Here is a 144179-nt window from a genome sequence, read left to right as displayed (position 1 = left end):
CTGAAAGGAGCTGGAGCTGAGGTTCTGGAAGAGATGATATCTTTTTGTGTCTTGAAGGGTGAAAAGATTTTTCTAGAATGAGAGAAGGATGAAAAGTATAGAACAGATGATAGAGGCAAGAAATAGAATAATAACCCATTCAAGAAATCACAAGCAGTTATCATGAGGAGTAAAAGAAATAATGCACCCGTGAAATAACAGCTCAAAGCTCAGAAATTTGGTAAATCCAAACTGTGGCTTTTCTTCCCTTTTTACGTACTTGTTGTTGTACATCCTTTGAGGAGATCATGAGGATTTCAAATGCCAGACAATATTTGTATAACTGAGAAGGACTTCATGCAGTTCACTACTCTCAAGGAAATCATCTCTGCCTTGTACAAACTACCTTAACAGATGTTTCAGAGTGAATTTATTCAGTATAGGAAGCACTGCCTTGAAATATGGGATGCTTTTCAAAAGCCCCTTTTGGGTGAACAGATTGTGTTGCTGCTGAGGGAATTCACAGGAATGAGGCAATCACTGTAATTCAAATAATTTCTCCTCGTTTAAGAGCACCAACTGTTTGTATTAGGACTGACATGATCCATTTATGCAGCATCTCAGCCCAGTTGCCTCTGAAATTTTTGGCTGTCAAATGGTCATCAACATTGGACTGGCTCTAATTGCAAGCAAGAGCCTTTTGATCTCTTCATCAAAAGCTTTTCTTATCAGTCACCATATTTGGCCTCGATTGGATGATTCATAGGTAATACAATACATGCAAAAAGTATGGTCTTTTAAATTCATCATGTAACATTATTGGAATGTATCCCCCACTATGATGGCATTATAAACACACAAATAACATTACCCTACTTTCAAACCCTTCTAAGTGTAGTAAAAGAAACAAACACATGCATGATTGCAACAGGAAGTTATTACTTAGACAATACATAGCAGAATGATATAGGCAGGGAAATTAATTCACTTTATTGTACAGACCAGCAAAGCAGGAGAAGCGTTGACCCAGGGAACGGGAGTAGTAAGCAATGTATTCCACTGAGAAGAGAAATTGCCTTGGCATGGTTGGAAGAACATGGCAGGGAAAGGAAAAAGATGATGCTGGGAAAGCAGCCAAGGACCAAGTTTTGTTTGGAACTCTGTGTATGTGTGTGTGTGTGTTCTGTGCATTTACACAGAATATTCCCCCATTAAATTGTGAACTGGATAACCTTAGTGTGGTGACATATTGTGTACCCCAATTAACTTGCCTGAGGATCAGAGGACAGAGCCATCCCCAGTACCAAATATGCCATTGAGAACACAGGAAAGACTTCCATGGATAGGAGGAGGTGGTAGGGTGCAGGAGAGCCTGGAACAGGCATAGTGGTCACCGATGAACTCAATGATACTGGCTATGACAGCACTGAGCATGCCAACAACACCAGCTGCAGAGACAGTGGGCATCCCCCCACTGAAATGGGTGTGGAACCTTAAACCATGGGGCTACCAGAAGCACACCCTTCCTGGCATCTGTGCGTGCATAGTAGCCATAGTTGGTGCTGTTGGAAGGGAAGACATCAGTCACTGTGAAGATGAAGCACAGCAGTCAGGACACGAGGATAGCCAGGATTATCAGAAACATTTTGAAAAGTTGTAATTTGCATGCAGTCCATCCTTTCTTGGATTTGTAAATTGGGAGAGGAAATTTAACATTTCTGGTACACTTCAAGAATAATAAACTATGAAGATTGTCAGCATTGCAATGCCCCAGTGCTTCCCTGCTCTCTCTCCTGTTGCCTGGAAACCAGAGAGGGCAATGAGGGCCTCAGTAGGTGTGATGGTCAAAGGTCCAATATTGTGTACCCTAATAAACTTTCCTGAGGATCAGAGAATGGAGCCATTCACTAGATTAGACACAGAGGTCAGTCAGTGGTGGCACACACCATTAATCCTAGCACTCTGGAAGCAGAGATCCATCTGGATCTCTGTGAGTTCAAGGCCACACTGGAAAAAGAGCCAAGCAGTGGTGGCATATGCCTTTAATCCCAGTACTGGGAAGCACACATACCTTTAATCCCAGGAAGTAATATGGCAGGGCAGAGAAAGGTATATAAGGCATGAGGAAATAGGAACTTATTCTCTTTAGGCTGAGGATTTCGTAGAGGTAAGAACTAGTGGCTGACCATTCTGATTCTCTGATGTTTCAGCTTTGACCCTGATATCTGGCTCTGGGTTTATTATTAAAAGACCATCTAAGATTCAAACAACACCTTAGCTTTTACACACACACACACACACACACACACACACACACACACACACACACACACACCTCTCACTATGGGGGCCATGCCTGCTTTATAAATGTTGTTTTCTCAGATTCAGATGCATCATTATAAGAACCTAGTGTAGTTTTTTTTTTTTTAAACTTTTTGGGGGCCTACCACCCAGCTCCCAAATAAATACACTGAGACTTATTTTTTACTTTTAAATGCCTGGCCTTAGCTTGGCTCATTTCTAGCCAGCTTTTCTAACTTAAATTATCCTGTTTCTCTTTAACTCCATTTTGCCTCTGGGCTTTTTAACCATTTATTCTATATATCCCTCTTTTCTTCTTAATTTGTAGCTGGCTGGGTGACTAACCTCTGGTGTCCTCCTCTCCTCCTTTTCTTGATCCTTGCTCTTCTTCTCTCTTGCCTAGATTTCTCCTCCTATTTATTCTCTCTGACTGGCAACCCCACCTATTTCTTTCTTCTGCTTAGCTACTGGCCATTCAGCTCTTTATTAGACCAACTAGGTACTGTAGGCAGTAACAAAGCTTCACAGAGATAAACAAACACAACATAAAAGAATGCAACACATCTTTGACTCATTAAACAAATATTCCATAGCATAAATGAATGTTACACATCTTCAACTCATATTCCACAACAGCCTAGTGAATTCTTTGTAGCTCACTAAGGTAACAAGGCCAATTATTGCAATTTCACTTTTCATTTTCATTTCTTTACTCACACACTCACTGCATGCTGAATGAAGCCCAGTCAATCCTGTTTTTTAGGTTATCAAATCTGAGAGTGTAGGACAGTCATCACTCCTATGGCTGAGATGTGTTTAAAATTGTGGTCTTGAATGTCTAAAGAATTGTGTAGAAACATACCATGATATGACTCATATTGTAGAAAAATCATTTCAGGAGTATGATGAGTTGGTATATGGAAGGCAATGAATAAAAAATGATGGTACTCAAATTAGTGAAGGAATGATGATATTACTTTCAGAAATATATCTGAAGACTTGAATTGCTCCTCTAACAGTGAAGAGAGAAGAAGGATGTGTAGGTATACCAGACATGTCTGTGGAAGCTGGGAATTGAGGAAGAGGGAGGCAAAGAAGACCAGAGTGGCACTCTAGTTTCTCACTTACATCATCTGTGTAGAATGCTTCTAGAAATAGGAATGTGCTGATGGGAAGAGGGTTCTTCTGCAGTGCTGTGGGAAGGAAGGACAGTTGGTCTTTTGGAAAGGTAGAGGAGAAAGTTTCTAGGACATTAGTGGTCAGGTGGTGGTTTGTTGCTGGGATTCTGGAAATCCTGGGGGTAGGTGATGGGAAACATGAAATTTATTGAGGAGGGGAGTTGGGAGGGGAAAGAGATAGAGACAAACACAAAGAAAGTAATAGAGAATAAGAGCACCGATCTGAAAGATCTTTTGTTCATTTTTTCCTGTGTCTCTGATTGCATAACTTTGAAGGACTCAGTCTTAGGTTGCCCTTTCCCATTCTCTAAGTTAGCTGTACCCAATTTTATCACATAAAACTGCTCATGTACCAATGATTCCCAAACATGAGAACTAGGAAGTTACCATCTGATTGGTAGCCCCAAAAGTCTAACGGCAGCTTGGCTTCATTGAGCTTGAAATGCGATCATGATAGGAAAACAAATGGTCGGTGAAAAGGTCGAGATGACATCAAGCACACCTACCTTTCTACATTCTGCACCCCCTCTATGTGTGTGTGTGTGTGTGTGTGTGTGTGTGTGTGTGTGTGTGTGTGTGTGTGTTCATGTGTATGCAGGTGTACACACATGGGAGAGCCAAAAGTTAACTTTGGGTGTTTTTTCTCGGGTGTTGTTGACCTTGTTATTGGGATACTCGGTCTTTGATTTCCCTGAAGGTCTCCAAGTATACTAGGCTACGTGGTCAGCAAGTCCTCCTATTGTTTCCGTCTCTCTAGTACTTGGATTAAAAGTGCATGCCACCATACCCTACTATTTTTACATGGGTTCTTGTGATCAAACTCAGATCATTATGCTTTCATGGCAAGAAGTTCATTGACTGAGCCATGTCCCTAGCATCTTCTAATACCTTTGAAGAATAATTATCCCTTGTATGAATACAGACCATAAATCTAAGGGAAGTACTTCCAAGAACCAACTTCAAAATGAACAAGGCAACTCACACACACATTGATTAAAGGGACATTTTTATTTTTTATTCTTCTCTGGTGGAATGGAGTCTTGTCTTAGCATAACAGTGCCTTTTAATAATGCACACTGAGATTGAATTTTCCTCCTTCCCTGTCCCATTCTTTCCTCTTGTTCATGCTTTTGCACTAACTCTCAGATCCAGTGCCCCAGTCTTTGGTTTTGGGGAAATCAAGGTAAGACGCCCCTTCCTGATAACCTCATCAAAGTCAGACATCCTGGTTTCATCACTTAGCAACACTTTTGATTGTACAGATGGAGGCAGGTGGTAATTAATTTCAGAGAACATCTGTGTATACACCCGCTGACCAGTTTTCTAGAAGAGAAGACATCCTGCTCCAGACCCCTTCCTCTTGCAAACACTGACCTGTGATGGTGCTCTGGAAAGCAGCGCCACTCCCAAGTGTCCCTACACAAGTCCTACCTAGAGTGCCTATATCTGTGATGTCAGAAAGTCACATTTAAGGTAGAACAAGATAATTAATACTTATTTCATGTTAACCTATTCTAGTAGTTCTTGGGAGCAAGGGAGTTACTAATTTTCACAAGCATATTCCTAGTACTTTGGAAGAATTTTAGGAGAAAAGTGAAGAGAGTTGGTAATGATGGGAAATTTTATTTATTTTTGGTATTCTTTTTCCTATGCTATGAGCTTAACCTAACAAGTTGTCATTCATCTACACTTAAAAAAATCCACTGATTACATTTAATTTCTGCAAAAAACAGTGCTCTTGTTAAAACAGTCACTGTTTCAAAGGACTCAACCTGATGACTATGTCTGAAAACTACACAGACATGGATGAATTCCAATAATGCTTCCAGAATAGTGGATTAGAAAAATCCAAATATTTTTAATTTTCATTTGCTATGAAAATAAAAGATTGAATCAATTCATTTAATCCTAATCATATATCTAGAAGATTGTACTGCCAGCTCCATTATACAGATTAGGAATCTGGACTTGAGTGGCTGAATAATTTAATGAAGGTTACATAGCAAGTGAGTGGCACAGCTGAAATTCACATCCAGGTGTTGTAGAATATTATTTTAAGATGTGTTACAATATTTGTTTATGCTGTGGAACATTTAGTTTAATGATGCAAAGATGTGTTGCATCCTTTTATATTTCATTTTTTTAACTCTGTGAAGTTGTTATTTTGCCTGTATAAAACACCTGATGGTCTAATAAAGAGCTGAACAGCCAATATTGAGGCAAGAGAAAGGATAGGCGGGGCTGGCAGGCAGAGAGAATAAACAGGAGGAGAAATATTGGAGGAGAAGAAGTATCCAGAGAAGGAGTGAGAGAACAAGGAGAGGAGGACGACAGGGGCCAGCCACCCAGCCGCCCAGCCAGTCACAGATTAAGAATAAAAGATATACGGAAGTAAGAAAAGGAAAAAGTCCAGAGGCAGAAGGTAGATGGGATAATTTAAAGTTAAGAAAAGCTGGCAAGAAACAAGCCAAGCTAAAACCAGGCATTTATAATTAAGAACAAGCCTGTGTGATTTATTTGGGAGCTGGGTGGTGGGCCCCCAAAAGAATCAAAGAGCAAAAACAAACAACACCTAACTATTTGACTGTGATATCATACTATCTTTGTATCTTTCTCCAGCTCATCCAGCCATACATTTATAGCAAGCTTTCTTTTTTGGGCCACCAACTAGCTCCCAAATCATGACATGGATACTTATTAGTTATGAATGCTCAGCCTTAAGTTATGCTCGTTTCTGGCTAGTTATTTTTCTTAAACTTAAATTAACCTGTTTCTCTTAATCTACATTTTGCCTCAAGGATTTTTACCTTTCTTTTTATTCTGTATGCCCTACTTTTTCTGCTTCTTCTGTGTCTGTCTGTCTAGCAGCTGCCTGGCTGGCTGGCCCTAGGCACCTTCCTCTCTTTCTCCCTTCTTCTCTCCTCATTCTCTTCTTTCCTGAGCTTAGATTCCTCATTCTACTTATTCTCTCTACCCACCAGGCCTGCCTATCCCTCTACTACCTAGCTATTGGCCATTCAGCTTTTTATTAGACAATCAGGTGTCTTAGGCATGCAAAGCAACACATCTTTACATCATTAAACAAATGCAGCATAAACAAATGCAACACATATTTACATAATTAAAGAAATGCAGCATAAAGAAATGTAACACACCTTTGCACAGTTAAAGCAATATTCCACAACATACATTATTTTGTTCCAGTGAAGGAATGCAAGAAGCTTACAAAGAAATATGCAAGTATCCATATAATATCAAAAGCTCTATGAGAGATAACCAGGTTTAAAGAATAGACAATGTTTAAATGGAACTTGAAATATCAATATGATTTTTAAAGTATAGAATAAAGTGGAGAATATGAAAGAGAAATTTTCTGCAAAAGATTTGTAAGGACCTCTCTCTGTGTCTCTCTGTCTCTGTCTGTCTGTCTGTCTCTCTTTCTTTCTCAGCACTTGCTATATAACCCAGGCCCAGGCTGACCTCAAACTCCTGATCCTTCTGTCCTAATTTCCTAGACATTGGGATCACAGATACGCCCCACATACCTAACTTGCCTTTTGTGACTCGATTCTCCCAACCATTCTACTAAGCAGAATGAAGGTGCTTAGAGTTTCTTTGCAAATCTAAGTATTATTATACAAGTGATCATTGTGCTACATTTTATTTTTTGCTCTCATATCTTTAAAGCAAAAGACTATCAAGTCTTGTACCAGAGATTGACCAAGGAATAGAGTAGCTGGCAATGCTGATTAATGTGTGGTTGGGAATTTAATGTTTTGCTCTTTCTGGATTTCCAGCAGAAGTATATCTGTCAAGCATGATTTGTTAATTTGTACACGTGTGCTGTAGCACGAATCTTAAAAGGTCATATTAATAAAACAAACCTGAATCTAGGTATTGGGGTGAATGCTGGAAGATTAGAGAAGCAAACAAGCCACAGACACCTCACCTTGCCAATTCCTCAGCTGATCCTGTGTCCTCAGACTGGAAGCTTCTGAGTCCTTATCCAAATGGATCTCAGCTGAACTGTGCTGCTCAAAGCCTGAAAGCTTAACCAGCCTCTAGTTCCTGGTCCTCATGCCTTATATACCTTTCTGCCATGACTTCCTGGGATTAAAGGTGTGAGTCACCATTCCTGGCTGTTTCCAGTGTGGTCTTGAACTCACAGAGATCCAGATGGATCTCTGCCTCCCAAGTGATAGGATTAAAGGCATGTGCGCCACCATTTTCTGGCCTCTGTATCTAGTGGCTGTTCTGTTCTCTGACCCCAGATAAGTTTATTAGGGTGGACAATATTTTAGGGAACATAATATCACCTCATGTACACTGAAGATGAGGTTTAAATAAACACTGTTTTTCACTGTTTCTTGCCAAAATTAAGCTGTCACATCTTTTTGAGTCATATTAGCATATTCTTCCCAGATGACTCCAGTTTATATATCACCAAACAACAGCACCCTATTACCTTTATTATTGTTGCTAATGAGCCAGCTCATGATTAAGTCACGAGGGAAAAGCCCTTTCCCATCATTTTTGCTTTCTTTATATCTATCTATCTATCTATCTATCTATCTATCTATCTATCTATTTATCTATCTATCTATATCAGTCTCTCTGGAATTGTATGTAACCCAGGCTGGCCTTGGTGCATATTCCAGAATGGCTTCAAATTCATGATCCCTTTGCCTCTGCTTCTTGACTGCTAGGATAACTGACCTGTGCTGCCATGCTCAGTCTCCTTCCTCTTATCTGTGTCTGTCTGTCTGTCTGTCTCCTTAGTTATCTATTTATCTTCCCTGTCCAATACTAATATCTCCTTTCTTTGCTAATCCATTTACAGCTCCAGAGGGAAGAGAATGAGATGATGAACTTGAGTTTTTCTGGATTACTATCACTTTACCACAGTCTCCAAGGTTCTGAGCTTTGGACCTGCTACATGATCTTCACCAATGTAACAAACTCTTGATTGTTGAGACCACTTTTGTTGACCACACCTTACTTAAATGCTTTTCTCTATCAGGAATGTTCCTCCCACCATGTATGATAACGATGACCATGTTTTCAGCTGGCAATTTATTTTAAAAGTCTTCTGAAGGCCATCATAATAAGGCTTTGTCTCACCATTGCTATCCAACATGGTCTCAGTAACCTGCAGAGGCAAGGGGTAGAGAGATAATGGATTGGTTTGTTTATAATCTGTGACAAGGGTCATGTCAACACCAGACACCACAACTCATTTTAATAAAGATTTTTCTTTGGGAAAGATTATTTCATTTTTTATTAACATATGTTAATTATATATAAGAATAGGTTTCATTATGATATTTTCATATACGCATTTAGTATCTTTTGTGCATATCATATGCATGTGTTTGTTTGTGGGTGTGTGTATCTGTGTAGGCATGTATGTATGTGAGCATGTGGAAGCCAGAAGACAATGTGAAATATCTTCTTTAATTACCTTTTCACCTTATTTTTTGAGACAGCCTCTCTCAATGAACCTGAAGCTCACTGATTTGGTTCGACTAGCTGTCCAGTTAGCTCCCAGGATCTTCCTGTCTCTGTCTCCCTAGCCCCAGGGTTTCAGGCGCATCTGACTATGATCAGCTTTTTATTAGGGTTAAAATTCAAGTCCTCATGCTTGTGTGGCAAGCACTTTACCAATTGAGCCATCTCCCCAGTTCATGTAACTGATTGTATTCTCAAGCACTATTGTCTGGTGCTTGAGAGTGTCTTTTTGAATTAACTGTATGAGGTGCAGACAGATTTTTTTAAAAAAATCTCTGATATCCAAAGCAAAACCACAACAGAAACAACATCCTTGTGTTTCTTTCTTTTTTGGTAAGAATAGTGCAGTCTGACTGACTAGCAGCCAGAATGCTTCTTTATTCATACAGAATGTAGTAGCAGGGATAAGTAAATGTTGTTGCAAAACATAGATAACATCATTTTTGTTTTTGGTCATGTGTTTCACTTCTTCTTGCTCATCTTTTAGTCATCATAAATAAACTATGATAGAAATGAATTAACATTTCCAATCATTTTCCCTCAAGTTTTGACATCATTGATAAAGTTTTTACTCAGTAACCCATTTTTTTAAGTTTTTCGAGACAGGGTTTCTCTGTGTAGCTTTGCGCCTTTCCTGGAACTCACTTTGTAGACCAGGCTGGCCTCCAACTCACAGAAATCTGCCTGGCTCTGCCTCCCAAGTGCTGGGATTAAAGGCATGCACCACTATCGCCTGGCTGTAACCCAATTTTTAAGGATCTAAAGGAATATGACAGTCCTATCCTTGGGGTACCTTCCTAGGCTTCCAATGCAAAGCAAGGACCTTCTCTTCAATAATGCTAAACACCTTGAAATTTTCTATCTCTGTTTCACCACAGGACTGCCATCTAAAACTACCTAGGGCTGTTTTTCTCTGCAAAACAGATTTTTCATTTTTTCTGCCCCACTTGTTTCTTTTTCACTATAGACCTGAATGAGTCATCAGTAATAACCATCCAACAGAATTAATACTATTTCTAAGAAATCAGCCCATTAGTTTTTAAATCCATGTTACTCAGTTTCTCAGGAAATAGAGAAAACAACAGCAATTTGGGGCCAAAATATTATGCAAATGACCTCTAGCTACATTTTTCATGGAGTCTATTTCCTACTGAAAACCTATTGTCTGCATTACTTGCAACACTTCTGTTGTGGAATAATCCTTTTGTACACTGTGAAGATTTGGCAGTCAGATCGGTTTAATAAAGGGTTAAATGTCCAATATTTAGGAAGGTAGAGGTTAGGCAGGACTTGCAGACAAAAAGAGAATACGGGGAAGAAAGAGGCCAGAGTCACCAACCAGATACAGAGGAAGCAGGAGATGAACATGCTGTGCTGAAAAAAGGTACTACCATGTGGTAGAGTATAGATAAGAAATATGGGTTAATTTGAGTTGTAAGAGCTAGTTAGGAACAAGCCTAAGCTATCTGCTGATCATTTATAATTAATAAGTCTCTGTGTATTTATTTGGGAGTGGGCTGGCGGGACAGAAAATTCCACCTACAAATTATGGGATACTCTTTTCCTCTCACCCTGTTGACCACCAGGTTGAAAGGGGAAACAGGTAGAAATGACAGAAAGTTTTGTACACAGCCCATGAGCAGAAATGGAGACAGCCATCTGGGAGACAGATTTCAGTGAATCAGCTCAATTTTCTTCCAGACTATAAGGAATATATAGGCATGCTCCTATCACAAGGCTTAGTATGTGACAGTAAGGTCCTATAGCAGAGCTCCTATAGCAAGTTGTCTTAGTAAGGATCTATGTCACTCGAGCTCTGCCCACCAAGGAGCACATGGTCCAACACTAGAGCCAACTCTTCCCATCCTTGTCTTTCAACAGCAAGAAAGACGTACTGTTTTTGTTACTAACAAACTCTGTATGTATTACTTTCAAAATCAAAGGGTTCCTGAGTTGGCTTATCAGTGAAAAATAGAAATAAGTAAAACCATTGCTCTCTGAGAGCATCATTAGATGACCATTAAATATTCATTGAGGTACACTCTGGTTGTGTCACCTAGTGTGACTAGTGGAAAGTATACAGAGAGAGTAAATGGCCTTATTCAGGCCTGACTCCTGAAAATCTGAATTGCAATCCCTCATGCCCTTTCTCTTCTGGCAGGCTGGACTGCTGGGCATTCCTGAAGAATGCCTAGGGAGGTTATTTATAGGTTGAAGGCTGTGCAGTCACAAGTGGAAAGCTATCTGGTCCTACAATCACCACTTTGAGAACAGTCTTGCATAAGTGACTAGCCTACATTAAAGTATTATGTGAGAAGTAAGCCATTACTGTGTTAAGCTGCATAATTGAGGGGCATGTATGTATCTGTTAAAGCAGCTAGTGTTAGCTTGTCTAATACCTAGGGTATGAGGGATCAGGTGATGAGTCGGAAATGATGATTGGAAATAATTTTGCTCTAGGAGAAAGAGAGCCTATGCATAAGAGAAATCTATGGCTAGTGAGTACAATGTATATCACCCCCATGCTAACCTGTTTATTTGAATACAACCAGAGTACATCACAGTTTCAAGTCCCTGTGTCCATCCATGAGAGGCCCCCCATCGACTAGAGTTGAGAAAGGGCCTAGGTACATGTATTTTCATCACTATACTATTATGATTATGATTCAGACAGACCATGACAGCTATTTGGGAAAGTGAAGACAACACTGAATCGCATAACGCTAAGGATGTGTTTATCAAATGAATAATTAAATGAACAAGGTGTAGGAGAAGAGAAAACGAAAATGAGAGTCCATGTCTGGAGACATGGAAAAAAATGACAGCATGGGAAAGCCTGACCGTGGGCACATTGGAAGGTGGGGACATTTTGTCACAGGTGGCTGTGGCTGATGATGTCGGACAGGGCATATGGAGTGTGCTCCTGAGCTTGCCAGCCCTAATTTCCCAGGGGAAGCCCTCTGTTTTGAGGAGCCTGCCTTTCATCACGCATTTTATATACATCCTGCTGTCACTATCCTCTTACAAGCTGCTCCTCTGCCAGAGGCATTTTTATGGCTAATAGCATTGAGGTTTTTTTTTTTTTTTTTTTTTTTTTTTTTTTTTTTTTTTTTTTTTTTTTTTTTTTTAAAGAGTCTAGGGGCAACAGAAAACAGGAAACATCATGTAGATTGATTTAATCTAGCTTGCCACACTTAAGCCCCTTCTCATCTGTTGTACATAATTTGAGTCAAAGAACTGAGACTTCTCTGGTCCTGTAGCCTCTTTATTTTATTTTTCTGATGTCCAGATGATAAAATCTTTCCTCTTTTGCTTTGTTAAAACATCATTTTGTAAATAAAGAGACCACTGGAATGATCCCAGGGCTCAAGTGCTATGTGAGTGTGCAATGAGGGTCAGGTGGGAAGTGAGGAAGGTGTTAGAATGACCGCAGCTAAGGGCACAGGCTGTCCTCATCCTGAGCAGTGTGAACAATGGCCATGCAGCTAAGGGCACAGGCTGTCCTCATCCTGAGCAGTGTGAACAATGGCCATGCAGAGACTCCGAGGTGAAAGAGACAAGTAGAAGAACAAGGAGATGCAATCACAGATGGGGTATGTGAGCTCCAGTGATGACAACTCCAGCGGGCCACTGCACGGCCGCTCTGGGCTTGTAGGTGGTGTGCTGTGTGTGTGCCTTCCAAAGCAGGCTGTCCTAAAGGCCTCCTGTGTTCTCCTTCAGTGTCCTAGGAAGAGCTTTTCAAAATAAATGGCTGAGGCTGGAGGACTTGAGACCAGTTTGGGCTACATACTTCCAGGTAAGCTTGGGCTGCAAACAAGACTCATCCTGGAAATATTGTCATCATAACAGATCAAGAGCTGACATTCATAAACGACCATTGTGTGCCTTATACTGTGTAAAGTACATACACTGCCACGTTGATTTTAACAACTATAGCTACTTATACAAGGCTAAGACCTTGACCCTATCAGATTAGTCATGGAAACTGAGTTGTAGAGAAATAAGAAATATGTTCAGTAGCCTCAAACCTAGCAAATAGCAGGGCTGGCATTGACTCATAAGCATGGAGATAGTTACTTCATTATAAACTTTAACAATTCTTATCCATGTAACTTGCTTAAAGATTGTAACAAATCTTAGCTGGGTGGTGGTGGTGCAAGCCTTTAATCCCAGCATTTGAGAGGCAGAGCCAGGAGGATCTGTGTGGGTCTACAGCCTAGTCTACAGAGCGAGGTCCAGGAAAGGCACCAAAACTACAGTGAGAAACCCTGTCTCAAAAAACCAGTTAAAAAAAGAAAAAGAAAAGATTCTAACAAATCTTTATGCTCTATGATATCCTTAAATCTTCCTGATAGATTTGTGGAGTAGGTGTATTGAGATGAAGGGAAAAAAGGTAGAGAGATTAGGTGACTCTCCCAAGATCCTACAATTCTTAAGTAAGATGATCTTTGGCATATTGACACTAAAGGTTTCTGGCTGAACCTTTAACAGCTGTTCTCTGCTGTTTGTCATCTAAGTCAGGCTGCCCTAGGGAACTCCTAGTTGCTGGTGTACACTTCTTATTGTCCCAGCCTGTCAATCTGTTTGATGCTCCGCTGAGGAAGGGTGTCCTTCATTATTTAAAATTCCAGTCTCTAAGCTGTGATACTGCTGGAGTTGGGAGATTAATGTTGGCAGAAGAAATCGTGAAATGGTGGATGCTTCATAGATTTCAAATAAATTGCTCTCTCTCTCTCTCTCTGTGTATGTTATTTCCTTCTCATAACGCTCTTGGGTATTGAATAAAGGAAAGCAATCAGATGCTTGCCCCAACCCCAATGCTGTCCCAGGAGCGATAAAAAGCCCTGTGTGAACTGGGGCCTGGTATTTGCTTGAAATATAACTCAGCTGTGTGGAGAAATATATATGCAGCTGGCATCAAATAAAAAAAATGTTTAATCTGTCTTTTGAATGGATTAACAGTTGGCTTCAAGAAGGCACTTCTGACTTTTGGCTATGTAGATCGGGAAAAGAAGCTATGCTGCATAATGAGGGTGGAAACGGAGGGAGAATTAATTGTGTACATGCAATTAGCACAAAATGGCCATAAAATTATTTCCAGCAAGAGCCAGACTTTCTTATGTCAAGCTGGGATTAAAAAAAAAAACAACACTTACACTGAATTTTTCTCTAATGCTGCTAATAAACATTTACATTCCAAAGTGGCATGGCATAAACTTGACCTGCCTGATGCAGTGGCTGCTAGCCCCAGGTAGCTCTGGAGCCCTTGAAATGTGAGCAGCCCAAATTAAGTTGTGCTGAAAGGCCAAAAGATATTCCAGATCTCAAAGATTTAGTGAGGAGCAAGAAAGCCAAATATCTTCTTGATGACTTTTATGCAGATTAGATGCTGACAGCATAATCTTTGGGATATATTGACCTTTGTAATATGTATTACTAAACTTCACATGTTTGCTTTTACATTTTTCAGTGTGACTGCAATTTCAAATTCCATTGCAATTCACATTATATTTTTTTGGGGGGAAGCAGTGCTCAAGTTTCTGAGATGAGTGATCTATTGCCTGTCATATATATATATATATATATATATATATATATATATATATATATATATATAGTGACTGGAGAGTTACTCAAATTGATGGGCAGTCACTGGGGAGTACTACTCCTCCATTTTGCTCGGCCTCCTTTCCCAAGCGTGGGCTTTGAAGTCCAACTCATACCTATAATTCAGGGTTCCAATGATTATAAAGGAATGAGATATTGAAAATAGTTGGCAGAGTAGCTGGCACTACATAAATATTAGGGTTTGGGGCCTTCTTTTGTGGCATGTTGGTTGTTAAATTTAAGGGAAATGATTTTGAAGGCCAATCAATCAAAATAAGGCCTATAAGAGTCCATAAATTGGCTTAAAGCAAAGTATACAATTCTGAATATATTTCTTAGAGAAACAGAGAACAAAGTTAGTGGTGAAATACAAAACTCAACAATAGAGGACCAGAAAAATCTGAAATGTAGAAATAACTATAAAGTAATGTGCCAAATGGTATCTACCTATAAAATATCGAGATGATCAATAGAATGCAAACAGCTTTATTAAAAAATATCCCCAAACAGTCTATCATTTGACAAATTCTATGTCAAAAAACATAGAAGATAATTAATAGGTAAATTTATCAATTAAAAAGGCTGTAATATAAGATACATAGGGAATATTCATGGTGACAGATTCTATATCCAACTATGTATTAGTAAAAAAGAAAAGTTGGGTAAAATTAGGTTTTAGAATATATTTAAATTTCCAAATTGATCTATGGTATATCAAAATGGGATGAAATAATAATTACAAAAGAAGTAGACATGATATTCAAAGAGAAATGGTCCATATTCAGGTGGCATTTTTCAAAATAAATTTCTCTAAAGATTTCACTGCAGAGTGCTATCATGATGTGTGAACTATTCAGAACATATGAAAGTGTGAATGGCTTCCATACTCACTGTTTGAGGCTAGGATTATATTGATAGATATAGTGGAGAACTATCATATGCATATGCCATTTGACCTACATGACCTGAAGTCTGAATGTAGATGAACTAAGTAAATTTAGTATTTAAATACAGTCCTGCTTTAAATTGATATTACACAAAGTTTACCTGTAATCCAAGAAAACAAGAAGGATTTGAAATGTGAGCATCTATAAGTGTGTTTTCAATTCCTTTTTTGCCTTTTTGACAAGAGCCATTCTATCTGTGGTGAGAGAACACTTCACTGTGTTTTCGATTAGCATTCATTAGGGTTGCTGATGTTTTCTATATAACTTGGCGATTTACATTTTTTTTGAGAAATTCTTACTGGTATCATTTGTTCATCTTTCTTTGGATTGTTATTTTGTTGTTGAGCCTTTTCACTTCCTTATTATGACCATAACAGATTAAAGAGGTTAAATTAAGTAATCATCTCATGCATGTTGAAAAACCAATTGACAATCAAATTTAAGATTGATTTCTCTTGGACTTAATGGAGAAATGTATGAAGCCTCTTATCAAATCCAGAAACAACACAGAATGCCCATTTTCATCACTGTATGAACAAACAGAAGAATTGAGGAAAGGCCCTAATTCATAAGTCCTGAGAAAAAAGATAGAAAGTATCTCAGGCTGAAGCTCACAATAGCTTCAAAAAATCTAAAAGATTTTTCTGAAAATATGTCAAAAATATGATGATTGATTAAATAATTATGATCCAAAAGGAAATAGAAATGCTAATGGTATTATTCTACTAACACTGTCTGAAAAATAACATTTTGAAAGATTATATATGACATAACCAATAATAATTTATTGAAAATATGCTAAGACTACTTCTAATACAATTTATGGAACTTAGAGAAAACTGAAAAAAGTCTACTGAAGGCTATGAAATAATATCTGGAAATGCAGTTATATCACGCCTCTGGGTGTTAAGATTCAGCACCATAAAGATGTAAGCTTTTGCCAAATTTGTTTATAAATTCTATGCTTTCATTTTCAAAATTCCAACAAGAAAATTTCAAAAGGAAGTTGATAGTCTAATGCTGTCTTTCACATAGGATGGAAAACATAGAGGAACTGAGTTTTTAAAGGGATATTGAAGATAAGTAGTCATATCATCAACACAATACTTAATACCTTTGCTATGATATCACAAGACTTTATATAAAACCTATAGTACTTTAAACACAAAAAGACACCTAGAACAGAAAAGAGAATTCAGGAAGTGATGTGTATTGCTTGGTAATTAGTGATGATCAAATTGGCAAAGATAGTCTAGTCATCAATATAACTTGACATAATTTACAGTCCAGAGGGGAAAATATGTTCAGTTCCCAATATACACAATTCTGTTTTTATATCTTTATTTCTTTTTTTCTATTTACTAAATAAAAGATTTTGGTTGAATTCAAAAGCTATGTGTAAAATAAAATTATAAAGTATTGAGAGAAGATCTGAGAGAAGTGACTCAAAAAAAATCTCCAAACTGTTTATTACTTCTGTAGAGAAAAGGAAATCACTACACAACATGTATCATACATTTTTTTTTATCAGTTTGAAGTGAAGAAAAACATTAAGTGGATCCATGCCGATGTGACTTGAGTACATTATTCTAGAAACCTTTTAAAAGTTCAGTAGGAGAAAATAGGTGATTCAAGAGAATTTCTTAAATATAAATTAGCTTTGTCATAAGAATCAAAGGGGTTTCTCCTGTTTAATACTGGGAGTTGTGTTAGTCTGTTTTTCTTGTGGGGAGTATTGTCAAAGTAAGTGGCTTAACTTCTGTTATATATATGTGTGTGTGTGTGTGTGTGTGTGTGTGTGTGTGTGTGTGTGTACATGTGTATATTCAATTTATATTTTTATATATTATATCCATTTTCTGGCCAACACAATTTTATTATTATAATTATGTCTTAGTTAGAGTTTCTATTGCTGTGACAAAACACCATGACAAAAAACCAAGTTTGGGAGAAAAGGTTTTATTTGGTTTACAGTTCAGCATTGCTGTTCATCACTGAAGGAAGTAAGGCCAGCGACTCAAACAGGGCAGGATCCTAGAGACAGGAGCTGATGCTGAAGCCATAGAGGGGTGCTGCTTACTGGCTTACTTCCCCTGGCTTGCTCAGCATGCTTTCTTATAAAACCCAGGACCAGCAGTCCAGGGATGGCACCACCCACCATGGGCTGCCCCCACCCCTCCACATTGATCATTAAATGATAAAATACCTTACAGCTGGATCTTATCGAGGCATTTCCTCAACTGAAGCTCCTTCTGCTGATGACTCTAACTTGGGTCAAGCTGATACAAAACCAGCCAGTACAAATTACTTTCTTTTATATATACATATGTATGTATATAAAATTTATTATCCATTCACATGCACTTATATGTGTTGTATATAATTTTAGGTAAATATAAAATAATATGGCTCCTTTAGGCTTTATCAAACAACCCTAGTGTTACTTACTTGTTTCTATTCTCCTCCTGCACTGGCTCAGGGAACACCACAGAAGTGAGGATGGAAAGACTGTAAGAGCAGAACATTAGGAAGTCAGCTGTGAGTCTCTCCTAGAAATGGCTACATAAACAAGAGCATAACAATGGCAACGCCAATGGACATGTTAACATGAAAGGGGGAAAATTTCACTGGGTCCCACCCTAGACAAAGAACTATAGTCAGCTAATGACTGCCAGGAGAAGAATTAGCTTCTTTCAGGGATGAGACCTCTTATTGGTGGTCCACTAAAGAATGATCAGCCTTGAAATCACACACACACACACACAAACAAATAGACACAACAGGTTGTATTTATATATATCTGTGCTACACAGTACACACATATATGTAACAAATATAATCAAAGAAAAGGAGGCTTTCAATTAGAAAGTACTAGGTCAAGGGAGGGAGGGTAGCTGGGAAGGGACTGGATGGAGGAAAGGGGAAGTGATGTAATTCTACTTCACTTAAAAAGATCTGAAAAAAGCAAATAAATAAATAAATGAAGGTGCAGAGACCCACAGTGGTTTACTAGTGAGAACTTAGGGTCTGAGACTCTGAGCTTGCTTTACCCAGCAGGGCTACATAAGAAGATGATTTGACCACGGGCATGTTTAACCAGGTGTTTTGAAGGGTCTACAATTGTCTGTATGGTGTGCTTTGATTTTTGCAAGGGAGAGGTCTTTTGCCTCTCCCCTTGGCATGTTATAAAAAGCCTTTTTCAATAAAGGACAAGGCTGTTGGATATTGGTCCAGGCCCTCCCAAAGTTATCCTGTGTTTCTGTCTTTCTTCTCATCATCTAGGTCTCTATTTATCTATCATTCCTTAATTCTTCTCTCCTCCAACTAAGAACTCTTCAAAAGGTGGGACCTAGACTCCCACATGAAGGAATAAATACAAATTTAAAAATCTGTCCACTGTGGTGAATAGGGTGAAGAATCACAGGGCTACACCTAACAGAATAATCATCAGGACACACACACACACACACACACACACACACACACACACACACAAACACACACAAAATGTTGATGGAATGGTATATAACAGTACCTAAAGAGATGGACACTTTCTGGCATCCTAGAGAGAGAGAGAGAGAGAGAGAGAGAGAGAGAGAGAGAGAGAGAGAGAGAGAGGAGAGAGAGGCAGGGGGTATGTAGCTAGAGTTTTCCTGCCTGGCCCACAGTCAGGACAAATCTCTCTCACCCACCAGTCCCACAGCCGCTCAGACCCAACCAAGTAAACACAGAGACTTATATTGCTTACAAACTGTATGGCCGTGGCAGGCTTCTTGCTAACTGTTCTTATATCTTAAATTAATCAATTTCTATAAATCTATACCTTGCCATATGGCTCGTGGCTTACAGGCATCTTCACATGCTGCTTGTCATGGCGGCAGCTGGCAGTGTCTCCCTCTCCATTCTCCTCTCTCTTAGTCCCGCCTATACTTCCTGCCTGGCCACTGGCCAATCAGTGTTTTATTTATTGACCAATCAGTGCAATTTGACATACAGACCATCCCACAGCAGGGGTACTATTTCTGTATCTGCATTTTCCACTTAACAGCCTCATATTACTTGTGGTGTTGAAGTACAAAGTGCAGGAAATGAATCTTTCAGTTATTTTTTTATTTTAGGGGCCATATGTAACTAGTGATTACTCTGTTGGACAGTGAAGCAGTAGATGCTTTTGTGTTGTTTATAAAGCCTTGGGTTTTTAAAGTAAAAATGCTGACCTTTACTGTAGCTTAGGTTGTGCTGTGGTAACTAAGTTTCCTGAAAAAATCTCCACCACTTAACAGATCTCCATGTCCCTTTCATTTTACACATTTATCCTAGGATACAGACTGATGTGGCTTAGACTACTGGGAGTCCCACTGGCCACCATGCTGAGATGAAGGAAATGCTGGAAAGTCTCATGGTGGCAATTTATTTCATTTGAAACATCATTATTATTGTTATTTAGATTTTCATATATATATATATATATATATATATATATATATATATATATATTTGTGACCTGGAGAGTCTCATATAGCCCAGGCTGGCCTCAAACTCTCCATGTAGCAGAGGGTGATGATCCTCCTGCCTCTGTCTTCTAAGTGCTGGGAATACAGGTGTGTACCATCATGACTGGTTTCTGCAGTAGAACCCAGGGTGTTGTGTATGTTAGGTAAGCCTTCTATCAACCAAGCTACATTTCTCACCCTACTTTGGTTTTCTTGAGACAAAGTCTCATGCAGCCCATGTGGACTTCAAATTCACTATTAAACTAAGAGTGACCTTGAACTACAGATTTTCCTGTCTATACCTCCCCAGTGCTGGGGGAACAGGCATGTGCCACTATACCTGGCTCTCATAGTGACAATTTAAAGCCTTTCTTCTGGAAGGAATTAATAGATGCCCCCTTGTGTCTTACTTAGGGTTTTATCACTGTGAAGAAACACCATGACTATGACAACTCTTATAAAGGAAAAAAATTAACAGGGGCTGGCTTACAGTTTCAAAAGATTAGTCCATTATCATCATGGAAAGAAGCATGGTGGCACACAGGCAGACATGGTGCTGGAGAAGGAGCTGAGAGCTCTACATCTTGATCAGCAGGCAACAGAATGTGACTGTAACACTAAGTCTAGCTTGAGCAAATGAGACCTCAAAGCCCACCTCCACAGTGACACACTTCCTCCAACAAGGCATCACCTACTCCAACAATGCCATACCTCCTCCTAATAGCGCCACCCTCTGTGGGCAAAGCATTCAAACACATGAATCTATGGGGGTTATTCCTATTCAAATCACCACACCCTTTTATATTTTGTTGGTTCAAACAAGGATCATGGCCACCCTGAGTTCAAAAGAGTGAGGAATTTCAAGTAGACCATATGCACAGAGGGAGGAGAATTGGGAAAGATACCTATACTGTCTATCATATTTGTGTGTGTGTGTGTATATATATATCCAAATATAAATTAGGAATGGCCAGAAAAGCCAGTGAGAAAACCAGAGCTTAGACCACTACTGTCACTTTAATAAACACACAAAGCACACCAGTCACCCATCTTCTTCCTCATTTGTCTAAAACACAGTCATCTTGATTTATGAAACTAGAAAGCCAGGCTCTGCTAAAAAAGTAGGTTGCTGCTTTGAGAGCTATTTTGGTGGACTACCTGGGGAAATAGTTCAATAGGGTTTAATATTTCTTATCTGGCACTCTGGCCGACACTGAAAAAGGATCTATTTTTTTCCAAATAAGTTATTTAAAGAAAACACACCAATTACTGATAACATGATGATGAGTCATATTTCTTCAGTGGTGTGCACATGTTTTTTAGTAACATGGCAGAGTATGACTTTGATAGACTCTAGAAAATGGTGGAGGTGAGGATTTACACCCCATTCACATTTCTCAGTGACACAAATGAATAAACTGCCAAATAAAAAAACCTCACACAATACTAATTGGAAAACATGTGAAGGCAAATGAAGGAGGGATTTGGACCATATTGATTCTTAGGAATGCATCTCTAGGCCCCAAAATGAACTGGTATTGCTTGCACTATGCAGGATTGAGTCTGATAAGGAGATAGTCTTGGGAGGGTGCTTATGCCATCATATCTTGCTTTCCTTTCTTTGGAAGTCTGATATCCTTCAATGATCTTTTATGTTGCAGAGCCATGTTTTAATTTTGTGTATTTTGAATCAGGCCTATGTTAGAGAACTTTTTTTGAGACAGGGTTTCACTGTGTATCCATGGTTGTCCTAGAACTCACTCTGTAGACCAGGCTGGCCTCAAACTAACAGAGATTCACCTATCTCTGCCTCTTGAATGCTGGGATGAAAGGTGTGTGCCACTGCTGCCTGGCTCAGAGCACTTTTAATATGAGTGATATGAATCCCCTGATTGAAGGTCCCTATGAATATATCTGTGTTCAAACAAACAGTTATTAAGTTTGTTGCCATCAGACTTACCATTTTTCTAGAACTATGGAGTGCTTTTTCTGTAACAAAGGGCTCTTTGAGAAGGCTTAGGCTTGTGCTCAGTCTGGTAATGAGGGTTGAAGGAGCGAGCACTTTGTTTAGATTGTCTGGAACCAAGGAGCTGAGACAATCTGATGAGTGGTTATCAGAATAATGTCCCTCTGGGGGTGGGGGACGAATAAGGATTGAGTCAAGGTTTGAGTGGCCAGTGTTAAAGAAGCAGCAATTGCCCATGCTGATTGGAAGAAAGGGATGGTTGGTCATTTTTATGGTTATACACTGGTCTTGCTCCACACATGTTACAATGTGGCCTTATCTAAATATAGTTCATATTTTTGTGGACTTTCCTTATGGGCCATTTAGAGTACCAGGAGTGTACTTACAATGATGTCTTTCACTTTCTCAGGCACACAGCTGCCTTCTTGTTCAGAAAGGCAGTAGGACCTGCTCCTCATTAGATTGAATTTTAGTGGTATTTCAGGGAAAGAATAAGCTACTGGAGAGTTTAGTAAAAAGAGAAACTTTAATAGATCTTACTAGATTGCTGTGAGGGTGATTGTGCTTCAGGCAGAGGACATGCTTAGACAAGGGACCTGAAAGAGACACAGTCAATGGCATAAATTGAGTATAATGACATGGAAACTATCATATACCTGTCACCACTTGTATATATGGAACAGGAATGTGGTGATAGTCACCTTGGATCCAATTTTTGCCTGCCCCCACATTCATACTCCCACAAATCAGAAAAGACTTCTTTGAGAAAATGCAGTAAAACCAAGATATGAAAGATAAAAAAAATCATTTAGCAAAGGAAGGAGGTAAGAGTGGGGAGGAAGTGCTTTCCAGAAAGAAGGCAGTGGACTTAAAGAGAGAAGTGAGGGCAGAGAACTCAACGGAGGAAGAGTGCAGGAGTACTGTTGAAAAGCTGGGAACTAGAAGACAGGATCCTGTGTGGTAAGCAGAACTGGCAATCTGTCTAACAAAAATGGAAAGCAGTGCAGGAGGTTGACCTTGGAGGACCGTGATCTAACTCAGGGTCTTCGAAAGACTTCTTTGGTTGCAGATCTGTTGTTTTAATTAGGGGTAGAATTTGGGACAAATGAATCTAAGCGTTTTTCCATTTTTTTGTCAGGATGCCACACACTACAAATTGGCCTTCTCATTTGTCCCATTAAAATCAATGACTTTGTTTAGGCAAAGTGGCTCCTGGATATTGTCCCAGAGAGCAGTTGTAGGGTTCTTTATAATATTCTAAATTTACCAAATGAAAACAAGAGAGAATCTGAGAGGATTGATTTTGGGGTGAGCCAATGGTTCCTGGTGGCGCTGAGCCAGAGAATGATCATCAGGCTGGGTTGAGTGAAGGGTGATTTAAGTAACTGATGGGGGCACTATTTTCTTCCAAGGGCAACTCAGTGTGGAAATGAGGTTGATAAGAACAAATAACCATTCTTGTATGGTAACTGAAAAGACAAAGCCCTTTTCAGAACAGCTTATCTCCTCTATTCAGATTTGGATCTCATCTGGAGGTGCAACCTTACTGTGTCATATGTCAGAACATGCTCTCTCATTTAGAAACTTAAGAGGGCTGATGTGACATATCCTTTCATTGAACTACAAATCAAGCCAAAAGTGAGGTCAGATCATACTGCCTCTTAGAAACTTGAAGTTCTGTGAACAGGAAATTAAATGACAAGAAAAAATTTGGCTTGCTTTATTGAGTTAGACTATTTGTTTTGAAAAATGAAGAATTTTAGAAATAGTTAAAAAAGACTGTGGTGGCTGATTTCACTGGCTGCATAATGTTTGGCCTCATCCGTTTTTATATTCTGATAGTATGCATGCTCTTGTTTCCAGAATAAATGAAATGAGTGAACTCTAGGTACACAAAAGTTGTCTGCAAGCTCAAATGTTATGCAATTGTTAGATCACATTTTAGGACTTTGAGTTATGCAAACACAGACTGAGGTAAATACTGACAAAGGTTTGAGGAGGCCCCTGAGTTTGGAACTGTTGACACTGTAGGCTTAGAATTCTTTCCTGCATATATGTAGCAGTGCATGTAGAGATGTGTGAAAAATGTTCTGTGCACTGTGATTATTTAGTAGCATGTCTGGTTTCTACCCACTAGATTCCAGGTGAAAAGCAGTTAGAGCAGTGGTTCTCAGCCTTCTTAGTGCTGTGACCTTTTAATAGTTCCTCATGTTGTGGTGATCCTCAACCACAAAATTATTTTTGTTGCTACTTCATAATTATAATTTTGCTACTGTTATGAATTGTAATGTAAATATCTGTGAGCCAAGGGGTTGCGACCCACAGGTTGAGAATCACTGAGTTAGAGGGCCATAGAGGGCAAAAGCAGGGTCTCTGAGATGGGACCTTCTTGCTCCCAGAAGACATTGTGAGGAGGAATATCAGGAAGGCATGGGACTTAATTGGATTAAGAGGGGACTAAGAGGAGAAAGGGAGTACCCGATGAAATATTCCAGCCGGCATCCATTTAACTGACTTTTGTATTTAGGTCTCTCCCCTCCGGCAGGGATAAATCTGTTCCTTTCCTGTTTTCTTTGGCTAGGTTTTCTATCTTTCCTGACTGTACAGTTCTTTGTTTGTGCCAGGCAATGAACTCAGCAATCCCCTAAATAACTCATAGCACTCTGTTATACAGTAACACCCTTCTCTACAGTAAAGACAACTAAAAATCTCTGCAAATGCTGCTAATGTCCCCTTGTCCACCAGATCACCCCCACATTAAAGAAACACTGGGTTAAATGTATTTGATTACTATTTGTGAAATAACTGAAATGAATTTGAACTGTTTCTTATTTTTTTGATGATGCTCAACTGAAAGGGCTTTGTGGGTGAACACTATTGTGAGTCATTGGGGGGTGCTTATTTGGTTTTAGGAAAGATTTCTTTTCATTGGTCCTTGATCCTTGATGGGAAAATAATATCAAAGATGAGAGAGGAAGACAGAGGGGAGAGAGAGAGAGTGGAAAGCACTAAAGTGTTTGGAAAAGACTGAATTTAAAGCATTTTCATTTTATGTATGACAGAATAAGACTATTCATTGAGTGAAACACTCATTAGGCGGAAGTTTACTTTTTCAATGTACCATTAGCTATTAGAGCAGGGACTGCGAAATGTGGCTTGCCAAGATGAAGGGCTGCTGGCTGAAGTGACATATGACTGGATTTAAAAACCTGTAGGAAGGGCCAAATAAACCCAGTGTGCACCAATAATTGCTGAAGGACATTGAGAGAATGAACTTCGAAATGACTTTCATTCAAAGAATCACTGGGATCTGAAATGGGGAACGAGGCTCTCTAGAGAAATGTTTGAAGTCACGAAGCAGTAAGAAATTTGAAAATAGGAAAGGATGACTCACTGCATGTCTTTGTAGTGTTTGCCCAACTCTGAAATATTGATAGGGAGATTATGCCAGGGAAATTAATTAGATGAATATAAATGCTGTCAAATTATCAAACAGAGCTGAAGATGAAAACAGAGAATACAAACAATCCACCCTTTTAAAATTTCAATTGAATTTAAAAATCACATGTGCAGTGTGTGTGAATGTGTGTGTGTGTGTGTATGAGTGTGTGCTGCATGCATGTCAGTGTGCCTATGGAGGTCAGAGCAAAGTGTCTTCCTTTATCACCCTCCACCCTTTTGCACCAAGCTGGCCAGTGAACTCTAAGATCTACCTATTGCCACGGTGCCGGGGCTTCAAGCACAGGAATCCAAGTGTAGACTTTTTGTGAGTGGCCTGGATCTTTGAGCTCATATCCTTGTGCTTGTCGAGCAAGTCCTTTTACCCACTGAGTCCTCTCCACAGCCTCCAACCCACTTTTTACACAAGGATAAAGTGCTCATTAGCAAATAATGCTAAGAGAGGCCTAAGAGTAAAGTGTGAGTTCCAGAAACAGCTCCTGCAGTGGATCTCCCGCTCCCCTGCTCCTTTGCTGTGAAGCTTTAAACATGCTACTCACTTCCTTTGTGTCTTTATGCTGTCGTGCTGGGTCACCATGTAGATCAAATAAGTTAAGACATGTGAAGCCGTTAAAACTGTGTGACTCCTAACAAGAGCGAACCCGTAGCCTGAATTGGTCATCTCCTGTGACCAGATTGGTGCCCAGTCCAACTGACATCAGAGTCTTCATACAGCAGCTGATGGAGACAGATGCAGACCCTCAGGCAAACACATTAGGCTGAGCTTGAGAAATCCTGAAGAAAATGGAGAGAAAAGATTGTAGGAGCCAGGGGACTCAAGGACACCACAAAAAAAACCCCAAAACAACAACAACAAAACCAAAACACACACACACACACACACACACACACACACACACACACACACATACACACACACACACAGAGTCAACTAACCTGGGCTCATAGGGGCTCACAGAGACTGAACCAACAATCAGGGAGTCTGCATGGGACTAACCTAGGTACTCTGCATATATGTGACAGTTGTGTAGCTTTGTCCTCTTCTGGGCCTCCCAACAGGGGTAACAGGGGCTGTCTCTGACTCTTTTATTGGCTTTTGGGACAGTAGGGTCACCTTACCCAGCCTTAACACATGTGGAGATGCTTAGTCTTACTGCAACTTGGTATGTCATGTTTTGTTGATACTCATGGGAGGTCTGCCCTTTTCTAAATAGAAATGGAGGAGGAGTGGATTGGGGGTTGGAAACAGAGGGCATGGGATGGAAGTGAGGGACTGGAAGGAGAGGAGGGAGGAGAAACTGAGGCTGGGATGTAAAATAAATAAATTTATTTAAAAAAACTAAAAATGATGTGATTCTATTTAGAAAATGTCAGCTTTAGTTATTTATAAGAAATGCTTCTTAATTCAAGGCCTAAGGAGTCTGTGGCTTGTTCATGGTCACAGATCTAGTTAGGCAGAACATGAGGACTTTTGGGGGTATTGGAAGGTAGCAGATTAGAGATACACAGCACATTCATGTGTCCCCACGAATCTGAATCAAAACATCAGGTCTGTTGCTGCTGTGACCAAGGTGGGTCGTCTGGAAAGTCAAAGGAGGACAGCTGCGAACAAGACACAGAGGCCAGATAAAATCTAGAGGTTCTGAATGTTAAATTTATAAACAAAAAATAGACTCAAACAAGCATGGATCACTAAGCAAAATGATGGAGACTGGGTAGAATTGTCTCCAGAGACAGACTGTAAAGAAGAGAATGAGAAGATACAGAGGCCTACCTGCCTCTTTGGCAGGTACTTAAGTACTTAGGTACTTAGTACTTTGCCAAACTTAAGTTTAGAAGTGTAGTGAGTGGCGGGCAGACACTGGAGAAGGGAACACCTGTAGTTTCCTAGCTCCATTACTGGTGTGATAAAGAGAGGCCATGCTAGGAGAAGGTTTGCAATCCACAGCAAAGTTCCTGAGCAGAGAAAGCAGAAGACCCTGCATGTTTATACCCCCAAACTTCAATGCCCCCTTTCCTTCTACTGGTTATGTGAATGACCACTCAGAACCACTGTAGACCCAGGACACTGGTGGTGATCTGGTCTCATTTGGAAGACAATGTAGGACATGGACCACGCAATAAAGGAAAGCTGGTGGGTGGACATCTTCGGGGAGCTGCAGGTGAGAGACCGGTCTAGGGATAGAAGGATCTCAGATTTATGGACACATTCCTTGGGTGGGAAGTACAAGCTGCCAACAGAATTGAAGAAAGAAACCAGCAGATGGACACAGGCACAGAAGCACAGCCTGAACACTGAGCACTGGAGAGATTCCCGCTCAGCTGTTGAACAGTTTGAGGGCAGCTCCTGCAAAGGAAATCAGCCCAGTGTGGAAGACTGGACTGAGTCCAGACTGCAAACAGCCATTTCTGGTTTGACTCGTTTAGGAATCAGAGAAATAAGTAGATATCCTAGGCAAAGGATAATCTGCAAAAGATAAGCCTGGGGCTGGGGGAAATCCATACTCTTCTCAGCAAGAAAAAAAATATTGTTTGGTGTTTGCGTGTGTGTGTGTGTGTGTGTGTGTGTGTGTGTGTGTGTGTGTGTGTGTGTGTGCGCGCGCGCGCGTGCATGTGTTGTTTGGTTGTATTATTTTTGTTTTTCTGTGATTATTGTATTTTTCTTTACTAATATTTCTTATATCTTCAATTTATATCCATTTCCTTTAATCTTGCTTGCTTCTTCATTTATTTTTCTTCTCCCACTAACCCAATTTTTAACTTACTATTAAAACATTTAGATTCAGTAAATTTTTTAGCTTTTTGAGTTTTATTGGAAATTGTTTTTATCTTTTTTATTAATTAAAATTTTCGTTTATTTTACATCCTCGATCTCAAGTTTCCTTCCTCCTCTCCTCCCTTCCTCCTCCCATCCCCTGTCTTTCTCTCTACTCCCCACCCCCATCCACTCCTCCTCTGTCTCCATTCGGAAAGGGGCAGGCCTCCCATGGGAGTTACCTCAGCCTGGCACATCAAGTTGAGGCAGGACCAGTCCCCTCCTCCTGCAACAAGGCTGGGTGAGGCAACCCAGCATGGGGAATAGGTTCCTAAAAGCCAACTTATAGCTTCAGTAATTTTAAAATTCTTATTAGTATCCTTTCTCCTTTCTTGTTTAACTTTATTGATGGTTTAATAGCTGTTTCTGAATTTTTCCCATAGCTACTATCTGGTCTCCTGGCAGTTTGCTGTCTTTGTTATTCCTGTCTGCTTAATTTTTTTCTAAATGGCAGTGCAGAATCAGAAAACCCAAGATAAAGCTGTCCACTAAGAAGATCTCCATAAAATAAAAAAATGAGAAAAATATTAGAATTTCTGTGCCAATAGATGGGCAAATCACAATGTAGAAACACAAGACATCTGCAAATATGGTTCATAGACACAATAGAATGTATCCAGTTGTAATGAAAAATGAAATTATAAATTTTGTAGGTGAATGTATGGAACCAGAAAAAAAAATCATATGGAGTTAAGGAATCTGGGCTCAGAGAGAAAAATGCCACATGTTCTTATTTATATGTGGAACTTAACTTTAAATATTTAGAATATGTACAGCAGTTGAGTTATAAAATCAGCATATGTGTCCTTAACTATGACTGGATAAGAAAATGTGCTATGTGCACAGAACAAGTATTGTTGAGCCCTACAGGAGAATGAAATTATGCCACTTGTAGGAAAATGAATATAACTAGAGATTATTATGTTGAGCAAAACAAATCAGACTTAGAATTCCAGGTTTTTTCTCACATGCAGAAAGTAGATTAAAAAAAAGACTGCTTATGAGGAGAGGACTAGTGTCTCTCTGTGTGTGAAACAGAGATGATAACAAGGTTGGACATGTGTGAAGTACATTTTGTTCAAACTTGCATTCAAAACATTTTTGCACAAGTTATATATGCTAATAAAAATAAGGAAAACCCAAGATTTTCTGTTCACAGCATTTTCTTTGATATTGTCTTTTATGTAATGCATTAGAGTATGTGTGTATATACTGGGGCAACTGGTTTGTGGTAAAGGATACACATGGAAGCAATATTAACAAAATACAATTGTTGAATATTATGTTACTTTAATAGCATGGTCATGTTTGAGTCTTAAAGGTAAATCTTCATAGAGTAAGAGAAACAACAATCCTCATTTTATAGATATAGGGTGTGGTAGTGTGAATGTAATTGGGTCACATAAGCTCATAGGGAGTGGCACTATTAGGAGGTGTGGCTTTGTTGGAGTAGGTGTGGCCTTGTTGGAGGAAGTGTGTCCCTGTGGAGCTGAGCTTTGAGGTCTCCTATGCTCTAGCTACAATTAGTTTGATAAACAGACCACTTCCTGTTGTCTTTGGATTTATATGTAGGACTCTCATCTTCTTCTCCAGCACGATGTTTGCCTGCATGCCTCCATGTTTTGCATGATGATAATGGGCTAAACCTCTGAACTGTAAGGGAGCCACCACAGTTAAATGTTTGTTTTCCTTTGTAAGAGTTGCTGTGGTCATGGTGTCTCTTCATAGTGATAGAAACCCTAACTAAGACACAGGGATGGAGATTCAATAGAAAAGCTAGGCAATTGGCCTAAGATTCCATAGCTTTTGGATAATAGAGTTGAGTTAAAAACCCAGCTGTTCCGACTTCCATTCTGCACACCACATTCATTCCATAGTCACTCAACATCCCTGGTTTAATCTAAGTATAGGCATGACGGCAGAGAAGAAAGTAAGCTTTAGGAAGCATAGTAACAGAAGGCCTGGCATTTAGCAGGCAGGAACCATCACAGATAGGATGGTTGGAATCAACATCAGTCTAAGTCTGGTCCTCTACTGAGAGCTCAGGAATCCATTTATTCCATTCCAGCCCTTCTTCCATATCCTTTATCATTTCTCACCTAGCTTTCTGCCTTCTGCCTGGTCAATTCAGGCTGTGATTGGAGCCTTAATGACTGTACAGAGAACAAATCTGACCACCTCTTCTCCATCCCACCACTACCCTCATTCCTTCAGTGGGACTCTCCATCTTTTTCTGCACCAAGCCAACCTTGTCCATATGCAGTTGCAGTCTCAGTTATAATTCTGGCTGTTGTTTCCTTATCAAAACTCACTTTCCCTATGCTTCTATGTTTCCTCTATACCGGATCATATCTCAACTTCTTTTCTTTCTGCTGTCTCCAACTAACTCTCTTGTAGCATTCAGCATACTGTTTTTGAACTGTTTCTGTCCACTTGGAAATTGCCTGGTTCCATCAGGCAATTAAACTTGGGCAGCAGACCATGGGGAAAAAGGCGTTATTAATATTTATCATGCATTAACACTATTTCTGTGAGTAGATGTAATAAATTATCCTTTGCAGGGTTATCATTTCTTCAGTGGAATATGGTTACATTATAAGCCTGGGGACATTTACCAAAAGGTTCTCTCACTATTTGTGAATTAGGAAACCAAGCAGATTTCCACTGAGCTGTCTTGGTCTACCCCATTCCCTTACCCCTCCTCAATATTAGGGAGGCCCTATCTGATATTCAGAGAAGGCACATCTGAGTGGGTTTTCAGTATGTGTTCCTGTTTTCCTACAGATATGTAGTTAAACTAAGTCTAGAATCCATGCTTCCCCATAGGCTTTTTCTTTCATTTCTTAGAGTAGAAACCTGGGGGGACTAGGCCTTTTGGGATTGCACATAAACCAGTTCCTGTGATTTCCTCCTAATCTTTCTTATCTACCACTCCATCCCTCCTAGGCATATTTACAATGTCATCTGCTGCTCCTCCCACTTAGTCCCCGCCTCCCCATTTCCATAGGGCAAAGGTTATTTTTCTCTTTGAAATCTATTGGAATGATAAGTTTATGGCTAGTGCATGTAATTATACTGGTAATAGCTTAGCTAGATACACTTTTAAACATTTATAAAATATTAAATCAGTTTGACTAAGAAAATATTTACCCGGGAGATGAAAGCTAGGTCATTTGTATCTATTCAAGTACTGAGGAAATCCTGACAAAAATTCTTATGGCATGAGTCCCAGATCTTTGGAACACTTTAGTAATATATATCAAATGGAACTTTTGCATACTTTTGTAGAAAAATGTGGAGATTATTAAAAAGATCCTATAGGTATATGGAAATCGCTGGCCAAATTCTAATTATTTTCTCAGTTGATTTTTCAGATTCATGGTAATGGTGGAAAGACCCCAGTTAAGTCCAGTACACAGCACATGTGATTAAGGTTTCATTTCAATATAAAGTAAGTGTAGATTCAAACAGAAAAGGAGTTTTCTCTCCAATTGCATATATAGCATATTGAGACAACTTAGAAAATAATGGCAGAAAATAACTATGATGAAAAATATTTAAGTTCATGTTCTTAAAAGAAAACCATCTTTATATACACTACATTTTCTGTCAAAAGACACAAAGAAGTGTGATTTAGAGTATAAAGCTTTATGAGAGGTGACTTTGACCCTGTAATTTCTAAAGATAAGCTTCAGAACTCGGGGGTGGGGTTGCTACTGGTCTAGTGAGTAAAAGCCACAATATATAGGCCAACAAGAACTGTTTCTCAGCAATGGCCTCTAGAAGTGGATTCCTGCTGATACTTTGATTTTTAACCTACTCTGGATATTTGATCTTCACAACTGTAAGGCATTAAATTTTTGTCATTTTTAAGGTATTTATGTTCTTGATGTTTCATCCAGCAGCACTTAGGAAATAATTCAGATAAGAACTGGTAATTTGCAAAACTGAAAACATTAAAATATTTGCAAAAAGAAACTTAAATTGAGATATAAAGTTCTTTCAAGTCTATTAAAATGATAGTCATAAAAACACCTGTGAATGCCAAAGGTTGGAAAGATATGACATGAAAGAGCACTCTCTCACTGCTGTACTTTGAACAAAAATTTGACAATACTTATTATTATTAAAAACTCTGCATGGTCTGGAACACCGGGAAAAGTATAGCTCAGTAAAACACACTGACTATTGGCCAACAGAGAAATTTATAAATACATGTTATTCTGTGTACAGATTGAATACATAAACATAGAATGAATAAACATAAACCATGTTTCAACATACACAGACTTTTAAAATGTATTAGTGATGAAATAGAACAACTTATAGTAAGATGTGCATGTCATAATAGTATACATATAATTTTAAGTTAGTAAAGCACTATTATATGTTGTTCACAAATGTCTGTCTACTAGTGTTGAAAAAAAAACCAGGGCAGGGAAGACACATGGCTTTCTGTACTGGCAGTTAATCCTGGACAGGGTGACAGGACTAGAAAGGAGGAAGTGGAGGATATTAGATTCATCCATAATATTATTTTCCATACACATAAAATATAGCATAAAATAAAATACCAGCTTTATGTGTTTTTTATTTTCTCTTTTTGCCTTAGATCCTATTTGAAAAATAAGCATAAAATCCAAAGCAATAGGCATAAAAAGGAGACTGATTATATTGAACTTGGTTTAGAATAAACAAAATTCTGGATTAAATAAACTAAAATGTATACTCATTGCTCATCAACTCTAATTGTCTGCCTGAATTCAGGAATGATTTGAAAGATGCTTATATACTCTTTCTTTCTTTCTTTCTTTCTTTCTTTCTTTCTTTCTTTCTTTCTTTCTTCCTTTCTTTCTTTCTTGTGTGTGCTCTGAGTTTATGTATGTATACCATATGCACACAGGTGCCCACATAGGGCAGAAAAGGGCATTGAATTCTCCTAGTACTGGAGTTACAGGAGCTTGTGAATCACCTCATGCTGGTACTGGGAACTGGAACCCAGTTTTTCTGCAAGTGCAGGAAGTGCTCTGAATGGCTGAGCCTTCTTGCCAGCCCTTCAGGAAATATTTTCATGCATTACCATAGGTTTAGTATCTTCAGAAATTAGATCAATTCTATATTACACAAGTGATAAATGATAACTAGGCATTACCAACATTTATGTCTTGGTTTTTGAACAAGAAATGTCTATGGTGATATTTTATTTGTGCTGAAATGTGATTTTATTTGTATGTTAATAAATAAAGTTGCCTGGGGATCAGAGATAATAGCAAGCCATCGCAGAAGTTGGGCAGTGGTGACACATGCTCTTAATCTGATCACATGGCAGGCAGAGTCTGTGTGTTTAAGGACATAGCCAGTTTGTAGACACATGCCTTTAATCTCAATACAAATCATAACAGACCTGGAGGTCTGTATAGACAGGCAGTGACAAGGAGGTCATGTGGTTGGGTTTATAACCAATGAGAAGGCAGAACAGAAAGTCAATAAAAAGACAGACACACATGTGGTGATATTGTGTTCCCCAAAATATCGTGTACCTTAATAAACTTATCTGGGGTCAGAGAACAGAAAAGCCACTAGTTAGGCAGTGATAGCACACACCTTTAATCCTAGCATTCCAGAGATAGAAATCCCTCTGGATCTCTGTGAGTTCAAGGCCACATTGGAAAAAGCCAAGCATGGTGACACACGCCTTTAATCCCAGAAAGCCAGCCTTCAATCCCAGAGAGTGGTGGTAGAAAGCAGAAAGATATATAAGGCTTGAGGACCAGAAACTAGAAGCTTTTGGCTGGTTAAGATTTTGGCTGGTTAAGCATTCAGGCTTTTGAGCAGTAATTCAGCTGAGACCCATTTTGGATGAGGACTCAGAGGCCTCCAATCTGAGGAAACAAGACCAGCTGAGAAGTTGACCAGGTGAGGTTAGCTGTGGCTTGTTCTGTCTCTCTGATCTACCAGCATGGACCCCAATAACTCGCCTCGGGTTTGATTTTATTAATAAGAACTTTTAAGATTCCTGCTACACACACAGGAAGTGGGTCTCTTTCTGAGGGGAAGGATGGCAACAGCATCAGGTGATAAGAAGGTGGTTTTAGTCTCAGCTCTTAGCTACTGCTCTGACCTCTTGGGGTTTTAACTCTGCATTTGGCTCTGTGTTTCTTATTTAATAAGACTGTTACATCTACAAATGTCTTTGAGGACTGGTAAGATTGCGCAGAGACTAAAGATACTTGCTACCAAGCCTGATGGCCTGAGCTAGATGGCCAGAAGCCACATGGTGGGAGGAAAGAACTGACTGCTCTAAGTTGTTCTCTGATCATCACATGCTCTGCTTCCATCTCCAAATGAATGAGTGAATAAATAAACAATAGAAAAAGAGAAGTCTTCAACTTACATCGTTGTCATTGACTGCCAAACTCCCCATCAGCTAGGCAGGGCATATATTTTTGAACAATCTCATTTTGACAGTGAAAAATTAGGAACTCTGAAAGGATTGTGGCTAGGCTAGGGTTAGTCCAAATGTCAAAGCTTGGATGAAGGCTTTCCAAGTCTTAGCACCATGCTTCTTTGTACCGGATCAACCCCCTTTTGAGATGAGGAATGGTTACTTTAATAGGTGTTTCTGAAAAAAGCAGAAAATTTGCCCTGGATTACTTAACTGAAATGCCACCATAGTCTGTACTCTGAGTCGGGCTGGTGAAAGAAGCAAGATACCCAGAAAACAACTGAATATTTCTTACCGTTTTCTCCATGATTACTATTAGTATGGTGTTCCTGTAACATCGCATGTGGCTGTTTAAACATTGTTAGGAAATGTCCAGGACAAGGGATTTCAAGAAGGATATTGACAATTGGGAAACAAGAGAGGATAAGAACATAGTACGTTGTGGGAATTTTGTTGAATGTGGAATCACGAAAGAATATTAAGGGATGTGATGGCTATCATTCAGCTTTTTGAAGAATTTCCAAGTGGAAGAAGAATGTAAAAATCAGAGCTAGGATCAAATTAAGAAAGTAACAGTGATGTTGATCCCCAGCTAAGAAAATAGAACATCTTATACTATTGCTGTTGCCTCCAAAATGGCATGAAGCACAAACAGAAACTGGATAACTGATTTGCAGCAATGCTTAAAAGGAATGCTTATTTTGGAAGAGGTACTGAAGCTGAAGAGAGAAATGGAATCATTAATCATTCTCCACAACACTGCTCTAGAAGAGAAAAGCAGGAATTTACTGGAATGGTTCTGCAGACTTCTCCAGCAAGGTACTTTGAAGGAATCACATCTCTGTAGACAGTGTGTCAAAGGGAAAGTAGAAAAGATACGCTTGAGAAGATGGAGAGAGCTGTGCTTTCTGCCGTTTTTGTCCAAGCCTGTGTTATAGAATCCTTCAGGCTAAGGTTGGGTAAGTAACTGAAAATGTCATATGAGTAGAGGAGGTTATGGGGTGTTTTCTACAAGCAGAATTCCAGGGCTTGGAAGGAATATACACAAGCAGGTAGCCCACTGATGTAAATTGGAGCCAAGTGTCCAGCTGGAAAACTGGTCACAGGACCTATTATGTAGCTGGTCTCTTGCAATATTCTGGGTCAGCACACGGCTAAATATGAGGTCTTGGACTGGAAAATTAAAAAAAAAAAAAAAGAGGAATAAACCAAAGCAACGTGAAAACCTGCAGTCACCTGTAACCTCTTAAGGCTCCCACAGGAGGAACTGCAGAATCTTGTGAACCAAGGAGAGTAGATTTAGTATCTCCATTTCTTTCCTACATTTCCTATAGAACATTGCAGTACAACTCCATTTGTAGGCTTATTTTCCTTTCCCATTCTTGTCGTATTGTATTTTCTTGAAGGGTCCCTTGCTCTGCTGACATTAGCAAAGCTACAATATTTACTATATGACATTGGCAAAGCTACATATTTACTATATGACAAAAATGCATATTAGTAAGATTATGGTTATTTGTATGCACATTAAAGCTGAAGGTGCTGTGTCTTAAAGATTTGTTACCTTGGCATAAATCAGGATTTTATAACACAACTAACTAATGAGCAGTTATTTTTAACCTGAATGTTTTCAAGTTATCAGGAACCTTGCTGTGTATCTGAGCTCAATGAATACTGGACCATGGTGGTAAAAGTGAAACATAGAAGTGTTGCTAGATCCTACTGTGAAAAGGAAGATTTCAAATACTAGAGACTAGTGTTAAGAAGGCAGAAAGGTAAGTCCCTATTGCTGAAGACATCATGTACTTCAAAAACAGAGCCCAGAGACACCTGAGCTGGATCTGACCTGAAAACCCTCCCCCTGGACTTACCATTTAAAGGATGAAAAAAACCCAAAGGTCCTACCCAGCTATTATGCCTATGAACAATGTCAATGACCAGCACAGCTCAATAACCATAAATGTACAGCAGTGGCTTTCTAACTGGACTCAAGATCCACTTAACAAGAGGGAGAACATGCTTGGTAGTGAAAATCTAGCAACTACCCATGACTAGTGAAGTCATCGATATTGGAAGACAAACTACAACCACCACTTTATGAAAACATCATAATCCTTAAGTACGTTCTAAATATTTGTCCTTATACCCACAGATACGTAGGTGGAGTTTTTCTGTGCCTGTAGCCACTCCAAAATAATCAATCAGAAACTTATTAACTGTAAGTGCTCTGTCGATAGCTCAGGCTTGCTATTAGCTAATTCTTACATTTAAATTAACCCATATTTCTTATCTATGCATTGCCACATGGCTTGGTACCTTCTCTCAGCATGGCAACCCCATCTTGTTTCTCTTAGTGTTTACTGGGAGCTCATCTCACTCTGCCCTTTTTCATCCCAGCATGCTTAGTTTGGTTGCCTGGCTACCAGCCTGTCAGCTTTTTATTAAACCATTTCAAGTGACAAATCTTTATAGTGTACAAAAGAATTATTCTACAGCACAGAATAATGTAGTCTTCACCCCTTATTAAGGAAACTTCTCTTTGCAACAGATGCAGAGCAGTACAGAAATCCATGGCCAATTAAAATACAGTGTTGTGGAGCCCAGTCCCAGTGGAAATATCTACAAACACTCTTTCACCTAAGGCTCAGGAAACGTTGCAGAAGAGGGCCAGAAAGATTGTAAAAGCCAGAAGATCAGAGTTATCTGTGAGATTGTGTCTCCTAAAAATGTCAGAAGCTACACCTATAAAGTCTCACCAATATTACTTCTTAAACATGAGTTGAACAAGGATGACACCAATGGACATACTAGACTAGATAGAGAAAAGCCCATGAGACCTCAACCCTACATAAAGAACTATAGGCACCAAAGAAAGTTGGGAGTGGGAGAGATAACCTTCTCAGGGAAGAGTTTAGTAATTGGTTGTCTGGTGCAAAAAAATTAGCTCTGAAAACATACATACAGGTAGCATTTAATGGACTGAACAGGTTATATTTAGTAATATATATATATATATATATATATATATATATATATATTTATATATGCATACAATAACAATTAGTTTTTAAAAGGCCATGAATTAAAGGAGAGTAGAGATGGGTATATATATGGGAGGGTCTAGTGGGAGGAAAGGGAAGGGTGAAATATTGTAATTAAAATATAATTTCAATAAAAGGAGGAAGGGGGATGATGAGATGGCACAGTGGGTAAAATGTGCTTGCTGCCAAGTTTGATGACCTGAGCTTGTCTCCAGGACCCAAATGGTGGAAAGAGAGAACTGACTCCTGAAAATTATTCTCTAACCTTGACTTCTAAAAGCACACTATTGAATATATGAGCTCTCTCTCTCTCTCTCTCTCTCTCTCTCTCTCTCTCTCTCTCACACACACACACACACACACACACACACACACCATAGATAAATGTCACCAAATGTTTTCTAAAGAATAAGACAGACATCTCTGCTTTTGCTAATTTTAGAAGGAGGGGCAGGGAGGGAAATGGAGAAGAGTGGGAAGGGTAGGAGAGAAGAGGGGAGGGGAGATGGGGTAGGGAAAGAGGCCAGTGGCAGGAGGTAAAAAGGTGAAGGAACCAGAGAGCTTTTTTTTTTCTTATGGGGCTGCTTCTCAGTATACCATATTTTGTCTCACTAACCTTTGGGACTAAAAAAAAATGCAGTCCTTCTAGTGTTGATGGCTGTGATGCATTGGAGCCTGCCTGGCTGTCAAATTAAATCATATTTCCTGGGGTTACTTTCAATTTTCAATTTGACTTTCTTAATGTCCTAATATGGCTTAATATTGAGCTAAAATAAGAGAGAATTGTGGCTAATTCTCCAGAGTCCATTAGGGTCCAGCCCCTTAGCCTCCAGACTAATCATGGAATTTCCATTTTCTTTATCAAACATTAGTTAAAGACTGAGAAGTCTTAAGTCAGTTTAGTTCAAAGAGAAATACCAGAAGGGACTCACCAAGAACATCTGGAAAGGGAGCTTCCTCAGCTTAGAGACCCATGAGAAGTCTCTGTCTCACTTGAAAGGCAGAAATGGGGATATTGCTAACTGCTATCCTGCATATAAGCCAAACATGTTTTTGGGTGAAGCCAATCCTACAGGCCTGGGAAACAGGCATTAATTCTTCTTGTAAACTAAATCTCTCATGGAAGGAAAATGGAAAGAGTCAAATGACAGTGTTCAATCCTTGAATCTCATTTTCTTTGGGATTCTGTGTAACATGACCTAACACATTACCTCCCGGCCTGTGTCACCATTGATCTAAAGTTCATGACCATCTATTGCTGTGAACAACCAGGGTGAGAGAAGTCATTGGTAAGAATTGTCTCTTTTTCGCAAACACAGCGCAGTCACATAATTACCATGAATTCCCAACTGTCAATTCTGAGTTGATGCTATTTAAAATCGCAAGCACTTATTCCAGGTGAAAAAATACATTTTTTACCAACTGTAATGAGATTCAACAATTATAGCCAAGTAATTTTGAAAACAGATGTCATGATACTCCCAGCTTGTGCAAAGCTTATTTTAGTATTTTTATTGGCAGTCCTTCACAAAGTGCTCAGGGCTACTGTAGCTGTAATTGATAAAACTGATTGCATGAAGAAGGACAGGAACCTGATAAATTCATTTCAGTTTCCAAATTGTCTTTATTGTAGATAAATTTCTATGGAAATGCTGTCATTGTTTGGACTTCAGAAGTGCAATACAGGGTTTGGTTTTTTGTTTTATTTTCTTTATCTTTATACAACCTGTGTCCTAAGTTGTCTGGAATTTATATCTGAGGGAAGTTGGTGATTTTGGTAGTTTATTGGCAAAATGATAGCTTCTGAGATTTTGGGGGATGGAAAGTGAAACTTTGGGGTTATTACTTCTTAAAATAAATGAGTAGTGTCACCTTATATTAATACTCACAATTCCCAACATGTTAGTTGTTTTCTTTTGGATGAGCTGTCCTTCTTTTTCCCAATAATTGAAATCTTACCCACCCACTGATTTTTAAGACTTATCAACAGAGCTTTTGGCTCTAACCGAGTCCAACTATAGATCAGAGGAAAAGCTGGTGCCATATTGTCAAAGTCCTGATTCTAAGTTCTAGATCCACTCTGACTACTGAAGTGTAGTAGTTACATCTGTAAATGGAGGCAATGGATAGCATGCAATTCAAAGGGTTGTGATAAAGATGAAATGAGATAAGCCAATAAGACTGAAATTTAGGCCCAGCATAGAAAGAAAATAATACAAATTATTACAAAGGTAGTTTACACATAAGACTTCTCAGCACCCACATCAGGCAGCTTACAATTTCCTGTAAGTCCAGTTGCAGGGGATATAATGCCCTCTTCTGGCCTCCATGGGCAATGCACACACATGTGCACATAAATTCACATAGGCACATACACATAAACACAATAAACACACTTAAAGAGAATGAGAACTTGAGTTTGGATTCCCAGCATCCATGCAACATGCCACAAACAGCAGCATGTGCATTTCTGTGACCCCACAACTGAGGGGAGGCAGAGACAAGTGAATTTCTGGAGACCATTGGTCAGTCAGTCAGGCAGACTCTATAGCTTCAGACTCAGTGAGAGATCCTGCCTCAAAACTACAACCACCCATAACTTCAGTTCCAGGGTATCTGGCACTCTCTTCTGGTTTCCACAGGCACCCGGACACACACACACACACACACACACACATACACACACACACACACACACCATACATAAAAGTGAAATGCCTCTAAAAATAAATAAAAACTAATTAAAATACTTCACTGAGTTATAGATATTTTTGGGTAAAAGAATTCTATTTTTATTTATTTGTGGCCTAATATTGCTTATTAAAATAGAAAATCTGAGTTATACTTCCTTGATTCAATTCAGGCCCTGGTGTTCACATTTAATAAAGGAAACAGCTCCTCGATCAAATGATTTGATATCCTTGCAGTAAAAGAAGAGGCAATTTTATCAATGTAGGTGTCTTACATATCAGTGTAGGTGTACACATAAAATCAGTATTCTTAAATAACAACCGTCACTGAATTTCCTTTGAGTTTGAATAGAATGAGTTTACTTAACAAATATCAAACATCTATTCCATAAAGGCAGAGTGTTGAGACCTGACAACTGTGAGGAAATGATATGTGAAAATTTTTGAAATTTTTGTTTTTGTTTTTTTGAGACAGGGTTTCTATGTGGTGTTTTGGTGCTTGTCCTGGATCTTGTTTTATAGACCAGGCTGGCCTCGAACTCACAGAGATCTTCATGGCTCTGCCTCCTAAGTGCTGGGATTAAAGGTGTGTGTCACCACTGTCCGGCCTACAAGTTTTTATAACATAATTGCCCCACAGTTTTATAAGCAAACCAGCTTTACTAGCAGAAACTGTTGTCTTGCAAGATAAATGAGGGCCAGTAACATCCACAATTTACTTTCAAAATATAGTTGCCTTATATTGATAGTCTTTCTCTTTTGGATTATGTTTCTGAGAAATCATGGCATTGTGGCTTAATTATTGGAGAAATTATTTTGGCCACTCCACGTAGTTAAAAGGATATTTATTTAATGGCGTAACTCACAAATTAAGTAATGGGTAGGTCGCAGGGTCTGGGGAAGGTGTAATGCAGTCCAGCGGTGTTCTCCGGAGCTCTGCACAGTCAATCTGCACCGGTCAGCGTCCCGGCACCGAGAGAGCGCCCAGCGAGAGCGCTGACCCATCCAGCTCTCGGGTCCCCCGGCGCCTCCCCTCGCCCTGCCTCGTAGGCGTGACAGTTGCCAGAGTCTCAATGGGGGTTGGAACTTCCAGAACCAAGCTGGAATGGCTATCCACTACACTTAAGTCCAATTGTGGCATGAGAATCTGGCCTCCCCTCCCAACTTATTCCTGCACTGTAATTTTGGCTAGTTCACTTAACTTCTAGCTAAATTGTCATTTTTTCTTAGTATCAACAAAAGGTTATAAATGAACTTCCATTACCCAGTATCATGCATTAAAGATGTAAGTAAATCTGTGTTTTAGCTTCTGCTCTTAAAACCTGTTTTTTTTTTGTTTGTTTCAGGAGGACGTTTTTAGATAACCATTAGTTCCATTGCATATCTTACTCAATTTGAAAATTTTGCTAATACTCATTAATGTCTATTGCATTATTAAAGGCAATAAGGAGGAAATAAAGGCCATCCAGCACTTCTAATTTTTTTAGTGTTTATTTCTGATGGAATGTGTTTCAGATAAAATTATGGGAAAATACATCCTTGCGTACTTATCAATGTTTACCATTCATTCACAATGAACATGAAAGATGTGCATGGAATCACTTTGCCCAGTTTGCCATTGAAAACTTTAATGCTCAATCTATATTTAACACATGGGAGAAACTTTATCATGGAGTGGATAAATGAAAGCACGTGGTTTAAAATATATCTGGTATATTGTATTAGTAAACACCACAAATAAATGAAAAGAAAACCAAAAAAATTGTAACACATATAAGAGATATCTAATTTCCCTTATCTACATATTGATCAAACGTATGCAAAAAAGCTAGCAATCAACTGTAGGTACAATGTGGCCAGCTGACTTATACCCCAGGCATCATAACTAAAGCCTCTATTGTCACCACCCTTTTCCCATGGTGATGGACTATATCCTTCAACCCTGAGCCAAAAATAAACCCTTCCTTCTACAGCTTGCTTTTGTCAGATATTTTGTTATGGCAATTAACCAAGTGATTAACACATCTAGAGTTTTTAACATCAAAGACTAATCCTGGCCTAGATGATGGAATATAGAAGAGGCTAGTTGGCAGTCTTTGGTTCTATATGTAACACATATCATTCTACATTGAGAAAAACTTTCTCACCACGAACATCTAGTTGGTTCCTCTGAAGTATAATTTCTATTGCAAGCCAGGATAAATGTTTGCTTTTTTTTTAAAAAAAACATAGCAATCCTAGGGAAATCAGTGGGTAAAAACGATCCGCTGAGATGGCGATAAAGAAATATTTTTTCTTATTTACTTCTTAGACTTATGAATTTTAATATACACAATACATTTCAATAAATGATAGTCATTATTTTGGCATGCAATTTTCATTTATTGCAGCTAAGTTTTATAAGCACAATAGGTAATTTTAGTGTGAATATTATGAAGTTAGCTTTCATTCTCCAAATATGCAGCTTCATCATATTTTTAGATTCTTAAATGGCCCTTCTATTTTGTTCACTTAATCCCATTATTCTTTGTGTGCTTCTTAGATTTCCAGCTCCACAAAAAGTCCTAGGTTTACCCTGCACTTCTGATATCCTACACCTAGAAATAGCAGTTTCTTGAGAGCTCTATTTTTCCTTCTAGTAATTAATGGCATATTGGGATAGGTTTTGGCATGGCATTGTTTCTAGGTGTTCTCACCAGACAGCCTTAGAGAATACACACACACACACACACACACACACACACTGTGGATGTTTTATATTAATTGCTTCAGTTGAAATCTGACATGAGAGTACTTCTTTGATTTTATACATATGGCTCTTTTATACTGAACAAGCTTGGATTATGTAATTTATTTTCTTTACCCTTTAATAAACAAAAATAGTTTTAAGAGAACTCTAGTATTAATGTTAACCATAAAACAACTGAACAGAATTTCTTTATATTTCCACCTTTTATAATGTATATTTGTATATATTTTATTTATCCTGTGAAAATTTCATACTTATAGACATTGCATTTTAATCATACCCGTATACTCTCCCTCTGACTCACTCCCCTTCAGACATTTCTTAATGCATCCTACTCCCAACTTCATGTCCTATTCTTTTCATTTTATAATTCACTGAGTCCAATTAGGATTGCCCATAAATATGCTCGTGGGTATAGGACCATTCATTGGAACATGAACAACCTTAGAATATATATCTTAACAATGGACAGTCAAACTACTGGGATTTAAAAAGATTATCTATGAGTATGGCTGTTTTGTTTGTATGTATGTTTGTGCATCACATACATACCTACCTGGTGCCCTTGGAGGCCAGAATATGCTGTTGGATCTCCTAGGACTAGAGTTACAGATGGTTTGAACTACCATCTGTATGAATACAGGTCCTCTGGAAGAAGAGCCAGTGCTCTTAACCTCCAAGCTATCTCTCCAGCCCCAAACTACTGTGTTTTAAAGAGACTTGAAATAATTATTTTCTCTGGTTATATTAGCAATTAGATCATTATTAAAACAATTTATTTGCAACTTTAGGATTTTTTTCTTACTTGCCATTCTGAAATTGTATTGTTACTTTTAATTACTGAGAAAATTGTTGATTTCACAAACCTGAGTTCTTAGTTAAACCATAAACAATAAAACTTCCCAGTGGACCTGTGCAAAGAACCTCAAATCCTGGAATTTTCTAGTGCTGTTCCTGTGTTTAGATAATGACCCCTGGATAAACTCTTAGGACAATTATGTGCTTATAGAAAGTTGTTTAACTCAGATACTAGTCTGAAGTTGTCCCCTCTAGTCCTACCCTTTCCAATTTCTTTCCTATATATAATGGCTCATTTTCTTTACACATGCTTAGAAGATTTTAACCTGATAATAGAATACCAATTGGAAGAAAAAGCACAGACTTGGAAGAAAGGGAAAGGAACTGGAGGCAACAGGATGCATCTCATCCTGTGAGAAAATTGCTTCTCATAGGTAGGACTTCTTTACAGTTACTGCCCACTCAATTGACTGGACACATTATTTCTAACATCTATTCTGATTGGTACATTCCTATGACTGACTAACATGAAGTATTTTTAACATCATTCCTATTTGGAGATACATGATTTCGTCTCCTAAGTAAATCCTTGTCCATATTGGGAACCTTTTCAACTAAAGATTAACCACCACAAACTTCTTATGAAACAAAAACTTCTAAAGAACCCACTGAGAAAATCTGAACTGATTGAGTTTAGTTCACATATTTTTATCCAAGAAGATTAAATATAGCTGTTTTCTGGTGCAAGCTAATTAGCTTCTCCCTTATGCCCATTGATGGAATACACATTTTGTTTTCATAAAGACAACACAGTTTTCATGGTAATATGCCTCTGGCTCTGGCAGAGAATGAGAAAAGATGTTGAAAATTGATTTCCTTGTTTTCCCTCTTTAGATTATAGAGTAAAATACTGAAGGTTTTCTTGTATGATGCAATTTAGGTGGACATTACCTTTGAAGAGGGAAGGTGGACAAGAGCAAAGAAAGAAATCAATAAAACATTCAAATCACTACTGGGGCACTTTCCCACAAAGTAGAGAATAATGAGTAGGTACAATGAATTAACGAGTTAAAAAGCAATTTAGGAGCTAATGACAACTTTTCTGCAGATGAAATCAACACAAGGTTATTGGAGGTGAAGCCTGGAGGTTTTGAGGACCAGACCACTGTAGGAAAAAGGAGCCAGCAGGCTGTAGCAAGAATGATGGATTTTATTTGTTAGAATAATTTGAGAGGTTCTAGCTTGGAGGTAAATTTAAACTTACCTGATGCAGTAATGTAAAGAAACAATATGAGCAGCTGGATCAAAACTCACAGAACAACGAATATAAAAACAAAATGAATTTGGGAAGTGATAGGAGTGAGAATATTCTTACATGAATACATGAATTTATCTCATATGACATTGTTAGTAGTTTTTGCTCCATTATAGATTTATAAAATTAAGTATACCTCTTATATTTTTGGTTGTGAGCCTAGCCTTTAACGGCTGAGCCGTCTCTCCAGCCCAAATTAAGTATACCTCAAAGAGAAAAATGTGTGCATTTATTCACATTATATTTTAAAATAAAATATAAATTTGTCAGAAAGAATTTAAAAGATTAAAAAGACCAAAATAATCATGTAAAAAAGAAAAATATAGGAAATATCAAGAAAAATAAAACCTATGAAAGGCTATGCATGATTAAATGTATTTGTTTTATCATTAAATGTGAAAGGACAAAATTATCTATTAAGAATGAAACTCCAAATTAAGTCTTAAATGGGATGTCTCCATCAATCCCCTCCCCTCAGGGCTCAAGGATCTTAGTGGAAGAGGAGGTAGAAAGATTGCAAGAGCCAGAGGTGGATGATTCCAAGGAAGCAGTGTCTTCAAGACACAACTAACATGGATGCACATACAAACTCAAAGAGACAGTGACAGCCTGTGCAGGGCCAGCACAGGTTCTAGACAGATGGAGTCTCAGCAGTGAGAGTGGGGAGTAGACTTGGGGTCCCACCTCCAATCAAAACTCTATTTTCAAGTGATACCCACTAGCCAAGGGGAAAATTAGTTTTCTCCAAAGGAATGTCACTGATATATCAACCGCATTCCTGGATAGGACCCATACTCAGGAATACTTGGTCAACACAAAATTGAATCCGTGTTTTTTTTTGGGGAGCTTGTTTCATTTTGGCCTTTTTTTTTTTGTTTGCTTTGATTTTTACTCTTTGAGGCGGGAGGGACAGGGAAAGAGAGATGGGTAGGGAGGTAGGGGGGATCTGGGAAGAGTTGGGGAAGGGGAAACATGATCAAAATATATTGTATGAAAAAAATTAAATAAAAATTCTCCAAGGATAGTCACTTTATTATTTATTTATTTTCTTTTTAAATTAGCACAAAAAGTAATAGATTTCATTTGTGGCATTTTAATGAATACATACTTTAATTTTTGATGCTGTACCTCACACTTCCCCTCTCCTCTACTCCTCATCTCCCATTGTCTCCTTCCCTTACCTGTGGTTCTTTTTCTGTTTTTGTATCACAGGTATTCTTATCTTTTTGGTGAGCCTAACAATTAACAACTGAGTCATCATCTCTCCAGCCCATATCATAGGTTTTTATTCTCCTATGTTTTCCCATTTCATGGTCCCTATTCTAGATGTATAAGTGAATATGTGCAACACATATACACACATGTACACATACACACGAGAGAGAGAGAGAGAGAGAGAGAGAGAGAGAGAAAGAGAGAGAGAGAGAGAGAGAGAGAGAGAGAGAGAGAGAGAGAGAGAGAGAGAGAGAGAATGTGGTATTTGTCTTTTTGAGTCTAGGTGACTGCTGAGTGTATAATTTCAACCTCCATCCATTTTCCTCCAAATGCCATAATTTTATTTTCTTTATAGATGAATAAAATTCCATTGCATAAATTTGTCACATTTTCTTTATTCATTCATCTGTTGATGCACATCTAAGCTGGTCCTATTTTTTTAATTTATAATTTAATTTAATTTTATATATCAGCCACAGATTCCCCCCCCCATCTTTTTTTCTTGCTATTGTGGGGAATGTGGTAATAAACATGGATGTGTTCGTATCTCTATGGTAGGACTTGGAGCACTTTTGGTTGTACAGCTAGGAGTGTTAGTTACATTTTTATTTTGTTGAGAAACATCCAGATTGATTTCTGGTGCCTACAGTAGTAGACATTCCTGCCAACAGTAAATAGGTTTCTTCTATCTCCACAACCTCAGCAGCACTTGTTGTCATTTCTTGATATTAGCCACATTTTGACCAAGGTGAGATGAAATCTCAAGGTAGTTCTAATTTGTGTCTCCTTTATGGCTAAGGATATTGAGCACCTTAAAAGATATTTGCTGACTCTTTTTGTTTCTTTTGATAACTGTCTGTTCACTTCATTAGCCTATTTTTTGGGCTTTCAGTTTTGGGTTTTGAGTGTTTAATTTTACAATTCTTTATATATCTTCTATTAGCTCTCTGTCTCAAGTAGAGATTTTATCTCACCCTATAGGCTGTTTCTTCACTCTGCCAACAGTTTCCCTTGCTGTGCATAGTTTTAATTTCACACAATTCCTTTTGTCAACACTTGGGGCTTATTTTCTGTGCTCTTAGAGTCCCTTTCAGAAGGTCCTTGCCTAGGTCTGTCTTGGAATGTTTGCCCCATTTCCTTTTATTGGCTTCACAGTTTCAGGTTTTATATTAAAAAAAAAATGATCCGCTTGAATTGATGTAAGCACAGTGAGTTTTATACCTTCCAATGTTTTCTCTCTGATGTATTCATTAATAGCTTTGTAGCTGGAGTTTTCTCCAGTCCTGCCTGGCTCATGGTGAGGACAAATATCTCTTACCCACCAGTCCTGCAGCCGCTCAGACTCAACCAAGTAAAGACACAGAGACTTATATTGCTTACAAACTGTATGGCCTTGGCAGGCTTCTTGTGATCTAGTTGTTCTATATTAAATTAACCCATTTCTATAAATCTATACCTTGTCACATGGCTCGTGGCTTACCAGTATCTTACATGTTGCTACTTCTGACTCAGCCTTCTTGTTCCCAGAATTCTCTTCTCTGCTTGTCCAGCCTATACTTCCTGCCTGGCTACTGGCCAATCAGCATTTTATTTATACAGAGCTATATCCACCACACAGCTCTTTCAGTTTGAAGAGCTCAAGTTAGAATTTCTTGTAGGCCAAGTCTGGTGGAGACATACATCTCAGCTTGTTTGTCTGAGAAGGTCTTTATCTCTCCATTTCTAAAGATCAGCTTTCTTGGAGTCAATGTTCTCAGTTCACAGGGGTTTTGCTTCATTATCACAAAATTCCCATGCTACTCTCTCCTCTCAGGTGACTCTTCTCTTTATCATTTATCTTTGGGTACTTGACTACAAGATACTTTGGGATAGGGTTAGTTGAGTTAAATTGGACTTTTAACCTTTGGCTTTTCTATACCAGAATTCTTTTGTGTGTCTGAAGTTTTTGCTCTATCTTGTGAATAATCTTTCTTTTCAACATTCTCAGGATACCATTGGATCACAGTAAACTAAGCATGTGCTATGGTAGTGCTGTTGAAGTTGCTGTAGGTTTTCTTCCAACTTTTTTCTGTAAACTGTTTACTTTGAAATAACTTGTCTTCAAGCTCATTGATGCCATCTTAACTGAGACAGGATCTCACTATGTACTCTATGCCAGCTTCCTGCGCCAGTCTCTTGAGTGGAGGGATTGTAGGAAACAGCATTGTGCCCTGCACTGATTTTTCTCTTTTATCTGTCCTGCTATATGAGTCTGTCACACCATTAATTTAGCATGGTACATTTTTAGCCCAAATATGACCATTTCGTTTTTAAATTTGCTTCTATCTTTCTGTCAAGTTTCTCATTTAGAAGATTTCTCTGTATTTTATTGAAGTTTGTTGAGTTTCTTTAAGGTCGATGCTTTACATTCTCATATAGTTCATCCATACTTATTACTAGTTGGTCAGTATCAGGGATCTGATTTACACTGTCAGGTGAGATTTTAGTATCCTGAGAGTTCTAGATGCTTCTGTGGGATATGATGTGGTGAATGATTATTCAGTTTTATTCCTTTCTTCACAGTTTAACACTGTGTCTGTCTTTCTAGAAGTTCTAGGCAGGCTGCTTATGTTTTCTAAGTCTATACTCATTTTAGCTATTTTAGCACCTGATTCCTGAAGCTGGAGTAAGGGAGGCAGTTATCTGACAGATTTATATGCATTTCCACTGGCTCACTCTGCACTTATTGTCAGAGGGGTAGGTGTTGGGAGAGTTTCTAACTGGCATCTGATTTTGCCATGACAGTCTTGGTACTTGGTTTCAAGTCTAAGGCCTGGGCTGAATTTCTTTACCCCTTTTAAAATGGGAGGCATCTCTTCCCACACTAGTTAGAATTGAAGAACTCTTTCATAAATCTTTTCCTTTTATTATGCTAAAACATGTGTCTATGTTTTGTTATCTGGCTTCTTTAACTCTTGTCAAGGTAGGTTGGTGTCTTAGTGTCTGTTGCTGTGAAGAGACACCGTGGCCAAGGAAACTCTTCTAAAAGGAAGTATTTAATTGGGGCTGGCTTACACTTTTCATAGGTCTAGTCCATTATCATCATGGTGGGAAGCATGGTGGCATGCAGGCAGACATGGTGCTGGAGAAGTAGCTGAGAGTTCTATATTCAGATCCACAGGCAGCAGGGAGAGAGAGAGAGAGAGAGAGAGAGAGAGAGAGAGAGAGAGAGAGAGAGAGAGAGAGACTGGGTCTGGTTTGGGCTTTTGAAACCTTAAAGCCCAACTTCAGTGACATACTTCTTCCAATAAGGCCACACCTACTCCAACAAGGCCATATCTCCTAATCCTTTTCAAGTAGTGCTTATCACTCTGATGACTAAGTATTCAAATATATATGCCTCTGGGGGGCATTCTTATTCAAACCACCACAGTTGGTGTATAAATAAATGTTCAAACTAATATATACATAGAAGATCAGACAATCAATGCCTGGAGGGTCTTACCTGCCATCTTGCCTCACCCCTTCCTTAGATGAGTTGCTTTACTTCTTTAAACTATTTTCCTATCAGTGAAACACAAAAGAATAATTTCTACCCCAGTGAAACAGTTGCTAAGTATAATTGAATTGTATGCACATGCTATGAATAATTATGAAAAGTTAATGCTTTTATTAGTGTTATTATTATTGTTATTTGTATTGGAATTATGATGATATCAAGTTTCTGGGAAATAATTTCATTTCCCCATTTGTTATCTAGCCACTAAAAATGATGAAAGGGCTTAATGCAAGCTTTCAAAAAGAAAGCAAACAAAACTTAAGGCAAAAAAACTGAATTGAATTGGTGAACTGGAATTTAATATGTAATGCCTTATAGAGATGACTTAAAGTACTCAATAAAGGCTTGTTGGCTGGTTGATTTGATTTAGAAGAGGCAAAACCATGAAAATAAACACTGACCCATCTACTCAGGAAGGGCTTTGCAAATCAAATAGTTTTTGACCAACAAGCTTGATAGCAGTACAAGAAATTCATTTGCTCCACTTGTGTATTCATATATTAAATTGAAATATTGGGGATTTTGTAGAAAGCAGTGGCAGAAATCATCGCCTCTGCTGTGAGTTGAAAATACATGCCAATTTAGTGAGCAAAAAGTAAGTGCTTTAGAGTATGGTGAAAGACATAAACAATATATATGTGTGTGAAATATTGTAACTAAAATATGACACACTACAAAACTCTAGAACCCCTATAGCCCAATTTAAAAAAAAATCAAAGAGTTCAAAAAGAATTGAGCAAAAGACTTGAAAAGACTCTTCAATGACAATGCTGTATGTAGGGTCAGCAAACACATAAAATCTTTTTTAAACATCAATAGTTATCAGGAAAATGAAAATTAAAGGCACAACAAACACTACTGCAGACCTAGTAGGATGTTTAAAAACAAAGCACCAAACAGACCATGGTTGAATCTGTCAAGAAACTCTCATATGTTACTGGTAAAATTTGAATTGGTTCAACCACTCAGAAAAAGTTTAATTTTCTCACAAAGTTAAATGCACATCTACTTTGGGCAAAGAACTTCCCTTTCTAGATATTTGTATCCAAAGAATGAAATGTATATTTAATCAAGTGTGGTGAATGAGCTCCAGCTTAGAGCCATTGTGTCCTAGTCTTGGCTTTAAGGGGGATTTTAGCTTGAGCTCCACTTCCTTATTTTACAAGTGCTGGGGTACTAGGTAGTCTCCTTATAATTCTACTTGCATAGATTTTATGAACAATTCCCTTATGATAAGAGTCTTATATTTAGAAGGTGTAAAAGCTGTGTGTCCATTGCTCTCAATGCAAATAAGGGCTAAGATTACAAGTAACACAAGATGTTTGGAAGCTCTTTAGGAGTGATCTACTATTCAGAGAAAGTTTCTTCCCTTCTGCTTCCCCACGAGGTCTATAGAGGAACAAGATGAAGGTGTGCTACTGGGTATATAAAACCTCCAAATATGTGTCTAGGTATATTAATAAAATCACTAATTCACAAATATTTATTGAATGCCTGCTACACTATATTAAGAATTGATTTGGAGGGAACACATAACTGTTAAGGAGACGCATTTTCTGCACTCATAGAGATCATTTCATTAGAATAGAATGCAGGCAAAAATCAATGATGAGACAGGACTTTGACATATGCATATCATTGAGAGATTAAAAAAAATGATTTTGAGCTAGATGGATTTGAAACTTAGTTTGATGTTCAAAAAGTGTACTGAGGACTTAGATGAGAATGTGGCTCCAGAGTTATATTTAGGGAGCTTTTGCACTGTAGAAACAGCAGGAGAAAGGAGAGGAAATTGAATGATGATCATGATGTTGTGATAGTCTCAGAATCCCTGAAACATGTGGACATGAGGCTAAGGATGGCTGAAGCAATAGGAGGAACCATTCAAGCTAGACAACAAGTGTCTTGGCATACTGTCTGTTTGGGTCTTATTTTATAGATGTCTGTGACATCTGCTGGTACTGCTGACATTTCAAAGGGTAATAAACATAGATCAGGTGTCAGCAAAATACGCCCTAAAGGTCAAGACTGGTCTGTAGTCTATATTTGTACAGCCTGATGGCTTAAAAATAACAATTACATTTAAAATGATTTAAAAGGTCAAAATAAGACCATTTAATGATAATTTAAATGTATATGAATTTTTCATTTTGGTATCCATACAACTTTGTTGGAATACAAGTAATCTGCCAATACAACTTCACTAATTTATTCATGTGTCATCTATGGCTGCCTTATGATTCAGTGGCAAAGCTGAAGAGTGGTGACAGAGACCATGTTGCCTACACACCTAAATATTTACTATCTGTTTTTTTTAATAGGAACATTTGTCTAGCTTCTGGCTTGAATAATCAAAACCTGAAACTGGTTTGAGAATTTTGTTTCTATTATAGATCACTTAAGGTCAATACAAAAGTTGCTGTTAAAATTATCTTACATTTTATATTCACTCACGTTTGATAATAACTTAACATGCTATATTAAAAATGGACCATCAAAATCATGATACTTCATGATAGGTTTTTCTTAAAACAAATATTACAATGGGAGAGCATGAACATATTCCCACTGAAGACAATGCTGAAGTAACTACAATGGACAACATAATAATCTGTGACTATGTGCCATAGAATATACATAAATGAGCACAAAGATGAATCTATCCAAGTACAGAAGTGGATTAGAGAGACTTAGACAGCTTCCACCTTTTGTTTGAACATGAACTGTTTCTTTGCTAGGCAGTGCCCACAAAACTCATTGGCATTCAGGCTCATGTCATGATTTGAACAGGTTCTTTTACTCCTGAGAACATATTTGACATAGTGGAGAGGATGAGAGTTCATCACCTAAAATGACCCCATTGGAGAATAGGGTAATGTTTGTTGCTGGTTTCCACACAGTCTCTTAAGCAAAACTGGAGGTAATGTCCTTAGAGTTGGGCATTTCATTCTTTTTCTTTCCTGTAGCAGCTCACAATACGTTGTCCTCATTTTGTCATCATCATGATGATCACAATCATGGTCATTATAGTACTTTTAATTGCTGTAGCTGTTGTTTTTGGACAAACTAGGATGTAGTGGGTAGCCATTCCAGCTTTGGTCTGGAAGTTCCAACCCCCATTGAGGTTTTGGTAACTATCACGTGTAGCAGGAATCTTAAAAGTTCTTATTAATAAAATCAAACCTGAGGAGAGTTATTGGGGTCCATGCTGGTAGATCAGAGAGACAGAACAAGCCACAGCTATCTCACCTAGCCGGATCCTCATCTGGTCTTGTCTCCTCAGACTGGAGACCTCTGAGTCCTCATCCGGAATGAATCTCAGCTGAACTGAACCAGCCAAATGCTTCTAGTTTCTGGTCCTCACACCTTATATATCTTTCTGCTTTCTACCACCACTCCCTGGGATTAAAGGCTGGCTTTCTGGGATTAAAGGCGTGTGTCACCATGCTTGGCTATTTCCAATGTGGCCTTGAACTCAGAGATCCAGAGGGATTTCTATCTCTGGAATGCTAGGATTAAAGGTGTGAGTGCCACCATTTTCTAGCCTTTGTATCTAGTGGCTGTCTGTTCTCTGACCCCAGATAAATTTATTAGAGTACACAGTACTTTGGGGAACACAATACAACCACAATCACGCCCACAAGTCGGGGCCAAGGGAGGGCCTGAAGACCCGAGATCGGGACGTGCTGTGCTCTCTTGCTTCTGGGAGCCCGGACACTAGAGGTGGATGGAGGATAGTTCTCCAGAGAACATCGCTGGACTACTGCTGCGTTTTTCCCAGAACCCTCAACCTACCTATTCCTCCATTAGTAAGTTAAGCCATTAAATAAATCTCCTTTTAACTATGTGGAGTGGCCTTAATAATTTCACCAATATCTGGCACCCAACGTGGGGCAAATTCCAAAGGTCTGTGTAGCTCACACCCTTAGCCTCCTCCCCGGCTGGCAGGTACCTAAACTCGCCTGCAAAGTTCCATATAACAAGGGAATGCCTACACGGTTCCATTCCTGAAAAAGGGAGCAGCTAGTCCAATCTCAGTTCCCCAGCTTAGCCCGGAGACCAGCGAAAAACCTCAGTGAGTGAGGCATTCCCCTGCTCCAAGTGCCGGCTCCCTGCCATCTGGATTCCTACTTTCATCTGTGGTCAGCCAAGGGCGCCAGCAGGCCCTGCTTTGGAGCTGTACCAACGCCACCTTCTGGCTGAAAAGTCCTACACCCCCAGAACCGCGGAAAGGTAAGGTAGTGTCTTATTTCAAGTAAAAGTACTTGATAATTTTATATTTTAAAATTGACTAACAAATTTTGAGTAATTCTCGTAATATGGCCAACAACATTACCTCACAAGAATTTAAAAACCTTTTTGCCTGTATGATGAATGACATTCTCCTGGAAATATACGACCTTCCTCAGGCATATTTGGCCTGTACCATTTTGGTATTCATCGCAATAATTCACACAGTGTTCAAACACTGGTTTAATAATAAGAACAAAGATGAGTCATTATTGGGACTGATACAGGCTTTAAAGGATAGCAATGAAGACTTACAGAAAAAGAATCTCTTTCTGGAATCTGCTTTAAAAGATAGCAATGAAGGCTTACAGAAAAAGAATCTCTTTCTGGAATCTGCTTTCAAAGATAGCAATGAAGGCTTACAGAAAAAGATTCTCTTTCTGGAATCTGCTTTCAAAGACAGCAATGAAGGTTTACAGAAAAAGATTCTCTTTCTGGAATCTGCTTTCAAAGATAGCAATGAAGGCTTACAAGTAAAGAATCTTTCTCTGGAATCTGCTAATCAGGATTTACAAAACAGGCTTGTACCCAAAATTGATTTTATTGATAATAAATATGAATATTTAATGGATAGAACACTAACTCTCCAGCGTGAAGTTGTGCATACTCAGACACTATATAAGGAAGAAAAATTATCATTAATTGATAAGATAAGGTTATTGGAATCATGTGTTTCTGAGGAACATAAAAACTTCTATGATTCTATGAGAAATCTGGAGTCCCTTGCAAGAGAGGAGGTTCACTCCCTAGAACAGACCCTAGGTGCTCATTTGCAAGCCCTAGAAGAAACTCCCAGTAAACATGACAAGGGACCTAATAAGCAGAAGGGCAAGACCATAGAGGTTGTAACATCTCAAAATGGCTCTCATACAATGGCTTATCCTGTTATCATCCATGAGAAGCCAACAGATGACACACACCCTGAACCATATAATACATATACATTACAACCAATTTCAACAAGGGACTTTAAAAATATAAAGGAAGCAGTAGTTACATATGGCATATACTCCACACACGTAAAACAGATGTTAAATTCGTGGTCTACCTCTCATAGAATCATTCCAGATAACTGGCATCAGTTAATTTCAGCTGTTCTAGAATATAGCCAGCAGTTACAGTGGAAAAGCTGGTTGAGAGAAGAGGCAAAAAATTTAGAACAACAAGGTAAACTTAGAGGTTTTGTGATCTCCCAAGATCAAATACGTGGTGAGGGATGTTTTGCTGACAGGAATGTACAAGCCACTTATGATGAGCATACAATATCCCTATGCCATACAGCAGCTCTAAATGCTTGGGAAAAAATTCCAGAACCTGGAAAACCAAATGAGGTATACTCAAAGATATTTCAGGGACTGCATGAGCCCTTCACCAATTTTTTACAAAGGCTGAACACAGCTATAATAAAAGCTGTATCAGATAAAGAATTAAGAAAAGTATTAACTGAGTCTTTTGTGTTCAACAATGCTAATACAGAATGCAGAAGAATACTTATACCATTAAAGATCAGATCAGCTCCTTTGGAAGAATGGATTCAATGTACTAATGGTGTTGAGTCTCTTAACTACATTAATGAGGCTTGGATAGGAGAGACAAATCCCAGAGGTGAAAAAAGGCCCCGTGGTACCAAATGTTTTAAATGTGGTACACCAGGTCATATAAGTAAAAACTGTACATGGGGTACTCCTAGAACTAATACTCCTTTTAGGAATAGCCTAAACAGGAGATCCCAACCATCTCCTGGACCAGTGAGTGCAGATCAAAAATAGATATATGAGGCAACCCTTTACTGGTGGGAAATGCCTCAGGGGGGTCTCTTGCAGGCCCCAAAATCAAATGTAGTATGAACATTCCCAGCCACTGTGGAAGAAATTCCTCTTCAGGACAACTGAATAAACCAATGCCTAATATAAAAACCGATATTGCACTGGATGATGAAACAGCTCTGATAGATGGATCACAGTTTACAAAGAACACTATAAAACAAATATTTTGGCAGACTTCTATAAATGAACAAAGACCAAAGCTTAGAATTTGAATTAATGGCCTGGTTCTGGGGGGGGCGGGGGCGTGCTGGTAGACACAGGTGCAGATGTGACTATAGTTACACCAAAATCATGGCATCCAAATTGCCTCTTCAAGAGGCAGATGTCCAACTTTTAGGGATTGGCACCCTATCTCAGATAAAACAGAGTTTCAGATGGGTTGAATGCATAGGGCCAGAAGGACAGATAGGAAGGCTGAAGCAATATGTAGCAAATGTAGCAGTAAATCTTTGGGGCCGAGATCTGTTACAACAGTGGAATACCCAGATTAAAATTCCTACACTCTCAGAAAAGGAATACAGACCAATGCATGTTTCTAGGAATAATATCATAACATGCTATAAAAAACAGTCACCAACCATTCAGGCTGTATACAAACAGAGCACAACTGCTGCTGAACTCTCAGAAGTACCAACTGCCTTACCTTTAAAATGGCTAACTAATAAACCTGTCTGGGTTGGACAATGGCCTTTGACAAAAGAGAAACTACAAGCTTTAGAACAGCTGGTTCAAGAGCAGTTAAATGCTCAACACATTGAAGAATCTACCAGCCCTTGGAATTCTCCTGTATTTGTTATTAAAAAAAGTCTGGTAATTGGAGAATGCTGACAGATCTGAGAGCTATTAATAAAGTAATTCAGCCAATGGGCTCCCTACAGACTAGGATGCCCTTGCCCTCTCTGCTACCCAAAGAATGGCCTATAATAGTTATTGACTTAAAAGATTGTTTCTTTACCATACCCTTACAAGAAAATGATAGAGAAAAATTTGCCTTCACAGTACTTACTTATAACAATTCTCAGCCTTTCAAGAGATATCAATGGAAGGTCCTCCCACAGGGAATGTTAAACAGCCCTACTTTGTACCAATACTTTGTACAGAAACCATTGGAGATAATTCATGTAAAGTTTCCACAATCCATAATTTATCACTATATGGATGATATCCTATTAGCTGATCCAAAGTTAGATACATTAGAAAGCATGTTTGAAGAAGTAAAAAAAGTTTTGCCTCTCTGGGGACTGCAAATTGCTCCTGAAAAAAATACAAGAGGAGATTCTATTAATTACTTAGGATATAAGATAGAGGTACAAAAAATTTAGACACCAAAAGGTACAACTAAGGAGAGATCGATTGAAGACTCTTAATGTTTTTCAAAAGTTATTAGGAAGCATTTCCAACTTACTGGGTATCATGGGAATACACAAAGATGGACTACAGAATTTGGCTAATACTCTAGAAGGGGACAAAGAATTAAATAGTCCAAGAGAATTATCAGCTGAAGCTGAGAAGGAATTGGCTCTAGTAGAAAAGACATTTCGAGAAGCACATGTGGATCATGTGGATCCAGAACTTAAATGCATTCTTGTCATATTCCCCTTCAGACATTCCCCAACAGGTATTTTGATGCAGAGGGAAGATATTATATTGGAATGGATATTCCTACCACATAAACCAAATAAGAAATTAAAGACTTATATGGAAAAGATCTCTGATTTGATTCAAAAAGGTAAATTAAGACTTCTCCAGTTGACAGGAATGGACCCAGCAGAAATTGTAGTACCTTTAGCTAATGAGGAAATTTCATCACTATGGAATGATAATGAATACTGGCAGAGAGCCTGCAGTAACTTTTTGGGAGAGATTAACAACCACTATCCCAAAAGCAAGAGACTAGAATTCATAAAGAAGACTGAATGGGTCCTTCCTCACATTGTACGACAAAGTCAATTTCTGGAGTCCTCACATTTTATACTGATGCGAATAAATCAGGGAAAGCAGGATATAAATCAGGAGACTTAAGTAAAGTGGTACAAAGTCCATACAGCTCTGTATAAAAGGCAGAACTGTATGCCATTCTTATGGTACTGATGGACTTCACAGAACCCCTCAAAATAGTCACTGACTCTCAATATGCAGAGAGAGAGTTGTTTTACATATTGAAACTGCTGAATTTATTCCTGATAATACATAATTAACGTCATTATTCATACAATTGCAGGAAATCATCAGAAAAAGGGAACATCCTATATATATATAAAACACATATCAGATCCCATATAGGTCTGCCAGGACCTCTAGCACAAGGTAATTATGAGATTGTTAAGTTACTAATAGGTAATGTGCTAGAAACCTCAGAATTTCATAAGAAATACCATGTAAATAGCAAAGGTTTGATGAAGGATTTCTCCATCACTTGGCAACAGGCTAAGGATATTGTGAAAAAATGTCCTGCTTGTTCCATCTATAACCAAACCCCATTACCTGCAGGGAGCAATCCAAAAGGTATACAAAGAAATAAAATTTGGCAGATGGATGTGTTTCATTTTGCAGAATTTGGAATATTAAAGTATGTACACCATACCATTAACACCTACCTATTCAGGATTTCAATGGGCAACTCCTATGAGTTCTGAAAAGGCTGATTCTGTGATCACACACCTATTAGAAGTTATGGCCATCATGGGAATACCTGTGCAAATTAAGACAAACAATGCCCCAGCATATGTCTCCAATAAAATGAGACAATTCTTTGCTTATTACAATATAAAGCATGTTACAGGTATACTACACAATCCCACAGGCCAAGCAGTCATAGAAAGATCCAATTGAACTCTAAAGGAGATGCTAAATAAACAGCAACAGGTAAAAATGACACCTAGAAATAGATTGCATAGTGCTTTATTAACCTTGAATTTTCTCAATGCTGATGAGAAAGGAACAACGGCTGTGGAGAGACATTGGACGACAGACAAAACTCCTGAGCTAAACCAACCGGTTTATTTCAAGATGTGCTGACCTCAGAATGGAAAACTGGATATGTTCTACGTTGGGGAAGGGGTTTTGCCTTTGTTTCTGCAGGAGATGAAAAGCTATGGATACCAACAAAATTAATAAAAATTTGATTCGAACAGGAAAAACCCCTTCATGAGGAGAAGTAAAAGATCATCCACCAATGTGACATCTCTACAAGTTGTAAGAAAAATTTAACAATCAAAGGTTGGGGTAGGGTTCTGTTTTTGTCTTTCCAGGATAATGGAAATACCCTTTTCCAAAAATCATAAGGCCTTGGATATCTGGATGTTTACAGCAGAAAGAAAGAATCTATTGGTACCAATCTACACATGGTAAAAATCTCACTGTCTAACATCTATCTATCAATCTAGAAAAGTTGTGGTTCCAATTCAATTATAAGCCAAGCTGGCTTTGGAGATGGAATTGGCTCACTCCTCTAAACCCAAGCATATTGCTAAAAGAAAAGGTTGAGAGATTCTTCAGTCCCATATCAGAAGAGCCCTCTGGTGTGAGACAGAAGGAAACCAATAAAAAGGGACCATTGTCTTCAAGATTCTAACTCTCTCCATGCTTACTCTTGATTTCTCAAAATCCTTTCTTACATGCTATGTCCTCTTTAAATCCAAAGTTTCCATTTTGATAACAAATAATTTTTTCCAATAGCAATCTCGGAAGTCTCCAGAAGGATGATGGGGCCCCAACAACAATAACTCTACCCAATCCAGAATTATGCCATGGTAATCATCATCATACTATACTTCTCGCCAGAATTTCAGACAATCTTACCCATTACTTTAAGACTTGCTGCAGAACCTACAGTTAGTCTAACTGAGATTTAACTATCTGAGCTTTCTCACAGTATCCAACAGAGATACCATCACCCCCTAAACAGCAGGAAGAAATTCTAAGAAAACGATGCCCCTTCTCCCTAAGGTTTCATATTTCTCAGGGTTATGGATGATGGTTATAGGGTTGGCGGTGGAAGAAAATATTAGACTCAGTATTCTCCATAAAAAAAAAGGAAAAAGGAGAAATGGAATGGATAGGTATAAGATATTATGGTAGATTATTGTATATACTCGTAAATAAATTTAGTAAAATAGCAGCCTTAGATAATTTGCACTGTAATTTTCACTGTTATGGATTCTTATATGTTGATACAAATGTAAACTATTTTTATATTCCTGTTTAAGATAGTTTGTATATTGATACAAATACAGAACTATATTTGTTATAATGTACATATATTTCTACTCTTATTTGAAATATTTGTATATTGATACAAATGTAAATTTATATCTGTCATGCTTTATGTATGTTCTACTTCTGTTTAGGATATTTGGTATATATATATATATATATATATATATATATATATATATATATTTAAGATTATTGTCATACTGCATATCACACTATATATTCCTACCTCTTTATAAATATCTATTGTCACAATTTTGAAGTCATCATTCCTTACCATACATTTGCTTATAGACTGTTTACCTTGTTTACATGAAACCTTAGTCCTTAGGTTATTTCAGTAGATAAGACTTACAGATTTATAGTCACCTAAGCTTGTCATCTCTATAGTTACGTTAGTTAGGTTATCCAGATTTACAGATACATAGGTCAGATGGACAGGTAATCTTCAAACACTTCATAGACCTAGAGAATATGGCATTTAAATAACTTAGAATTCTGTTGACATGAGACACAATTGCTCCTGTCAGCACCAATTTGATCCCAAGAGAATGTTGGGCTTCTAGACATTTCCATTTGGAAGTTTGTCTTCTTGGCACAAAATGGCCTACTGGGCAAAGAACTGCCCTTGTCTCGACTGTTGACAGTATGAATGCAATGCTGTCCTTCCTGGACAAGCAGGACACAAAGAAAGCGACCACTGTATTCTGCCAAGACAGGGTAAGATGGTCTTTCAGAATTCCTGGTTCTGAAAATGGTCTGTCAAATAATCTAGGCATGTAGCCAATTTGAATGCACCAAAAATGCTGAGGAACATTAGGTGACTGTCCAGGCTGCCAGCTGTCTTGGTCTACTCTTGCAAGATTCCCGAAAGTTGCTTGCATCCATCTACCATTTCTCAGGTACCATTATATTCCTTCTCAGGTCTTTGATGGGATTGAAGATTAGCAGTTATAGTTACAACTTTATATATATATTAGATAGAACATATTAAGTATTAGATTCAGGTTCTTTACGATAGGACACCCTTTGGAATTATCTTTGTAACATACCATTTACCTACACTCTAGACTTCTCTGGATTTTAGTATGTGTTTTTTGCTTGATATTGTTCACATTGATTGTAGTTCCACCTTATCTAGGTCATTATCCCTCATTACTCCTGGACAATATTTAATAACCATTCCTTTGTATAGAGTCTTGTATTAAGTTAGAACCTTCTTATTTAGACAAAAAGTGGGAGATGTAGTGGGTAGCCATTCCAGCTTTGGTCTGGAAGTTCCAACCCCCATTGAGGTTTTGGTAACTACCATGCCCACAAGGCAGGGCCAAGGGAGGACCTGAAGACCCGAGATCGGGATGTGCTGCGCTCTCTTGCTTCTGGGAGCCTGGATGCTAGAGGTGGATGAAGGATACTTCTCCAGAGAACATCGCTGGACTACTGCTGCGTTTTTCCCAGAACCCTCAACCTACCTATTCCTTCATTTGTAAGTTACACCATTAAATAAATCTCCTTTTAGCTATGTGGAGTGGCCTTAATAATTTCACCAATACTAGAAGCTTCAGATTGATGAGTAATTTCAGTCAGGTCAACATCCTTACAAAATGAGTATATTGTGGATTAGGGAGCCAAAGTTTAGAGAAACTCTTTAGCTTGCCTGGTACAGTAGAGCTGCCAAATGACGTAACTGGAATTGAATCATTGTCACTTGAGGCTGCCAGGACCTGCAGGGCTTTGGAATTAATCTGACTGGGGTGGTATGGAATGAAGAAACGACAGACACTCCTATAAAAAAACCTAGGATGAAGTGGCTGTATGCTCTGATGGAGATGCACCAGCAGCTGGCAAACTCAGCACATTTATTATATGTGGCTGAATGAGAAAGAGGGCTTGCTAATCTCTTTAGGTCCTGGACCTAAAGTTGGAGGTCTCTGAAGGGGAGCAGTCTCAGGCTATAGTCATCTCAGAGGAGAAAGCTGTGGCTGATGCTTTCATTACATATTGTGAACACCATACTCAGACCAGGGCAAGGCTTTGCCATTGCCCCGAGTCTGACTTGGAGAAGTTCTTTTAATTCCCGCAGCCTGAGTCATTGAGATCCCTGACATGGCACACTCACTTCCCACACAGGGCTGTAGTCTATGCTGTCTTTATAGTATATCTCCCATTTGGTCTCTAGGTATATGGGAAAGATTAGCGTGTACTTTTTAAATTTAATACATTCTTAAAATTATGGTAGAAAATACAAAATGTACTATTTTAGCCATTTATAATTCTACAGTTCAGTAGCATTAATTATACTTACATTATTATGCAATAGATCTCTAGAATTTTTCTTCTTGCAAAATATCTTTGAGAACTGGAATTGTGCAGTATTTTTATTTTTATTATTAGTTTATCTCACTTAGCATAATGTCCTCAAATTTCATCCCTGTGGTGCTGTGTGACAGAATTTATTTGTATTTCGAGGTTAAATAGTACATTATTATACATATTCACCACATTTTCTTAACCAATTAATCAATGGATATTTGAGTTGCATCTACCTCTTGGCTTTTGTGACTAATACTTAATGAACGTGAGTGTGCAAAACATATCTTTGAAGTCCCATTTATTATTATTTTGGATATATTCTCATAAGTAGGACTGCTAAATCATATAATTTTACTCTTAATTTTGGGAGTAGTGTTTCCCACAATAAATGCACATTTTTAATTACTTCATGGTGAATATTTTAAGTAAATATAAATCTACATATTTTCAATGCTCTGGATATAAATAAAAGAGATTTCAAAAATTCTTGTCATTAATGTACTGGAAGTCCCTTGGAAAACCCTGACCAACACTCCAAAGAGGGCCTCTCATGCCTCATGTTGGGAGTTTTGTTAAACAGTCTTTGAATCTTGGAGGGAGAGTTGTTGGCCAGATGAGAAAATTTCATTTAAACTATGTTCGTATGTTTATATACAGACTTCCGTGTATTATGTTTTAGCTAGTTAATAGTATGCTTCCTTATGATAATTTCAGACATCTTTACTGTCATTTTGCTCTCCTTCATCTGTAATTATCTGCCCCAACTCCCAAATTAGAGTCCACCCATTTTTTCCCATTTCCTCCATCAAATCACTTGTACCACACTATTACTTTCTATTGCTCCAACATTTGTCCTGTAATGGTTCCTTTTTACTTTTCTGGTTTCTACAGTTACTCACATCTGAAGACTTAGAGCTAGGAGCCTCAGATGATAGAGAAAATGGGATGTTTGTCTTTCTGGGCCTGAGTTACCTCATTGAATATGATCTTTTTTAATTCCATCCATTTATTGGCAAAGTTCATATGTTGCAGAATATTTGTTTACACTTTGTGAACATGTGTCACTGTGATTGGTGTAATAAGGAGATGAATGGCCAATAGCTAGGCAGGAAAAAATAGGTGGGACTTCTGGGGAGAGAGAGAGAACTCTGGGAAGAAGAGAGGTGGGAAGGCCAGCGAGATGTGAAACAAATCAGACATACAGTACAGAGGAGAGGTAACCAAGCCACATGATAGAACATAGATGAATAAAAACAGGTTAATTTAAGATATAAGAGCTAGGTGGGAAAAAAGCCTAAGATAAGGCCAAGATTTCATAACTAATAATAAGTGGTAATAAGCCTTCATGTCATTATTGTGGGCTGGTGGTCCAAGATAGTCCAACAAAAAATTTTCCATTCATGATTTCATTTTTTTTGCACTTGAATAGTATTTCATTGTGTATGTTAGTTGTAGGACGTTTAGGTTGTTTCCATTTCCTGGCTATTGTGAATAAAGCAGCAATGAACAAGCTTGAGCAAGTGTCTGTGGAGCAGGATGTTGAGTCATTTGAGTGTATGCCAAAAACTGGTATAGTTGGAGCATATAGTAGATTTATTTTTGGCTGTTTGAGAATTCTCCACACTGATTTTCAGAGTGACTGTACGAGTTTACAATCCTACCAACAGTGAGTGAGTTCCCCCCGCCATCCCTTCCAGCATTTGTTGTTGGTTATTTTGCTGATCTTTGCTATTCTGATTGAGTTATGATGAAATATCAAAATTGTTTTTATTTACATTTCTCTAATTTCTATGGATGATGAACATTTTTTGAAGTTTCTTATCTTTTTTTTCTTTCTTTTTTTTTGAGAACTCTTTGTTCAGGTCCCAGGTCCATTTCTTGATGAGTCATTTTTTTTTTTTAAAAAACTCTTTGATTTTCAAGTTATTTATTTTTTTTATTTTCATTTTATTTGCATCAGTGTTTTACTTGCATGTATATCTTGTGTGAGGGTATCAGACCCCGGAGTTACAGACAGTTCTGAGCTGCCATGAGGGTGCTGGGAATTGAACCTGGGTCCTCTGGAAGAACAATCAGTGCTCTTAACCACTGAGCCATCTCTCCAGCCCCATATATTATAGATACTAATCTACATTATAGCCTATTGATATTGCCCTTGGTTATCTTCCAGAAATGGAAGGTAAGTCCCTACTGATGAAGACACCATGTATTTCAGACACAGGGCTCAGAGATCCCTGAGGCACAAATGATTTGAAACCCTCCTCCTCATGACTAGCTTTCATGGTACCAGAAGGCATCATGCAAGCTTCCAAAGGAGAGAAACAACCAACAGTCCTACCTAACCATGACACTTATGAACCACCTCAACGACCACCATGGCTTGATAACTCTAAAGGTGCAGGAATGGCATACATACCTTGGTGGTAACCAACTGCTCATTAATTGGACCTAAGACCCACTCCACATGATGGAAATCGTGCCTAATCCTGGAAACCTAGCCAGTTACCCAGGGTGAGTGAAGTCATGGATCTTGGAGGAGAACCTACAATTGCCACTTTATTAAACCAGCATGATCGCTAAATACATTCTACACACTTGTCATTATACCCACAGATAAGTGTAGTCCTCACCTCTACAAGGAAACTTCTCTTTGCAGCAGAGTTGAAACTATTACAGAAAACCACAACCAATCAAAATACAGAGGTGTGGAGTTCAGCTTCACTGAATACATCTATAAAACAAATCCCACACCAAAGGCTCTGGAATCATTGCAGAAGAGAGGACAGAAAGATTATAAGAGCTAGAGGATCAGGGAGTTCACTGTGAAATTTTGTCCCTTAAGACTGTTAGAAGCTATATCCATAAACTCTCAACAACATGACTTCTTAAGCATGAGCTGAACAAGGACAACAATAGACAAATGAAAGTGCAAAAGAAAAACCAAGGAGGCATGAACCTTACATAATGAACTACAGGCAACTTAGAAACATTAACAGTGGGAGAAATATCCTTTCTGGGGAATAGCACACCAGTTGTTATCCAATGGTTATCTAATACCAAATGGTCGGCCGTGAAAACATACATACAGATAACATTACACAGGCTGAACAGGTTGTATTTATGTATTTAGGAATATATAGGTATATAATATACATAATGTATGTAATGACAATGAATTAAAAAGGAGGCCATAGTTGTGGAAGAGAGCAAGGAGGTGTATATAGGAAGGTTTGGAAGAAGGAAAGTGTTATTATATTATAATTTCTCAAAGGATAATTAATTAAAAATCCTATTCGGCATTAATTTGGACTAATTAAGTGAAATGGCTCACCATAACCCATAAGATATCCAAATTATGGGAAACTTAACAAGTATTATTTGTTTCATACAGATATTTAGAAACAAAATAAAACACATAAGTTTACCATGTCACCTTACAAAGGTTCTTCTGGACTCTACTTAAGGAAAAAATACCCATAAAATTAAAAATAAGTCTATGGATATGAGTCAAAGTATACAATAAATACGTAACATTAATTATCTCCACTATATATAGAGTTTATTCAGAACAAACATTGGCCTAAGGTACACAAATCATTCACCAATGCCACTGAATTAGTGAAATCTAAAATTGAAACTGTTAAGCATCTAAATGTCCTCAAAATGAAATCCAAGCAATTGTGTCTAAAACTGATCTTAGGCTTACTGTTCTGTGGTCATACAGCTCAATTGTATTAGCCAGGGTTTTCTTTTTCATTTACGAATTGATATTTTTCATTCATTAACCATTCTTTAAACTGATCTTGCTGACACAGTCAATGAATCTTTGGCATCATTTAGAGTTGTAGGCCTCTAAGAGCCCTCTGCAAATGATGTTAGCAGCTCTACCTTCCACTGACATGACATTTGCCCTCATTACTCACTGGAGTTTTAAATACCTACCTGGAATGTGTGTGTGTGTGTGTGTGTGTGTGTGTGTGTGTGTGTGTGTGTGTGTGTGTCCTATGCAACTGTGGAGTGAAAATTTCAGGGTGTATAGTAAGAACCAGAAGGGGAGATACAGTACTTGGAATAATGTATTTTGTTTCATTGAGAAACATGGATTATTCTTATAAAATAGCAACTTTGCCATGGTGTGAAGATAAAAAGAAATAGCTGGCATTGATTTTGGTTTCTAGTTTTTTGTTTTTGTTTTTTTTGCATCTATTTAACTTATAGACTGCAAGATCCTAAACAAATAGTTGAGAAAGGGCAGACTGGCATGGAACAACATCCTGGATCCTAATAAGCCCAGACATATAAGCAGAGTTTAGAGACTGAAGTAATCTATTCTGTCCCCTGACAGAAAATCACTTAGCATGCCATCATCTAACTCTGTGAAAAGACTCAAGGACTCAAGGCCACAGCTGGGAACCTATGCTTCAAGGCTAAAAAGCATGAAACCATTCCTGTAGATTGTGAAATCCGTGTATTATAGGGAGGTGTCATTGGAGCAGGAATTGAGAAACTTGCTGTTCTCATATGCTTTTATGTTGCTGTGATAAAGAAAGATCTTTTAATGTTTACTATCAGTTTCTGTACTGTTTTATTGTAGATGATGACAAATTCTTGTTTTGGATAGGTGCCATCCTTCACACCATATTTTAAGGATCATTGGGCTAAAGCAGGGGATGGCACACAGCCTGAAAGTTGAATCTAGTACAGTGCCTATTTTATTCAAATTGTGTATTTTTTGGTACACAACCACACCCATTCTGTTACGACACCTTCTGTGGCTGCTTTCATTTATGTCATAACAGAGTTGAATTGTGGTGCAAACCCTGTAGTGCACTGAATATTTACAATCTGACCCTTTATGAAAACCTTTGTCTACCTTGGTTGCAGGGGACAGAAAAATAAGGGAGCTGGATTAATTTCCTAAGGCCCTTTGAAGCACAAAGAGATAATTCTGCGAAGATGCTTGGTAACAGAGAAAATTGGTTGTCTGGCCCTGAAAGAGAAATAGCCAGAAAATTCTGTCCCTTTTGGTGAATTTGATATCCTAAAAAAGGCATTCTTTTCAAAAATGAAATATTTTGTTTTCCCCATCCTTTTATATTTCCAGTATTCAAATGTACTCTGCCTATGTACTCTGATTAAATATATTATTGGATGTTGGTTGCTTAAGGTCATTTTCCAGGAATGTGACTCTTTTTTTTGTTAAGTTCCTAGAAATGTGCACTCTCTAATCTCTCAATTTCCCAAACATATTATATGCCTAAGAAATTACCAAGGCTCTCCGTTTACTATCAAGGCCTTTCTAAAATGAACTGTACTTTATCTTTTGACTTTGTTAGCTCTTTCTAGTTGGTCTTCATTTTGTGAGAGGTTCAGAAGTACTAGCAGCATCTTTATTTAGACATAGTTCTAAATGTACAAGGAATGCCGGATATTCAAGAATGTGGCTTATATTTTAGGATAAGTGGATTTCTTTTTTAAGTTTTAAAATTATTATTGTTGTTGTTTTTGGTGGTGGTGGTGCTGGTGTTGGGGTGTGTGTGTGTGTGTGTGTGTGTGTGTGTGTGTGTGTGTTTGGCATATGTATGCCACTGCCTACATGTGGAGGCCAAAAAATAACTTTCGCTCTGCTCTTTCCTCCCACCATGGGTTTTGGGGGATTGAGCTCAGGTCATTAGACTTATACAGCAAGCACTTTTATCTGTGCAGCCATCTTGATATCTTGATGGCCCACAAATGGAGTTCTTTTTTATTTTTTGATTTTTTTTAAAGATAGAATTTCTCTATGTAACAGTCCTGGCTATCCTGGAACTCACATTGTTGACCAGGCTGGTCTTAAAGTCTTATCCTCCTGCCTCTGCTTTCCAAGTGACAAATGGAGTTCTTAACATTGATTGGCATAATAAATCAGACTGAATGAAGCAATCAGCTTGTATTGCAAGAAACCACAAACTTCTTATCCAAGAATAGGGATGAAGGCAACCAAACTTCAATACTCTTATAGGCAACTAACCTAATTTAATTTCCAGTTGCTGTGATAAAATATCCCTCCTAAAAGGGTTGATTTGGCTTACTGTTTCATTATTTTGAGGAAATTAAGGCAGGGACTTGTAGGTATTTCCATGTCATCCACAGCCAAGAGCAGAAAGAAATAAATGTGTGTATGTTTATTACTTAGCTCACCTTTTCTGCTCACATAGTTCAGAACCCAAATCCAGAGAATGTTGTCATGCACAGTAGGCTGGGTCTTCCTAATTCAATTGACATAATCAAAATAAACCTCCAGAGACCTTCCCACAGGCCAATCCAATTAACATAAACCTTCATTAAGACTTTTACCATGTGACTCTAGATTGTGTCCAGTTGATAAAGAAAATGAACCAACACAACAGGTTAATATAGTAAAGGGCAATGAGGGAAGGACAAGGTTGTACAAGTGCATTTTATTATCTCATGGCATTCTCAGATGAAGAGGCCTGAAAGACCATACTCATGGATACTCTTCTATGCAGAAAATGTAAGACACACAGAGAAAGAGATGCTCCTAATGCCAATATAACTCTGCATGAAACTTCCTTATTGACTCATATTGCTATGACCTATTCTGCTATGAAAAAAGAAACTACCTGGAACTATAAAGCTTAATCCACATTTTTCTTTCCTTTTTGGTAGTCATAAGCTTCACTGCTGTGATCTCAGATGTCTTTTGAAACCTTTCTCTACCACATCCATCTTAATTTGGGCCCTAAACAAACCCATTTAAAGTATATTTTTTGCAACATATCGCATTCAGAACCTTTGTGATGGACAGTTTTCTGCTCCCTAAAGGTAATCTCAAAGACATGAAACATTCACGTTGTTTTTTTTTGTTTTTTTTTTTGGTCTCAGGGTCCTAGAGGATCCTTCCAACATCTGTATAAGTACATCTGGAAAAGGAAGTGCTAGAGAGTTAACATTTGGTAGCAATCTTCAATAAGTGGAAAAATACCTGAATAAATGCTTTGGTCAATGACCAACCCCCTGGCTTCAGAACAGTTATGAGAAACATTCTTTATTTTTAACTATTAAATTGTTTTCATACAATATATTATGATCATGATTTCCCCTGACTAAACTCTTCTCAGGTCCTCCCCACCTCCTTACCCATCTAATTTTAAGTTCTATCTCTCTCACGAAACAAAACAAATCAAGAAAACTCTAAAAAAATATCAAAAACAAACAAAAACAAAAAAGAAAAAAAAAACTCCACAAAAACAAAAATCAAAACAAACAGGCAAAAGACAAATAAGACAAAAAATGCCTAAACAAATCCACATATCAAGGCTGGGCAAGGCAACCCAGTAGGAGGAAAAGTGTCCCAAAAGCAGGCATAAAAGTAAAAGACACTCTCTATTCGCAGTGTTTGGAGTCCCAAAAGAACATCAAACTATACAACTGTAACACTTATATGCAGAGGACCTAGCTCGCACCCGTACAGGTCCATGTTTGTCATTTTCGTCTCTGTGAGCCACTATGAGCCCTGCTTAGTTGATTTTGTGAACCGCATTCTCCTGGTGTCCCCTGCAGCTCTGGCTCCTACAATCCTTCCTTCTTCTTCTGTGGAGTTCCCCTGGCTCCACCTAGTGTTTGGCTGTGGGTCTCTGCATCTGCTCCCATCAGGTCCCACTGCTAGGAGTCTTGCCTGGTTATAGAAGATGGCCAGGGTTTGTGCCCAGTCTTATTGTATCTTGTTAGACCAAGTTCAGTGGATATCCCTGAGAGGTCTGTCTTTTTTTTAAAGGGAAACGGAGGAGGAGTTGATCTGGGGGAGAAGAGAAGTGGGGAAAGGACCTGGGAGGCATGAAGGGAGGGGAAATTGTGGTCGGAATGTAATGCGTGAGAGAAGAATAAAAGTAAAAAAAAATGCCGGAACAAAGCAAAACAACAAAGACCACAAAAGTAACACTGAGGTCATTTTGTGCTGGCCAACTACTCTTGGGCATGAGGCTTGCTCTGGAGTGGAGTTGATACACTCAATGAGTTATACCCAATACACTGGAGTATACGGATTTTCTCTTGTAGGGGCACAACTTTGTGTACGCTTCTTCTCCTCGCTGACATTTTGTCTGATTTGAACCTGTTCAGGTCTGATATGTGCTCTCACAGTCTCTGTGAGTTCACATGTACAGCACTCTTGTATCTGGAACATGCCATTTCCTTGGAGTTGCTCATCTTCTCTAGCTCTTACAGTTTTTCACCTTCTCTTCTCTTCTCTTTCCCCTCAGCCTGGAGAGGATAGGTTTGATGGAGACATCCCAATTTAGGTTGGACTGCTCCAAATTCTCTCATTTTCTGCACATTATCCAGTTCTTGAGTTCATATGTTGATTCCAATCTTCTGAAGCATCTCTGGTGTTGGTGGAGCAAGGCACTTATCCTAATGTGAAGAACATTCTTTCTGGATGCTGAGAGAATTTCTGATGTGTTTCAATTCAAATTACCCACGGTGGTAACACTCACATAGTATTTTGTAGTATTTTTCTCTTCCCTAGTCTCACTTTGCTAATTCTTGCTTCCTGGGATTGTATCCCAAGTGAGCCCTCTGTTCCCTAGTTCTTGTCTCTAGATCTGCTTTACAAGAATTGTAAGTGCTTATGAAGTCAGAAGGTTTCATTGCTTTTGCTTTAAATATGAGAAACCATCGCTTCTCGGCCTTTTGGCTAAGATCAAGTGTAAATATGAGAAACCGGAAGCATGATCAGGTGAATTAGCTTGCTGGAATTTTTATTTCTAGATGTGTTAGAGCTATGGCTATGTTAGTGTTTCCAATTTATTGATTTCTTTTACTAAAAAGCCAAAGATTTCCCATGTATAAGTCCTCATTTATTCCTATAAAATTCTAGTATAAAAGTTGAGTCACATCGATGGGCATAAGAGATTTTACAACCCATTTGTTGGAAGGAGACTCTTTACAATTATGTAAAATGATACATGCTTATCTGGAAGAGCTTTGTTCAAGAACGAGGGTCCATTTATACTGTTTCAAAGAATGGAGGCTCTATCAGCTCTTTGTTTGTTTTCTGAACCATTCATATTACAAGCATTGTTTGCCATGCTGCATTTCTTGAAATATAGCCAAATGAAGCACTTTATAAACAAAATAGGCCACTCAAATGATTTATTATCATTCAAAAATAAATGAAAATGCTCCAAAGCTGAACAATTAAGCATTCAAAAGTAAGTACTCAAGCTAAGATTTCTCATTTAAAGAAATTCAAATTAGCTTCAAGCTCTTGGGTCTAATTTCTTAGTAGAAAAGAAAATCTCTGTCCAATTGTAAACTATAAAAATAGTTTACCATCTTCAATCTTTTAAAACACCACAAGTAAGAAGATAGAAAAAAAGACCCATGGAAGACATTTGCCTGCCATCCTGGGTGCTAAAAAACAGCTGTAGGGAGACAATATTTCAGGAAATCATCCCCCGATCCAGCTTCTCTAGCCTCATAATTGCCCATGTAAAATAGGATTGGGATAAGAAAAATAAATATGGGTCAGAATCCAAGCATAAAATAGTCCACTCACTTGGGAGTTTTGAATGCATCTTTTTACTGAAGGGGTGAATTTAAGGTATGGATGAAGTTGAGGAAACTATTGAGGAATGTTGGGGTACCAGTGCGTGATGGTTAATATTAGCTGTCAACTTGAGAGAATGTAGAATTACCTAGAGGATGAGCCATCTGCTGACCTGTGATAGATAATCTAGATTAGTTAACTTCTGGATATGCCTGTGAGGGTTTTTCTAGATTATATCAATCGAGAGAGGAAGAGTCAGTTTAGCTGTGAGTTTAAAGATGAGAAATTGGAAGCATGAGACGGTGTATTAGTTTGTTGGGATTTTTATTTCTAGCATGTGTCTTAGATAAGGCTATGTTTGTGTTTTCACTTTAATGGTGTCTTTTCCACTAAAGAGTCAAAGAACTTCTCATGTAAATCCTCATGAATTCCTGTAAAATTCTAGTAAGAAAATTGAGACACATCAATAGGCATACGGAATTAAAAAAAAATCCGTTTGTGGAAAGCAGACTTTTTGCAATTAGGGAAAATGATACATACTCATGAGCTTTGTTTAAGTACCAGTGTCCATCCCAAGGGCTGGAGTGCCACACTGAATAAAAAGAAGGGGTGCTGAGCACATTATTCATCTCTCTGCTTTCAGACTGTGTATGCAAAAGCGATCAACTGCTTCAATGTTCAGCTCTCATAGTCATGTCATAGGCCCTTCCTGGAAGAACTGTACCCTGGAGCTGAGAGTAAATCCCCACTTCCTTCTTTAGTTATTTTGTCAAGATGAGTGACTAATACACAGTGTATGGCAACAGCAGGATTCTTTTAGCATCCACTGAGGCAAAGCAGGGAACGCAGCTACCACAAGCAGTGGAGAGGGGTTCCTAACAGAGACTTTTCATTTTTTATTAATTTATTATTATTATGTGTGGGTATTTGATGTATGGGGGGAGGTATGTGTGGGTCATATCATGTATGTGGATATCAGAGAGCAACTCTGAGGAGTTGGTTCTCTCCTTCCACATTTATGTGAGTTTTGAGTGTAGAACTCAGGTCACCACGGTTCTGCAGCTAGCCCCTCTGCCCTCTGAACCATCTCACTAGCCCTCCTAACAAGGGATGAGACTTTGGAGAGAAGAGTCCTGGGAAATGAAAGAATGATACCATGACAAAAGTTGGGGAGATACTGCCCATACTGATATTACAAGAGTGGTATGGAAGAGAGCCAGTGGAATACTTACTTTGCTATGTTAAAATCTTCTTTTCCCTAGTCACCCTCCAAGCATTTTCTCTTAGCTGGAATGAACCAAAAGCTAGTGACATGGAAAGTTGAATGATGTAGCCCATAATGTTAGCCTTTGGGCACATAGAACACAGAGAAAGATAGAAAAGACTTCTAGGACCTAGTGAAGGAAGAAGAAGGAACACCCTTTGCTCACCGTCATGAATCAATTATATATCATACATGAGCAAAACCATTTTAATGGAAGCATCAGCTGGCAAACTGGTAGGACTTATACTCAGCACCTGCAATAACCAAGAGATAAGCATCTGATGTTTTTAGCCCACAGTTTAGATTACCCACTGATTCTATACATATTTGCATTCTTACTTAAGCAAGTAACAGTGACAAACAGCCACCATATGAATAAATATCTAGTGAATTCAATAATTCAATAAATGCTAGTGAAGCAAAATGTTCTACTTTTCTTTAATATTTGAAATATTAGCATTGCACAAATTGCTTCTCAGTTGAATGACTATTGGATTAGCATATCAAAAAGTTTATTCATTCAAATTGGACAAAGTTTTTTCCCTTCATATTCTTATTGGGAAAATAGAGGAATCAACAAATGGGCTCCTAGGTAGTGTTTCTGCTCTCATGGACTTTGGCTGATTTCAGCGTGGGGTTTGACACTCATGAGTCATTGCTATTTGTTCATTCATTCACTCATGTATTCAGTGATCACTTCTTGAACAGTTCACTAGACATGAGACAAATACAAAGTGTACTTGTCTTGTTCAATATTATATGCTAGTTTTGGAGGTAGATAAGAAAGAAGTATATATTTTAATAAAACATGTGCAGATTATGATCGACTGTGCAGGAAATGAAAACAGCGAGGTGATGAAATATAATTAGGGAGAGGACAATCTTGAGTAGATAAGACAGTCAGAGAAAGTTCTTCTTGCGTGAAAAGAACACAAAAGATCCTGAAGGATTGTGAGGAGCTAAAACTGAAAATAGCATGAGGAATTGTAACCCAGGCAGAGGGGAACAGCAGACACAAAGACTTACTGGCAGGGCACAATCTGGGTCTTATGAAAATGTACCCTCTGTTCCCTCAGGGTAAGATGATCTGAAGTTTTTCAAGAAATACGAATTCCTGGGGACCGCATCCCAGATAGAATACATGGGATGAGACTTGGAGAGGAGAGTGCTGGGAAATGGGTGAATGGTATCAGGACAAAAGTTGAGAAATACTTCCCATAAAGAACAATCTATAGTATTTATTTTATGGAGGCGTGTATCTCAAGAAGATGGGAGATCAGTGTAAAAATGTTATGTCATTTGTTGGATTTTCTCTAGTGCTCCTTTCTAAGGTGTCAAGTTCTTAGAAGCAGTGACCAAAGTTACCAATACTCAATGTGTTGGACATACCCTGCTTCATAGGTCCTTGGGACTGGCATCACCTTTACATACAAGCGTTTAGACGTTGTAGGCTGCTGAATTCTAGAAATGCCTCTCCTACGTTCTCATTTCCAGATTATTCAATCGAACACTAATGTAGGTATTGCCACAAAGAGACTTTGCAAGTGAAATTCTGAAAATGGGACCTGACCATGGTAGTCAGGATTACTTAGGCAAGTCCATCATAATCACACGAACCCTTATGAACAAGGAAAGAAGATGCCACAGAAGAGGAAGGCCAAAGAAGTACCAAAAGAGACAGAAGTAAAGTGCAAGAAATGAGAACATAGAAAACATGAGAAGGAATAAAGGCAGCCCCTCAGTACAAGGCCAGCCCCTGACTGACAACAAGGAAGGAAATGGGGCTTCCCCCCAACAACCACAAAGAACTAAATTACTTCAATAAGTCTGGAAATGGATTTTTCTCAAAGCTTCCTGTTTAGCCAACAGTTTGACTTGTGAAATATGAAGCCGAGGAACAAGCTACATTCAGCAGGATTTTGACCTACAGAAACATAAGATAATGTATTTGGGTTATTACAAGGTGTGTGGTTATAGTGGCAATGGAAAATTCATACAAAATTCAGACTTAGGACTACCAACCTGAAGGCTATTCTTTATATCATCATCATTATGATTCCCAATAGGGGTTTGGTACAACAATCCACTTTTTAGCCTTGTCACACTTGTAAGACTTACGTTCCACATCTGTAAAACAAATAAAACCATTTGTAACTCAAAGTGGGTCTGAGATTCTAATGATACGCTAGTACTGAGAAAACTTTGACATCTTATGTAGGCATCCACGTTTCTTCCACAGGTTTGCATATATCAAGGGTGGCTTTGGACAAAGAATCTGAAAGTTAGTTTTCCTCATTTGTTACAAATTACGTTGCTTGGGAAACAGAATTAGATGGTACCAGGTGGAATTTGGAGTTAAGATAGAAGCATTTGTTATCTGCGTTTGGGGTCAAATTGTATGGAAAGAATGAATATTGGTCTAGAAAGGGTTAACTAAAATGCAGTTCTCTCACTCATTCCATGGGAACTTTAGAGCTGAGATGTTCATTCAAGTTGTCTAGGGGATGAGCCCAGGGTCTGGACCTTTTTTTCTTTTGGAAGATCATCATTAGATGAGGTTACTCGAGGAAGAAAACTTCGCCCTAGTCCACCATGCTAGACTCAGCTGAGGCAGACTGATGAGGGTTAACAGTCCAAAGCACTCCCAGAAGCTGGGAGTGTAAGCTGTTCCTTTCTGAAAGGAAATCTGGGTGATTTGTCTCAGTGTTCAATACAATATTGGTGATCTCTGTGTATCTATAGTATGAGATTTTCCTCCTATTGCACACAGGAAAGCTTATCTTTGCCAGGTCCAATTTGATTTCTAAATCTTCCTCGTGGCTCAGCAATTCAGTCTCATGGAAGAGAAATTGTATTCCATTATAGTATAAGTATTCCAGTCTGAACTCTCACCAATCTCTGGGATCAGCTTATTCTAAGAAATTCTGATGCCTATAGATTCCAGGGCCTGCTTAAACCTTCTGGTAAAAGTATCTGCCAACACCAGGCCAGGGTGATATCACCAGTAAAGAACTAAGGAGAATCCCTTAGGAATCCTTTAAAATTTTTGAGGCTAAATGCTCAAATGCTCCAAATAACCACTTTCATCTCCCAAAGCTACACTTTGTTGGACTAAAAGGGTACATTTTGTGCACTGGTAGGCACAGAATTCTGGTAGAGTTTCAAGAAAGATATTTTAATATTTCATTTTATTAGATCTTCTCTCTCTTCCAAGTGCTATAATCAACGACAAGTGTCCTATGACCTTGGAGTGTTTTTCTACTTTCTCCTATCCTTTCAAGTTATTTTGGAATGTGAGAGCTGAAATGTTATAATAATTTGTGGAAGATAAATGGAGGAAGAGACGTGACTTTTAAACACGCTGTTCAATCCTAATCCTCACTCCCAGGTATCAGTTTCATGATTTTTGGAAGCAGCGTCAATTCTTCTTTATCTACTAGAAATATTGCCATTTTCATCCTCAGTACTGGAAAATATTAATATGGGCTGAAACTTTTGGCATAATCAAGTAATCATAATTTTATCCATGAGATTTGCCTGTGGGCATACTCCTTTCCAATAATTTCCCAAGTGAGTACTTATTATGTTGACAAAACCATGAAGGAGACATATTCCCATTTATTGGAGACATATAAAGAGAGACTGTAACAATCATCACAAAAAAGGAAAAAATGCCTCCATATTCTATGAATTTCTTTGGGCGGGGGAACAGCAATGATAAAGAGAAAAAAAATCTAAACATTTTTGAAGACGAAATATGTTGCCAAGACTGAAACAAGAATCAACCCCAATCTTCGTCTTTCAGCAGGTGCTAGTTACTATGAGGTCCATGTAATTTACTGTCCAAATCAGGACACTTCATGTCTCCTGGGTAATAGATATAAACCATGCCTAACACAGGTAAACTCAAACACATACTTTATTAAAAGTTCTTAGCACAAGAATTTCAAAGTTCTGAGGGGGAAAAAAAATCATTTCAACCTAAAACTCCCTGGAGAAAATACTAAACCACTGTGCATACAGAATGATGACTTTTGGATATGCAAGGACATCTGATAATGTTTGGGCAATCAACATTTGGTTCTGGGGCAAACATCATTTGTTTCAAGAAATGTTTGCAAAGCTTACCAGGTTTTACCACTTAGAATCAATATACAAACCAATAATAATAGCCTTAGCAGTGATTACAAATTAGAATAAATTCATCTTGCTAAAGAAAAGTATAATTGACAATAATTGGGAAATGAAAGGGAAGGAAGAGTCAGTGAGCTGTGAGCATTGTTGTTGTTTAACAAATGAGGAGGAAAGAAAAAGAGCATATGATTGATAGTCCCACACAGGGAAGCTGATAATGCTATATAATGTTACAGAGGTGACCACTCTTGTTTTTTTTTTTTTTTAATCTTAGGTGGAATATATATAGAAGAGAAGTGAAGATTAGGTGAGTCAACTAAATCTACATATACAAATCAAAAAATAGTTTCACAATCTTAAGGTTGATGCATAAATTAAAATGTGCATATAAGCAATTCACTGAGAAGTATAATAGTGCCTATCAGTGACACAAAGTCAGGAGTAACCGTTTCTTCCAGAGAAGGCAACTGTAGTTTTTCATCATAAGTTCTTGCATGCTATGCTGTGTTTAAGCATATTACTTTACACATATTCATTAGCTAAGGCAGGGACAGTGGAGATGCAACATCAGCAGCTTGGCTTTTGGGAAATGGCACCATTCATTACATTAAATGAAATGTGGCTTATTTGGAGTCTACTAGCATTGTAGCTTTGATCATATTTAATTTGTAAATTTTTTTTTGCTTTTGTAATAGGATAAAAGCATACCATTTTAATACTTAGTTTTACGTATGGACATTTACAAATGCCTTTAGAATAAAAATATACAAGCCAATTTAAAATTGGTCAAACACTTTCCCTCTATTTCATCAACACCACTGGAGTTTGGAGATAGACCACTTGCCTGTAAGGGGAAGAGTTACTTTGGTACTAACTCATTACTCAGGTTCGGGTTCCATTTGTCTTCTCTGAAACGTTCCCTTAATCCTATAAGCAGAATTGATGGCCCTCCTTTGGGTCCCACTGTACATTATACATGCATTTATCATAGCTCATGTTTCTCATAATAGAACTATTTGTTTACACAGATGTTTGTTTATGATTCTGAGATTAAGAGTGCTTATGAGTGGGACTCATAGCTTATTCTTCTGTATCTTTAACACTCAGCTAACAGTTAGCGACATACAAAGGGCCCAAACAATGTTTGCTGAATCAATAGGTAGAAGCAGCAATGTTATTTCCCCTAGCTTTCTGAGTGTCCTTCAAGTGCTGCCCACCAAATTGAAAAGACTCAGGGTAATTAATCTACCACAAGCAAAAAGCTTTTTAGAAACATTATGATAAAGAGGGCTTTCTCTGAGATACAGGGAAGCAGGTCGTTCTAATTGCACACTTCCACTGCCATGGAGCTGATCCTGCCATGCTTCCTTCACCATGATGCATTCTACCTCCTCAAACCTTGAACTGAGTCAAACACTCTTTGAAAAAAAGATGAACAAGCAGGTTAGTTCAGGGTATAAAGTGCTTACTATGCAAGCCTGATTCCCTGAGTTCAATTCTCAGAGCACATACAAACGTGGAAGGAAAGAACTGACTCCATGAAGTCCTCCTCTCATTTCCACACATGCACCATGGCGTGTATATGCCCTGCGCCACTCCCCCTCCCACTACGTTCTTAAAAAGACGAAGAAAGCTATTCTATTTATAATAGATTAAAGAAATCATAAAAATGGTTTTAACCTCTTTTCCTGACCACCTATACCCTGTAAAGAAAAGATTATGGAGCCTTTATGTAGAGATACAGTACACATTGGTGCAACAGGAAAATATTGTAGTGTACGATGGCTCATCATAGTTACACACATAGTTACATCTTTGGTAAGATACCTGACAGGCCAATGTTGCACTATATTACTCTAGTAAGGAAGGTTAACCTTTCCCTTAACTCCATTCTTTTTTTTAAAATTTAATTTAATTTTATTTTACAATACAATTCAGTTCTACATATCAGCCACGGATTCCCTTGTTCTCCCCCCTCCCGCATTCCTTCCCTTCCCCCCAGCCCACCCCCCATTCCCACCTCCTCCAGGGCAAAGCCTCCCCCAAGGACTGAGATCAACCTGGTAACTCCATTCTTATCCTGCTAACAATTTATCCTTTACTCATATAAAAATGAACCTTATTATTATTCTTTCTCCTTAAGAGAGATGACAATACTGTGATACAAGAAAATGAAGGAGCATTGCTCTCTCTCTCTCTGTGTTTTTTTTTTTTTTTTTTTTGAGACAAGGTTTACTCTGTGTAGCTTTGTGCCTTTCCTGGAACTCTCTTTAGAGACCAGGCTGGCCTCGAACTCACAGAGATCTGCCTTTCTCTGCTTCCCGAGTACTGGGATTAAAGGCATGTGCAACCACCGCCCGGCTCCTGTCTCTCTTTCTATGGCTAGGTTAAACGGAGGAGACAATAACTGTATTTAGCACCATACTCTGATTGTTCGAAGTGGCTAAGATTGTTGGGACTGTTGCTTTCTCCAGGCACTCACTTGCCTATTCAGTTCTTTAGCAAGACTTAGGAGGAGGATGGTTCTCTATGCATCATGGATGAGTCACACAACATGGCCCTGACCAACCAGTATCAGGCAGAGCATCCTGTGACTTACTTCCTGGACAATCTGCCTGTGTTACTTACAGCTTTACAACCTGGCTTTAACAAAAGGAAACATACTGTTTCTATTGATTACAACTTTTAAAATGGACCTACTTAACTCACAGACAGGCTTTTAAACAAAAGTATGAAGGCTCCTTCTGAGTCATTAACACTGCCTTTGTTACTTTATTCCTTAAATTTTCTTTGTTTTCTTGTTACCTAAGTTATAGCACTATCTCAAATGATGATATCTGAGACTCATTTTTGTTTGATGGTAAAGCAGTTTTACCCTACACACCTTCTAAATACCTCACTAATGGTGATACTCATTATAGATTTCTTAAAAAAAAAAACAGAAATAAAGCCAAAATTTTAAATTTACATTGTTAGATAGTAACCTACTTATAAACCTTTGAAAAAATATGTTCATTCAGTTCCTTCTGAAGGCATTTTATTTTTCACTGACGTTATTTCAAAACATTCCTAAAAATCCAGATCAGGAATTTATGGAAACCTTTTATTCTCTTGAGTTATGGAGTTTATAATGAAAAAGACTATAACTTGTCCTCAACTGGGTGTGTAACAAGAATACATAAAGAATATTAAGAATCCCTTTGAACTGATTTGCTTTCACTTAGCTCAAATTTCCTTTAAACTAGTAAGGCCTTTATAAAAAAAAAAAGTCTATTTGCAATTGCAACATTAAATATAGACTAATTCCAAATAGTTTTCATTATCCTAAGACCAGATACTGTGACCTTAAGCTATTTCCCAATTGGTTCTGTAAGATGGAACAGAGGATAAAGGCACTGAATGCCAAGCCTGGCAACCTGAGTTCAATTCCTAGAACCCGTGTAAAGGTGAAAGGAGAGTCATTAATGATTACTAATGATTACGAAGCAGTATTTCTTTACCTGGAATGGTAAGAAACAAGATCTTCCCTCAAACAGCTCTTGCTACTACAAGAAACTCAAAGAGTCACTCTAGTTTCCACGATATGACTGCAAACACAGCCTTTCTGAGGACTGCTTGCTTGGATTCCATAGCGGACCTTCATTATTCTGTCTCTCAGCTGCTTTGGGGTGACTTTTAGTGGACTTTACAGTGTGAAGAAAACCCAGTAATTGTTCACCAACAGATCCAACACTAATCAGTTTGGGACAAGTTATTTAACTGTTCAAAAATCTATCCTTTTATGCAGAAAAATAGTGACAATACCACCTTTGCAAGGTTAAACATAATGATATACAGTTGATTCTCAGTATTTGTGGTTATACACTTGTGAATTTGCCTACTAGCTAGAAATTATTTGCATCTCCAAAATTACTATGTGTGACTCTTTCATATCCACTGAGATGAGAGGCACGGCAAAAGAGTTAAGTCACTCCAATGACATGTTCCTGCTATAGTCAAATAGGGCAATGCTCTGTTGGCTTGATTTAGCTGTCATATTATAAACAAATGTGTTTTGGGGGGGTCAATTTAGTGGCTCCTAATTTTTGCAATTTCTTGCTTCTTTTTGAAGATTTTGCTTCAAATTTCATTCCATGTGTAGTACTGAAGTGTTTTCTAGTGTTTCTAAGTGCAACCAGTCTAGTGCTCTGTGTTTAGAGTGACTTGTTAAAATATGAAAATTGGCTGTACTATAAATACCTGGTATTTAGGAGGCTTTCAGTAAACACTCACTCTATTGTCTTTTCTCTATATGCAGAAGGATAAAACAATAAGAATTTTTTTCAGGAGCGACTGGAAGGTGGCTGTTGAAACTGTTCTTAGAGTGTTTTCATGAAAATATAATAGGAACAATTAAGAAGTCCACCTTTTTTCTTTTGCAATGAAATGTCAGTGTCTCTCTGTTACCTGGCACTGTACACATATACATTTAAGATTAACTCTTGTGAAGTAGACAAAAGAGGATCTCAGATGAATTCCCCCATCTTTCAAGGAGATAAATTGTGAATCCTGACTCTGAATCTTTACATGTAAGGAAGTTACCTGGAGTAACTGTGGAAACAGGAGAGTAAAAAGGACCACATCATGATGGGAGAAGAACATCAGCAGAGAGAGGATAGTAGGACACAGGTGCTATGAAAGGGGAAATGGAAAAAATTCGGGGAGAGGGAGGATTTCAACTGGTATGGAAAGAGAGAGGGTAATACAAAGATGGAGGGAGCGTGAAGGCTAAATAATACTAAGGATGTTTGAAAAAGATGTAGGTATGTTTACCTAAAATACATACATACATATATGTATGGCACATAGAGTTTAAGTGCAGTTATGCCACATGTGATGGGTGATATTGCTGTGCTCTAGAACTGAAGACCATTTAAAAAAAAAAAACAAATTTCCAGTATCAGTCATGGAAAACTTTCCCTTACTCTGTTATTCAGGGAAGTCCAAGAGAATCCCAAAACATAGGCTATTGCTATTGGCTATGATTGCCTCTTCGAATTTGAAGGTAAGGCCCTACTTCTGGAGACACCATACATGTCAGACACAGGAGTTGGAGAAATTAGTCTGGAATTGATCTGGAAGTCTACTCCCTGTGGGCTAGCTCTCATGGAATCTGAAGGTTCTATGCAAGCTTCCAATGGAGGAAAGCAGTCAATACTCCTACCCAGCTGGAAAGCCCCTGGATTATAATAACAACTAGTACAGCAATCTGTCCTTAACTATGTAATAGTGGCACTTTCATCTTGAGGGTAACCAACATCCATTTAATTGAACTCAAGTCCTACTCAGTAGGAAGAAATTCATGCTTGATACCATAAACCCGACTAACTACCAGTGACTGGTTAGGTCATGGACCCTAGAGAACCTACTACTGTCATTTGCCTAAACCAATATAATTTCTAACTGTATTTGAAATACAAAATGAAGTCAGTAAGTTGTACACACACACACACACTCACACACACACACACACTGAACAACAATAATTAAAGAAGATGAGGTTATAAATTTGAGAGGGAGGAGGAAATGGGAGGAGTTGGAGGGGAAAGGGGAGACATGGAAATGTTGTGAATATGGTATTCATATATAAAATCCCCAAAACATCAGAAAATTAAGTGAAATAAAGGGTTGAATTAGCCTTCTGTACATCTCAATGTAGAAAGAAGCATTCAGTTTTAACCAGGCTTTGTTGGTACCTTTGCACTACCTTGGAAACATTTAAATTGGGTATGGCTTGCTCTTTAAAAACTCGTTTTCCTCTCTTTTTATATTGGTATGCTGAGGTCTTTTGTCAGGTAAAATTATTTTATTTCTTTCAACATATGTTTCAGTTTTATTCTGGGCAGCTTGTTCTTTTTACATTGCTTGGGCTTGTTTATATCTGTCAAGGACTGAATGGCTCTTTGGCTTTGCTATTATGCAGTTCAAATTATCCTAATGCACCTGTTAAGTTAAAGTGGTTATGCTTGCGGGCTCTCAGTGAATCAATTTTGCTGCTGAATAATGAAGTACCTCAGGTTTTCCATATTTCTGTGTCTACTTAGAAGCCAGAGAAATGAGTGTCCTGACATTTTTCAAGGTGCCTGATGGTCCAAATTGTTGATTGAGGATATAGCAATAAGAGAATAAAAGTTGTTTAGATTCTACATTTCATGGCACAATTCTCAGTCATCAGTTCCAGCTATGAGCCAGATGTCTGATTTTTCTAGGAGATGTGTAAATCCAGTATTTTAAGCTAGAAACCCTTCAGGATGCAATTGAGCCATCTTGTTGACTGTTTTGAAGAACTTATTTCACTAAAAAATTACACAGCTGATGCCTGGCATTATATCTGCTCTCTCATGCAACTTCCCCCCTCTGTAGAGGTCCAGCACTCTCCCTTCCATAGGCAGAATTTCCCAACCATTTTTTTTTTCTTGTGGCGACACTACTCACTGCAGGATGTCAGCAGCATCTTTGGCCCCAGCCTACTAAAGTGTAACACCTTCACTGTCCAATGATGAAAATTAAAAAAAATCCCAATTTCATTAATTGCTCCTTGTAGTGCAACAGGGCTTCATTGGTGAGCATTGGTTTAGGGAGAGGGGGTGTATTCCACATCAGATGGGCAATTTTAGAGTTTCCTGTCTCTGTAAAGTAAATGGCCTCCAGGTTGGCAACAGAAGTTCATCAGTGTTGGAGGTGTTCACTTGGTTTTCCTGAGGGGAAATGTGGCTACCACACAATTTAATTGTTCTTGGCCATTTTTATGTTGTTCGCTGTCAAGATCATCACCTGTTACATGCCTTGGTTTTTGTGTCTGCATACTGCCACTCACAGTTTTATTTTTTACTTTTATTTTTGCTTTTACTTTCTATCTTGCCTCACAGAGGACAGCAAACATTGCAGTTACTGAAGGTGAAGAACAGCCTGACCATCTCATTTTCATTTTTTTCTCCGGATTTCAATAGCCAGGATTTCCCCCGTTTTAATAATTCTTCTCTCTGGACCTTGTCCAACCAAGCTAATTAGCTTCATAGAGACTGAATATCACTCTGCTCAAGAGTAAAGATTCTGCTCACTTATCAAGAGTGGCTGTTGAGTTTCTAGATGCCCTCATTTTCTTGCAAAATACTGCTAACAACACTATTACTCTTACATCATTATTGACAATTTTAAATGAGCTAGTATCCTCATAGTGCTTGAACAGTGGCAAAAAAAATATACACCAATGGGAAAGTACATCTTTCTCTGTATCTGCTTCTGAACCCATGGGAGTTAATTGACAACATTAATTTGTAGATAACTGATAGCAATGCAAGAGGATTCTCATCTGTGGACATAAAGATGTCCAATCATTGATGCTGCTGTTATGTCACCTACTTTAGTCTAATGTGCTTCTTCATGTAAGGGCCACGGGAAGCTGACATCTTTGGCTCTTCTTTCTTTTAATATCCATTTGCTCAATCTTCTGAATTTCAAAAGGATTCATGTTTCTTTATTGGTCAAATCTGTCAGGCCTTGGCCTTGTTGTATGCTTAACAACCAGAAACTAGATTTGAAACTAGATTTGCCTGACTTTCCAGAGTCTAAGTCACTTGTCACAGTCTCTCTTTACATCCCAGGATGCTATTTCTCTCAATAGCCTGCCATGTTTTAGCTAGCCCTTTTTGCAGTATAATTTACTAGTCAGTGTTAGTGTCTATCTGAAACTGGATGTACAAACACCTGTGCTTTCCATATCAACTTGCATTACTTACCTATTGCTGTGTAGCAGGTTATCCTGAACTTAACACGTTAAGACAACAGATGGTTTGCATGGTTCATGCATTCAAACAGTGGTTCCTCTGGTGCTGGGACTCTGCTATATCGAAATCATGGTATCAACCAAGGCTGTGATCTTGACGAAGTGCAAATGGGAAAGAATCTACTTCCTGACTCACTCCCATACTGTTGTGACAGTGTCTGATTCATTGAAAGGTTAGCTCTCTGCTGTCCAGCTGTTGGCTCAAGGCCACCATCAGCTCCTGTGGTGTGAACATTTCCAACATGGCAACTTGCTTTATCAACATATACACGCTAAGAAGGCAATAATACTAGTTTGTTGAAGTGAAATTCTATTAGTCTAATAATTTTCAACAAGACACTAAGTTGTATTCAAATTTAGTGGAAGAGGCTATACAGAGATGTGGGATGTGAAGACCAGGAAGTGGGAATCACCCATGTACCATCTAATAAGTTAGCTCATTGCACAATCAAATGTGAATCAAATCTTTTGGTTCCATCTGAACACAAATGGAAACAAATCTGAAGGGATATATATTGTAACCATAATCCAAACTTCATCAGATCTAGCAACGAAGGGTAGAAAGTAGATAACATTATTATTTATGCCCAAATATAATATGTACCATAGTCTTTACCTGCTGACACCAGATCTCCAGCTTTTCCCTGGATAATGAACGACTTTGTTTACTTCTGAGTCTACAAGGAGTACTTCACTTTGGTTTTGGTTGTGCTTTTTAAGAAAAAAATGTTTTAATTAAATGTTTTCTTTATAACAGTGGCCATGGTCATGATGGCTTTTCACAGCACTAGAAACCCTAAGACAGTGTGTTATTATTCACCCCCACTCCATCTAGTAAGATTGCCGCATTAATTGGCGTTAATGGTACTAGATCACATGGCTGTGGAGCTCTTGTTAATTCTTTTCCCAGAAGTTTCTGTCACTGTGAAATGAGACTGCTTTCCACATCCTCTGAGAAAATTCTGAAGGACTGTGAAACTCCTTAAAGGTACAGTCCCTTTAAGAAGAACGAGTTTCCTCAAATGGTCAAAGACTGCAGATTATTTCCCCGAGTTGGTTGTTTCTCTCAGCATTTGTGGTGGTTTGTGTTAGCATTCAGACTTGCCCCTTAGGGACCTGGCCAGTGCACAGATGGTACTTTGGCCTGCTGAGGATCCTGATAGCATCATGAACTCATTGCTGCATGGTCTCTCTGTGCATGTGCTACATCTCCTCATAAAGGACGGAGCCCTGCTGGAGCTCTCTCTGTCTCTGTCTGTCTGTCTCTGTCTGACCACTAGGTTGCATCTGTACCTCCTCTCCCCCACTTTCCCATCTCCTTTTCTTTTCTTCTCTTCTTCCTCTTCTCTCCTCAGCTTCCTTCTCTCCCTTCCTGCCCATAAACTCTCCACTTGAGTGTGGTCTGCATGGTGTATCTCTCTCTCCAGGGCTTGCACCCTACCTGCAGTGACCACAGTGGGCCATGCCCCTTGGTCCTTTCCTGCTACAGCTGCTGCCCTGCCATCATGCTGCAGCCCGGGGTTTCCCTCTTTCTTGTTACTCCTTTCCAAGTTTTCTCTACAGCACCACCATGAGGTTCTGCCACTTGCACCAGGACGGACAATTCTGGGCTGCTCAAAGCAGGCTGGTCTGATAAGAGCAGCATCTGGCACCACTGTCTCCAACACCTTGGCAGGAAATGTCTTTCATTCTTATGGTTTCTTACAGGCTGTCTTGTACTGTAAATTTAGGACTTTTCAGTTGGTCAGCTGATAGTTTTCCAGGAAGTTTTATCCGTCTTTCTATTAAAAAGTCTATTTCGCATGTGCAGATGGAAATAAGTGACTGATGTAGCCACATGATTGTGTTTCTGACTGATTTTTTTTTCTGACTGATTTTTGAATGCTTGAGATTGTGTTCCATATATGTTCTGTGTGTCTTGGGGAAAAAAAAAGCATGTGACCACGTGGGCAGGCACCATCTTGGATAAGGTCAAAGACAGACAGGTCATGTGACTTTACCACCATATTTGATGAGGGGGCCTATGCAAGGCCTTAGGAGAGCAATGCTGTTTTTATGTTAACTGCTTAGGGGTCATTAGAAACTCCCATGACAGAGAAAGGCAGCAGCAACAAGGAAGCCACCCTGGTGTCTACCTTACCTAGCTCCTTAATAATCTTGCTTCTTTTGCTTATTTCTTGTGATGCAGCAAGACAATGACTTAAGTGGTCTGGCAAAGGGCCTGGAGAAGCTTCTGACTCCATGAATCTCGATCCTTTGGGAGTTGAAAAAAAATCTTTTTACAGGGGTAGCCTAGAACCACCTGCATGTCAGATGTTTACATTGAGATTCTTAACAATGACAAAACTGCAGTTGTAAAATGGAAATGGGAAAAATTTTGTAATGGAAGGGGGCACCACAACATGGTGAACTATATTGAAAGGTCAAAACATTGGGAAAGTTGAGAACCAATGACTTAGAGAATGTCTTTTGTTATGTATGTAAGATCTATGCAGGCTTACGAATGTATGTCTAGCCTCCTTGTCTTTGCTAACTTTGTTAAGCTTAAGCTATTTGGACAAACTGAGTCATAGAAAAATTTTTATTTTGATACTAGAAGAGCTTTAATTCAAAATCATTATTTTTAGGGATGAACCTGACAGGAATAAATTGTAACATCCTAGTCTTGTGAAAGCTGCTGGTATATTAAAGACAGATAGGGAACACAAGTTAAGTGCTGCTGATATAATTAATTACAGGGGTAAGCTTTACTTAGTACCCTTGTATATGTTTTCAGGGTTGAGCTTAAAACAAGTAACTAGAAACAAAGTTGTCTATCCAGATATACCTAGGCAGATCTCAAATACTTCAGTGATCTGCAGAATATGGCATTTAAAATGTTGATCAAAAAACTTATTATATCAGACAGAGACTCCCAGATCCTAGCAGGGACTCAAGGCCTCTGAAGATTACAAGGTACCACAATGTCTCCACCTGGATTATGGCAATGCTGACCACTGGATAAGATTTCCCAATGTGACACCTGCCACCAGGACCTGGCCCAGATTGTGGACAAGCAGCAGGACTTTGGAGAATTGATTGCACCCTTTTTGTCTTGACAAAATAAGATCAGTCCTCCCGATGTTCTTTCACAGGAAGAACTCTCACCTATAGACCTGGCAGCTGACGATTGGTACTGTTCTGATACTTCTGATACCTATGGAGACCTGGATATGGCTAACTGGGAATGGACTTGTCCCTGTCCAAATCCATAATAGATTTGGAAGTCTGCACTCAGATATAATTTATCTTTCTTGGATCTCTGATAGTCTTGATGACTAGGCTAGCTGTAACTTTTTCAGCTTGGCAGCAACAAACAACCAGATTCTTCTACAAGGCTATAGCCAGATTGTTATTTCCCCTGGTTATAGACTTAAAGGTGTGTTTCATCAGGCGGAAACCAGGCCCTAGGAAAAATATTCATACCCTTTAACCCAAAGCCATAGCCTTTTGCTATGGCACCAAGATATAAATCTGTTCTAGTTGTTTTACAGACACTTGCAGGTTCCTGTACAGGTCCACCTCTCCTGTCAGACTTGTGCCAAGGCCAGACCCTTAGAGGCCCTCCATATACATCATCAGCCACTGCACCAACAGAGGATACCAAACAGGCAAATACTGGCAGGTTAACGTCACCCACATACCCACTCATATTATCTTACAATTTGTTGACACTTTTACAGTATTAATAGAGGCATTTCCTACCTTCAGAGAAACAGCAAATGTGATGAATAAGGTGCTCCTGAAGAACACATCATCCCTCAGTTTGGTGTGCCAGCTCATTAAACTCCTGGGACTTCACTGCTGGTGCAACCTCTCCAGACTCAAGTGGGTACATACCTAGCAACTGGACAGCAAATGTGATAGCTCAGCAACTCGCCTTCTCAGCTCCCTCAAGGGGTCTCTAGGATGACAGCTAATTGAATGCTTTTTCACTCATACCTCCTGCTGTGCATGACCCCAACTCCCAACTTCCCCTTCCCACTTTGTCTTAAGTCAGCAGGTAGTCTCAAGAATTCAGTGCTCCTCATTCCCACCCCACTTGTCATCCGTAACTCACCCTTTTTATAATGATCAAAAGGGAGGAATGTTAGCATTCAGTCTCACCCCTTGGGGACCTGGCCAGTGCAACTTGGCCTGCTCAGGGTCCTGACAGCATCATGTGCTCATTGCTGCATGGTCTCTCTATGCATGTGCTCCATCCCCTCATAATGGGCAGGGTCCTAACAGCTCTTTCTCTCTCTCCCCCCACAAGGTCACATCTGCACCTCCTCTCTCCTCCCTTTCCCACCTCTTTTTCTCCTTCCTCTTCTCTCCTCAGCTCCCCTCTCTCCATCTCCCCCCATTAAAACTCTCCATGTGAGTGGGGTCTGCATGGTATATCTCTCTCTGTGGCTCCCATCTGCTGTGACCACCGTTTGTTGTGCCCTTTGGCTCCACCTGCCAAGGCTGCCATGACACCACTTTTAAAATACAACAGTTTGAATGAGAATGGCCCCATAGGCTGATATGTTTCAATACTTGGTCTCAAATTAGTGCAACTGTTTGGGGAGGATTAAGATGTGTGGCCTTGTTGGAGGAGTTGTGTCACTGGGGGTGGGGTTTTAGGTTTCAAAAGCCCACTCATTCCCATTTAGATCTCTCTCTTTCTTTGTCTGTCTGTCTGACACTTGTGGATCAGATGTAAGCTCTTAGCTACTGCTCTAGCACCTTCCCTGCCTTTCTGCTGCCATATTCCCTGCCATAATGATCATAGACTTCAACTCTCTGTAACTGTTCCCCATTAAATGCTTTATTTATTTATTTTTATAAGTTGCCTTGGTAATAGTGTATCTTCACAACAATATAGAAGCAGCTAAGATAGCATTTTGTATTGGTAGTTTGTAATTTTCCATGTTGTCCTAGTATGAATAGAACTGGAGTTCTATCAGGATTCTTCTATCTGGGTTCTGGTTAGGACTATATCTTATTGTTAAGAGGAACTACTAACCAATATCACTCTATCAGTTTTTTTCCTGGAAGATTGGTTTTTGTCCCCCTACTTTGAACATCACCACAAACTCCAAGGTGTTTGATTTATAAAGTTTGTTGAGATTTTGGAAAGAACTAAGTAGATAAGCCCTTTAATTTTGCATCCATATGATTTTTAGTGGGTTATTTAACTTCCCTGAATCTGAGAATATATGGATGTTTCGTAGAGAAAGGGATACCTACCTTCTAGGTATATTCCAAGAGTATAAAATAGATGTGTTTGCCAAAATTTTTCCAATTAAAAATAAAATATAATATTTAAAGATTAAAGAAACTGGAATGGCCAAAGTCTCTTCCACATTGCTTACATATACAGAATTTGAAAAATTTCAGCATCAAAGGATCTTTCTAGAACTCATGAGAAAATATAGTAAATATAACACATATCAGTGTAAAGCATGAGAGATTGCTACAATATTAATCAGTCAATCCACAAGTATGGAAAAAGCCTTGGAAAAACTTCAACTTAAAGATCTGCAAAAGTATTCATTTGTCACACATGTGCCCACACATGCTGAAATAAAACCTGTCATTGTTCTAGGCCAGAACTTCAGAGATGAAAGCAAGACTGTCATAAGTTTGTGGTATCCTCCTTCCTTTTGTGAAGACCTAGACTTGACTTTTCAGGCTCTACCTTAGGGATAGGTTAACTGGCATTTCAGTTAGCTCTCCAGTTGGAGAAAGTGAATCAATTCTGTGAAGACAATACAGACCCTATTTTAGGGTAGGGCCACCATCTCAGACCACCTGCTGTACTCAGTTCCAGGAAGGCCCTCAGGAATGTGCCATGGCAACTAGAACAGATACAGAGTAGTATCCTCCTGCAGACATCCTGTCTGCAGTTTATGGCCCTTGAAGATATCTAGATAAACCTGCTGAGCAATCCAGATAATCCTGTTCAGTAAATTGTGGTTCCCCGCCAAGAGTCTAACCTGATGGTTTCAAAGGTGGTTTCACGCCCAAAGTCTAGACTAGTTTCAAAAAAATCACTTTGCCCCATATCCCTTCTTCCCAATCCCAAGTTGCCAATTCCTGGCTTGTGGTTTTTCCCTATAAAAACTCTCTACACCTGGGCTCGTGGTCATTGCCATATTTCCTTCCATTTGCTGTGCAGTGACCCAGGTTGAACCTGAAAAAAGGACCCTTATGTGCTTGCATTGGAAACCGGCTCCTTGGTGGTCTCTGGAGGTTTCTCAAAATGGGTATAACACTTTAGATATATAGAAAATTTGAGGACACCCTATGCTATACAGTAAGACCATGTTTCAGGGAACAAAAATAGTCATTGTGAAAAATAATACTTAAATATTATAACAAGTAATATCAAAAGTCTGTGAATTTGTCCTAAGCATTTGAATTCTAAAAAGTTATATAACATTAAAACACTTATGTCAATTAATTTTTGGAGAATGTTGCAGAACATATAGCTGGAGACTTGCTTTGGTGGGGATTCAGGTCCCAAAGGATATGTAGAGTCAGTGTGTGTATATGTGTGCATGTGCGTGTGCGTGTGCGTGTGCGTGTGCGTGTGCGTGTGCGTGTGCGTGTGCGTGTGCGTGTGCGTGTGTGTGTGTGTGTGTGTGTGTGTGTGTGTGTGTGTACTATCTGAGGGTGAATTGGGATGACTGCCAGAGCTGTTTATTGAAAAAAAAAGAACACACCTTTTGTTCACAATAGTTTAGCCTCAGGCAAGATTGAAAGCAGACTCAATGATTCAGGGATGGAAAATGGCCATTAATTTCATTATAGCATTTTTCCTGAGACAAAGGTGATAAGTTCAGCAAGTATGTAAACGCCTATTGTTCTCAAAGATTCAGTAACTCCACCAGGTGCCTGCCCTCTTACATCAATGGAAGGGCCACAGGTTCCTCCTGTCAGAGATAAGGAGAATGACTGCTTTTAGCAAGTGGGAACTTTCCTCAAGCCCTGGAGGGAATGGAGGCCCTTATCCACATGCCTGCCCTTGGAAAAGGACTTCGCAGGATCAGACACTCCACTACAATTTAAGAGCCATTTCATCCCTAAAAGGGCATGATGCAGCATAAGCACTGAGCTGTTCCCTAAATGCATTCCTTTATGCCGTAGTCTTACTATATGGGCCTGCTCCCCTCATAAGCTCCAAAAGGGAAGATCCTGATGACTTACTCTTTTTCCCTTATACTATATCATTCGGATTCCTCTATACATTTTAACTGAACTCTTGCCCTTAATGGCCTCAGGCTGTGGATCTGGATTGTAGGTGGTTCATCCTTGGGGGTCAGGTGTGTCCAGTTAATGAATCTCTAACTTGCCTGTTCTTGTTGTAAGAAGGAGGACACAATGAGATTCCTGTGTGCAGTCATCATGCTATATGATTCCACTGTGGCAGGGATTTTTTCCAAAGAATTGTTTTGTTTAAAGAGGCTGCCGTTTGATACATTTTCCATCCTTCAAAGTCCATATAAAATTTCCCAAAGGAAAAAGCATAAGGGAACTCCTATAACACACAGTGAGAATGATTAAAAAGAAAATAAAGTAAAAAGGTACTAGAGAATTGTGGCCTGCAATGTCAAAATGCTGGAACTTTGTCAAGCAGCAATGGTCACCATGTGGTCCACACCAAAATATACAATCTGAAAGAAATACAATAAAGGTATGAATGTTTTTTTCTTTTCTTTTTATTAAGAGATTTTCTATTTGTTTTACATATCAACCACGGATTCCCCTGTCCTCCCTCCTCCCAACCCCCAGCCTTCCTTTCCTGACCCACCCCCCCATTTCCACCTCCTCCAAGGCAAGGTCTCCCTGGAGAGTCAGCAGAGCCTGGTACATTCAGGTGAGGCAGGTCCAACCCCCTGCCCCCTGCACCAAGGCTGCACAAAGTGTCTCAGCATAGGCACTAGGCTCCAAAAAGCCAGCCCCATGCACTACAGACAGGTCCCAATCCCACTGCCTGGGGGCCTCCTAAACAGTTCAAGCTAATCAACTGTCTCACTTATCCAGAGGGCCTGATCCAGTTCCATAAGGTCTCCTCAGCTATTGGTTTCCACATAAATGTTTTTTTTCTTGTTTTTTTTTTTTTTTTTAAATCAGTGGTCATTAAAGAACTCTAAACTATGTAACTATGTATTTCTAACTTTTACTGTTGAAAATAAGTTTTCAGTTTGTCATGAAGCTTTTCTGAATTCCCCGGTGCATGGAACGTTGAAACACATAAGTCCACAAAATTTGGAGACCAACAAGACAGTTTTTAATTTAATAGTCATAACAGAAACAGCATAATGAAATTATGTAAAAAATAAGATTATGTTTGTAAGTTTGTTAAAGCAATTGTGTTAGCATTTAATAGGTAATGTGTTTTTAAATCAAATCATGTATTAAGCTGTTTCTTTTTTTGTTTAGAAAAGTACCGGTTTCAAGGATGAATTGAGATGTATTTGTGATATTCCAGTAGGTCTAATTTTGATGTAACTTTCAGGTACTATAGTTAATGTGCAATTGAAAGTAACATTGTTGTTAGTATCTTCCTAATGAGTTACAATGACAAATTCTTAACATTTATATAAATTCATTCCTTTAAGAACAATTGGCAAAAAACATCTAAAAAGTCTAAGCAACTTATAATTGCTTATGTTCTCATTTCTTTTTCTTTTTCCATTTAAGTATGGATAAGCCTTCTATCCATGGATACAGGGTTGAGTTGGAATGGATGGAGAATCAGAACGAACCCTCCTTGAGGCCAGAGGCCAGAGAAGAATTAAGCTGCTGAGCTTGTAAGAAGGTGCATGACCTGGACACATTTTTTTAGTTTGTTTTGTTTTTTTACATATTTTATTTATTTTTATTTTATTTTACACATATGTGGGTTTTGCCTGCAAGTATGTTTGTATACCATTTGCATGTCTGAGGTCCTTGGAGGCCAGAAGAGTGCATCAGACTCCTTGGAACTGGAGTTACAAATGGCTGTGAGCTGCCATTTGTGTGCTGGGAATCAAACCCAGATCCTCTGGAAGAACAGCCAGTGCTCTACTGCATTCCTCCATTAGCCACATTTCATATTTTTAATTATGAAGGTATAAATTGTTTATCTTAAGAATATAAAAATGCCAAGAGATTATTTTAAAAAGTTCATAGTTCATTTTCTCCCCGATCCTTATCTTTTAAAAGTAATGTGTATAAATTGTAATGCTCACACAGACATAAATACATTTATAGGTACTTATTTGAGGTTTATTTTTATAAAAAATATGTTCCTAAGATATACATTATTCTGTGAATTAGTTTTCTAAGTAATGCACGATATGGATGGTGTTTGCTTTTTGGTAGGTACCCAATAAATAGCTACTGAAATATTTGTTTGTAAAATAGGGTAGCAACTTTATTGAAATAGAATTTATATACCATGCAATTTACCCATTTGACATAAAGAATTCAATGATCTTTAACAGCATCACAGAATTACACAATCATTATTACAATGTTAGAACATTTAATCAATCCCTAAAGAAACTTCATACACCTTAGCATTTGCAATTAATTTCCCTTAGATCCACACCACTCCACTAGTACTAGGAAAATAATAATCTGTTTATTGTTGCTATGAATTTTCCTGTTCAGGACATTTGATACTAATGGAATCATGTAATAGGTATCCAGTGTGGTTGATACTCTTTGCTTAGCATATTTTTTCAAGTTTCATCCATGTTGTAGCATGTTTCCATATTTCCACATTTCCTTCCTTTGCATTGATCAATATATTGTATCAATATATCTCATTCTATTTATCCATTTGTCACTTGATGGGCATTTGGACTATTATAATTTTGAGCTATTATAAATAATGTTGCTATGAACAGTCATTCATATCACTTGTTTTAAAAGCACAAGTGACCTCATCATCTGATTAACTTTTTCTCAGCACTGGTCTTCTCTAGTCATACCACTCACAAGCTTCTTCTTCCCACTCCTCAGTAAACTCCTGGAGACTCAAATTTAGGGATGTGTCTTGGATAAATCTCCAATTTTTCACAAGGACTGCATCTTTTATGACAGGTGTTGATACCATAAACTAATTAAAAAATGAGTTGTTTCTCAAAAATGAATTTATATGCATCCTAACAACTCGTTTTTAATAGATACAGTAATGAAATATCCTTCCAGGATTAAAATACTAACTATCTAAACACTATATTTTCAGTTTAGTTCCTATTCTTTGCTTTATATCCAGTACCTGGCTTTCTTATAAATACCTAAAAAAGTATGTCAAAGATGGCACTAATTACAATCCACAAAAAACACTTTTGCTACTATGTTATCTACAAAGAAGGATGATACTCTATAACACATATTATTGCTCAAGTCATAAATCTGGTAAGTGCCATAAACTTCCCCAACAGTGTAAATTAATCTATCTGGAATACCTCTCTATTTTTTCTTCTCATAATTCTCACTGTCATTATTTTAATTCCTCTTCAGACATGGTATTCCACGCTGCCTTATTTTCCTTAGCTTGTTATTATTCCCCTTTAATGATCCAGGTTAATATTAAGCCAAATTTTAAGCCTTCAAATCAAATGTCACCATCTCTGGAATGTCTTTTGCCTCTTTTCTATACAAGTTAGGTGAGATTCTTTCCCCCTCTGTCCCTTGGCATCATATTTTTACTTCCCTCTCTTTTCTTTTTATCATATGCAACATTATAATGTATTCATTTGTTTAAATGCTGTTTTACTTTTTAAAATGTTATTCTTAAACTTTTTTTAATGCAGTAGCTCATACATTATTATAACCAAACAAATGTCTAGTTGATAAATGAATAAATAGACGTAAATGATCAAACTTTTATTAACTAATATGTTTGACAAACTAATTTCCGTATTGTGTCTAACTTATTTATTTCTACCACCAGTCTTAAATTCAAGGATGCTTACCTAAATATGAACTGTTTTCATCTTTGACTCTTCTATCCGATTTGATCAGTTTTAATGACTAAGTTCTGAATAATCGAGGGAATTCTTGAAATGTGTGTAAAAAGTCCATAAAGTTTCCATTAAATTTCTCTATGAAAATGAACTTTGTGGTTTTGTCCAGGTGTATGTAATGAAAACCATAAACTCCAATGGCTTAGAAAATTACATAGTACATTTTACACATAATAAGTCTTATGGAAGTACATTATGTAGCTCTAAGACCGTATCTCATCAATACTGTAAGTTTATTGTGGTGAAGAGACTAAATTTTGTGCTTTGCTATAGATTAATGAAAAATATGACTAGAGTTGTACACATTGTTTATTAATCAAAGAGATGAATACTCCTAACAAAGAGCTTGAGAAACTTAAGTGTTCTAGAGGATTCTGAACTTTTCATATAAGACAAAAATATGAGAACATAAATGAACAAAAAGGGGGAATGTTTTAAATGTTTATGAGACAGCTTTTTCACAGTTCTCTGTAACAGGTCTTTCTTTGGACTGCCAGCTCCAGAATAATGACACAGAGACTTATTATTAATTATTAAAGCTTGACCTTAGCTTAGGATTGTTCCCAACTTGCTCTTATAATGTAAATTAACCAATTTATATTAATCTACATTCTGCCACGTGGCTCATTACCTCTCCTCCATATTGTACATACCATGTCCTCCCTGTCCGGCTGGCGAATCTCTTACCTCTCAGATCCTTCCCAGAGTTCCTATCTCTGCCTAATAGTCCCACCTATCCTCTCCTGCCTAGCTATTAACATTCAGTTTTCTCTCTCTTTTTTTTTTTGGTTTTTCGAGACAGGGTTTCTCTGCGTAGCTTTGCGCCTTTCCTGGAACTTGCTTTGTAGACCAGGCTGGCCTCGAACTCACAGAGATCCGCCTGGCTCTGCCTCCCGAGTGCTGGGATTAAAGGCGTGCGCCACCACCGCCCGACAAAACATTCAGTTCTTTATTGAACCAATCAGAAGGTGCTTTAGGCAGGCGAGGTAAAACAGTGATATGTCTTCACACGGTGTGATCAAATATCCCGCAACAGTTCTCTAGGTTTATAAGGACTAGAAAAGAGTAGGTTATTTTATTTTATGAATGAGGACACTAATCAAAATATCAATTTGTTATCTCTGAGCTGTGATAGCAAACGTCACTTTTTTTTGCACTGAAAAGTCCATTGTTTTATTAAAGAACTATAAGAACCATAGTTCCAACAAACACAGGAGTGCTTTAGAAAATGCCTTGAGAGCCACCATCAAGTCAATAATTTTGAGTAGTATCTAGAAGTATAAAAATGGAATTGGCAGAAGCAAATAAAATGCTACAGAGGGACTGAGCCTGGGAGGAGATGTTTGGGCCTCTGCTACAGTAACTGAGTGGCTACAGAGTGTTTACAATTGTGAAGGTCTGTTGGAGATGCCTAGTTTGGTCACTGGTGGCAGGGAGAAAAGAAGGTCTAGAGAACTCCTTGTAGACATAATACACATAGAATAGAAATCAGAAGTCTCTTTTGATGGTACTGGAAACTCTTTTTTTTTTAATTACTGCTTTCATTTTTGAAATTCATTATATATTATTTCTGCTTTCCCTTTCCTCCCTACAAACCCTCCAATATAACCCTACTTTTTCTCTTTCAAATTTATGGTCTCTTTTTTCCATTAATTGTTATTTCATACATATATGTGTACACACACATGAATATATATATATAAATTATTTATATATATATATATGTGTGTGTGTGTGTGTGTGTGTGTGTGTGTGTGTGTATGTTTTACCAACAGGACTGCCTAAAATGAGCTGACTAAGGACAATAACAACAGAAAATTCTTTAAGACCTAAAGTCTGAAGAAAATGTCTTCCTTCTTCCATAGTTGAGGGTCATCTCCAGACTGCATCCTGTTCTACAGCAGCAAATTCTTCATAGAGGTTGCTTCACATTTACTCTTCACATGCAATACCCAGGGTAGAACCAAGGTAAAGTCAAGCATCCTGCTTTCTAATCCATATGTCGGCTCTGAGAGAAAGTAGGAAGTGGAGAGAAATGTAGAAGAGCAATTCTCTTTTACTCAGGAAGGCTTCACTAGATACCAAAATCAATCAGTCTATGTCGTCATTTATAGACAGGGATGAGCATCCAAGAATCATAAGGTCATGGAAGAAGGGATCAAAATAAAACAGTAGAGCAATACACTGACAGAAATCAGAAATGAGGTATGCGTATATGAAATAAAGAGTACCTTCACTTTTTTTTTTCTGAGACAGGGTTTCTCTGTGTAGCTTTGTGCCTTTTCTGGAACTCATTTGGTAGTCCAGGCTGGCCTCGAACTCACAGAGATCCGCCTGCCTCTGCCTTCCGAGTGCTGGGATTAAAGGCGTGCGCCACCACCGCCCAGCAAGTACCTTCACTTTTACACTCATCAAAAATGCATGCAACCCAAAAGAAGATCCTATCAAGAAGAAAAATCTTAGAAATTAAAAATAATTGTAACCCAACTTCTGAATGTAGATTGCAACACACTGAAATGAAAACAGGATCTCAAAGACATAACCATACTCCCTTATTGATTGCAGTGTTTTTCACAACCCAAATATAGAATCAGCCTAACTTTTCATCAGTGAAGAAAATGTGTCAAAAAGAAAATGTAAAAAGATAACAACTGAGAGATGAAAACACAGGAGTAGAAGAAATCACTTGACCACAAGGACAGATAAAAGAGAGGAAGAAAGAAATGAATGACAATGAAATAAGAAAACAATAGGAAATATAGTTACCTAACCTACCAGTGACAACCTTATTTATTTATTTATTTGTTCATTTATTTATTTATCTGTTTATTTATTTATCTATTTATTTGATTCGTACGTGTGTGTCTGTGTCTGAGTGTGGGTTTGTGTATATGAGTGCAGTGCCACATTTTAAAAAAGAATTAAAATTTAAAAGACACAATAATTGAATGAATAAAAACAAGATCCAACTAGTTGCTGCTTAGGAGAAACTAACTTCCTTTAAAGGACAATAACTCATGCAAATGGAATCCTAAAGAAAGCAAGAGCAACCATACTTAGTTAAAATCACTTTATATTAAAATCAGCAAAAAGAGGCAAGTGAAGTTAATATATAATGATAAGGGGATCAATTCAATAACAAGAAATAAAAATAATATATACATATATCCAATAATAGACCTAATAGGAGAGAGAGGGAGAGAGAGAGAGAGAGAGAGAGAGAGAGAGAGAGAGAGAGAGAGAGAGAGAGAAAGAGAACCTAATACAAAAATAGAGTTCTAAAACTTCACTTTTAGTAAAGGACAAATCATATAGGCAGAATATCAACATAAAAATCTAGAAAAAGGCGGATAGAGTAATAAACAAATAGATATATGATGACAACTATGTTAAGTAATGTGACAAACACTAAAACAAGGAAGGGTAAGCACGGGTGGGCCTTTTTTTAGAGATAGTAGACAGTAACAGATGCTCTGACCACATGAGGCTGCACAAGCATTTGAATGAAATGAGCCTATGAGAACCCGCCAGTGGGAGTGCATTCAGGCAGGAATGGGATTGGCAGGTTAGAGGACCAGCAAGGCAGTATCGAGACTAGAGTGCTACGAAAGAGGGAGAGAGGTGATGACCTTAAGGAGATAGCCACAGTCAAATCAATCAGAGTCTTGTGAACTGTCATAAACTGGTTATTTTATTTTATGTGTGTGGTATGAAGTCATTGGAAAGCTTGAAAAGGGAAGTGTGGACATGGCACATTTGTTTCTGCTTCACTTTAGAGGAAAAAAAATCTCAGAAGTGTGTAGATCCAAAGATACCATGAGAAACCCAGTACATAAGATAAAGTGAAAAAAAATTGATGGTGGTAGTGGAGATAGTGAAGGTAGGATGAATTCAAGTGTGTTTTGAAACTGGAGTTGATGGGATTTGGATGATTAAGTGTATGGGGACATGGGGAGTAAAGTCAAGGTTGATTTCAAGTTCTGATGGGCAGATGGAGCCTTTTACTGAGATGGAAACAGGTGAAGAATCCAAGGGCTGGCTTTGTACAAGTCCAGGGTCATACAGGACATTTAAGTGGAGACACTGAGGACTTATTGACATGAGAGAGGCTATGTTGAAGGTAAATATTTGGACTCTTTAATATCTAGAAGCTTTTTTTTCAGCCATTGTCCCAGGTAAGCTACTCATTAAAAAAAATCTACTGTGTGATTTTTATTTTATAACTCATTTTTGAATTAGAGTTGCTGTTATTTCATACCAGAACCCACCGAAGAAGGAAACTGAAACTAATTCATAATTGCTGATACAAAAGCCATATGTAAATCAGCAGAAGTGTAGTTCTCTGTTTGCATATAATTAGCGTTTTCATCTAATCTTCTTTCCAATAATCTGATTTTCATCATTTCCAGAAAGGATTTTCCTATAGACACCTTTTCTAGAATTTTTATTGTGACATCTGTTCAACAATTTCTCCTTCACATATGATCTAATTTGTGTAAAAATCCCAAATTCAATTTGCCCTTTACCTTATTTCTTTTTACAGGATCTCTGGCCTGTGAGGAAAAAGCGATTCCTTTCTTCTCTCCTCAGAGACACTTGGCAAAGCTGCATTAAGAATAGAAATGAAATCTGTTTGATCTGAGAGACGTGCTGTTTTGTAGATAATGAAAACAAATGAAGCATAACCATTCATCGAATTTTTTCTAACCCAGATGGGGACTTGTTAAAGAAATCTCTCAATCAAATAAATTCTTTGATTTGACATTGAAGACCCAGAGAATTATGCAGGCAATGTTGTCACCCCCTCTGTTTTCATTTCAAGACAGATAAGCAAGGACATGTCATAGTTGCTGCCCATCTTCCATCATTTTCTGAGCTCTGGACATTTTAAATTTCAAGACCTCTGATCACCATCGCCTATTTTTAAACAACAAAAAGCTGGAAAATTATTTTTTCTTTATTGTCTGTAAGATAGATACCAGCACTGGACATAAAAACACTGGAGACCTTCATGTTTTAAATGTTTTTTTTCTCCAAAGTTTCAAGGTCACTTTTTCATTGTTTTTTTTTTAAGGCTGTTATAAAAATAAATGAATTGTAGTAAAGAGAAATACCAAGTAAGTACAGCAGAAGGGAAGCCTATGGCATTAAGGAAACATCAGGGATGAAAGGTGGGCTAAATAGCAGCTGGTGGGTTCTGAAGTGGGAATTTTATCCACAGTTTTCTAGAAAGCATTATTAACTCATTTTGGAAAATGTTTGGAATAATCGACTCAAAGGCAGGTATGTATTTTTGAGTACTTTCACATGGTGATTTTCTGTCATATTTTGAACATCTTTCCTATGGGTCTGTGACCATTGTGCAGAGATAAGAGACTGGGAATCAGAGAGGAGAGGCAGCTTGCTGATACCAAACACAATTCATATGAAATCCTTGCCAGGAAAACAGGCTCATTGCTGACCACTAAGCTATCCAAATTCCTTAGTAGCATTTTTCCCTAGGGACACATTGGCAATTATTCACAGATGACAATTCAAAGTTATTTTATTTATGTAAATCAGATCATGTATAGTACATAATATTCATCACTTATTTAATTTTCAATATAACATGCTTGTTTTTCCATGTCCATATGTGTGACTGATATATTATTAAAGTCTGCATCATATTCACTTAAGTCAGAGATTCACAGCTGAGGATGGAAGGATAACTTTTGTCTATTCATCAGAGGACAGCAATGTCTGGAGACATTTCTGACTTCACACCTTGGAAGAGGATGCTTTCTAGTGGGCGCTAAGGATTTTACAATGTGCTGGGCCACACTGACAACCAAGAATGACTAACAGCCCAAATGTTTGGAGTACCAATGCTGAGGTTTATCTGAAAATAAACCTACTGTAGCACAATTTGCTTCCCGAATTCCCCATTGCTATACATTTGGTGATGGATGAAGTTAGTACTGTGATTTGAGACTCCCCATCTCAAGAAGGTGTATGGGAAAAGGGACATGAATGCAGGTGGGCTGGTATACATTTGGAGTATCCAAAATTTCAACTACTACATTAGCAGTGGCTTCACAAGCAGTTACATGCCTCTGTATTATTCCAAATATGACTTCAGATAACACATATTGTCAATGTGACCTATAAAAGATTAAATGACTTCACATATCTCCCAAGAGTATGTGAAGATGTATGGCTCTCACTCTTTAGCCTCCATTGAGGAATTTTTTCAAATTTGAATTTTGGCTTCTTTGTTGTCTGAAATTTATTATTTTTTAGTGAGCTTAATTATATTTTCAAACCTTGACCTTTAGGCCTTTTTTCCTTGTAAACTGTTCACACATTGCTTTTCTATTGAGAGGCTCATATTTTTAAAAGTAGTATTTATTTTATTTATCATTTGTGTCTTAATGTTTGTCACTTTTGGTCATGTGGAACCATTTTGTCTTTATAGAAGAAAATTCACCCTTATTCAAATATTTCCTCTTGGAGATGTTATCATGGTTAGAAGCCCTTTCCCTATCAGGAGCTTATAAAACTATACTCTAGTGTTTTTTAGTCATTTCCCAGTTCCTTTTCGGTCTGTTCAGCTCATTTTACATCTAATCCTTTACCTCTAGCTCAATTTACTTCACTATAAATAGCATTAACCCATTGACTTCTCCTAATACAGCTATCACGGCCTTCAAGGAAGTGTGGATTTTCATTACTGAAAATAAACTGCTCACCTCACCAACTGTAATCCACTCTGGATCAGTAGCCAAGGTTCACCACAGGATTACTCATGTGCGGAAATGTTGTCAAGAGTGAAACTTGTGAAGCTTAATCATTTACAAGATTTTACATTATTTGTACACTTCATTTTCTATATTTATATTATTTTGTTTAGACCAATCCTATATTGTCTTATTCTATCTCCATGCCACACTTTAAAGCATGTTGAATTAGACTTACTTTAAAACTTGGGCACAAGTTTGGCTGCTTCTAAAATTCTTTTTAGTATGTATACAATGTATCTTGATCCTATATACCCCAGCTCTCCTAACTCCTTCTGACCCCCAAACACATCTGCATCCCAGCTTCATGTCCTCTCTCTTTTTAAAAATAACCCACCTAGTTCCATTCATACATACATGGGTACAGGGACATCCACTAGGTCATAAGAAACTGACTAGTGGCCATACTACCTAGGAATAGTGACTCTCCTCCCAGAAGCTACAATGGCTCCTCAAGTACCTCTTGCTCCATTATCCATGCTGAATTTTGAACTGTTGATTTTGTAAGGGTCTTGTTCAGGTAACCACAGCTGCCAAAAGTTTGTATGTGCAATAGTCATGCCATGTCCAATCCCTCTTCTAAGATGTTCTCTGAGCCCCCCTTTCTATCCCCCCCCTCTGTGTGTGTGGTGTGTGTGTGTGTGTGTGTGTGTGTGTGTGTGTGTGTGTGTGTGTTAGTTGTATGCTTTTTGAGAATAGTGTCTGTATTTGGTTACTTTTCTCATTGCTGTGACAAAATACCTTATGGAAACAAATTAAGGGAGCGATTCTTTATTTGGTTCATGATTACAGAGATGTGAGTCCATTTTGATGTGCAGGTTGTGGTAGAATATAGCCTTTACTTCCTTGTAGGACAGGAAGTAGAGAAGAGGAATACAGGCAGGGACCAGGAAAAGATGTTTCCTAATGGATATTTCCTCCAACTAGGTCCTACCTCACAATGTTTCCAGGATTTCACAAAACATATAAAATAATCATTTTAAAAGAAAGATTCATTTGGGACCAGAGTTCCAGAAGCTTCAGCCAATGGCTGTTTGACTCCTTTATTATGTGATTGTGAGTGTGATATAGAACATTATGGCAGCACATCATGGAAAAGGAAAGAAACTTCATAGTGAGAAAGGAAGACAGAGAGTTCAGGGAGGGGGATGGAGGGAAGGAGGAAGGGAAAAGAGAAAAAGAAGAGAAGGAAGAAGAGAAGAGAAGGAGGGAGCCATGGGCAGGAAATTCTTTTCCCAGGAATGTTTTCAATGACCTACTTTCTTTCAACTATAACCTACCTCCTACTTTTCATCAACTCTTGATAATGCCACAATATGATGAATCTGTCAGAGGATTAATCCATTGATCAGACCAAGGTCTTATGATTTAATGTTTTTGGAAATTCTCTCACTGAAATCCAAGAGGGTTTTTTTTTTATTAATGTCCTAAGTGTTTCTTGAGTCAATATTTTTGACAATGAAGACTCACCATCAAAACCTATACCTTTCTGTCTTTCTGATATAGGGCATATATGGTTTATTGAATGAATGTTCAATTGACTTAAGCTCGCACTTTGTTATGTAAAAGAATTTCTGCTTGATTCAGCATAGTATAGCCACAGTTATCACCCTGAAGAGAAAATACAGAAAATTGGATGATTTTACTCTTTTCCATTTGATATTTGTACTTTTTAAAATATTTTTTCTGTATGCAATATAGATAACTTGATGATAAACAAATTGAAATCAAATTTAGCAAGTAATGAGAGTATTTAAGGGTCAGTAAGTTAACATTTTGAAATATTAGCATTTATCAGCACACGTGTCAAGGGTTTACATGCCAAAATTATCACTCCAACTCTAAACAGGATATCTTGGCTAGAGAGAAAAGAAAAATTTTATTGGAATGTTGCATAATAATATTTTTAATCTGAAAACACCTCTACTGATCTTCAAAAACTCTAGGCTATTAAATTCCCTTGTAAATAGCTTGTAATTGGCCCCTGTTAAAAAAAACATTAAATCTTGCAGCTGGGATGACTCAGTGCTCCTGCAGAGGATCATATTTTGACTCCCAGACCCACATCAGGCAGCTGACAACAGCCTGTAACTCCAGTTATGTGGGAGATCCAATACCTCTGGCCTCTACAAGCACACATGTACATAACTAAAAAAATGTTCAAAAAGCAAAAATAAAAGGATTAACTCTTTACTGTTATATTCCCAGTTGATAATTCAGTTACCAAACTACTAGGGCATGTGAAGGAAGTTCCTAGCCAATTTAAAAATGCTTATAACTGAATTACCTTGGAAGAATACAAGTTTCTACATGTGTCTATAGAAACAGACAATGGTGATAGTGTCCTTAAAAAATAATTCTGTCCACTTGGCCCACATTATCATGTAGTAAACCAACAAGCATCATTGCACAAGTGATCATTGCAAAAGAAATTCTCAGATGCGTGCTGCTTTGACTTGAGGTTAAATAGTCTGTTAGTCAATTTTCAGCTGCTGTGACAAAGTACTTGAGATAATCAACTTATGGGAGCTGTGGTGGTTTGAATAGAACGGCCCTCATAGGTGCATATGTTTGAATGATTGGTCCTCTGTTACTAGGGCTTTTTGGGAAGGATTAGGAGGCATGGCCTTGTTAGAGTAGTTGTGGCCTTGATGGACAAGGTGTGTCACTGAGGATGGGCTTTGAGGTTTCCAAAGCCCATGCCATGTTCTCTGTCTGTCTGTCTGTCTCTCTCTCTCTCTCTCTCTCTGTATGGAGATCAAGATGTAAAGTTCTCAGCTACTGCTTTAGGACTATGCCCATCTGCTTCTGGCCATGATGATGATGGACTAAACTGTAATCAAGCCCCCAATTAAATGCTTTCTTTTATAAGAGTTGCCTTGGTCATGGTGTCTTTTCACAGCAATAGAACCATAACTAAGACAGAAGGATAGATTTATGTGTTCTGGAGTTCAGTCTGTGGTCAGCTGGCTCCCTTGTGATAGATCTGTGGTGGGTAGAACATCACAGAAGAATTGTGGTAGAAAAGGCTATTAACTTCACAGTACCTGGAAGCAAAGAGAAAAGAAAGACCAGAGACAAAATGTCCCTCCTCAAAGGCACACTCCCAGTGACTTGCATCCTTCAACTAGGTCCACCTGCTGAGGTTTCCACACACCCCAGCAGTGCTACTAGCTGTGGATAAAGCCTCCTGCACATGAGAATTGAGAGAACATTCTACATTCACATTATAATAAATGACTATGACCAGTAGTGAATGGATTCTAACTTTGTGTTGGTCAGTGTGCTATTGTCATTGCTTTACTTTAGAAAGAAAATTGTCTTATAAGAAAATGCCAGAAGCACCTCCAAGCAGAAGTCTTTTTAGTATTCATGGCTAGTTGCATCCATAACCATCAGACAAGAGATAAAAATTGATAAAACTACAGCCTTGGGGATATAATTTTATCCCTGAGGTCTCCACAGAGCCCCAGCTTTATATAAATTTTCCATCACACAGCCAGCTGTTCAAAGTATAAGAATCTATGTCTCCGATGGGTAAAGAATCTCAGGGTAGAAAACAGATTCAGAACACAATTACAGAACTGCATTTCTTTCTCAGAAAATTCATTTCTTTTCACGCTTTTCCAGAACATCCACAGCTGAGTCTAAATAAGTTTGTCATCAGATGTCCTTAAGGAAATGAGGTCTTTACAAAGGAAGCGTTTGAGACTGGTTATGGGTTTCCCTTGTCTCCACTGAGAGTTTGTTTTCCTAGATGAGCCAACCTTGAGTCCTTTAATGATATCATTTTGGTGCTACCAGATGGTCCTACCCAGGTCCTAATGTTGGTGCCATATAGGGATTTACCTCTTTCCCTGCATCTAAGTACTGGGGAAACTGTGGTTGACAGGAGGTGAAAAGAATGAATGGAAGTGGCTGAAAAGTAGAAAACTGTCAGAAGGTGCATTTGAAGAGCTTACGTATCCAAGTAAATTAAAATAACTATTCAAATTAGCAATGAAAAGGGTCTTGCTAATACTAAAACTTCCAATTTGTATTCAGAGATTTTGAAAACAATCCCACATGTATTTTTCACTTTATCCTCAAATAAACCCTTTGGTAAAATTGGTTATCCCAACACTTCCACTGAAAAACTGCAATTCTGAAAGTGAGTAGCCACAGATTATATGGCCACTAGGTGTTGAAGTCAGAGGCTTGCACTTGATATCCTAAGACACCTTGCCTCTCCAGGGGTACTTTAAGTGAGGATGGGAAGTGAAAATAAGAACAAACAGAAGATACAGAAGGGGAAGATACTGGGGAGAAAAAATGCTGGTGCATTTCACAAAAGGACAAATTCTATGGATTTGGATAAATTCATAGGATTTATAATATATAAATCCATAGGAGAGATAAATTCCTGAAAGCTGGAGTTGGAAGAGGGTAGGAACAGTCTTAATAGAGAGGAATGGGCAATGGGGCCAGGAGTGGGGATGGAGCAGGGCAGATGCTACCAAAGACACAGTTCCTCCTCTTTCAGGGTATGATTCTTCAGTACTCTAAGACCTTGACTATGCAAATGTGCTCTTAATATTATAGGCTCACTTTCCTGATGTTCTGACACAGGAGCTGGTGTCTACAGATGTCAATATTATATTGGCAACGATGCAAAGCTCAGGATCACACAAACCATTTAAACACAAGGGACCTGGCCACACCTGTCATCCTAGGGATGCTTTAACTCTGAAGCAAGGAAGCTAGGTGAGAAAGAGCAGAAAGGAGCTACCCTCCATATTCAGTTGGGCAAAATGAATTAGGCTCTACTCATCCACCCCGGTGCTACCTTCACCACTAAAAATACTCATTTCTTGATTCTAAAACAACAACAACAACAACAACAACAACAACAACGCCCAGTGGAAATCCTATTCTCTATGAATTTTAGTCAGTTCTGCCTCTATTTTTCTGTCTGTGGCAAGGCATGTGGTCAGCTGCTGGATTCAAGGGCAAAGCATCATCCTGAAGGTCTCGATAGCAGTCATAAAGAGATTGTTGGAAGAAGGAGGAGGGAAAGCAGTGAAGAAGAAGTTTTGTAATCCACCCACACGAAATACCTTGTCTCCAAGTGAATGGCATGGCATAAAGTTAAGTAAATCACTTTCCCAAAGGATTTTCTGCCTATCTATGTGTTCTATGTCTCCCTTAAAACCTCAACTTGGGAGCTTCGTGAGGTAGAGAGAGACTTGCTATGACTTTTGGAGGATGATTCGCTTAGTACACATGCAGATCTTGGTCTATTGTTAAGAAGACACAGAGGAAGACAGAAAAATCACAGCCAAAGAAGCCTTGGGGCTCACTTGGTTGAGCTTTTTCAACATTCTCTTTTGACCTCTTGCCTAGTTCTTTATGGATTCCAGGATGCAGGTAGGGGTAGAGCACATGTAACAAAAACTAGTAAAAGCTGAGCATTCCTAATCTGAAAACCTGAAATCCAAAATTGCTCAGAACTTTACATTATTTGGATGTTGATATTAGACCACAAGTGGAAAATCTGTTCTTGACTCCATGGGATAGGTCACAGTCAAAATATAGGTGCATTAAACACACTGTAAAACTATCCCTAGGTTATACATATGTGATGTAAATGAATTTAGTGTTTAAACTTGTATTTCATCCCCAATATACTTCAATATATATATTTTAATATCTATATTAAATGTTTGAACATTTGAAAAATTAGGAAACACTAAGCCTTTGTGGTTTCTAGTATTTCAGATAAAGGATAGCTTAACCTGAATTCAGAGATATCACACATACACATAAATGAACATTGTGGCTTAAAGCCTTGATTCTTAGGAAATTAAGAGCAAAGCTTAGGGACCCTACTGCATAGAATTAGTTCAGTATCTATGCATTCTCCTGTCTTCAGATTTACATGCAGACCTTAGCATGGAGATCCTTTCTTATTTTTTCATGTTTTCACAATGTGACTAAACAAAAATAGTATTTCAACAGGTTCCTCTGGAACTTTGATATACTTGTGTCCTGAAACTCAGAAATGTAAACAGTAGTAAACTGCTTTATGTAATGTTGAGATAGATACATGTTTTTCTTTAAGGGGCCATTGGAAGACATTTCAGTTAAAAAATTACATGTTGCTTTTAGCCTAGGACAGTTTCTCTTAAATGGGCTCATCCTCAGTTACTGCATTTGACAATAAGGCCACCAAGCACCACAAAACCTGAGAAGCTTTTATTGCAGCAAAACTTCTGTATATGACCTTTTCCACACATTGTTAGTACAAACCATTTTCCTCATTTAGAGTTGGGTTTTCTTTCTTCCACTTTTTTTCTTCTGTAAGGAGACTACTACAAACTGATACTAAAGGATAAAAATCAAGAAGTGCTGACCTTTGACTCCCTTTAAGTATAGATTTTTTAGGTTGTGAATCCTTTTTAATTCATTCTGATAAAAGACCTTTGAGACCTAAAGTGACGGTGGAGGGGAGGAAATCTTCAAGAGGTAATATGTGGAAAAGGTCATGACTGCATCTCATCTTTCATGTCTTTAGTCCCCAAGATGACCTGGCAGTCAGAAGTCTTCTTCATTTGGCTCTCTGTTTAATTAAACAAGGGAGAATATTGCATTGGAATTAAAAAAAATATTTTATTCCATTTTTGCCTTCTTTTTGTTTCTCTGCTACCTCCTTGACTCTCTAAGCATTGCATATTAGCTTCCACTTCTTTGGAGTCTTAATTCTTACCTTTTATTTTTTTTTTTTATTTATTTATTTTTTTGGTTTTTCGAGACAGGGTTTCTCTGCGTAGCTTTGCGCCTTTCCTGGAGCTCACTTGGTAGCCCAGGCTGGCCTCGAACTCACAGAGATCCGCCTGGCTCTGCCTCCCGAGTGCTGGGATTAAAGGCGTGCGCCACCACCACCTGGCCCAATTCTTACCTTTTATAAAAGTTTATCTTCGGTTAGTTTTTTCCTTGCTAATACTTCATAAAACTACCTCCAGGGTTTTAAGCAGTCATCATGTATTGGTCTGTAGTTGGATGTGTTATGGCTTGAATGGGAAATATCTTTCACAGTGTCATGTATTCAGGACTTGGTCTCTAGCTGTTGGTGCTATTTGGTATCTGTCAAAACAATAATGCACTAGTCATATGCTAACACAATATGCCATGGGATTGGGCTAGGCTGGTATCCATGCTCTAGATTCTAGACATTAGGTTCTGGCCCCTGGTATTCAGACTTCGGGTTGAAACTGGTTCTGTATGACTGTCATCTAATCTTTCAGGGAATGTGCTAAGTCTAGATGTCTCGGTCAAGGACCCAGGAGCACAAGGAGAGAGGAAAGAAGAGACAAGGGAGAGCCTTTTTTTTCTTGATGGCTGTTGTAGTTTTCTATTTTCCTGATTTACTCACCTTATTCTTTTTCTCATTATTTAATTATAATTTTAATAATATTTTATTTATTCTTTGAAAACATCATATGTGCATGCTTTATCCTTTATTATCATGGCATTGCACCAGACTTTCAAGTTCTATAGGGTAAACAGGTCTCATATTCAGAATCATATCATGTTCACTAGATTCTATGATCTGAAGCCAGCCACACATCCTAACTCAAAGTCAATGATCAGGAATGTAACCTAGCCTTTCAAATGGACTTGGTTAGGGGAGGGGAGATGCAGATAATGTGGCTTCAGTTGGTTGAAGAATTGGGGACAATGAATTCCATTTTACACAAACAGAGGCGATAACAGTGTACTGAAACTATTTACCAGGAGCAGTTCAAACTGGCCAGATCAGCTTGAGGCTAGATCCCAATTTTTGCTCACCTCTGAGTGTTCACACTCAGCACAAGAACGACCTTTATAGGAGGCACTGGCAAAGTTGTTCTAGGAATAGTTACCATGTAAATTATTGTGGCAAAATATTTCACTCAAGGAGGTGTCTAGAGGAGGTGGCTGAGAGGGGAGGAGAAGGCAGAAAGAAGGAAGAGGGATGCAGAGCAAGAGAGGAAGGGGCAGCCCGATTCCTTTACTTGGTGGATGTTGCAGTCCCCACCCTCACCTTTGATTTATTTCATCTTTATTCTTTTTGGCAAGTGTTAAGGTTTCCAGCTTTGGATGCTGCCAGTTCATTTCATACAAGTTCATTATGACAGACAAAATCTTTATCCAGCCTTTCATCTCTCTGTGTTTCCCAACACCTGTGTAGACGCTTGCTGTCTTTATTTTCATAAGCATAACAGTAATGTTTTCCCAGAAAAAATGCAATTTATGTTTTTGATGAAACATCTTGAAATTTGATAGACCCCCTAAAATAAGATGTGATTGTCTTGAGTTTTTTGTTTCCCCTATGAAGCTGACAAGAAATTGAAATTCTAGCATTCCGTCTTCCTCTGTGATTCTGGGCCTCCAAACATGTTAACTCTAATGCTAAAATAACTCCTGAATATCTCACTTGATGTTGTGTATATTAGGCTTTTAAAATATTATGGGAGACCTGGAGGATGTCAATTTGATTAGCTGAATAAAAGTAACAGTTATTTATGCAGCCTGTACTTTTTCATTCCATAAAGTATTTAGACTAGTTGCCTGTATTTATCTTGCAGTTGTTTGTTTTTGGAAGAAAATACTATTGGTATCCAAAATGCTTCCTGTGAAGTCAAGATTCTTGTGTCCCCTGTGACAGGTACAGAAGAATTGCCCTACAAAGAGGCTGATGCTCTAAGCTTGGCATGGTAGCACACACCTACTGTCCCCAAAGTGGGAGGCTCATTTGTTCTTGAGTATAGTAATTTCAGACCAGTCTGGGCAATAGAGTGAGATATCCCCCTCCCATCTCAAAATCACTGTTCAAATCCTAATCTCTGGAATGTGCAGCTATGTGCCTTTACATATGCAAAGAGGATTTGAAGATAGGAATAAGTTAATGATTTTTGAGATGAAGAGATTGTTCTGGGTGATCTCAGAGGCAGCATGTAACCACAAGGGTCCTTAGCAGAGGAAGCCAGTGGATTTAGAATCCAAGAACTATGGTGACAGAGGTAAAGGTGGGAGACCTTATGCAGTTGGCTCTAAAGATGGAAGAAGAAACTTATTATAAGTCAAGAATTCTACACAGCTTCTGGAAGCTGAGAAGATCTTGGGAATGGATTGTTCCTAGAGTTTCCAGAAGTCTTAGCAACAAAATTTAAACTTCTGACTTCCAATATTAAAAGATATTAAATTTGTGTCATTTTAAACTTTGAAGTTTATGGCTATAAGAAATTCATACACCTCCCAAAAGCTTTCTGCTACAAGTATTGGCCTCTCTATGGAAACAAATTTGTTCACATACTGGGTAAGGCACATGTGCCAAGTAGTTGAGCCTGAAGGAACACTCTCAGTCACTAACTACCCCGTGTTGGCTTCCTCCTTTTCCTGTTCTATTTTTCCATTCTCTTGAAGGTGTGTCCAGGAATTGCTTGTCCAATATGCTACTGATCCAAGCCTCAATCACTGAGTAGTACAGCCTAAGATACCTCTATTCTCTGTGTGTGCACATACATTCCTAAAGAACTGCTGAGGTACGAAACAAAGCTTGATATACAGCCCTTAGAACCCAGACGGACATATGTTGAATGTCTTCTCCGGTAGAGAAGGAGATGAAAGAGGACATAAAATTCCTTGGACACTGTGTGTGTGTGTGTGTGTGTGTGTGTGTGTGTGTGTGTGTGTGTGTGTGTTTGTGTGTGTGTTTGTGTGGTATGCATGTATTTGTCTGAGTGTGTACATATATGAATTTGGTGTCCATGTATGTGTATTCTCATGTATGTGGAGGCCAGAGGTTGTTGGGTTACTTTTTTGGCCACTCTCCACCTTATTTTTATGATATCGAGTCTTTCACTATGCCTGGAGCTCATGGATCAGTCTAGGCTGGCTGACCAATGAGCTCTAAGAATGCACTTTTTTGTCCCCTCCAGTGATGGAGTCACAGACCTGCATCATTGTGCCTAGTTTTTACATGGGTGCTGGGGGTCCAAACTCAGGTCCTCATTCTCCTTCAAAATTATTTTATGCTTATGTATGGCTGCCTGTGTGGATTTATGCACACTGTATGCATGTAGGAAACTGTGGAGGCCAGAAGAGGTTGTCAGATCCCTTGCGACTGGGTTATAGACAATTATAAGCCACCTGATGTAGGTACTGGGAACTTAACTCAGTCCCTTTGCAAAAACAATAAGTGTTCTTTCTTAATCACTTATCTACAGCCCTTTTGGTCTGCATTCTAAATTTTTCCAACTGAGCTGTCTTTCTACCTCTTCTTTCTGTGATCTTTGAAGGAAAACAGAGTAAGTTTTTATCTGTAAAAGTTCTGGTAAATAGGAAGCTGTAGAATGCTAATGAAGGATTAACTGGAGCTTTAGAAAAGGAAATAATTAACTGTAAAAATTGCTCATTAATTTAACGATTCTTATCCCATAAGGTTGTCTATGGGCCTTTAAAATCAGAAACACAATGCTGGGGTACTCTTCATAGATCAACAGCTGAACAAAATGTAATTTCAATCTAAATGAAGTAAATGTGCAAAACAGATGTAATCTGATTTTCCTGAGAAATCATTTTGCAAGTGAATAAAATAGAGAGGTTCACATGCACATCCTGAAGTTGGCCAGTTAATATTATTAGGAGAGTTTATAGGCATTCACAATTGCATCCGGTCTATTATCCCAGGCAATCCAAATGCTGCATTCAAAGCACAGTTCCTATTGTGTGAGTCTTTTGACATCAATGACAAGGGACTGCTAATGCTAAAGAGAAAAGGATGCAGGGCATGATTCAGGGAAAAGCAAGTTGAACTCTGCCTCATTTAACTACTTTATCTTATCTGCAAAAGCAGTTGCCAATAAGAGTATGGATTTTACTTTTAGCAATAGAATGGATGTTTTTATAAGGGATTTTTAAAATAGCTCCCCCCATTTCAGAATGGCCCATCACTTATTTCAGGGATAAAGTACTTTAGTTGCAAAATGTCATGTCACAAACCTGGAATTCGAGTTCGAGACTAGCCTGGTCTACAGAGCGAGATTCAAGACAGGCAACAAAACTACACAGAGAAACCCTGTCTCAAAAAACCAACCAACCAACCAAACAACCAACCAAACAAACAAACAAACAAAAAACCCCTGGAATTCAATTCAGTATTCATATTTCCTTTCCGCCATTATGTATCCAATTGATCCTCATGCCATGTTGTCTCTACTTCATAAGTCCACTCATTTTCCTGTACATTTATAGTAACCATGCTCATCCAATGTGCCTATTGGTTTCTATTTCCATCACTCTAGTATTTCCCTTCGATTTTCCCATGGTTACTTTTTGTTCTAAGTCTGTCTTTAATTAAAAAATAATAATTGTGCTATGTTTAATAGATAAAAGCAAAAGATCTTTGAATTGTTTGGAAAGCTGTGAATCATCACTCTTTTACAGAGATGACTGTTATATTTTTATAGAGATGTTTCCAAGTTTTGCAATAGGTATTGTGCTGGCTTGTTTTATGTCAACTTGACACAACATAGAGTCATTTGGGAAACTCAATTGATAAAACGCTCCCACCAAATTGGCCTGTGGAACATTTTTTTGATTAGTGACTGGTGTGGAAGAACCAAGTTCACTGTGGGTGGTGGCAGTGAGCCAAGCTCCTGGGCTGGTGGTCTTGGGTGCTATAATAAATAAGTCTGTGCAAGTCAAAGAGAGCAAGCCATGGAGAGCAAGCAAGTAAGCAGCACTCCTCCGTGGCCTCAGCTTCTTCCTCCAGGTTCCTGTCCTATTTTTCTTGCCCTGACTTCCCTCAGTAATGGACTGTAATGTGTAGCTGTAAGAGCAAATGAACTCTTTCTGTTCCAAGTTGCTTTTGGTCATGGTGTTTTATCACAGCAATAGAAACAGTAACTAAGACAGCATGTTTTAAATGAATGAATATAGTATAAACAGAAATGATTCTCTTTCTCTCTCCAATTGAATGTTTGTAATTTTTCATTTTATGATTAAAAAATAAATACAGAGTAGAGGCCCTTTGTAGTTTTTTATAGTTGGAATCGACTGTGATTTGAAACTGAGAAAATGTTTTCACATTCCTTTTAAAAAATATTCACAGTCTTTGGCATGTTATGTGTTGACTTTCCTTGTTTTTTAGCTTCTTGAAATGCACTCTGCCTCCCAGTCAGCAGGTTTCATCTGTTTTATGGATTCTGCAGGACTTCAGCCCTTTCTTCCCTTGCCTAAAATGTGTCTAATTCTGGCCATGATTGAATACTTAGTTCCGATGTGCTGTCTATGGTGGCATCTTCAAACTTGCAGGGTTCTCTGTAGTCAGAAGTTTTCCTGTGTCCCTCCCAGTCCTGCAGCCACTCAGACCCAAATAAATACGTAGAGGCTTATATTAATTATGAACTGTATGGCCATGGCCTACAGTTCAAGCTTCTTGTTAGCTAGCTCTTTTAATTAAACTCAGACCATTTCTATTAATATATATGTTGCCACGTGTCCCATGGCTTTACCTGTGTGCCATTACAGGTGCTCCTTAGGTGGTTGGCTCGCATCTCTTCCCTTCTGTCATTTTTCTTCTTGTGTATCTGCTTGTATTTCATGCCTGCCTCTAAGCTGCCTTGCCATAGGCAAATACAGCTTTATTCATCAACCAATCAGAGCAACATATATTTACAACATATAGAAAGACATCCCACAGCAGTTCTCCACCTTCAAAGTTTAAGGAAGTCATCCTTCCAGACAGAATTTTTTTTGCATCATTGTCTTATAGAAATTCTGTGATGATGGAAATGTTCTAGGTATGTACCAGCCCCTACAAAATATGTGGTGAGTAAGCCCTTCCAATGTGACTAGTGACACTGAAGAATTGAGTTTTAAAATCTTTTTTTTCTTACTAAGGAATTTTTTAAATTAATTTTACATACCAATCACAGATCCCCCTCTCCTCTCTCCTCCCATGCTTCCTACCTTCCCCTCCAACCAGCCCCCTATTCCCTCCTTCAGCAAGGCAAGATCTCCCATGGAGAATCAGCAGAATCTGGTACATTTAGTAGAGGCAGATCCAAGCCTCTCCTCCTGCATTAAGGCTGTGCAAGGTGTCCCACCATAGGTAGTGGGCTCCAAAAAGCCAGCTCACGCACCAGGGATGGATCCTGATCCTATTGCCATGGGGCCCCTTAAAAGCAGACCAGCTATACAACTGTCTCACTTATGCAGAGGGCCTCTCAGTCCCATGGAGGCTCTATGTGTTGGTCTGAAGTTCATGAGTTCCCACTAGTTTAGTTTGGTTGTCTCTGTAAGTTTCTCCATTATGATCTTGATATCCCATGCTCTTAGAATCCTTCTTCTCTCTCTTCAACTGGACTCCTGGAGCTCCCTATATCTTGCAACCAAGGTATATGGTATTTTCAACAATAGGGCTTGGCTGTGGATCTTTGCATCTGCTTCCATCAGTTACTGGATGAAGACTCTATGATGACAGTTATGGTATTCACCAATCTGATTACGAGGGTAGGCCAGTTCAGGTACTCTTGCCACTGTTGCTAGTAGTCTAACCTGGGGTCATCCTTACGGATTCATGGGAACCTCCACACCACCTGTCCTCTCCCCATGCCCATGATGTCTCAGCCCATCATGGTATCTCCCTCAATGCTCTGCCACTCTGTCTCTGCTCCTTTGAGTATCCATATTAGGTATCTGAGGTTGAATTGAATCACTCCAGTATCAGAACTCAGATGAAGTGAGATACAAATGCTTAAGGAGGGCAGTTGACAGCCAACTAGGCTGGCAGATGCCACTCAAGCTGCATCCCTCAGCAAAATGGAACAGGGCATCAGTTGACTCTGTTACTTATGATTCTAAAGTCACCTTGTATTAGTTACTTTTCTATTGTTGTGATATAACATGACCAAGACAACTTATAGAAGGAAGAGTTTATTTGGCCTAACAGCTCCAGAGGAATAAGAGTCTGTTATCATCCCATCAGGGAGTATGTCAGCAGGCTGGTATGACAGCAGAAACAGTTGAGAAGTCACATTTCTAATCATAAGTAGAAAGGTGAGAAAGAGTGACATGGGAATGACCTATGGCTTTGAAAGATCACAGGCCACCTCCAGTGGCATACTTCCTCCAGCTAGGCCATACTTTCTAAACCTACCCAAACAACATTAACAACTGGGGACTATGTATTCAAACATCTGAGTCTATTGGGGATATTTGTATTCAAATCACCACATACTCTTAAGTTTCTGATCCTATAAAATGAATGGAACTGTGCTTTAATTTTAAGAGAGAACTGATATTATAGTGGATGGGGATAATTTAAGTGTGGTTGGTATGCCTTAATTCATTTGCATTTTTATCAGCTTCTCTTGCTTCACAATGGACATGACAGGGCCAAATGAGTTCTGTCACAATCATTCTAGAAACAAACACCATCTTGGCCTCTGCATTCTCATAGCCCATAATCCCCCCTATGTGAGGTGAGCAGCCCTGATAAATCAGTATCAAATATTCTGCTAATAACTTTCTTAATATCCAACATACCACAATGTGGTACAAGCAATGCTGAAATGGCCTCAAGATTCCTGGACTCTGCTGTATATGCCCTATATAATATTTCACTTTATGTAAAGAGGGCCTGTAACATGTTTGTATATAACTACCATAATTAGCTTCCACAACAAGGAGATTATCCTGAATTGTTATAAATTATTTGGGTGAGTCAATTAAAGACATACTAGAAGTTACATATGGTTTTATGCTATCATTGAAGAAGTATGCTGCTATATAAAGGGAAGTTTTGAGGAAGCAGCCATGTGACAAGAACCTGAGGGCAGGATTGCAGGGCTAAGAATTGTCTCCATTGCCAACTAGCAAGAAAATGGAATTTCATCCTAAAACTGCAAAGAAATTAATTCTAATAATGTAATGATATTTGGAAGAGGTCTTCCCTTATTCAAGCACTGGATAGCAATTTATCTAGACCCAAATATTGATTACAGTCTTTTTAGACCCAGTGAAGTCATGCCTATATTCTTTAAAAAAAGAGAAATGACTTATTTTACATCCCAAACAGACAAAAGTCTCCCTTCCCTCCTCACCTCCCAGTGCCTCTGCCCCCACTACCTACACCTTACCTCCTCCATCCACTCTTCTTCCATTTCTATTCAGAAAAAGGCAGGGTTCCCATGGATATGGACAAAAAAATGAGATATCAGGTTGCAGTAAGATTAAGTAACTCATCTTGTATTAAGACTGGGCAAGACAACTCAGTATGAGGAGTAGGGTCTCAAAAGCAAGCAAAGGATTCAGAGACTTCCCCTGTTCCCAAGATTAGGAGTCCCACAAGAAGACCATGCTACACAACTATCACATATATGTAGAGGGTCAGTCCCATTCAGGCTCCCTGGTTGTCAGTTCAGACCCTGTGAGCCCCTTTGAGCCCAGGTTAGTTGATTATGTGGGTTCTCTTGTGATGTACTTGACTCCACTGGCTCATACAATCCTTCCTCCAGAATATCCTCCTAGTCTCTCTGAGTCATAGGTTATAGCATGATTATCCTTTCCTTAACAGCTAATAAACACCTTTAAGTTAGTATATACCATGTTTGTCTTTCTGTGTCTGGGTTACCTCACTCAGGATGAATCTTTTTCTAGCTCTATCTATTTGTCTTCAAATTTCATGATGTCATTGTTTTTTATCACTGGGTAATACCCCACTGTGTAAATGTACCACATTTGCATTATCCATTATTCAGTTGAAGGACATCTAGGTCGTTTTCAGGTTCTTGTTATTATGAATAATGTTGCTATGAACATAGTTGAGCAAGTAACTTTGTGGTATGCTTAAGCATTCCTTGGGTATATGCTCAAGAGCGGTATACCTGGGTCTTGAGATAGATTAATTCCCAATTTTCTAAGAAACTGCCATATTGATTTCCAAAGTGGCTGTACAAGTTTGCACCCCACCAGCAGTGGAGGAGTGTTCCCCTTGCTCCATATCCTCTCCAGCATGAACTGTCACTAGTGTTTTTGATCTTAGCTATTCTGACAGGTATAAGATGGAATCTCAGGGTTGTTTTGATTTACATTTCACTAATGGCTAAGGATGTTGAACATTTTTTTAAGTGTTTCTCAGCTATTTTTGAGATTCTTCTGTAGAATCTTCTGTTTAGATTTATACCCAATTTTTAATCAGAGTATTTGGTTTTTTTATGTCTAGTTGCTTGAGTTCTTTCTATATTTTGGAAATTAGTCTTTTGTCAGATGTGGAGCAGGTGAAAACCTTTTCCCATTCTGTAGGCTGCCATTTTGTCCTATTGACAGTGTCTTTTGCCTTATAGAAGAAGCTTTTCAATTTCACAAGGTCCCATTTATTGATTGTTGATCTTTATGTCTGCACTATTGGTGTTCTGTTCAGAAAATCTTTTCCTGTGTCAATGCATTTAAGGCTATTTCCCACTTCCTCTTCTATCAGGTTTAGTATATCTGGTTTTATGTTGAAGTTTTTGAGACACTTGGACTTGAGTACTGTGCAGCATGATAAGTATGGATCTATATGTATTCTTCTACATGAAGACCTCCAGTTATACCAACACTATTTATTGAAGATGCTGCCTTTTAAAAATTGTATATTTCTGGCTTCTTTATCAAAATCGGGTATCCAAAGTTTTGTGGATTTATGTCTGGGTCTTTGATTTGGATGCACTGATCATCTGTCTGTTTTTATGCCAATACCATGAGGTTATTTATTACTATAGCTCTGTAGTAGAGCTGAAAATCAGAAATGGTGATACATCTGGAAGTTCTTTTGTTGTACAGGATTGTTTTGGCTATTGTGGATTTTTGTTTTTCCATATGAAGTTGAATATTATTCTTTTATGGTATGTAAAGAATTTGTATTGGAATTTTAATGGGGTTTGAATTGAATCTGTAGATTGCTTTTGGTAAGATGGCCATTTTTACTACATTAATCCTACTGATCCATGAGCATATGAGATCTCTCAATCTTCTGACATCTTCTCCAATTTCTTCAATGACTTGAAGTTCTTGTCATACAGGTCTTTCACTTGCTTTGTTACAGTTACCCCAAGATATTTTATTTGTGGCTATTGTGAAGGGTGTTGTTTCCTTGACTTCATTCTTAGTTCATTTATCATTTGTATATAGGAGGGCTACTGATTTTTTTAGTTAATCTTGTATCGTGACACTTAACTAAAAGTGTTTATCAGCTTTAGGAGTTCCCTGGTAAAATTTTTGGGGTCACTTATGTATACTATCATATCATCTGTGACTAGAGATACTTTGACTTCTTCCTTTTCAATTTGTATCAACCACGATCTCCTTCAGTTTTCTTATGGCTCTAGTTAGAACTTCAAGTACTATATTGAACAGATATGGGTAAAGAACTATATTGAATAGATATGGATAAAGTGGACAGCCTTGTCTTGTTCCTGACTTTAGTGGAATTGTTTTAAAGGATTTTTTTTTCATTTAATTTGATGTTAGCTGTTAGTTTGTTGTATATTGCTTTTATTATGCTTAGGTAGATCCCTTGTATCCCTGATCTCTTCAACACTTTCATCATGAAGGGGTGTTGTATTTTGTCAGAGGCTTTTTCAGCATCTAATTTCTTTCAGTTTGTTTACATGGTAGTTTACACTGACAAGTTTTTGTATGTTAAACCATCCTTGTATCTCTAGGATGAAACCCACTTCATCATTGTGGATGATCTTTTTGATGTATTTATTTATTTTAAGTACTTTATTATTTTAGCAGTAAGTTTGCACAAGGGAAATTGGTCTGTAATTCTCTCTCTTTGTTGAATCTTTGTGTGGCTTGGGTGTCAGGATGACTGTGGCCTTATAAATTGAATGGGGCTATGATCTTTCTGTTTTATTTTATGTTATAATTTGAGGTGGATTATTAGCGTTAATTCTTCTTTGAAAGTTTGGTGGAATTCTGCACTAAAACCACCTGGTTCTGGGCTTTTTTTTTTTTTGTTTTTGTTTAGAAGACTTTTAATGACTGCTTCTATTTCACTAGGACAACATTCACACAGCTCATTAAATGTAGAGAGGTTGAGCTGGTCCCTTCATGGAGCCTTCATCCCTACATTCTAGTCTCTTTGGTATAGGAAGGTGATCTTCATTCTACCAAAAGAGAAACATGGACAGCAATCCAGACACAAGACCTTCAACCTACAATCTGTCCTACCTGCAAGATGTGCAGGGTAAATGGTGGCACAGAACTTGTAGGAGTGGCCAACTGGTGCCTAGTTTAACTTTAGGTCCAGGTAACGAGAGGGAGCCCATGCTGGGTACTGCCTGGATAGCCAGGAACCTGAGACTGGATAGCCCAGAGACCTAAGGTAGAACCAAACATGATAACCCTCCTAATCTCTGAAAAAAATTAGTGAAATGATTCCTAATGCTGTCCTCATAGATTGGTGCCTTATTCAGTCTTCATCAGACAGGCTTTCGCTGGCAGCAAATGAGAGTAAGTGCAAAAATCAGATGAGAGAGAGAGAGAGAGAGAGAGAGAGAGAGAGAGAGAGAGAGAGAGAGAGAGAGAGGAGAGAGAGGAAGAGAGAGAGAGAGGAGTTTAAATTGGGGGTCTCCATTGGATCCCTTTCCTAGGAGATTGGGGAAACGTGCAGAAGAGAGGGAGGAAAGAATGTAGGAGTAAGGGATGGACAACACCAGGAGAACATGGCCCTCTGAATCAACTAAGCAGAGTTCACATGGATTCACAGAGACTGAAAAGGCAAACATGGGGCCTGTAGGGGTCTGTACCCTGCCCTCTGAGTATATGTTATGATTATTAGCTTGGTGGTTTTGTGCAGTTCTAACAGTTGGAGCAGGTGTAACTCTAACTCTTTTGTCTGCTTTGGGGACTCTTTTCCTCCTATTGTGTTGCCTTGTCCAGCATCGATTGAAGGTGTTTGCCTTGTCTTATTGTATCTTGTTTTGTCTTGTTTGGTTGTTATCTTTTGGAAGCCTGTTCCTTTCTGAATGGAAGGGGAATGGATCTTGGGGATACGGGAGGTGGAAGGGAGCTGGGAGGAGTGGAGGGAGGGGAAACTGTGGTTGTGATGTATTATATGAGAGAAGAAACTATTTTCAATAAAAAAAACCAAAAGATTCAAATAAAAATTCTGAGAGCAGAGACTGGGATGCTTGAAAAAGGGTAGTTGTTCAATTTTGCTTATATTCATTCCCTTGAGAAAAAAAATTCAGTGTTCTTATGGCTTTGTCTGTTGCTAATGGTGACTGATTTTTACAAATGTAGTAAATATTTATAAGTTTATATTCGTAATTGCACTTTGTACAAATTCTGTCATTTGTACATCAGAATAACAAGTTTTAGAAGAAAAATAAGTGCTTCCATTGGCAAATTCATGAAGTAATTCTGGGTACTGCTGTTGGTCTTATTATGAAACCTGAATGTCACATTATTCAAATAATATCCAATAATGTTCATTGGCATTTCCAGTATTTGAACATTTATTACAGGCAACTATCCTTTGCAAACACTGCTATGTATTGCATTTATTATTCATTACAAATTTTTCAGATGTTCTTAGTAATGAGTAAAGAATTTGAAGAGGCGACAGCAGACTGGGGATACCTAGCATTCATTGTATCTCTATATATCTGAAACAAAACCTTAAGTCTGTAACTGAAGGGAGTAATGCATGGCATGGAAAGACACGAGACTGCAAGAGTAAGAGCTGGCAGTGATGGAGCAGACAGAATCTAGAAATATTCAACTTGAGATTTGTGTAACAAAGGGCCCTGACATTGAGTGCTCAACAACACAGCAGGGGATAGAGAGAACTCCCATCAGTGGATCTATAAGAAAAACAGAAAAGCTAATGCTCCATGAGCACTGCAGACACACAGCCGGGAAGCCTACCTAATATGCTGGAAGATGGGATGTCTGTGAAACACACAGCAAGAAGACAATACAGAAGTCCATGCTCCTGTGGTTGCTAACTTACTTGTGCCATTGTGGGGAATCATATAACGAATGTGCTTATAGTGAACGCTTAGCGTTGAAGGAGCAGCTGGTCTTGCATTTTTTTTTTTTTATCTCTAAGTGCCATTTTTGTCTCTAGTCCTCACTAGCCTGAGAAACTTCTGATGTGGATGTAGATATGGGGACAAAGGATAGCATAGTGGGAATTATGGATTGCATTGCAAGTGAAAGTAGAGAGCATGTTTTCATTGGGACTGTGGTCTGATTTCCTTGAAAAGGAAAAGAGTCCGATAGAGGTTTTTTTTTTTTTTTTTTTTTTTTTTTTTTTTTTTTTTTTTTTTTTTTTTTTTTTTTTTACTATATTTAAATATCTGGCTTGCTTTAAAAATATTTAATTGCTACAGTATGGTTTCTGTCCTATAAGTGTCACTGGGTATGTAAACCTCAAAAAAGCCAGGTCATTAAGAAGTTCCCGATATAAAACCAGAAAAAAAAAATCCATCCCAATGAATTCACAAATTATAATGTAGAATCAAAAGAAATATGAACAGGATTCCCCCAAAAGCTTACAACTTCATTAATTAATTCTAAAGATACTGAAAGAGTTAAAATGTCAGACTGAGAATTCAAAAGTCCAATACTAAAATATTAGCAACTTCAAAGACTAAAAAAAGAATTGAGTGGAAACAAATAAAAAAAGGTCAGGACTCTATTATATCTACGACAGATGTCCTTGCCCACCCATGTTCACATTGCTGTTCTTTTCACAATAGTTAGGGAATAACCTAGATGATAGTCAAATGGTGGTTAGATAATGAAAATGCTGTACATATACACAACGGAATTTTATTCAGGTATAAAGAAAATGGCATTATGAATTTTGCAATTATGTGAATGGAACTGGAAAAATTACTTTTAGTGAATTAACCCAGGCCCAGAAATACAACTGCTGCATGTTCTCTCTCATATGTGGATCCTGCCTTCAAATCTCCACATATGTGTATAGCTTGAAGAATCCAGGAAGCTAGAAATGGGTCACCGAGAGTGAGGAGTGCCTTAATGGAGGGAGGGAGGCTAGCAGAACATGAATAATGTGAAACCAGCGAGGTAAAATGTCAAGGGTAGAATGGTTTAAATAAGGATCAGGGTGGGGGACAGAGGGGATAAGTAGTCCAGGAAGAAGAGTTAACCAAAGGAATGATGTATGAAAAGCCATATGTAAAACAATTAAAAATAGTTAGAAGAAAGATACATTGCATTTCTGGGTAATGTTGCCATTAAAATCATTGTTTATTAAGCAAAAACCCCAGAGCCAGAAGTGATATTCTGCCTTATGCTGTTGGTGTATAGGCTTCCCAAACAATATAGGCTCTTGCCACTCCTCCTGGTTGCTCTCCAAAACTAGATGAAAAGGCCCTATTGTTGAAAATACCATATACCTTGGTTGCAAGATATAGGGAAACCAAGCTGTAACTTGACACGTGCAACACAGCTTCAGGAATTGACATAAATGGGGATGGGAGAATGAAGAAAGGATAGATACACAGAAAAAAACGACAGACACATGTTGTAGGCAGATGTTTCTTTCCCAATCCCAGCTGCCAGTCCCAAATAACTGACATAGAGGTTTAATATTACTTGTAAATGATAAGCCAATAGCTCAGGCTTATTACTAGCTAACTCTTACACGTAAATTAACCCATAATTCTACCTATGTTTTGCCACATGGCTTGGTACCATTTTTCAGTACAGTGTGCCCATTTTGTTCTCTTTGTGTCTCCAAGCGACTCTCTCATTCCACCCCTCTTCATTCCAGTATCCTCAGTCTGATTGTCCCACCTAGCTTTATCCTGTCTTGTTATAGGCCAATCAGCTTCTTTATTAAACAATGAGAATAATACATATTCACAGTGTACAGAAGGATTATTCCACAGCAACCTGTACAGAAAAATTGGGAGCAGGTAGAATGTGCCCACTCTGATGGAGAGCACCAACTACAACCCAGAACCTTAGCATGTTTATTTTGTACATTTTGAACCAAGAAGGTGGGCTCATTGTATACAGCTCAACAAGGAGGCAAGTTTATAGTATATAGCTGAACAAGGTGGTAAATTTAGATAATCTCAATAGGAGGTCTCTGTAGGGAAGTAATCTCAGGTTGTAGTCATCCTGGAGGAAGAGGGAACTGTGTTTGATAGTTTTATGCATCGTTAACATTTGCACTGGCAGCAGAGGAAGGACTTGCCATTCTTACGAGCCTCACTAAAGGAAAGCATTGCCACTCCTACGAGTCTGAAGCATTGGGGCTCTCATGCTCATGTCAAGAATGCATATTCACTCAGGACTTCCTCTTCTTGCAGGAACTTAGCTGGAGGCTTCTTATTTGTAGGCTAGCTTTCATAGTACTATAAAGGCTGCTGTGGGAATAACACCAACAGTCTTACCTAGTTGTAAAATCTATAATGTACATTGCCAACCTGCCAGGCAAGATGTGCCCACTGGTACAATAGTGGCAGGGCTGTAATGGGTATAATCAAGTGCTCTCTGATTAGATTTGAGGCCCACTCCATAGGGAGAAATACATTCCTGTTATTGTAAAGACCATCTCATTTCCATGGCTGGGGCTGGGGTGGGACACAGGAACTGGAGTGAGAAATTTATTACTATTGTTTTTGCTAAATTGACATGACAACAAACTCCTTTATAAATATTTATGTTTAAACCTATAGACAAATGCTACTCAGCCTTCATGAGAGAAGCTTATCTTTGTACTGAGTCAGTGGTAAAAGACTCAGAAAAGAAATATAACAGCTTGGGTGAGAATAAAGCAAAAGAAAAAAAAGCCTATTTGAAAACCCAAGCATGGGGCTAGAGAGATGGCTCAGCTGTTAAGAGCACTTATTCTTGCAAAGGACCCATGTTTGATTTCCAGCACCCACATGGCAGTTCTCAACCATCCATGTCAGTTGCATGGGATCTGATAACTTCTGACTTGCTCGGGCACTAAGCACATATGTGGTGCACAGAAATACATGCAAGCAAAATACTCACACACATAAAATAAAATAAATAAATCTAGAAGAAAACTTCAAAATATCTTGGAAAGGAAAAAAATAACCTCCCCCCAAACCAAACAACAAAACAAGCAAAAATGTCAGCAAAATTTATTACTAATATTCTAAATCAAACTAAAGAAAGGATATAGCAGATTGAAAATAAGGCTGATGAATTATTATACTCAGATAAAAATGAAAATAAATCCAAACATTTCTACAACTTTCAAGAACTCTGGAACATGATCTAGATACTAAACCTGAAGATGGAGAGGCAGCTCAGTCGTTAAGAGCATTGATGAATCTTCTAGAGGACCTAGGTTCTGTTCCCGACAGCACATGGTAACTTATAACTGTAACTCCAGTCCCAGGGGATCCAACATCTTCTTATGGCCCCTTAGGCACCAAGCACACAAGTGGTGCACAGACATACATGTAGGCAAAATACCTATACACACAAAATACATTTTAAAAGTTTTTTTTTTAAGAATTGATAGATGGGTGGGCTGGAGCGGGAGGATAATATAGGAATAGGGGAGGGGCTTACAGGAGGAAATATGGAGAGAGACAGCTACAATTAAGAGACATGTGGGGAGTAGTATGGAAACCTAATATAGTAGAAACTTCCTAAATATATACATATATGAAGGTGATCTAAGTGAAATTGCCACATAATGGGGGGCAGGGACAGAGTCCCAACTGGCTACCTCTTGTCACCAATAAAGCTTTCAGTACTGGGACTGGGTTACATCTGATTGAGTTGATGACCAAAGAGGTTCCATGAGAATTCCCAAACAATCCAGACTGTTACCAAGGCAGTAGATTGCTCTACACAAACTGTCAACAAGGCCCCATTGCTGAAGACCATGCCTAAATAACTCACTGAACATGGAAATAGATATCCAGCTGGTGCCTCTATAGAGCATTCACCCTTATGTTCTAGAGCCTTTGGTACAGGAAGGAACTCTGCACACTACCAAAGGAGAAACATAACCATCAAGCCAATCACAAAAGCTTTGATTTGCAATGATATGCTAGCCACTAGCAGCTAGTGCAATTGGTGGCACAAAGCTTGTGGGGGTAGCTATCCAACAACTGACCTAAGTCCTACTCCATAACATGGAACCCATACCCAACACTGCTTGGGTGACCTGTCTGACTCTGATGTTATAGCTTTTATTTTTATCATATTTTATTTTATTTTGTTTAAGAAAAAATGATGGATGAAAATCTAGCCATTAGGAAAGTTTAACAACTGAACTGTCATTTATACCTGCTGGGAGAGGGAAACTCAGTTTTTCCCAATGGAGTAACACTGGGTATATAAACCACTCTCGGACTGGAGTCATGTTCAGGGGTAGTTGACCAACTTTTAATGGACTCCACAGTTTGGGTTTTTTTTTTTGTGTGTGTGTGTGTGTGTGTGTGTGTGTGTTTGTGTGTGTGCGTGTGTGTGCGCGCGCACGTGTGTGTGTGTGTGTGTGTGTGTGTGTATGCTTTTATTTGGTTATAGTTTGGTGCATTGTTTTTTTATTTTTAATTTTTCTTTTTGGGTTTTGTTTTATTTTTTTTCTTCATTTGGGGAGATCTGTTGTTATATTGTGTTTTAGTTTTTTTGAGAAAGAACTCAAAGTTGGGTGTATGCAGAGGTGTAGATGACTTGGGGGAGGGAAAATTATGATCAAATTCTATTTACATTAAAAAATTACTGCCACTGGAAACCATGCTGAGGTCCATGATTTGTGCTGCTGCTGGCTGCTATGGGCAGGGAGGTATCTTTTGCCGTATTATTAATGACTGCAGACTCATAACTGAGAAGGAGAGACATTGAAGGCTTCTGTGCCAACACCCTATCCCATATACAAAAGAAACAGTCCAGACAGGAAGCCATTGGAAAGAATCCTTAAAAATTTGATACAAATGCTAAAGTTGATGGCTTCTGGAGGGGGATGGGTGGTTGGGTGAAGAAGGACCAGTTTTCTTTAAGAGGCTGGCCACTGGGATTCTGACCAGGCTCCAATGAGTATATGGGTAACACAAACTGGCCTTGGTGGTTCTTTTTTTCTTTTCTTATTTTTAATAGGGGGGGGGGCATGTACAAGATTGGAAGGGTGGACCTGGGAGGAATGGTAAGCGATTATGATTGGAGCACATGGTACGAAATTCCTAAATAATTAATAAAAACATTATGTTGGGGAAAAAACAAAACAACCCCCAAAATGCATATCTATATATGTACATTTTTTTCAGATCACAATTAGGAAAGAAGTATTTCACATATATATTTAAAAGAAACAAAATGTAAGAATTGTTGTAGAAGACATAGCAGAAACATAAACTAATTTTAAGGAAAACCTAATCAGTGAAATTACAGCAGAAATTTCCACAAATCTCAGAAAAGACATGGTCATGCAATGCATTTCGAATCTAAAATATACATGACCAGAAAATAATCTCTTTATGTCGCATTACACTTAAGATGCCAAGAATATTGAATATTTAAAGACGAAAGAGAAAAATAAGAAGTCACAATCATAAACTCATCAGAGTTACATGAGACCTCTCAAAGAAACCTTAAAATCCATGCAAGTATAGAATGACATATTCAAACTTCAGGAGTAAATAACTGCCAAAGATATTTAATATATCCAGAAAAGTTATCCTTTAAAATGTTTGGAAAAATAAAAACATTTCAAGAGAAGCATGTGCTGAAATAATTTATGACCATGAAGGCAGCATTATACATTATAAAGGTGCTCAAAGGAATTCGACAAAGAAAGAAAGAAAGAAAACAGAAGCTGTAATCACGAGAGTTCAAGAAAGATGAGGTTACAGAGAAGAATAGATAATCAGATGACAATTAGGAAAGAATGAAACATTTCTAACTCAGTAAACCTCAAAGTGTGGGAGTAAGAAAAGAATAAAGAACATTTGAGCCAGCCATAAAAAAGACTAACAAAATTACAGGAATTATCACATCTCCCTCAATAACAACCCTAAATGTAAATCATTGTAACTCTTCAATTAAAAGAAACAGACTGGCTAATTGGATTAAAAACAAGATTCTGTTATTTTCTATCCATAAGAAACATGCTCCACAGTCAGCAGCTGAGGATGACATGTTTTTTTTTTCCAGTAGCCCATGCAAGTTAAATATAGCACATTTTAGGTTATAAAATAAATCTTTTGTTTCATTTTGTTTTGTTTTGTTTTTCTAGACAGGGTTTCTCTGTGTAGCTCTGGCTGTCCTGGAACTCACTCTGTAGACTAGGCTGGCCTTGAACTCAGAGAGCCACCTGCCTTTGCCACCCAAGTGCTGGGATTAAAGGTGAGCACTACCACCGCCCTAAAATAAGTTTTAACAAATACAAGAGATTATAGAAATAATTTCTCCTATTGTATAAAATTACAATAGAATGAAACTAGAAATCATCAGCAAGAGCAACTACAGAAAATATACATACAAATACATGGTGGCTAGTGACTATAATCCCAGTGTCTGTGAGGCTGGGACAGATTGCCATGAATGTGAGATTCCTAAATATTATATCAAATATTTTAATTATTTTTACCCTATTAAGGGGTTAACACTTCTCCCTGAAGCCGTACATTGCCAAATAAAATACCGAGTGTCAGGGGTGGGATACCTTCCCTTGAGTTGTCCGTTAGTGTCACTCTGGAGACACTCAAACCAATACAGGATATTCCCATGGCTGTTGGTTGCCCACTAGAACTCGATGGTAAAACTCTACTATTGAAGAAAGTACATACTTTGGTCACAGGGCATGGACTCTGTGGTTGACACTGATCTGGAAAATTCCTGACTCTGTTGGCTAGCTTTCATAGTACTGGAACATGTTATGAAGGCTGCTAAGGAAAAAAAATCATCAACAGTCTTACCCAGCTGTGAACCATGCGAGCTGTAATAATGACCAGTATGGCAAGATATGCCCATGGATGCAATAATGGCAGGACTGTTAGGAAGTTAAACAACCACTTTCTCACAGGATTAAAGATCTGTTCCATGGGAGAAAAACACATGCTTGCTGCTGTAAATCTGGCCAAAATGGTGAGTTTTAAAATTAGTTTCATTTAAAGTTTTTCATTGCATGCATATATCAAAACATGCATTGTATCCCATAAATATATATAATTATTATCTATCATTTAAAATAAAATTAAAATATTTTAAAGGTGATATTAGAAATGACAAAGAAAATTCATTGTCTTACTCCTTAAAATAGCTTGATTGAAATATAACTCAGATATTTTAAAATGCAGCCATTTAATGTGATCTAACAATTCAGATTAAAACATTTGTATCACCCAAAAGATCCCTTATTCCTACTGACATCCCCTGCTACCTCCTTCCCACTGCTTACATCACTTAATTTTAAGAGATTTGTGTCAGTCAGATGATTTTATAAAGCACAAAATGTAAACTCACTGCAGGGAACTCCAGAAGCTTTTGGTTTTCTTCAAATACAAGCCCCCTCGTAATTGCTATTTTGACTCTTAGCCACTTTGCTCATTAGAACAACTTTTCACACTGAGCAACTTCACAGACACCTGGTGCTTGTATGGCTGTTAACTGAGACCTCAATGTGCAGGAAATACTGAGGGCATAGGAACTCTGCTGCCTGTCACAAACACCAGCTTCTCTGCTAATGTAAGCACTTGGCTTCCAGTTAATTCTTTATAGATAAAATCAACAGAGCACAGGGTTTGAATACTCTGAAGTACTGCATGTTTTCTTCTGAGTTTTCTCTAGAATGTTGTCATGTCCTGTCTTCATGAAAGGAATTATGTGTATCCTGTTTTCTCCAACTTAGTGGAATAAATTGATTTCACAATTGCAGATACCTGGAGGCTTGCTTCCCATCCTTAAGAACATGCATTCATATCAGTTACTCATATAATCTTTCTGGAAATGGGTGATTCTATCATTGAGGCTTCATTGTCCTCACAGCCCAGAAGTCTGGTTCTGAAAGACAACTTTGCACTCAAGAAACCTGACCACTAGCTGAGGAAATATTAATAGTCGATAGCTTCTTGGAGAGGGAAGGTCACTTTTCTTCAGGAATGTGGCCTCTGGTAGGTTGCCTATGCTCCAGTGATGGCCCTACACCTGTGCACAAACAGGTAGCTGAAGAGAGGGATGGAGACCTGGTAGGAGGTTCTGGGACGAGTAAGAGGAGGAGTGAGTAGTGGGTGTGATCAAAATACATTGTAGACATACATAGTTTTTTCAAGGAACAATTATTTTAAAAGAAGCAAAGATGTTGTGGCAGAGTTGGTGTTTACATTTCTCTTTTGGTAGTCTGCAGAGTACTTTCCCATACCCAACACACTAGGACATTGGGGGTGGGGTGGGGTGAAGGTTCTATGAAGGCACCAGCTCCAAGTTCAATGAGTTATTTTCAGCAATGAGGCCTTGTGGAGAGAAACCTATTATCTTGGCAATCTCGTAGGTTGTTTGGGGATTTCCAACATCCAAAACGGTTTCAGGCAACTGGCTCAGATGATACACCCTTACGGTCTACTCCATAATCCTAAATTTTTTTTTGTGTCCCCATAAGATACAGTGCCCCCTCCAGCAGGAAGTAGTAAGAAAAGCTATGCCCAAATTCCCAAATATACCAAGCTGGCTTTGGATATGGAATGGGCTCACTCCCTCTCTAAACCCAAACATATTCCTAAAATAAAATGGTTAATAGATTCTTGTGTCCCAAATCAGAAGAGCCCTCTGATGTGGGACAGAGAAAAACCAATATTTTTATTTAAAACAGGTTGATTATAAATGTGATCTCTTTCTAAAAAAGAAAAGGGGATATGACATAGATATATAGGATAGAGAGATGATAAGATAAAAGGGTAGATTAATGAACCTACTTTTAAAGAACAACAACTTGTTTAAAATGTTTTACATTTGGCTGGAGAGATGGCTTAGAGGTTAAGAGCACTGACTGCTCTTCCAGAGTTCCTGAGTTCAATTCCCAGCACCCACATGGTGGCTCACAACCATCTGTAATGAGATCTGGCACCCTCTTCTGTATACATAATAAATAAATAAATCTTTAAAAAAATAAAATAAAAAATAAAATAAAATGTTTTACATTTGGTATAGATTTTAGTTTATGTTTAAAATGTTTTACATTGGTATAGATTTTAGTTTATTGATACAAGTTTAAACTTAATTTTGTTATACTGTATACATATTTCTATTCTTGTTTGAGGTATTATGTTTATGTAACTCATTTAGATTAGAATGGATAATTAAGTAGATTAATAATTAGTCATCTATGATAATCATACTTATGGCTATGTTAGTTAAGTCTTCTAGGTATACATAGATATATTTCAGATAGATAAGTAATCTTCAAACACTTCAAAGACCTACAGAATATGGCATTTAAAATGTTTTAAAAATTTAGACTTTCTGGACAGTGAGACATGTCTGCTCCTGGCAGCACCGATTTACTTCGGAGAGGAGAATGGGCATCAAAGACACTCGATATAGAGTTTGTTTTCACCTTGGCAAAGATAGCCATTCAGGCAAAAAACTGTTCTTGCCTGGACTGCTTGATTGACTGGACATGCAAGATCCATGGAAGGATGACCACTGAACTTTGCTTGATAAGATGGTCCTTCAAGTTACTGCTTTGCAGAGAAAACTGCCAGACGTTCTACAGGACACTCAAAAAAAAAAAAAAAAAAAAAAAAAAAAAAAAAAAAAAAAAAAAAAAAAAAAAAAAAAAAAGAAGGAGGGACTCTAGCCCTGTGAGCTGAAGACAGATGCCCCAACTTTACAAAAAAACATTACATGACTGTCCAGGCTGTCAGCGGTCTCTGTCTACCCTGCAAGACTCCTGAAAGTTGCTTACATCCTTCTTATCCTTCTTCCATTTCTCAGGTAATATTATATCCTTCTGAGGTCTTTGATGTGGTTGAAGACTAGATAGTTGTAATTTCCTCAGTTATAATAAAAGATAAGTTAGACATAAAACCTTAAACTCACAAATATAAGATAGATAGGATATCTTCTTTAATATTGTATCTGTAATTCTTGCTTGATAATTGTTTTGTTAAATGTAATTTTACTATGTGAAAGTTAAAACCTTCCTTTTTAAAAAAAAAAAGAAGAAAAGGGGAAGTGCTATGGATATCACTCTATATAAATAAGACATTGATTGGCCAGTGACCAGGCAGAAAGTATAGGTGGGACAAGGAGAGAGGAGAATTGAGGGAACAAGAAGAAGGAGGAGGAGACACTACCAGCCACCACCAGGACAAGCAGCATGTAAAGATGCTGGTAAGCCATGAGCCACGTGGCAAGGTATAGATTTATAAAAATGGGTTAATTTAAGATAAAAGAACAGTTAGCAAGAAGCCTTCCACAGCCATACAGTTTATAAGTAATATAAGCGTCTGAGTGATTATTTTATATGTGGGTTATGGGACTGTAGGGCTTGGTGGGACCTGGAGAGAAGCCCTCCAGCAACACCCAAAACTTTTGGGAGTAACTATCCAATGACTGATTTGAATTAAGGCCCACTCTACAAGATGGTACCTATACCTGATACTGTTTGGGTAACAAGAACCAGAGACCAGATAGGCCAGAGACTTAGAGTAAAACCAAATAATATTGGTCTAAAAAGAAAGTAACAATGAAATAACTCCTAATATTATTCTGTTATATTCATAAATCAGTGCCTTATTCAGTCATTATCAGAGAGGCTACCTCATGCAGCAGATGTGAACAAATACAGAGACCCACAGTCAGACATTACTTACAGAGAGAGAGAGAGAGAGAGAGAGAGAGAGAGAGAGAATGCTTTGAACACACAGCTCTAAGTGGGATGTCTCTATTAAATCCTTCCCCTCAGAACTCAGGGAATCCCATGGAAGAGGAGGTGGAAAGAGTGTAGGAGCCCGAGGGGATGGAGGACACCAGGAGAACAAGGCCCTCTAAATCAACATGAGCAAGGCACATATGAGCTCCCAGAGATCGAAGCAGCAAGCACAGGTCCAACAAGGATCTGCACACACAAGGTCCTCTGAGCACATAGTAAATATAGCTTTCAGTTTTGCATTTTTATGAGACTCCTGAGTGTGTGAACGAGTGGGTTTCTGATTCTAATGCCTTCTCCTAGGGCTATTTTCCTTCTGTTGGTTTTCCTTGTCCAACCTCCATGTGATAGTTTATGTTTTATTTTGTTATGTTTTGCTTTAACTCTTAGAAGCATGTTCATTTCTAATGAGAGACAGAAAGGGAGTGGATCCAGATGGGAGAGGAGATGGAGAGGAACGGGGAGGAGTAAAGGAGTAAAGGGAGGGTAAACTGCAATCAGGATATATTGTATGAGAAAAGAATCTATTTTTAATAAAATGAGGAGAAAAGGGAAAAAAGATAACAGTTACGGTCAAATCCTTGACACACATAATCAAACCAATATGATTGTCTGGGCTAGTTTTATGTCAACTTGACATAAACTAGAGTCATTTGGGAAGAGGAGACTCAGTTGAGAAAAAGCCCACATAAAATCTGCCTGTAGGCAAGTCTGTGGTATATTTTCAGAGTTGATGATTGATATGGGAGGGCTGAGCTCACCATGGACAGTGCCACCTCTGGGCAGGTGGTCCTGGGTGCTATACAAAGTCAGGCTGAGCAAGCCAATAAGTAGCACTCCTCCATGGCCACTGCATCAGATCCTGATTCCAGATTCCTGTCTTAAGTTCTTGTCACGATCTCTCTCTTTGATGGAGTGTGACCTGAAAGTTGTAAGTTAAGAACCATTTCCTCCCCAAGTTGCTTTGGTCATGATGTTTTATCACAGAAATAGAAACCTCAAGACATGACTCAATGTGTGTCATCAAAATTCAAAACACTTAAACTTGCAAGACAAAGTAAATCAGTAAATTTATTTCTAGATCTAGAAAACAGCATGCTTTCCTCAATCCTCAGTTTTTGTACCTAAAAATAGGTATATGTTAGGGTAAGAGATAAATTCATTAATGTATAATAAATAGAATTATACACAACATTAAAAATAAAATGAAATGCCTTTTGCTTTTCCTCCTTTAAGATGCCTCCCCTGACTGAGTGAGAAGCTCCACTATGCTGTTCTGTTCAACACAAGGCAAAAGAATGAAAGAAGCTGTAGCCTGATGGTTCAAAACTTGAGACCCTGGGCTCAGTTCCTAGCACAGCAAGTCAAATCTTAAACAGAAAAGATGTTCACAATTTAGATGGACCTGAATGGAGTGATGAGAATTAAAAAGCCAATCTCAAAATGATATTATAATAATTTATATAACCACAAACATTCTATAGATGCATGTGTTATTCTTGAAATAACAAAATATAGAAATGGAGAGCAGATTAGTGGTACTGGGGTTGAAAGGAAGGCATTAAATATGTTTTGTGAGAGAGTGACAGAAAAGAGCATAGTGGGAATGGAATAATTTATGCATTATAGTGTGGTAGATATTACATGAAGCAACATGTGATAAACTTACATGGAGATAACACTTATAAATAAGTGCACGAGAAAACTAATATCTGAATACACTTACTGTTGTGCCAATGTCAGTTTCAGGCTTTCAGTCTTTTACCATAGTTATAAAAGATGTTTTAGCTGGGAGACTCTAGATACCACATTGTACAAGTGTTGATGAGGCAACAACTCTGCGGAGTGAATTCCCTCCTTCCACTTTTGTGTGGTTTCCCAGGGTCCACCTCAGCTCATCAGGCTTGTATGCAAAGTAATTTTACCCATCCAGTTCCTAACTGTGTTTTACTTCATATAACTTAGCATACACATAACTCTTGGAATGTGGCTAATTTCTGGTTTAGCCATTTCTGTGGTTTTGTTAGAACACAGACTCAAAGTTGTATGTGTTGAACATTTGATCTGTAGTTGCTGATGTAGTTAGAGGCAGATAGACCAATCATGAGGGCTCTGACTCAGTTAATGGATTAATGTATTGACAATGAGAATTTGATGGTACCACTAGAAGATGCCAGAAACTAGTAGGTAAAGCCTACCATCTTACAGTAGATTACTGGGAGCTAGCTATAGATGGGTATACCATGCCATGTTCCCTGGAAACCCTGGCTTCTTTCCTGGATGCCATAAAATGGAAAGCTTTGCATTAACACATGTTCCATTCCAGGCCCAGATCAATGGAGTAGAATGAGTTCTTGTTTCTTTGCTATACTAATAAAAAGTGAGGAAGTAGAAGGGGTTCAGATGGCTATTTCGTATGAGCTTCCCTCTACCTTGCCTCTTTCCTCTTCTGAATAATCATTTCAGGGATGTGCAATCCCAACATTATCCTCTCCTAACACTTTTTCAGATTCCCAAGCAAACTATGGAGCAGAGGATGAGCACATTTATTAGTGATGAGTCTTGGTGGCCTGAGGTCAACTTTCCCATCACTTCAAGATTTTATTTTTCACTCTTTTATTTTTTTTTAATACCAGGATTTACAGTATAACTATAACAATGATGAAACCATGCAATCATTTGAATAACTGAAAAAAAGATAAGAAAACAACCCAGAGCTTTAATTAAAAAATTAGTACTGACCTTCTTAAAATATACAATCAGATTGAAAATTTACTGACACTCTCACCCTGGAATACACTTAAACTATAAAGAGCTTCCCAAATAACAAACAGTGAATAGAAAAAAATTAGTTTTGTCTAGCAATGCATACACCTATAAACAAAAGCTTTTAGCATGATTCTCCTTAATACAACTGAAATCTATTTCCATTGACTTGTACAAAGATGATTGATTTTCTCATTTCTTTTTTAAATAAATGCTGATAACTACACTCAGAGAAAACATCATTTATATGCAGTGCCTTCTTCCCAGGTGTCCTATCAAATTAAAATTACTCAACTCTCCAAATTCAGACACAAATTTCTCTTGTTAGAACACATAAATTCAGGGCAAAATTATAACCTGCAAGTTAGAGTGAATAAGGATAAAAGCTCTGAACTAAATGCCATGAGACCAATATTTAAAAATTGCTAAGTTTCTCTAAAAATGTATTTAGTCATGCATTATGAAGCAAAATTAAAAAGCCAAAGGAACAAAAGGAAGTTTTACTTAATTTTATTTTATTTGGGAATTTAGTACATAGTACATTCTGATTTTCTATGTCTTATTTTTACAGCAAAAAGAAATGAGTGCCTGGTCCTTAGGTTTATCTTCTCAATACATCCATATATAGGAAAATCCATAATCTTTTTAATGAGACCATAAATTGCAAAGTTAATGTGAAGAAAGATAAGAATTTAAAAAAAAACAGAGAAATTGGAATAAGGTTGTTAGATCGTGCCATGGCCAATATCTCAATTATCATACATATGTATTTATAAATTTTATAAAGATAGTGCTATTAAAGGAAATAGGTACCATGTATAGGAATATTTCTTTATTGCTTCTTTGAGCTTCAAATAAATTTACAGTTACCAAAATTATAGGAAAGACTATATAATAATTCTAGAACTAGAGTATATGGTGTCTAGACTCACAAAATTAATATTAGAGTTGGAAAACTCCTTAAAACATTATTTCTCTCATTATATCTCCTAGAATAGAAGCCCCATAACATTCTCTTTGCAAAAAAGACTTGGAATGGGGTGCTTTGTAGTCAAATAAGTTTGGAGAATAAAACCCATTTCCAATTCCCTCCTGGATATTCACGATGTCTGTGAAATAATAAAATTCTGAAAATGTTTAACACATTACTCACACATAGTCATAAAAATATGGGGCTTCACACATCCACAGAATCAGTGTGGCATAAAATCAGCTACTTAGCTGGTTAGTGGGTGGTTGGTTTATCTAACATGGGCTGATTTCCTTCTTCATGTGACTTGCATCTATTGTCTAGATACTCTAGCTTTGATGTAAGGGGACTGGCTTCTAAATTTTCTTTTGCAAATTATTTTATTGTACTAAGTTCTGGGAATGATGGCCAGAAAATTGATAGAATATCATCTGTCTGAGGATAGAGACAGAGTAAAAATACTAATACAGAAACAAAAATGTAATGATATACCATAGTAAGTACTATATAAAAGAAAGATACATAGGACCTGCGCTGGTTAGATTTTATTGTCCAGTTGACACAACCTGGTAAGAAAGAACATCAGTGGCCATGCTTATGAGAGATTGTCTGGAGTTATGATTGAGGACAGAGGCCATTGCAGGCAGCACTATCCCTCAGCAGGTCGGCCTGAGCTGTATAAGACAGTTGGCTGTGCACGAGCCAGTAAGTGAAAGCAGCCCTCCTGCATGGTTCCTGCCACAAAGTTCCTGACTTGAGGGCTTGAAGTGACTTCCCTCAATGATGGATAGTGACCTAGTCGTGGAAGCTGAAATAAACCCTTTCCTTCCCTAAAACGCTTTTTAGTCATGTTTATCAGTCCAACAGAAATCAAATTAGAACAAGGCCACGGGAACATATAAAATGGGGAGTTGGACTTGTCTAAGACTGAAACTGGTGTGGGGGTGTTTCCCTATAGAAAGTGACATTTGAGCTGATGTCTGAAGGATAAGTAGGCATTGATCCAGAGAAGACCTGAAAGTATTCTTGATAAAAGGATAAATAGAAGAGTGGCCATCCATAAAAGGCTTTGTATAAAACCTGACAAAGCCCAGAAGATTGTGGCTGATAAAATTCTCAGGAAAGATCCAAGGTAACTCTAGATGCCTAGCAACAGCCTCAACAGGAAGCTGGGTAAATGGCATCATTTAAAGTTTGCTTGCAGGTAAGTGACACAGAAAACAGCATTCCCTCCCTTTGGTTTTTGAGGCACCTATTGAGAAGAGAAACTCGTTCTAACAGCAGCTCTTGGGCATGTAGGAAAAAAGAACACTTCCAAGCAACTCAAACCTCCTGGGAGGCTCAAGATGACCTGCAGAAGGCAAGTCACCAGAATAGGAAAGCTACGTGTGGTATTGCAAAGCTATAAGCCACTGCTTTCAAGATTCTGGCTGTCTGGCAGAAGTCAGGTGAACTGTGTTTCCTTGTTATCTTGACCAGATCTCCTTGTTTGGGTTAGACCTCTCCCTCCAGTTGCTCTGAATGTTGGACTTGACAGACACCTCACAGTTGGCTCTTTCCATGACAGATTTCTTCTCTGCTGAACGACATCTGCTTCCCCACAAAAGGCCAGTAGTCTCAGGCCTCTGAGACCAACACAGTGGTTTTGTTTATGCACCCATCAGCTTCCCCTGTTGTCAGGCTGATGTGAGTCACTAGCCTAATCTACACTCTTGCTGTCACCTTACTCCTGTTCTCACAAGTCTTCCCTCACCTCAACCCACCTGCAACCAAAACTTTATCTCAAGTTCCCTCAAAACTGATTTCAGACAGAGCTTGGCAGTAGGCAGGCAGTTAATTAACTTTTTTTTGAAATAGAAGAATAATTATCTGATAACGTAAGTCTGACACACATTACACACACACACACACACACACACACACACACCCCACCCCAAAAGACCACCCCCCAAAAAAAACAAACCCTGCTCTGTCTTTCAGATGCTTAAAATGGCACACAAAAGGTAATTGCCAGAAAATGATGCTGGCCGGTGAGTGAGTGCACCTGCACAGGCTGTACAAGGCACAGGTGTTAAAAGACAGATCCTAGGACCCTCAGAATGTTATGTTAAATCTCCAGACTCTAGTTTCACAAGGTATTTTCCACCAATTAGACACCATCAGAGCTCATAGGTGAAATATATTCATCCTATGAGCAAAGAATTGTTTTTTTTTTTTTTAATGGCTGCAAGAAAAAGTAAATTAAAATTTAAAAGGAAAATAAACATGTGAAAAACACATGAGATTTAAATTTCTGCATCTATAAATGCAGATTTTTCTTTGATTGATTGATTTTCTGCAGTGTTAGGGATCAAACCCGAGTCTTGGGCATGCTAGATAAGTGCTCTACCCCCAGGGTACATACTTAGCCTTAAATACAGATTTTGGGAAAAACCACCTTTTCCTGTTTGTTGACATTTTATCTGAAGCTGCTTTTGAGCTTCAACAGCAGAGTGGGTAGTTGCTATGGAGACCGTGGAGCTTGCACAGCCAAATCTATACACATGACTTGCCTTTGTAGGGAACGTTTACTGATTCCTGATGTAGAGAAATGAGGGGCATGAGCCCTATACTCTGATGGGGCTCATTCTATTTGGTATTTCCAAGTATGTCCAGGCTTTCCTATTTGGGTGAGATGAAGTTTGAACTGAGTAGATTACAGAGTAGTTATAGATTTGGCTAATGGGGTAGAGGCCATTGAGTCAGAAGTAAAATCCTATAGTAAGTAAGGGGAGCATTGCAGTCTGAAAAGATCCACAGATACATTTTTGTCACTAAGGGTAAGAAAGAGGCTGACTTGAAGAAGGGACTTGGAGGGGGGGATAATGGAGTGGGCCACTGAGGAACTCATAAAGCTAAGATAAGTGAAAATCAGTAAAATTGCCTTTTGATACTGTCTAAGCCCCAGGAGCCCCATTGAAGCAGCCAAAATGGATTGAATTCCTGCTGGGGCAAGGCTTGCTATTGATCATGCAGACTGATCCAGCAACCTTACTTCTTAGCAGGAATGATTACTCCCCAAGAAGTCCTGCCTGGAAGTAGGCTTCTATCACTTTCCTGATGACTCAAGAGCACATCCTAGATAGGGTGTCATCAGTGGGACAGATTCCTGCAGCCCAAGCTTGCAAGAGAAGAGTGTGCCATGGTGAGAAAGACTACATTATTCAACTCAACTCATTTGTGTTTGATAAAGAGCAAAGATTTGCTTATGTGTCCCTACTTAACGATGAGCCCCAATTTTTGAATGGGGAAAATAAGATGTGGAAGATGCGGTAGTTAATCACTTAATCAACGTGACAAAATTAATAATAACTATGGAGCTGGGCAGTGGTGGCACATGCCTAGCACTGGGAAGGCAGAGGCAGGTGGATTTCTGAGTTTGAGGCTTTTGGTCTACAGAGAGAGCTCCAGGACAGCCAGGGCTAAAAGAGAAAACCTGTCTCTAAACCTGCTTCTCCCCCTCCCCCCAAAAAAAGAATGACTGTGGAAACAAATTTCATGCACATGTGCATGAGGACATTTCATGGGCTACCGTTCTGGACTGAGTAAAGGGAGACAGAGAAAAGAGTGAGTTGACCATCAACATTCATTTTTCCCCTTCTGGATGCTGAGTAACCAGCTGCCTCATACTTCTGCTACTATGCTTTCCTTGACACAATGGACCGTACCCTCCAACTCCAAGCTAAAATAAGCCCTTCATTCCTTAAGTTGCTCCTGTCAGGTATTTTGTATAGCAAGGAGAAAAGGAACTGATACAATTTCAAATGTATATGCAGGGTCAGGAGCAAGTAAGTATAGGTAGTCTGAAAGTAACCATGTCAGCAAACTAGACAGGTATCATGGTGTGAGGGAAAAGGGGAAGCGGTAGGAAGGGAGTGTAGTCCTGAGTGAATGTGTGTTGTTAACCCTAGGATGGCATGTAAAGGACTAATGCCTTATCCCCATGGTCTTGGTAAGGCTTAGAGTGGCAAATTCTTTCTTGGATCCATGTGTGGTTGTTAAATGTACAGAAAATGTTCACCACAGTTTTTGTTTGCAGCCCCCACCTCCACAATGTTTATGGCTTGAAGACTGTTACCCTATAGAGCCTGCTGGTCTTAATTAGTGTTTCTATTGCTCTCACAAAACAGCGTGGCCCCAAAAAACATGTGGAGGAATAGGTTTATTTCACCTTACCGCTTTTTGAATGTGTCACTAAAGGAAGCCAACTCAGGAAATCAGGGCAGGAATCTGGAGGCAGGAACTGGTATAGAAGCCGTGAAGGAGTGCTGATTAGTTGATTTCTCCTAATGACTTGCTCAGCCTGCTTTCTTATAGCACCCAGGACCAACAGCTCACAGTAGGGGGGCCTCTTACATTATCAGTCAGGAAAATATTCCATAAGTTCTCCCACCAACAAATCTGGTGGGAAATTTTTCTCAATTGGGGTTTCCTCTTCAACTCCAGCTTGTGTCTTGTTGACATAAAACTGGCCAGCTCCTACCAAGATTAGCTGAACTGGCCACCTTGTTTGGTTGAATGTAATAACCCTGGCTCCTTGTCCAACTGTATGCAATTTCCCTGTCTCTCTGTTCAACTGTACAAATAAAGACATTTTAATTCTGGCGTGCTGAGACTTCTCCATCAGAGAGCCCATTTCCCCTGATCTCAGCTTTTCTATATGTGTGCCTGTGTGTCTGCCATTTCTTTATTCCCTCGCTACCCCAGTTTGGGGAGTCCCTTGAGCCAGGCAAGGATATGGCAGGAGACAAGGAACTTGGAGATATGGAAGAGATCTCATTGCATATACAAACTCAAATCGCCATCCCTGGTTCTGGGCCTTCGATTTTGTTGAACCAAACTAGCTACTAGACTGTCTACCTGAGACTGTGAGATCACTTAAACTTTTTGCGCCTTAGCTAAAGGGGCTAACAATGCTGCATAGCTATGAAAGTCACTATGGGTTAATAATATCAAAACACTTCATGGCACCCTATGAACATATATAATACTTCTGTTTCAGTTACAAGTTAGTTTAAACAAGTCTATAAAAGTTTCAATATCTGTAAAAATGTGAATCCATCTTTACTAAAGCAATGGGCATTGTGGCGGTTTGAATAGGTATGGCCCCCACGGATTCATGTATTTGAATGCTTGGCCCATAGGGATTGGCACTATTAGGAGGTGTGGCCTTGTTGGAGGAAGTGGGTTGGGGCGAGTTTGGAGTTCTCATATGCTCACGCTACACCCATTGTGACACACAGTCTTCTTCTCTTGCTTTCAGATCAAGAATTAGAACTCTCAGCTACCTCTCCAGCACTGTCTGTCTGCATGCTGCCATGTTTTCTGCAATGAGAGTAATGGACTAAACCTCTGAAACTGTAAGCCAGCACCAATTAAATGTTTTCCTTTTTAAGAGTTCCATGGTCATGGTGTCTCTTCATAGCAATAAAACCCTAACTAAGACAGATATCTTTAATAATATATTTGTGAACACTGAAATATCAGTTCTTCTAGAAAAAAGTATTTCAATGCATAGCTGTTGTTGACACCTGTCATATAAATACTTCCACATGGCAGGATGGAACCCACTGATGTAGCATAACTGGATGCTAACTCGAAAAGAGGTATGTGCAGTGGCATACCTTTATATGTTTTCCCCATGTGGATATAACATATGTAATGTATCTCAAGGGAATAATCATACAGTAGAGCAAAAGAAGTAGTGATTTTAGTAATAATTTTCTTTCTAAAATAATTCATTTACTTGCAAGTTTATGGTGTTTATTTTAATAACTGAGTTGCCATTCCTGAAGTTCTTGAAATCGTCTGTCACATGTTGGTATAAAGCAGATTTGGCACATCAATGGCATATAATTGGGAGACATTAGCTTGTCTTAGTGTCAAACAAAAACTCTGTGTGAATTGTCCAATATAGTCAATTTTATGTATCAACTTGACTGGGCCCTAGGGTTCTAAGACAGTTGGTTAAACATTATTCTGGGGAGTTCTGTAAGTATGCTTTTGAAGGATCTGTCTTTTAATCAGTGCACTAAGTAAAATAGATTCTACTCCCTGGTGTGCATGGTCTTTATCCAACCAATTCAAAATATGAGGGAGAATTCCTCCTTCTTGATTTCTTTCAAATAGAGATATCAGGTTCTTTTTCTCCTGCCTTCGAATTTGAACTGAAATGTTGTGTCTTCCTTGGTCTCAGGCTTGGTGGATTTTGGTTCGAAACTACT

General features: G+C 38.4%; 1 pseudogene; it reads left to right on the top strand.

Moving 5' to 3' along the window:
• The first annotated feature begins 71363 nt into the window (after window positions 1-71363).
• Window positions 71364-71533, top strand: LOC114702952 (annotated as a pseudogene).
• Window positions 71534-144179: the final 72646 nt, after the last annotated feature.

This window comes from Peromyscus leucopus, chromosome X (genome assembly GCF_004664715.2).
Source record: "Peromyscus leucopus breed LL Stock chromosome X, UCI_PerLeu_2.1, whole genome shotgun sequence".
Classification (NCBI taxonomy): Eukaryota; Metazoa; Chordata; class Mammalia; order Rodentia; family Cricetidae; genus Peromyscus; species Peromyscus leucopus.
The sequence above is the reverse complement of the archived record's forward strand: the minus strand, read 5'-3'. Positions and strand labels throughout refer to the sequence as shown.